The sequence below is a fragment of the Sinohyriopsis cumingii genome, chromosome 15 (genome assembly GCF_028554795.1).
Source record: "Sinohyriopsis cumingii isolate HCF-2022 chromosome 15, ASM2855479v2, whole genome shotgun sequence".
NCBI lineage: Eukaryota > Metazoa > Mollusca > Bivalvia > Unionida > Unionidae > Sinohyriopsis > Sinohyriopsis cumingii.
Window position 1 is genome coordinate 89,835,130 of NC_142975.1, and position 123,244 is coordinate 89,958,373.

Here is a 123,244-nt window from a genome sequence, read left to right on the forward strand (position 1 = left end):
TCGCTTTCCTCCGATTAATACTTCAAGGCGAGACACGTCGTTGACAACACTGTCGGGGCAAACAGTATATCCAGTTCCGTATTTTGGTTTTGGTGATGACGATGGCGAGAAAAATTCTCCTTCTTCTTCTTCTTCTATACCCATTTCTTTTACTTCTTTGTAAAATTTTTTGAATCCGGGATGATTAGGATCTATTCTCTCTCCCCTTTTGGCAAAATACACAACAGGTATCCATTGTTCTGGGGTGTAGGTATCTATTTTGTTAGGTTGCAAATATTTACCTCTTTCGCTATATTTAGCGGCAATTTCTTCTGGTTTGCCGGATTGTAGTTTAATAAATCCAGTTGGTGTAAAATCTTCTTTGGGAATTCTATTATAAAGTTCTGAAAATAATGTTGGTCCAGTAGAAGTTGGTGTAGTTGCAATTATTTCAAAATTTTTATATCTTCCATCATCACTTCTAACCTGAGACAAATTAAACTTTATCCGATATATTACTTTATTCCAGTTATCCTTATTATTATAATGTTTCTTTCCTTCCGTCGTTAAATACGAATCATTAACATAAAAACTTCGATGTGCAAAATATCCAAGTTCATCAAGATTATTAGAATCAATTTTTTTTAATTTTTCATTTATCTCGTTAAAACCTTCTGGTGTAAAAAATTTAATTTTTATACTCGCGAGAGGATCGGATTTTGCTAATTTTGCTTCTAGTTCTTTCTTTTCTTTTTCTCTTTTTAATTGTTCTTGTTCCTCTATTTGTTGTTGTTGTCGTTGTCGTTGTTCTTTTTCTTCTTCATCTCTTATTCGTCGTAGTTCTGCTCTTTCTTCTTCTTTTAATTCTTCTTCTTTCCTTTTTAGTTCTACTTCTTCATATTCCTCTTCTTCCATTAGATTTTTAAATTTCATTTCTCGTAATTCTTTTGCTTGCCAAGTTTCCGGCGATAACGGACTTCCAGATCGATATATTTTTTTTTGCGCATCTTGTACTTGTTTTTGTAACGCTAGTATTTCTTTCTGCGTTTGTATTTTATCCCGACGCGCTTGTGCTTTATCCTGACGCGCTTGTGCTTTATCCTGACGCGCTTGTGTTTGTTCTTGATGAATTTGATCAAGTTGACCAGGAACAATTCTAGCGTGTTGCTCAATATCTCTCGTCATCGGAATAAGCCCAAGATCCCTAAGTTCCTTATCTTTCGTTTGTTTGCCGTATGCTACTTGTTCGATCACTCCGGTGATTGGACTCAACCACTTTGACGATACTTCACCAATATGATGTTGTGAATCATCGTACTCACGAACTTTTTTCTTAAATAATTTTTTCGTTGGAATAAGCTTCTTTACTGCCGCTAATTGCTTTCGCGCTAATCTAGCAGATTGAGGTTCTCCAACTGCGCTAGTTTTTTTACTCATCTTATTTTCAATGATATTGTTTTATTATGAAATAAAATTAGCATCCGCAACCCAAATTTGCAATAACAAACAAATTTTACAATACCCCCCCCCAAAAAAAGCTGCATTTTTTTTTATGCCCGAAAATGCAATTTGGGGGGAAATTTTGCGGATTATTTTGCGTAGGAGGCTTTATTTTTGCTTTCTGAGGCTTCTACGGAGAAATATTTGGTAGGAGGCTTAAATTTATCTGAGCCACCCAGTCTGTATAACTTCCCTGCTGCTGAGTTGATTTCAATCCGTATTTTCTATACTAGGTGTCGACCCAAGCAGTATGTAACGCCCGTTGCGATTGGTCGCAACGATGACGTCATATCGGGACATCTCACTTTAGGCGGGTGGAAATTGTTCCACATCGCCGTTATACGATGTACGAGAGAGGCAAGAGAACAAGGAACTCGGCAAGCCAGCCATGTATGTCGTGCACTCCCAAGAACGACAGTCCGTACTTAGTCAAATTTAGTCTAGTTGTACTAATGGACAATAAAAAATGCTAATAATGTGTTAGCCACCTGTGCAATTGGGTCAAATCAAAACAAGTTGTAAAATTTTCCTACGTCCTAACAATCGTAAAAATTCTAGGACATAGTGTACGTTGTAGATGCCCTACAAATGTTTAATAACTAATATGTCTGAGCGACATATAAAAAGTTTGTCTCTTTTAGGTCATAAAAGGTTTGAATTTTGAACCGGTGGAATGACGGGTCAAGTTAGTGTATATAATAGTTTTATCGAACCGGGATATCAAGCCAAGATGGTTCCCTGGATAAGAGTCGGAATTATTAGCCCTTACAAGTGCTTTTTTTAGCAGAAGTTTCCCGTTTTTTTTTTTTGCTTCTTTACATTTCTCCACAGTACTTTTTCGTCTCATGTAATTTCGGGGAAATGGTAGCTGTGTAGCGTAAAATTGTTGTTAGCTGCTGGACTGGGTCGTTCTTGCAGGCCTCTTGATAGAATTGTGTAAGGATTTTGACACCATAGTGCCACTCGCTATTCATTTATTTTTGCTTTTATTTATGTTAGGTGTTTCATGCGCGCGTTGCACGCTTGTGTCCGACTGAGGCAAAGGAGGTAGTGACCAGGAAGGCAGGCGACCATCTGCAGGCAGAAGTCCGCTCATTCCAGGGTACTGGTCGAAATGGATGTAATTGCACGAATTTTGAGTGTTGGTTCTTGTGTCTGAAATTGTTCTAAAGATCAGCTAGATTACACTGGATGGAAAACTCTGTGCTGCTTTAGTGTTAGTATGGTCTGTATCACAGAATTAGGCCGCATTATTACTTTGGCTGTCTTTCATGTTAGGGCTAGGAAGAGAGCAGAGATATTTTTAAAAATATTATTTTTGTTTATTTTTTTAAGGATATATTTGGGATTTAAGAACACGGGAACATTTGCTGAATACTGAGGTCCAGAGGGACGTATAAAAAGCGCCCGTCTGTCTATGTATATTTATCTGGTTTTAGAGAGTATTCGGGTGGGTTATGTATGTTTTACAGTTTGTTATTTTTAAGCTAGAGGGACACCCTTTCTGAGTATTCAGGTCCCCCAGGACTTGTCAAAGGTGCCCATCTGCTAGTGGAAATTTATTTTTAAGTGATCGTAGTAAAAATTTGGCGCGGCTTGAGTCAGAAATTCTGCGCATTAAAAGTAAATACGGTTTGTCGGCAACTTTGAAATTCCACCAAGAAACCAGTATTCGCCACTTGATTGATAATAACATAGCGTAGAATATCTCAGAATGGTCTGGCAAGCCTTACGTAGAAAAGGGGTCACGGCGAGAGTCTCGCGTTATCTGTCATGGTGGACACGATGAGGTTAGTGTAACCCTGACAATTTATTTTATCGTGTAAGGGCTTAATAAATTCAAAATAAGCCAAACTTCTTTCACAGCATGATTATACTTATGTAGTAGATTTCTACACTGTTTGTTTATCTGACTTTAGCGGTGATTTTTTGTGTGCTCCATTACATGATATGGGATCAGTTCGTAGCCTCAACCACAACAAATCAAGTTGAGGCTACGACATCGTAGCTAGCCATATCCAAGCCTGTGAACTGGGCGCTAGACATACTAATCGCACCTATCTGAAATTTATCAGGACTGCATGAGTAGTATTGACATTTTCTTGCATTTTCACACTTTAAGCAGTAGACCGATAAGTCAACCCCTCACTCTTGATGATACTGACTGACGGATATGGGATGATATCGCCTATTTATTAAAACAATCAAAACTCTGCAACCAATTTTATCTGCATACATCGGTGTACATTTTATACACTTACCTTTATTCCTCGCGCCAGTGGAGATACCTTCGTCTGAAGGGTTCTTTTGGTGACTTGTACATTATATTTCCTGAGCAAATCCCATGTTTGGCGACTCGTAAATCTACGTAGAACAACACAAACCTTTGTACTGAGATCATTTTGAATTTCGCGCTAGATATAAGTTTTGCCCGTCACCCCTACCGGGGTATAGGACGCCCACAAAAGATCGCCAGATGTTTCTGTCCTGTGCCATACCCTCAAGCTGACTCCAGGTGTGACCGATCTTAGTGTTATCCGCCTCAAGGTCGCGTTGCCAGGTGTTTCTTGGTCGTCCCCTTCTCCGCTTGCCTTGAGGGTTGCATTTCAATGCCTGTCTGGTAATGTTGGTTGGCGGCTTACATAGGGTGTGTCCTATCCAACTCCACATTCTCTTTTTGATCTCTTCTTCTACCGGAAGCTGGTAGGTTCTCTGCCACAGGATGGTGTTGCTGATGGTGTCTGGCCAGAAGATCTGGAGAATTCTTCTTTGGCAGCTGTTGATGAAGGTCTGAACTCTCTTTGCGGTCGACTTGGTGGTTCTCCAGGTCTCTGCTCCATACAGTAGGACTAACTTCACGTTGGAGTTGAACAGTCTGACCTTGGTAGTTAAGGAAATTTCTTTGGAGCTCCAGATGTTCCTGAGCTGTATGAAAGCTGCTCTCGCTTTTCCGATCCTTGCTTTGACATCTGCGTCTGTGCCACCCGGCTGGTTGATAATGCTGCCCAGGTACATGAAGGACTCCACCTCTTCCAGGGGACTTCCCTGCAGTGTGACAGGGTTGTTACTGGCATAATTGATCTTGAGGATCTTGATGTTGTCTTTGTTGATGTTGAGGCCAACCTTTGCTGATGTGGCTGCCAGTACGTCGGTCTTGTCATGCATTTGCTGTTGACTATGGGACAAGAGTGCTAGGTCATCGGCAAAGTTCAGATCCTCAAGTTGACTTCACAATGTCCACTGGATCCCATTTCTCCGCCCATTGGTGGACGTCTTCATAATCCAGTCGATGGCGAGGAGGAAGAGAAACGGCGACAGCAAGCAGCCTTGCCTCACACCAGTCTGCACTAGGAAGCTGTCTGTGTGCTGTCCTGCATGAATGACTCTGCAGGACATTCCGTTATAAGTGTTCTTGATCAGGTTCACCAGCTTGGTTGGAATGCCGTAGTGGCGAAGAAGTTTCCAGAGTGTCTCTCGGTCCACGCTGTCGAATGCCTTCTCATAATCGACAAAGCTGATGCAGAGTGAAGAATTCCACTCCAACGCGCTAGATACAGCTGTTACCAAATACCGATAAATGTCTAAAGTCTACGCAGGTGTGTCCCTGAAAGATTTGTATGCAGCAAATTGCACGTTTTAATGAACAGGTGACATCACACCCATATATCGTCCATCACTATCACGCAGCTTTGGGGAGTTTATTTTTCGGACTATTTAAGAGCAGTTTTAAGAGACCACCCTAATATTCGTGCATATTCGAAATGTTATACATGTCAAGTTATCAATAAAAAAGAAAGTTAAAACTAGTAATATTGTATTACGTGAAGTCATATATATATATATATATATATATATATATATATATATATATATATATATATATATATATATATATATATATACTGAAGTTAAAATATCCTCAACGCCTGACTAAATTTAAAAGGAAATTATTATTAGATTGAAAGATGAATTATGTTAAAGTCAATAACAAAATCTCATAAGATCTTTTTTTTCATTTTTAATTTGCTTTTTTAATAGTTACATACATCTAATAATTTCTGCGTCAAAACGAATCAGGATTTAAGACATTGGGCTATTCTCTGAGAATGCATTTCATTTGGTACTAATATTAATGCCTGACCTACCCAGATTTCCACTCGTGGCAATTACATCATAAATTAGCAACATATTTTTTTCTTTCTAAATAAGATAGCGCGCGTGTGTGTATGTGATTTTGATTTTTAACGTAGCTTTAACTACTTATCAGTCATGACGCTAGGATGTCTGCAGCGTGGCAGTTTATAGTGATGTCGAGCACTTGGGCATCATGCCGTAGACATGTAGCATCATGTCCCACCCAGTCACATTATCCTGACATCAGGCCAACCAGTCACAACACTAACCTCTTAATGCAGAGCGCATAGCGAGGCAGCTGTAAGTACCATTCTTTAAAAAGACTTTGCTATGAATCGGCCGGGGTTCGAACCCGCGACCTCCCGCACCGAGGCAGACGCTCTAACCACTAGTTCACCGGCGAGGTTCTAAAAAAGATTGATGGAAATGGCAAAAATGTAAGGCCATAAAAACTGCATTGGATAAGTAGGTATTTATTACATGCCCGACACGCCGAATCGTCGTGGAAGATAAGATATGAAACAAGACAGATCCTATTTGTTTCAATTTCAAATTCACGCGTTCAAGGGCATTGGAATTGTACCCAAAGTAAATCTATCAAGGCTCCTAACTTAGCTAAATAAGACAATATTTGAACTATTCTCTATGGATCCATTGGTTTGCTTACCATATAAGACCTGTTTTCTACTGCCGCTCGCGACGGCAGGAAAAATTAGCGAGACATAAGCTACTTGCAGTTTCGACAGGATGGGACAGTATAACTCATGACGGCCCTTGTTTTGGTTGCCAACTCTTAAGTGGTACTTAAAACGGTCCGAGCCTGTGCGTTCAGGGAGAACACGTCTCTTCTTACCTCTTAAAGTAGTAAAGGATGACATATCAGCATAGACAATTTCGTCCTGGAAAAGAATGGATTATTCGTTCGGCGTATCGTGAAATAATTCAAAATCGAACGAATCTGCTACGCTTTTGGCTCAAGAAGTTAGAGCAGTCGTCACAAGCATTGCATTTGCATGTTACCTAACTCATAGTATCCGTGCCCTGGGATGGAGGTCGGAATCTACTTTCTCCAGATTTTATCTCAGTGATCTTTCTTTCCAAGTTACCTTGCCGGGATATTAGATAGCTTCATAACAACGCGGCTTACCGACTTCCACTGGATTTGCGGGAGGGAAACATTTCCCAGAGAGACGGAGTCTATTCTCCAGTCGGGTTATCTAGAAGCTGTCTCACGTACTAAAGGGGCCGGGGATGGTCTTTCAGGGGCAAGCGGCTGTACCACTCTCTACTTATTACATATTATCCTAGGGTATTATGGTTGGGTAACGTATTTGAAGGAACCAATTTTTCCTAGTAAAATATGTTTCTTCAATAATATTTACCAGATCTTAATAAATATACACCCGCCCATCCTCCACGCAGTTACATTCGTATGGAGAACGTGCCTCCTCCTCCTCAGTAGTAACTGAAATATTAACGGGATTTGGCTTCAATACATGTATCAAGGGGAGATAACTCTAAATACCCATGGGTTAGCAGATAACATTTATATTTTTAGCTAAGCATTTTTAGCCTGGATGGATGGATTTGTGAGATAGTTGTTGTCCTAAGGTATTATGATTGTGCAATTATTATTGAATAAGCATATTTTGATAGGACATGGAAATTAGGATCCTAAAGACATACAACTATACAAAGCTTCATGAATTTCAACATCTGCTTCACAATGGGTCACTGTAAGCCATATTTCACCCATGCTAGACCTATATAGTACCTAGCCTACTCAGATGGCCCTTGGTGACAAAAGTAGATGAAAGTTAAAATAAATAGGCTTATTCAATGGTAAACTTTCCATACTTACTGCCCAGCACTGCTACAAAGCCTCTATCTAAACACTATTTGCTTTCAATGTAAGAAAGGTCTTTTTGTACATTATTTATTCCTTTAGCAAGCCAAGCTTATAACAGGTTTTTATTTATGAAAAATACTGTATCCAACAGAAGTTGCCATCATAGTTACATCCACAATAATGAATGGAGTTTGCAGTGAAATAACTGATGAGACCCAGAAATAAGTAGTATGATAGAAAAAAAAGGACAAAGCGTGGTTGATGTATTCATTAACAAAGAATGCCTATTTCATAGTGATATATCTAGTCACTAAATATAGGTAACTTTGTATTTGGTTAGTTAAATAATTATCATGGAATAGGTAACTTTGTATTTGGTTAGTTAAATAATTATCATGGATTAGGTAACTTTGTATTTGGTTAGTTAAATAATTATCATGGATTATTGTGTATAGGTAACTTTGTATTTGGTTAGTTAAATAAATATTTATTATTGTGTATAGGTAACTTTATATTTGGTTAGTTAAATAATTATCATTGATTATTGTGCATTTAAATATATTTCAATGCAAACTCCTCGCAACAAAAGAGGGTTATGATGAAGGAAGTACAACTAAATTTACTCATATTAACTGCTGAATTAACTTTGAAAATTACTTGAATCATATGCAGTGACACCCCACACCCTCCAAAGTTTCAGAAAACCTCACATCCATTTAAATCTGTAATTAAAACTGCCACAACACTCAAAATATGGCAGGTAAAAAGATGGTTATTGGTTTGATCCATACTAGAGCAGGTAGTGCTCACTGTTAAGCTTTTACTTTTTTAAGGCTAAATGAGCATATGATATGGTCCTGGGATGCCCATCAACGATTCTTATTTTCAGCTCAAAGAACTTGTGGACCAGTTTATACCATGGTCCTGGTATGCCCATCAACAATTCTTATTTTCAGCTCAAAGAACTTGTAGACCAGTTTATACAATGATCCTGGGATGCCCATCAACGATTCTTATTTTCAGCTCAAAGAACATGTGGACCAGTTTATACCAAACTTAGCAGGGAGCATTCAGGAAAAAAACAAAATTTTCATGTTTGTGCATTAATGCTGAATGACCTTAGAATATGGCTGCCAGCATCAAACTAGCAAAACCTTCATGAGACTTATTCTGAAATGGCAAAAGGAATCCTGGGTATAAAGACCTTTCATGTTCTTCTCTACAACTGCTGAATGGAATTTCATCAAACTTTAATTGACAGAAAGCATGATTGCATGATGACTGTTCAGACTTGTACAAATGGCATCTATTTGTATCATCAAATATGGCCAATATATTGCTGAAAATAAGAAAACCTTTAAATGACTTCTAAAAAAAAGGTTGGCCGAATTGGACCAAATTTGACAGTGTCACAGAGTGATACTTATTTGCCATCAAACATGGCTAGCTTTACTACAAAAAACAAACTGTAGTTGCCAGTTTGCCCATTACAGATAAGGACTATTGAAAATCACAGGTTTGGAGCAATCAGAACATGTTCTGGCCTTTCTGTCAATGACTGTAAAATCCCCTTGTAAATGCTATTGAAGCTGCCATGGCCTATGTACCTTGTTTACAAAGTGACATATGCACACCACACCATCATGACATTCCTTAAGGGCAACTCGACAGAGATGAGTTTGTCTTTGCTGAAACATTCTCAGCTTTCTTTGTTAAAGTTACAGAGAATATTTTTTTTACTTAACTTTTGCAGATAATTAAAAAAGGTATCCTATTGCTTTTGACATAGTTCTCATTTTCATAGCTAATTTAGCATATCACTGAGTCCTCTGCCATTTTTTCATTGATTTCCCACCTTTTTATGCTTATGAGTCTATCAAAGGATATCCAACATGGAATTTGTAGAAAATCCATCAGGTGTTCTGGCTGAGGTTGGTTGTTAGTCTGAGTTATCCCCCTTGCATATAAAATATACAACTGATTACAAAAATGTTAATTTTAGGTTTGGGGTTAGAATATAAAATCATTAATTTCAACAAATGAAGTTGTTTAAATTGTCAAAATAATATCTTATGGATAAGTCTGTAATTTGAAGCTGACAACAAAAAAGTAAAAATATAACAAGGAACACTCCACATAGATGAAATTAATTATGGATAAGACGACATAGGAAAACTGACAGCAATACAACCTTTAGAATAAATGAGCTATATTGCATACATAAGATACAAAGGAATCTAAAAAGTACATTCTTTTCAGAAATGAAGACGAACCACACTCAAAACATTTTTTTAAAAAATTCTGGTAGAAATTTATTTTTTAATAATATCCATAGTGGGGATGGGGTGGAATGGGGGCTTACAAATAGATATAAAAGACCTTCTGACATTTGAACAAAGTTGGGTCAGCTTTTAGGCTTGCTAGTTTTCTCATGGCTGGGAGAAGTCCATGCAAAAGAAATAAGATACTTTACATTGGTTCTAACCACTAAGTCACCGGAGTGGTCAAAGTTTGGAAGGGAGGAAATGATTTGTTTTGAAACAAAACTATCTGGCACTAACCATTTTTTGAAATAACCAAGACATTAGGCTTAAATGACCTTCAAATATCTGGTTTAGAATTCAGTGGTGCCACCTCTTAATTCAGCCATCAAAGTTGCTCATAATTCTCTTCTTTTTTTTGGGAGCACTCCAAAGGTGGTGATGTAACACATTTGACAAATTCTGTTAGTGACTAATCTAATAATAACAACATTCAAACATTGCACACAAATTGATTCAAGAGGGAATGAAGCGAGGCAGGCCAGCTTATTTAATCAGATCTGAGAAGAAAAAGCAAGCATTCAATAATAATAATGAGACTGCTAAATATTGCTGATCAGCTTGGGTGCTGGAATAATATTAAGGGCGAACTTGGGCTGAAGATAATCCGACAGAGTGTGGCGTTGGCTTTGTATCATCACATCTTGTGTTCGAGCTTTCAACTGAAATTGGTTGACCCACAGATATCGCTGATCAACATCAGATTAATTGGTATACATGTAAAACATGGCAGGGTTTTTCAGTTCAAGAGACAAATTACATGGCTCATAATGTGATCAAACATCAATATTATCTGATTTTAATGGAACCCAGTGATGTTTAGGACAAATATCTTTCAAGATTCAGTATCATTCAGATGATCTGGCACATATGACTTTTTGCTCATGCTGGCAACAATTGGACTTTAATGGAACTTTAGCCAGTTACATGTCTCGACATAACATTTTCTCATGTATTCACAGTCCATACTCCGTCTCAAGCTGAACGTCACAAAAAGGGATAATTTTAGTCACTGGGCTGTTCCTTATCAATGGTGTCACTTTGTTACCCCTGCAGATATTTTGATGAAACCATACCATGATCCAGACCGAATCATAAAATATTTTTATATCCCTAATTCAAAGGTCAAAGTCATAAGTAGGGAAATGATCAAATGATGGACATATGTACCATACGCAGTAACCTGGTTACATTGTATTGTCTATATTGTGATATTCAGGTTATATTGCAAATATTGTTTTACTTTAAAAGTAGTTTTTACATGTATCGCTTTATAATTATAGCTCTACAGTTTAATTATAGATGACTGACCATCCAGCCAATTAAGTACAGCGTTCTTGCACTTTGAAGCCCTTCATTACAACAGGGTGCCCGTTATAGGATGGCTATGGTCATAGTTCCCATTTCATTAACTGGCAGTAAAATTATATACATTATAAGGTGGTCCCACTACATGATGGTATACTCTACGGCCAAAACAAACAGCATTATAATGAGGTAGTGCTATATCATGTACTTTATTAAAAGGTGGTCTTACTGTAAGGTGGTATACTCTATGGCTAACATCAACAGCATTATAATGCGGGCATACTGTATCATGTACTTCATTACAAGGTGGTCTCACTATAATGTGGTATACTCTATATGGGTAAGATGGATAGCATTATAATGAGGGCACACTGCATCATGTACTTTATTAGTGCTCTCACTATAAGGTGGTATACTCAATGGCTAACATGGACAGCATTATAATGAGGTAGTACTGTATCAAGTACTTTATTATGAGGTGCTTTCACTATAAGGTGATATAATCAATGGCTAACATGGACAGCAGTATAATGAGGTAGTGGTGTATCCAGACAGCTTCATCCTGTGTTGGCTGAATATGGTTAGATATGCTGTTCCTACCTATATATATATATATATATATATATATATATATATTGTTATTAATTTCTGTAATTTTATCGTCATGGTTTCAGGTAAGTAAATTCATCAAAGTACTTTTTGCAAAGAAAAAGTTATTTTATAGAAAAAGTGAATATTGATCCTATAAAAATGATAAGTTCCTTTAGATGAAGAATTGGAATTTTATGTTAATCCACTTTCAGGATTGTTTGATTTGGTATTCTATGGTACAGCAGCACAAGTAGGCTATTTAATGTCAAAGATATCGAGTAGAGTGATTTATCCAAGGACACGCCATGATACCCATCTCTGGATGATTCGGTCATGAGTACTCATTTATCACTGAGCTACCGAAGTACCTAATGGATGTCAATGACTGATGAGGGGACTGGATGTAGAGACTACGTCCCGAAGTACCTAATGGATGTCAATGACTGATGAGGGGACTGGACGTAGAGACTACGTCCCAAAGTACCTAATGGATGTCAATGACTGATGAGGGGACTGGACGTAGAGACAAGCCAATTTACACAGAGAACAAGAGTCCCTTGAAGAGACTCTAATGTGCAAAAAAGAAATGCCAGGAATCCATTTTCTTTTAAACTTTATAAACAGGACCAAACTAGACAACATAAGAAGTCTTTTGGTGAAACTTCTTGTAGATATGATCACTAATGTTGATATGGTGATCCATTTAGGAGGGTGTAGCTGTAATGATGTTCAAGAGGGACACCATGGTGTTCATATTGGATGTTAGATTGGTTTCGTTTTCATTTAGGACCAAAAAGACACAATCAGAAGTTTTCTGGTAAAAAACCCTTGTTCATATGGCTTTCCATATAGAAGATGTGATAACAAGGTTGTCAAGATGGTTGCCATGGTAGCAATATTGGCACATGGAATGTTAATTCAGCACCATTTTCATTTTGGAACAAATAGACATCATATGAACACTTTTAGTGATATGGTTGTACTTATAGGTGAAGTAGCAATAACAAGACTTTCAAAATGACTACCATTGTGGCCAGTTTGGTGGTAAGACTGGCACCATTTTAATTTAGGACCAACTAGATGTCATATAAATTCTTATGGTAAAAACCCATATCTATATGACTTTAAATTTATGAGTAGTGATAAGATTTTCAACATAGATGTCATGGTAGCAGAGTTGCAACAATATTTTCAAGATGGCTGCCATGGTGGCCATATTGGATATCAGATTGGCAGCATTTTCATTTGGGACGAACTAGACATCATCAAAAGTACTTTATTTTAAATCCCATGTTAACATCACGTTTTTTTCAGGATTAGTGTTAACAAGATTGTCAATGTGACCACTGTAGAGGGCATACTAGATGTTTGAGCAGCACCATTTTCATTTAAACCAACTAAAAGTCTTATGGCGAAAGTCCCATGTCCGTACAATCCTCCATTTAGGAGGTTAAGTAACAATTTTTCAAGACGTCTAAACTGGATATCAGAACGGTACCATTTTCATTGAGGTTCAGCTAGACCATACGATGAATATGTGTATGAAGTTTCATAGCAGTCCATGAAGTAGTTTATGAGAAATAGCGATAACAACTTAAAGGATGGACAGACAACGGCCATCCAATAAGCTATTATGGTCTATGACAAGTAAAACTATAAACACCTGCATGTAAGAAATCATCCCTTTTATTAAAATAAAAATAATTATCCCCAGAAATCTATAACAACATGCCTTAAAACTAAATGTGGAGGAGAAATTACCAGTATAAAGACTTACATAAGAAATATTAAATTAACTACACCCATTATTAGATTAAAATATACAACACATATGCCACTAACAGTCACTAATAAGTCAAGTCCATCTGTATAAACTGCATAGACCCAGATCAGCTGTTGCATATGGTGCTGGCAGATCAGGGTCCCTTTTGCTTGCAGTTGGACTCAACTTAAAAGCATCTCTATATGGTAAATGAAAATTGATGAGCCCTATTACTGAGAACCTGCCATCGATCATTTTATAATCCCATTCTCTACTCTGATGTCTTGAGATGCATATTTGGACTGTGCAATTCGATGCAAAATATCATATTCTTTGGCTTTTATATAACAAAGGACTCCAACAGTCACAATGATTGTCCCAAGTCCACTAAAGAATGTTACAGGATTTCCAAACACAATCACAGATATCCAGATTAAGAAAGCCCGCTTCACGGTATTTGCCACACTGAAACGAGAGTAAGATTAAAAATAAGTTATTGTAATCATCATACAAAAGAAGTTTAACTTAATAAAGATTCTACAAAACACAGTCTTTCCTGTGAAAATTGCTATCGTGTATTACCATCATAAAATGATAACTGAGTTTCACTACCCACTAACATACAAAGGAACGAATTAAAAAAGGAAGAAAGAATGAGTTAAAGATGGCAAAGGTAACAATGCCTTCTCATAAAAATCATTGTTTCATATCCTTTTACCCTGGATATCCCAGGTACAATGACTGAAGTGATGGGCTGACATGAATGGTAGCAATGAAACTGAGTCATTCAATAAATTTGCAGATGGCATGTATGTGAAGGCAGATAGGTGCCTCTTTTGTTTTTGGCAAACAGTTTGGGATTAATCATGCGCAGAATAACTTCCAGAATGAGTCCTCTGATTCTAGGTTTAACTTGTAGTAAAGTCCTCTGAAATAGAAAACCATTCAAATTATCCTTTTGTACACACTCCACTTAATTACAGGGGGAACTAATGATAGGGTTCATACCCTGCCAACCTTCCAGACAGAAATGCATTTGTTTTGAGACTCAAAAGTAAGTTTTGCGGTGACCATGACTTAGTAAATGACATTACACAAATGAGAAAAAGTTGTCTGATCATATGTGTAGAGAACGACTGAAAATTAAAATCTGAATGAAAGAAAAGAACATATCTGTTCTTTACAGCAATTAATAAACTTCCAAACAAAACTAGCTTGTAGACTTAGCATTTTAGTATTATCATACCACACACATACAGACAAGCCAGAAAAATGAACTGCTACCACAAACGGTAGATCATACTCTGCAATGAAATAGTCATAAAACATATATTCTTTCACAAATTGGTCTAGCTATGATGTTTACACCTGTTAGTTACTTCTGGGATTGAGCTTTTTAGTCATGCATTGTATCAAAGAAGTGTGATATACTCCACAATAATTAATGTTAAATAACATTGTATCAATCAAGAGTGTTATTACTATATTGATGGATGTCATACACTCCACAATAATTAATGTCAATATGCATTGTATTGATGAAGAGTGTTATTACTATGTCAACAAATGGCATACACTCCACAATAATTAATGTCAATATGCATGGTATCAATGAAGAGTGTCATACACTCCACAATAATTAATGTCAATATGCATTGTATCGATGAAGAGTGTTATTACTATGTTGATGGATGTCATACACTCCACAATAATTGATGTCAATAAGCACTATTTTGATGAAGAGTGTTATTACTATGTCAATGAATGTCATATACTCCAGAATGATTAATGTGAATATGGTGTTTGTAACATTAGCGAAGCATAAAAAGCTTCCCCATTCTAACATGGTTTGCCAACTCTGCTAAGAAATTTAGTTTGCTGGACTTTGCCCATATTGCAGATGGTCTATCTTTCCTGCCTTCATTCTGACACTTTGTCTTAAAAAGTGAATCACACTTCTATAATGCTCCTAACATTAATATTCCAACGATTAAGTAATTAAAAAAGAATTGTTGCATTTTGACGATAACAGGTACGGAGCAAATTCTGTCTAGTCTTTAACAATGATGACTTCAACGTAACTAAGTGCACCTTAAACATGCATATCTGATTCAAAAGAGTCTGGGATACTTTGGTACAAAAATAGATGAGACAATGAACACTGCAAAGGAAAACCTAAACATGCATATCTGATTCAAAAGAGTCTGGGATACTTTGGTACAAAAATAGATGAGACAATGAACACTGCAAAGGAAAACCTAAACATGCATATCTGATTCAAAAGAGTCTGGGATACTTTGGTACAAAAATAGATGAGACAATGAACACTGCAAAGGAAAACCTAAACATGCATATCTGATTCAAAAGAGTCTGGGATACTTTGGTACAAAAATAGATGAGACAATGAACACTGCAAAGGAAAACCTAAACATGCATATCTGATTCAAAAGAGTCTGGGATACTTTGGTACAAAAATAGATGAGACAATGAACACTGCAAAGGAAAACCTAAACATGCATATCTGATTCAAAAGAGTCTGGGATCCTTTGGTACAAATAGATGAGACAATGAACACTGCAAAGGAAAACCTAAACATGCATATCTGATTCAAAAGAGTCTGGGATACTTTGGTACAAAAATAGATGAGACAATGAACACTGCAAAGGAAAACCTAAACATGCATATCTGATTCAAAAGAGTCTGGGATACTTTGGTACAAAAATAGATGAGACAATGAACACTGCAAAGGAAAACCTAAACATGCATATCTGATTCAAAAGAGTCTGGGATACTTTGGTACAAAAATAGATGAGACAATGAACACTGCAAAGGAAAACCTAAACATGCATATGTCATTCAAAAGAGTCTGGGATACTTTGGTACAAAAATAGATGAGACAATGAACACTGCAAAGGAAAACCTAAACATGCATATCTGATTCAAAAGAGTCTGGGATCCTTTGGTACAAAAATAGATGAGACAATGAACACTGCAAAGGAAAACCTAAACATGCATATCTGATTCAAAAGAGTCTGGGATCCTTTGGTACAAAAATAGATGAGACAATGAACACTGCAAAGGAAAACCTAAACATGCATATCTGATTCAAAAGAGTCTGGGATCCTTTGGTACAAAAATAGATGAGACAATGAACACTGCAAAGGAAAACCTAAACATGCATATCTGATTCAAAAGAGTCTGGGATACTTTGGTACAAAAATAGATGAGACAATGAACACTGCAAAGGAAAACCTAAACATGCATATCTGATTCAAAAGAGTCTGGGATCCTTTGGTACAAAAATAGATGAGACAATGAACACTGCAAAGGAAAACCTAAACATGCATATCTGATTCAAAAGAGTCTGGGATACTTTGGTACAAAAATAGATGAGACAATGAACACTGCAAAGGAAAACCTAAACATGCATATCTGATTCAAAAGAGTCTGGGATACTTTGGTACAAAAATAGATGAGACAATGAACACTGCAAAGGAAAACCTAAACATGCATATGTCATTCAAAAGAGTCTGGGATAATTTGGTACAAAAATAGATGAGACAATGAACACTGCAAAGGAAAACCTAAACATGCATATCTGATTCAAAAGAGTCTGGGATACTTTGGTACAAAAATAGATGAGACAATGAACACTGCAAAGGAAAACCTAAACATGCATATCTGATTCAAAAGAGTCTGGGATCCTTTGGTACAAAAATAGATGAGACAATGAACACTGCAAAGGAAAACCTAAACATGCATATCTGATTCAAAAGAGTCTGGGATACTTTGGTACAAAAATAGATGAGACAATGAACACTGCAAAGGAAAACCTAAACATGCATATCTGATTCAAAAGAGTCTGGGATCCTTTGGTACAAAAATAGATGAGACAATGAACACTGCAAAGGAAAACCTAAACATGCATATCTGATTCAAAAGAGTCTGGGATACTTTGGTACAAAAATAGATGAGACAATGAACACTGCAAAGGAAAACCTAAACATGCATATCTGATTCAAAAGAGTCTGGGATCCTTTGGTACAAAAATAGATGAGACAATGAACACTGCAAAGGAAAACCTAAACATGCATATCTGATTCAAAAGAGTCTGGGATACTTTGGTACAAAAATAGATGAGACAATGAACACTGCAAAGGAAAACCTAAACATGCATATCTGATTCAAAAGAGTCTGGGATACTTTGGTACAAAAATAGATGAGACAATGAACACTGCAAAGGAAAACCTAAACATGCATATCTGATTCAAAAGAGTCTGGGATACTTTGGTACAAAAATAGATGAGACAATGAACACTGCAAAGGAAAACCTAAACATGCATATGTCATTCAAAAGAGTCTGGGATACTTTGGTACAAAAATAGATGAGACAATGAACACTGCAAAGGAAAACCTAAACATGCATATCTGATTCAAAAGAGTCTGGGATACTTTGGTACAAAAATAGATGAGACAATGAACACTGCAAAGGAAAACCTAAACAGAAACTTAGATTCAAACCTAGAATATTGTTAAAATAGGTCTGCTGTTATTATACTGAAAGCTAGTATACGTGCATGTACTGCAATAATGGGAATAGGAATTGTGTGTTCCAAACTGTTCTCTCTATCCATTACTGGCATGGGGTATAACAGCTTATATTTTCATAAAACAAATTTCAATTTAAATATGCAATAAAAAAGCAACTGATCTCTGTGTTTTATGATCATACTCTTATTGGTATTATTTAATACCTATTTTATTTACTAAATTTACATGTAGCATAGTTAGGTATATATGGCTCATGTTCTGTCCTTTTGCAAAAAATACATTGATGAACATATGCTTGTATATTAAAAAAGTTTTATTGGTCCCATATAAAAATAAATTAAAAAGATTTATTTGCTAAAATTTCACAGCAGTTTAAAATTACCCCTAACACTGTATTTCAGATCTTACTATCTATTTGGTATGAACTTAACTTGCATAATCTATGATATTAGCTAGTCTTTTTAAGATAACATTTACCTGTGTGTGACAGGTGATATATATCCCAACAATACATATTCTGATATGCTCTGAAAATGGAAGCAGATTCCATTTAAAACCAGAGCTGTGAACATTGTCACATCAAGGGTTTTCTTGACACTGGGGAAGTCCATCATGAAGAAACATGCAGGAATCTGTACAATCACAGAAGCAATACTGGTGTAAAATTGAAGTTCAGCTGGCCTGCAAATAAAAAAGTGACCAAAGTTAGAAAAAAACCCGATCATAAATGGATATACTACTGCATACATAACATATATACATACATGCGCATACAGAAAGATGTGTGACCATACCTGAGTAATCTCCCTAACATGCATGCACACACAACAGACCCAGACTAAAAGTTAAATCCAAAGATATTTGCTGGTCAAACTGATAAAAACTGAGCAGACCCTTTTCATGAATCTTTTATAGTCAAGAGGCCCAAATGGGTCTGACACTGCTCACCTGGGTAGTTGATACATGTCAGCTTATAAATGCAAATATGGACACGTATTGAAACTGCAATGGGGGAGGGAAGGCGAGAATAAAGCTTGGAGCATTGGAGCACATAGCTGCTGCATAGTCTATTAATACTGGTGTTATTTATCTTCTTTCCCAGACCATGGCATAAAAATTACAAGTTATTTACAAACACAGCTTTTGCCCACGGACCTCTCCTTACCCCAGGGGACTAGGCCCTGATTCAGAACTTGTAAACTGTTTATTGCCCCACTAATTAAGCACATGCACTTACATGGTATTATAACAGGATAATCGGAGTTAATTTGTGCAGCTGTGCAGTCCATATGGATTTCTGTGTCTGTCTTTACTCCCACCCCCAAAGATCTTAATCTAAAATGCTGCTGTTGTTCTCAAACTCAGCTAATAAGATGCAAGATCACCTGGTTGACACATGTCACTCAAAATTCTTTATGAGATCTTGATGATGTAAGCTTACTTACCAAATTGGGACAAGATCTGAACAGACAAATGGCCCTCAGAGCATTTCACAAACTCATCCAATCATTATTATGCATGGATGTTGCTCATAACTGAACTCTCCAAGATGTTGATGAAATAAGCTTATATACTAGCTTCGATCAACATCTAATGAGAAATATAGCTCCTATATTGTTTAAATGCTAGGCCAATCATATTCAAGATCACCTCATTAACATGTATGGATGCTGGATCATATACATTTGCATACCAAATCTGATTGAAATCTGATCAGAAGTAACACCACTACAGTATTCACAAGCAAATAGTGATGGAAAGAGGTTACAGGTGATGGTAAGCTAACGTGTCCCTTGAATGGATTGATGCTCTACTGGCCAAAAGCAATTTCCAGAAGTCCAAAATACCACTGATTCTTTGTAATTTCAGAGTGTTGAAACAACCTCTGATATTCTCAAGCAATAACAAGGTTTTCAAACTGGCCACTGTGACTGCCACATACTGTCACAATGACTGTCACATACATGCCAACCCCTGGCAAGGAAAAAGTGTAATCCAAGTGGAAAAAAGAGTAATCCAAGCAGAAAAAGAGTAATCCACATATACATGTAACATGATAAAAATTCAATGAGCATATTTACAAAATGATTTATTTATCCCTCTGGACTTTTAACATCAATTACTGCTCCAAATATTCATATATAATGCTTTGAGCTTTAAAAAGCAACAGACTCTCATAATGCATTTCAAAACACTTTGTACCAGCTGAGACTATGAATGTTTTGCACACCAGCAGAACGCTAAGTACTGGGTCACAGAGCCTGGATCTGAATTCAGTTTTGTTTTTGTTAACAATACTGAATAATCTCTCATAGTCAGCATTAGACTGGTAAGGAACCAATATTCCTTTCATAACCTGACAGAGAGGAAATTTATATCTCCCAGTTATTGGGTCTTACAGCTGGCAAATAAGATGAAAAAAATCAACTCTGTCCCCATGAAGTACACTGTTAGGTAGAGTGCCAACTTGATACTTCAAGAGTTCTCCTTTTAATTTATCAGCAGCCTTTCCTGCAGCATGGTGCACCATATGACAGAGACAACATGATAAGTACAATGATGGATACATTTTTCAGAATATAGAATGCAATTCCTTTATGAATTCCAGCCATCACTGGTGCAGTATCAGCTGAAAACCCAATACAGTTCTGCCAACTTACGTTTATTCAAAGCATTATCAAGCATATACACAAAAAATGTTTTCTTCATGGAATCTACTGTTAATTCTGGTAATGAAAGAACAGCACTCTGACTTTGCCCTTTTCATTGTCAAAGTCTCTTACACAGACTGGGTACAACTTTTTGTCATAATGACTACTCCTGTCTGTTGCAATACTGAATGGTTCAATTTTCATGGCTTCTGAAATTTTAAGTGAAGTATCTTCTGCTAAACACTTAACAATATTAGATGATTCTGTTCTTGCACGTGCATATTTTCTGCAATTTGGAATCAGGAAACATCCGTTTGAACAAAGGATCAATGTAGTCTTCTAACGCTAGGGTAGTCCGTAATCCATTATGAAATCAGTAGATAACGCCTCTGCATTTATAAAATTTGTGTCCACAATTTTGTTCTGCTGTAAAAAAGAAGTTACCTTAGTATTGGAGTTAGTAAAACAAGATAATTCAAGGTTTCTTTGTTTTACCACCATGACCAATCTTAAAATCCTTTCCACGTAGCCTGCAAGAGGCATGAAGCTGCCCTAGAATGGAACGCTGTATTGTGTAATTCATGTATTCATCTCTGAATTGGTTTTGTGTCTTTTCCTAATCCATCGATGAAAATTTTTGAAATATGTGTTTGCTATAACACACGCGTTCACTAGAATAAATATGACTTAACTTTTAGTGCCAAATACCTACAGACTGGTTCTGTACCAGATATGAATTAGAACAAAGAATCTGCGAGCAAAGATCACAAGTAAGAGAACCAGTCTGTTCTCTCCTAACTAATCCATGCACCTGCTATAAATAGAAACCAAAGTCAAAAGTAGAAACCAGCATGTTTCTTGGAAATAGGGTAACTGCTATAAATAGAACATAACTGTTAGGAAAGTGCAAGCAAGTCTTCAGACAAGCATACTCTTATGTTGTAGTTACATAGAAGCCGTCTTTTCTAGAACACAGTCTGTGGGATTAATGGGATGTTAATAAAAATGAGAAAACAAATTATTAATTTTTTTAGGAGGGGGATATATTGAAAATGCGTAATCTGAATAGTTATGCATAAGGCATATTTTAGTGAAAAAAAGTGTAATGATTATGCCATAATCGTAATGGTTGGCATGTATGCTGTCAGATTGATATCATTTTGACTGTGACTGTCATATTGATATCATTTTCATTTAGAACTACTTACACATCATTATAAGTCTTTTGATGGAAAGTTTTATGTCAGTACATCATTTTCCCTTAGGACAAACTAGGTATCATAATAAGTGAAAACCCCATGTCTTTGTGACCAGTCATTCAACAGGAGTAACAATAACAAGATTTTCAAGATGGTTGCCATGGTGATCATACTGGATGTTAGACTGGCACAATAACTCCATTAAATAAATCCACAAAATGCTGGAAACTGATTTCATCTGAGGTCTTTTTAATGTATGGCTGCATACAAGATTGAAATCAATTACCTCTTGTAAAGTTCTGCTTTAGAATAAAAATGTTAATGGATCGATGGACAGCCAGACAAAACAATGTATGTGGTCATTTTGGGGCTTTGTTAACTTTGTCGAGCTAGGCCTTAAAGAGAAATTGCCTATGCATTTGATAAACTGCTGAAACCAATGTAATAAGTGTGGAATTCAGACCATTGAAAGCAAATTGAATCTGTTATTAACTTTGACAACAAATTTATGTATACTTACGTATATTTGTGTTTTTCCCCACTGATCAACATTTTTGACAACAAATTTATGTATACTTACGTATATTTCTATTTTTCCCCACTGATCAACATTTTTGACAACAAATTTATGTATACTTACGTATATTTGTGTTTTTCCCCACTGATCAACATTTTTGACAACAAATTTATGTATACTTACGTATATTTGTGTTTTTCCCCACTGATCAACATTTTTGACAACAAATTTATGTATACTTACGTATATTTGTGTTTTTCCCCACTGATCAACATTTTTGACAACAAATTTATGTATACTTACGTATATTTGTGTTTTTCCCCACTGATCAACATTTTTGACAACAAATTTATGTATACTTACGTATATTTGTGTTTTTCCCCACTGATCAACATTTTTGACAACAAATTTATGTATACTTACGTATATTTGTGTTTTTCCCCACTGATCAACATTTTTGACAACAAATTTATGTATACTTACGTATATTTGTGTTTTTCCCCACTGATCAACATTTTTGACAACAAATTTATGTATACTTACGTTTTTCCCCACTGATCAACATTTTTGACAACAAATTTATGTATACTTACGTATATTTGTGTTTTTCCCCACTGATCAACATTTTTGACAACAAATTTATGTATACTTACGTATATTTGTGTTTTTCCCCACTGATCAACATTTTTGACAACAAATTTATGTATACTTACGTATATTTGTGTTTTTCCCCACTGATCAACATTTTTGACAACAAATTTATGTATACTTACGTATATTTGTGTTTTTCCCCACTGATCAACATTTTTGACAACAAATTTATGTATACTTACGTATATTTGTGTTTTTCCCCACTGATCAACATTTTTGACAACAAATTTATGTATACTTACGTATATTTGTGTTTTTCCCCACTGATCAACATTTTTGACAACAAATTTATGTATACTTACGTTTTTCCCCACTGATCAACATTTTTGACAACAAATTTATGTATACTTACGTATATTTGTGTTTTTCCCCACTGATCAACATTTTTGACAACAAATTTATGTATACTTACGTATATTTGTGTTTTTCCCCACTGATCAACATTTTTGACAACAAATTTATGTATACTTACGTATATTTCTATTTTTCCCCACTGATCAACATTTTTGACAACAAATTTATGTATAGTTACGTATATTTGTGTTTTTCCCCACTGATCAACATTTTTGACAACAAATTTATGTATACTTACGTATATTTGTGTTTTTCCCCACTGATCAACATTTTTGACAACAAATTTATGTATACTTACGTATATTTGTGTTTTTCCCCACTGATCAACATTTTTGACAACAAATTTATGTATACTTACGTATATTTGTGTTTTTCCCCACTGATCAACATTTTTGACAACAAATTTATGTATACTTACGTATATTTGTGTTTTTCCCCACTGATCAACATTTTTGACAACAAATTTATGTATACTTACGTATATTTGTGTTTTTCCCCACTGATCAACGTTTTTGACAACAAATTTATGTATACTTACGTATATTTGTGTTTTTCCCCGCTGATCAACATTTTTGAATAAACATTCTGTAAACTGAAACAAGAAAAATTAGATCGGATAAAAATTAGATCGGATAAAAATGTTCACAGAAAACATTTTCACTGATATGATGACAAATTCAAAACTCTAATTCTAGCAGATAAGTAATATATACTGGAAATTACTGATGTTTTCCTTTTTTATCCTCCTTTTTTTATACTGATCACCATTATGACCAGGCATACTCTTTATGCATTAGGTCAAAGGTCATTTGGGGTCAAACTGTCTACATTTATATGCAATTTGGCACAGTGAACTGAAGCAGAATTTGAAGTATGGTGTGTAAAAACTTATTCATATTATGAAATAAGTACAAATCCTTGTATAAGGGTATTATGTACATTCATATTTATTCTACACATCCTAACAAATGAACGCTGAGTTAAGCATTAAACAGTTTTATCAGTGAAAGACCTTTGGAATATTCTAATGGGATGTAACTTGTTTGTCTCCATGCATAATATGAAGATTGTTCAATTGGCACTTTTTTCAAAATCAACATCAATATACAATGCCTTTTACCACATTCTTTCCTCATGCTGCATTCCTACAATGGATTCTAAACAAAAAAATTAAAGAAAAACTCACAGGCTCTGCCTATCAGCACATTCTACTCTAATTTATTTTGCCATATGTTATCTTTGATTTAATTTGGTATGTATTACCATGGATATAATTTGCCCTCTATAATCTTTGATTTAATTAAATTACCATATGACTGATTTCATTTGCCATTTGTTATCATTACTAATTTCATTTGCTATGTGTTATCTTGACTGATTTCATTTGCCATGTGTTATCTTTACCAATTTAATTTGCCATGTGTTATCTTTACTGACTTAATTTGCCAAGTGTTATCATTACTTACTTAATCTGACATGTGTTATCTTTGACTAATTTAATTTGCCAATCTATATTAGATTTAGTTTGGCCTGTTATCTGTAATCTGTCATACGTTATCACTAATGTAATTTGCCATGTGTTATCTTTGACTGATTTAATGTGCCAATGTGTTATCTTTGACTGATTTATTGTGTCAATGTGTTAATGTTATCTATGAATTAATTTGCCATATGTTCTCTTTGACTGGTTTAATTTGCCATGCTTTTTCTCTGATTTAATTTGTTATTGTTATCTTTCTAAAATTACCAATCAAAACCTATAACATTAATATATATTTTATTTGAAAAAAATATTAATAAATGCAAACCTGATTAAAGTCCATCTATGTATAGGAGATAAAAAAAAAATATATCACTCACCACTCTGATAAATTTGTTGAAATAGCTGCCGCAAATCCTTTTATATTGAAGCTTAGTTCAAATGCTGAACACAATGCAAGTCCAGCCATAATTGGAATGAGAGATATAAATGTGTAGAACCCAGTTATCTCCCCTGTTAAGAGTCGTGAAATAAAGACGGTAAATATAGGAGCAGAACTTTTCACAGTCTCTGTAAAAGACACAGCAACAAACTTCAGAGCCACTAGTCCTAGAACTACAGTAGAAAACCTGCAAAATAGATAATAAGAAGATTTAGTGAAGTGAGGAGTTCAGAGGTCAAACTGTAAAGGTCTTTGTCCATCTTGTCAAACTTCATTCAACTCTTTACTGTTTGATATAATATATTTTGCTCCCTTTTTACAGTACTGTTCATGGAACTATACAATGACATACATTATAAATGAGGTCAATTTATACAGAGAGAACAATGTGATCTCTTAATTATTAGAGTGTAGAAAACAAAAAAAAGACTCAGTATATAATTACATTTTAATCTACTCTAACAACTAGTTTTATAAGACTGCCACCTTTATAGTACAGAGACATGTTAAAAGACCTATGATAGCACAATCATCCTAAAATTAATCTTGATAGGACAGACATTTCTACATTACTGCCAACTCAAACCATCCCAAAAGCGAGCTGGTACCTAGTAATTTGAAACTGTATTACAACTGGTTTACACTGGCTACATTTAACTTTCTTGAAAAGTAGAACAAATGTACCATGAACGGTACCCTGAACATCTACCCCACAGTCCCCAGTGTACATAATAGAAGTGAATGGTTGACTCTGGAAATTATTGACCAATAGGTCTCAATGGTGGTTTGTCAAGGTATGCAATATTACATTAACTGTGGGGACTCCGAGTGGCCAAGTGGTCCAAGCGCTCTCCATTACAGATCACTGCCATCTCACCTCTGTCTGTATGGGTTCGAGTCTTGGATTCAGCTAATGTGGGTATGTGAGAAAGCTTGCCAGTAGCTTCTCGTGGGTCGATGGTTCTTTCCGGGGTTTTCCCAGGTTCATCCTCCACATTAATACTGGCTGCCATGTATAGCCTATCGTGTGCTGAAAAATGGCGTTAAATCTTACAACAACAACAACATTAACTGTGCATTAACCATTATTTGCTCACTTGACTATCCATGACCACTGGACCCCAAAAACCAAAACGTTTCCTTCTATCCTAAGCACAAGTCATCCACAAAGTACGGTCAAGGAGCTTACTCTTCAACAAAAATTACTGTTCAAAACTTATTCTTCTGTGAGTCACAATGACCATGATCTTTGACTTTTTACCCCTAAAATAACTTTTGACCTTGAAGTACAAAATCAATAGACCTCTTACCTACCTAAAGTACAAGCCCTCCAAGGGCAAGGTATCTAGTCAATAACTCAAGTTATTATCAAGAAATAAAAATAATTTTTCTTTCAGTAACAGTGACCACGACCTTTCACCTTTTGATTCCCCAATCAATAGACCTTTTCCTTACCCAAATTGTATGACATTCACAAACTTTGATGAAGGTGCATAATCAAGAACTGAAAATTGTATGCATAAACCATTTTTCATATTTCAGCAACAAAAATCTTGAGTTGTCACATTTTAACCCCCAAATCAGCAGGCCTCTTCCTTACTCCTAGTGTAAGTTATTCACAAATCTTAGTCTATGTCCATTCTGTAACACTAAAGTTTGGGTGTGGAAACCATTTTTCTTTTTTCAGTCAAAATAGCTTTGACCTTGGATAGTTTGACCCTAATTATATAGGTTGTTTCCTTATTCCATGTGCAAGGTCTTTTATGAAAACCAATGTTCTTGTATGGAAACCATTTTTCATAGAAGTCAGAATGACTTTATCCTTTGGACTCCAAAATTTATAGACTTGTACCAAAAGCTGAAATGAATAATGAAGCATTTGAATGGATACTTTGTTGTGAATATTCAAATAGAAAACTAGTATTTGAATATTTGCTTAGTTACCAAGTGAGTTTGGCAGCATTTTGTTCAAGAAACAAGGTGAAATATAAACTAGGCAAGGCTGAATTAGTTTACAGGAAGCAACCTACCAGAGTACACATAGAAAGAATGGTGGATTGGATATCATTGACAAACATATGCACAGAGTATTCCTGGCATTTTTTTTGGCTCTAGCCTTGATAAATCTGACCAGCAATGGCTTCATAATTCAAGCATGTAGTCTCAAGGTTTGTGACTCAAAGGCTCTTCATGCTGCTGGATTAGGTTATGTTTGTTAAATAATGGAATGATGTGGTCTAGAAATACACCAAAAAGCTTCACACTATGAGATGGAAAAGCTTTAAGCACACATGTAATGTTTTCCTCTCTGAAATATGATTTACTTAGTGTCCCAACTGTTGTTTCTTACTGATGTTGTCCAAAATCCAAATTTATTCTTCTCACCTGAATTTTGTTTATAGAATTAGCATTCTCTAAGGCATCTGCCTTGGCGTTTGCTTTCTCAGTTTTGCTTGCTGTGACAAACTCGGGGATAGTACAAGCTTGACTTAGATTAATGACAGTTCAAAGTTTTACTGGATGTACATGTACTTTTTTCCTTCTCTGTTACTGGACACATATCCTTTGTAATGGATACATCCTTTGTATTGGACTCCTTCTCTGACCTGCCACTCTTCACTCTTTTTGCCTCTGACCTCTTGTTTCTTCATTTGTCTCTTTTAAAATGCATTTCCTTCTGCTCTAGCAGTCTCTTTATACCTTCACCTAGAGACAACCATCTTGTTACACAATGCTTCAGTATTTTTTGATCTTTTCCTCACGGATGGTGAAGGCTTTTCAGTTCTATATATTTATTCATACTTTCATCTAAATAATATATCTCCACAATATCAAAACTTGTGGGCATTTTATCTGCTTTATTTTTATTATTTAAATGTATCAACTGGCATGAACAGCTACTTATGTATACTGACGGATTCACATAAGTTACATGAACAAATATGCCTTTGTTGGAACCCATCAGCATTAAAGCATTGTCTGGTTCAAATGCAATACAATAATTCAAGCTTACATTTCTCTTTTTCTAATCTTTATCTGATAATGCGAAAATAATTTTCCCAGTAGAGGCTCTATCACATGCTAGAACTGACAAAAAAGCTTCAGTTACAACTGCATGATCAAAATATCTAACAACTGGGAACAACAGAATAGCAGCAGTTTTTGTTCTACCACACTGATAACTATTTGTTACTGATGATTTGGGAAATATGCATATGAACAGCTTAGAAGCATGGTCTTAGCAGCAATTGCAACATTATGCTGAAGTAAAACGTTTGTAAAATAGACCATGACTTTTCTGTCATCCAGTTCAGTTTTTGGCACTATAGATCCCAATCCAAAATAAAGCAAGCATGTTACTGCTAGATTTCAATGCAACATATTCTTTTTTATTTATTCACATGGTGGCAAAAATCATCTTGCCTACTTTCTGCAATGCTCAAGTCTATATGATGTAACATGCATAAATTAAATGGTTGCCTTCCTACTGTTTTTCTAAACATGACATAGTATCTATTATCTTTTTCATATTTTTGTGTCCAATGTTTCAACCATATAAGAGGCTGACTGTTCACTCTGTTTTTAATGACTCGCTTGGATGGTTTGCCACGAGTACTAATATACAATAAGTGCTGGTTTACCACTAATATACCATGAGTGCTGATATACCATGAGTGATGGTTTACCATGAGCTCTAGTATACCATGTGTACTGGTTTACCATGAGCACTAGTATACCGTGAGTGCTGGTATACCATGAGCACTAGTATACCATGAGTACTGGTTTACCATGAGCACTAGTATACAATGAGCACTAATATACCATGAGTGCTGGTTTACCACTAATATACCATGAGTGCTGGTATACCATGAGTGCTGGTTTACCATGAGCACTAGTATACCATGTGTACTGGTTTACCATGGGCACTAGTACACCATGAGTGCTGGTATACCATGAGCACTGGTTTACCATATGCACTAGTATACAATGAGCACTAATATACCATGAGTGCTGGTTTATCATTAGCACTAATATAACATGAGTGCTGGTATACCATTAGCACTAATATACCATGAGTACTGGTATACCACAAGCACTAAATATACAATAAGTGCTGGTTTACCATGAGCACTAACATAACATCATGAGTGCTTGTATACCATTAGCAGTAATATATCATGAGTGCTGGTTTACCATGAGCACTAACATACATCATGAGTGCTGGTATACCATTAGCAATAATATATCATGAGTGCTGGTTTACCATGAGCACTAACATACATCATGAGTGCTTGTATACCATTAGCAGTAATATATCACGAGTGCTGGTTTACCATGAGTACTGGTTTACCATGAGCATTAATATACCATGAGTGCTGGCTGAACTACTCTTAATGGGATCCATACCATGTCCATACGAAAGGCAGTTGTATTTCAGGGATTTAAATTTTAGAGTAAGACAATTTTATATACCCAAAAAACCTTCAGAGATCTTCTGATGCATTTTTCCATGGCTGAGCTGTAGCTGCCAAATGAGAATTTCCTCTTCTCACCACTGTTTTTAGATGACATTTCTAATTTATTATGCTTTGTTTTCATTGGTTTTAATGCCACTTCCAAGACATTATTGCTTATATCAGAAATGGGATCTAGGATGTAACAAAGACCAAAAAATCTGTCTCAGTAACAAGATTATCTCTGTGATGAACAATGGCTATCACTGTGCTTCTGTAGCAAGTTAGAATCAATGACCTGTTAAAGGATGCTGTAAAAGTGGCCAAAATGGGACTTGAACCTAGGACAGCAAATCAGCATTATATCTACAAAGAACCATGTAAGTTTAGCTATCCCAAAGATTGTACAATGAAGATGAAGCCAAAATTGGTAAAATTCTTAAAATAAAAAGTCCTTTTTTTATACTATTAACCACATACTGTTAAAAATTTCCAAGACCTTCTCAGACGGAATATCAATATGGAACAAAGGCTGCCTCCATTAGTAACCTCCTATGACATTAAGGACAGCACATCAGGCTTTTTCTATATACCCATCCCCACCCTGACCCTGCAGAGGGATACCAATGAAATGGAATGGCCTTTGAAATGGTTGCTTTAAGAAGGTTAATAGTTTTTCTTTTTTTAAAAATCTGAGTGGCATCCAAATTACCTCATTGACCCAACAAGGATCATATTCTTCCAGAAATGTTTAGGTTTGCCCTCACGGTTCACTGGCTTGTAAAATCCAAGTGGGTAGTACATCTGTAGGAAACCCAATGTTGTAGTCATCACCATTTGCATTGCCCCTGAAAAGAGAACACAACAGAAAAGTAATCACTGTGTACAACAAAAACAAACATCCACATAATCTGCATTTGCTAGTTTGTCAGTTTTATTGAAAAATCCATCGCTGTTAGATGAGATTACATTTATCCAAAGGTTAATAATCTACCTGTGTTTAACTTTGGCAATGACACACTATTTCATTTGTGTTTACTGGATGCAAAGAGCAGAATGTGAACATTTGTGCTTGATGAGTACAAGGGATTGTATGTGAACATTTGTGTTTATTGTGAACAAGGAATAGCATGTGAACATTTGTGTTTATTGGGAACAAGGAACAGCATATGAAGATTTGTTTTTATTGGGAACAAGGAATAGCATGTGAAGATTTGTGCTTGATGAGTACAAGGGATTGTATGTGAACATTTGTGTCCACTGGGAACAAGGAATAGCATGTGAACATTTGTGTCCACTGGGAACAAGGAATAGCATGTGAAGATTTGTGCTTGATGAGTACAAGGGATTGTATGTGAACATTTGTGTCCACTGGGAACAAGGAATAGCATGTGAACATTTGTGTCCACTGGGAACAAGGAATAGCATGTGAAGATTTGTGCTTGATGAGTACAAGGGATTGTATGTGAACATTTGTGTCCACTGGGAACAAGGAATAGCATGTGAACATTTGTGTCCACTGGGAACAAGGAATAGCATGTGAACATTTGTGTCCACTGGGAACAAGGAATAGCATGTGAAGATTTGTGCTTGATGAGTACAAGGGATTGTATGTGAACATTTGTGTCCACTGGGAACAAGGAATAGCATGTAAACATTTGTGTCCACTGGGAACAAGGAATAGCATGTGAACATTTGTGCTTGATGAGTACAAGGGATTGTATGTGAACATTTGTGTCCACTGGGAACAAGGAATAGCATGTGAACATTTGTGTCCACTGGGATCAAGGAATAACATGTGAACATTTGTGCTTGATGAGTACAAGGGATTGTATGTGAACATTTGTGTCCACTGAGAACAAGGAATAGCATGTGAACGTTTGTGTCCACTAGGTACAAAATAGCATGTGAGCAAGCTTTGCTTGGACAGTCTAAAACAAACTGATACTTTTATATATTAGTAATCTGTTATTCAAAATTCACTAAACATTGATGACACTAGAATATTTAAATAATTGGAACATTTGAATCAACCTCCTCAATCCACTCATTTGGTGTGTGTGTGTGTGTGGGAGGGGAATGGACTCTTCTCAACTAATAAATATAAATACATGAGTGTACAACTCTCCCTAATTATAACGAATTACTGCTATGGACCCCATTACCAAAATTGAACCATTCCATTTGAGCATACCACAATATGGGTTGAAGGGATTCAACATGAAGCATAGAATACAGTATTTTGGGGATAAATTAAATGCACAAATATCATGAAATGAAAAAAATATATTTATTTTTGCATAAGCTAACTTAACATATTACTATATGTTGGAATGGAATTTCATTTATTCTACTTCGCACCCCAAATATACAAACTCAACGACTGAATTTTTAATCATTCTCACCACTGAGTACATATGTCATCAGTTATGGGCCCAACTACCAAGTACTGTGTTAAAACAAGTAAGAGTTGTATATACCTCTGAAAATTTGGATTTGTCATGTCTGAAGCCCATCCTAACATTTTCTCTAAACATTTTGAAGACAAAATCGAAGATCAAACCACATAATCAGATTACAGGCTTTAAATTAATGTCAATCTACTAACCCACGGTTAGTGACTCTGCCAATGGATCACTAAAACCCAATCATTACTAATCCACTTGAACAATGAAAAAATAGCACCTGGCACTCATAACAGTTAAGAAGTGGTCTTGTGGAAGGTGTATCAAATAAAACGTTTAGTCAGCATTATCTTTAAAGGTTAATTGACCTGTTTATTGGGAACTAATAGCATTTGCTTATCCTCCCATTATTTTTGTATCCCACCACCAATTTTAAAAATGAAAAGTATAGAGATTATAAAAAAATGCACAAAATGTAACCCTTTCATTCATCAATAATTTTTAACCTGACTGTCAACAGGGGGGCCCTAACACTGCCATGCAAATACTGTACCAACATCTTGTACAATACAAGGTACAATAAATTACTTGTTGTGCAAACAGACAAGTGTTAAATCATTTGGCAAGCAAATCTGTGAACTACAGTTAAAACAATCGTCATGCACATGGAACTACCCTGGTGTACTGCCACAAGACATGTTCTTTGCCTATACAAAAGAAATAGCTAAAATATATTTTAAGTCCTGAGTTTGCAATGAAGCACTGATTTCATTACTAAAAATATATGTACTGGGTATCAGGCCAGAATTGACCTATTGGAAAAGATCTCCCGATCCAATGAACAATCCAGAATCATACTCAACAATTTTTTTACTATTTATATTGTTGTTGATAAATATTCAATGCATAATGCTGTGAAAATTGTAAACACATGTAAGTATTTCCAAGGTGTCAAAACATACCCAAACCAAAACCTACCCAAGTCAAGATGTACCCAAACCAAAACGTACCCCAAGTCAAAACATACCCAGACTGAAACATACCCAAATTAAAACATGACCCACACTCGCATTAAATAATAACATAATTTTAGTGTATTGTGTTTATTGACAGTGACTGGCCTGATGAGCAATGGAAATCGGCAGACGCTATGGAACTATCTTATCTTATAATCTAGCTTCAAAGCACATTAAGAAATACATAAATTATTGCTTGAATATATTTATGTTGTGTTTTCCCATTGAGAAAATTTTACCAACTGATCTGAACCATACTTGATGATTGCTTCATGTGTTTTAACCAGTACTCATACAATTATTAGGGCCAGTTTTCAAAATTAATTCCATTTTCCATTTTGTAATAGAATCATATGTATACATCTGATGACTCAAAGCTGACTTTTGACTAAAAAATAAAAACACCAAATAATTTCCATTACAACTTTATTTGCTATGTGTTCCATTTTGTATTTTATTTTATTTATATTGCGTTCCATAATTTCCATTGCGAATTTAAGTTATACCAGCTTGAATCATCAGTAATATTTGATTACTGTGACAATTAACTGCTTATGAAAAAAAAATGCTGAAATTACCAAGAACAGAAGCACCATAAATTTAACTGGATTTAGGTGATTTTCTTCATGCGAGTCAGCACACATTTCTAGTTCAATTGTCTGTATGCAATAAATTTGATTAATGTAATAATTCAATTTTATAGGGTTTCCATGCAAACCGATGCAAGAAAATTGTTGGCCAGTGAACTTCTTTTAATGATAATTAGCATCTCTGCCGAACATTACACTGGATCTGGGTGGATTGCAGGTGTTTAATTTTTCATGTTCACCTGATCTGATTATTCTAAAAGTTTGTAGGAATACACAGATTTTAATACAGCTAAATATTTCATATTACTCCTTAAATTCACCAGTATTTAACAAAAATAAATAAAGTATCATTTATGATTCAAGTTGACATGACTAAAATACGCAATGGAAAAATTTAATGTAATGGAAATAAAATAAAATACAAAATGAAAGAATGGAACACAATGCAAATAAAAAAACTATTGAAGCAGTCATCAAGGATGGTTCAGATCAATTGGAACAATTTTCTCCACAGGAAAACAACACAAATATATTGAAACGATACTTCTTAACTTAATGACATATTTCGTAATGTGCTTTGGAGCTAGATCATAAGATTGTTTCGTTGCATCTGTTGATTTTCATTGCTCATCAGGCAGGTCACTGTTAAAAGTATTGCAATAATGGATATTTTGCACTGATTCTGATAGCCCAAAGGCTAGAGCACAAGTCTATAGTTAAGGTGGTCTTGGGTTCAAGACACACTCTATGCATTCATTTCCCTCCTGTAACATTTGCATGTCACAAACAATGATGGGACACATATAACCTTTGAACATTTTACTCTTAAATCATTTTGCAGGGATAGAAGTGCCTGGTATTCAGGTAAAATGGTGTATGCAATTTGGCCTTGCATGTATATCAACCAAGTTTATGTAATGGAACCCAACTACTAGGGATATTGTGTCTTCTGGATCCTTGCCTATCTCAGTATAAAGATATAAAACACTCTACACTACTCATATTATAGTTTATGCCAATAAAGGTCCAAACTGGCATTAACTATATGTCCCCTTTGTGGCTACTATTTACCATTTACCATTCCTAAATGTGTGCAAATTTTAACCCATGAAGCTTTTAAAAATAACAAACTAACTCCCATTTGCCAAGACACTGACTAGTCAAGAGCTAAATTCCAACACTTGCCATGGCAAAATTCACCTACATTAATTTTTATGAAAAGTATTTTTCCCTCATATTGACCATGGACCACCCTGATCATATCCCATATATTTAATGGAAAAACCTCCTCTGAGGGAACTCAGATGAAAGGTACAAAAATACAGCTGGATAACATATGGGGAACTTATCTATAAAGCTGTGTGAATTTCCACCCAGCAGTTTATGAGAAATTACTGACAGGGGCCAGAGGTAAATGAACAAATAACAATATCCCCAATGCCTGAGCATGGGGATAACAAGACAGACTTCCATGAGCTAATTCCAACAGAAATAATGTATTTCTAATTCAAAATAGTTTGACTTACCCAGTAATGTAGGATCTCCTTTTAAGGATGACAGGATATACTTGTTCAAAAATAGGGTACCACAGCTGAAGAAGTACCAAAGTATTAAAAAGAATAAAGCTCTAACATCCTTCAGACCCCTGCTCTCCTTGTCGTCATCATCATCATGCTTAACAATGATGCTTTTAGTGGCCGGGGTAAACCTGGAACTATCCATCGACATTAGGAGAAAGTCGTTCTCATGCTGATCTGTGGTGGCACTGTATTGTTTGGTCATCCTCAAAATGAACCCACTACTGTAATTGTAAGGTAGGTACTAAGGGGTTGGATATGTTCACAAAGGGTTCAGTAAAGGCTGTGAAATGTTCATTTACTATTCAGACTTAGCTATATAATGTGGTTTGTGATGATGTAAATTGCGCGTTTCCATTTGTCTTAAGTTATGAAAATACATATTTGCTAGTCCAGGTGCAGAGAAAGGACCTGGGAGTCACATCTTGTCAGCCTTCTGTAAAAGAGAAAAATTAAATGGTGGGTAATTGAATTAGTATCATCATTATTCTTCTATTCTGCAAAATATAGAATTTTTTACATCAATCTGTATTATGCCAAAAATTAAATTCAACGACAAACCATTATATTTTGTCATTTAATTTAATGAATACAAAATGTTCTATTAGTTTCAGAAATGTTCTATCTTCATAACTAGTTTTACTGTTTATGAAACAAGAGATTACTGTCGCTGCCCAAATATCCAGACATTACAAAAATTACTTTTCTCACTGATCTCATTATTCATGTACAAAAAAATAGAGCTGAAACAAATACCTGAATATTTGAATCAGAAAATAGTTTGTGACTATTCAAAAAGAAAATCTGTTTTTGAACATTGATTTTTTTCCCTCATGAGAAGTGACACCTGAAACTAGACTCTGCATATTGTGCTGTCCATGTATGCCTTTTGTCATTAAAACAGTGACAACAACAGGAATCAATAATATCAACTCCATTTCTCCCGAAAAACACAAAGTGAAAAACTTATACAGTTCAAAATCTGACCACCTGCGTATTCTGTTCAAGTCAGGGCCACTGTTAACATGTTGGTTTTCTTTACCTTTTTATTAGCGGGAAACCCACAACAGAATTTTTTTGACAGCAAAGGCAATCCAAAACCTTGTTTGCTATAACATGAACTACACGTTAGGAAAAATTAATCTAATGAAAAACTTTGCAGAATGAAATTTTTAATTTAAATGTTTTAATAAGAGGGGAAAACAAATCTTTGTTATGAAACAGCATGGAAAAAGAATTTTTAACAGTTAATTGTATCTTTAAATATGAATAATTTATGGAAAGCCGGAAAAAAAACTTAAAAAATGCATCCTACTCTTTTTCTTCCATACTACTGCCATCATTATTTATGACTGTTTTATTGCAGTTAATATGCGTTTGAAAGTGATGAAATATATTACAGATGCAAATATTAATACAGGGACATCTTAAACGATATATTTATTTACTTTGGCCTAATTATCACTTTCCAATTTTATGTCACGTGTCATTTATTTCAGGGGTACAAACCATGGACATGTGAATCTTTACTCAAATACACTCAAATACACTCATATACATCATTTTTAATATTAAAAGTATGTTTATATTGTTTTACTGGTGTAGTTAAACAAAAATTGTTATATTTTGTAAAATATTAATAATATATATTAGTAATAACCTGTAACTTTCAGCTTTCTACTGATCATGTGATGATGAAATACAGTTTAAACCTGCAGTTGAATCTGCTTTGACTGATTTCATTATTTAGTACCTTACTGTATATTTGTGATTTCATTATTTAGTACCTTATTGTATATTTGTGATTTCATTATTTAGTAGCTTATTGTATATTTGTGATTTCATTATTTAGTACCTTATTGTATATTTGTGATTTCATTGTTTAGTACCTTATTGTATATTTGTGATTTCATTATTTAGTACCTTATTGTATATTTGTGATTTCATTATTTAGTACCTTATTGTATATTTGTGATTTCATTATTTAGTACCTTATTGTATATTTGCGATTTCATTATTTAGTACCTTATTGTATATTTGTGATTTCATTATTTAGTACCTTATTGTATATTTGTGCATGTTAATAATTAGTATATTCTTTGTGTTTATCAATAATCACTTCATTAGACACTGGCATTAGAGTTTTATTGTAATGTGTGTGTATGCATGCTTATCAACCACTATCTTAACTAAGTACTATTTGAAGGATTCTGGGATTACTCAACCCATAACAGTCAGCCAGAATGAACTTGGCCTACCCAAATCGACCCATAATGTAAGAGAGAGAGAGAGAGAGAGAGAGAGAGAGAGAGAGAGAGAGAGAGAGAACTTTGAAATATAATTAGTGAATTAGATCGGGCTTATGGAAAAGGCAAATTCATATATATATAAAAAATTACTGCATCAAATGCAGAAACTGTTTTTGCAGCAAAAGCAAAACCATGCATGCATTTATGGAATCTATGGGAACATATGAAAATGTTTTAATATAATTTTTCTGTTTTTACTTTTACAAACATTTTCTGAATAATACTTGATTTATCAAATTGTATGTTGCACAAACATGATTATTAAAACAAATACAAGTTGTTCTTTGAAAAATGTAAGTAATGCTGGTGCCCCCCCCCTCGCAGAGAGACCACCTCGGTGGCCTAGTGGTTAAAACATCTGCCTTGGATGCGAGAGGTCATGGGTTCGAACCCTGGCAGTCATACCAAAGACTTCTAAAAATGGCACAAGCAGCTGCCATGCTTGGTGCTCAACATTACGAGTTAGGACTGGTCGGCCTGGTGTCAGGATAATGCGACTGGGTGGGACATCATGCCATATGCCTGTGACATGATGCCCCAGTGCTAGACTTCACTATAAACTGCCACAGTGCAGACATCATAGCGATATGACTGAAAAATTGTTAAAGCTACGTAAAAAATCCAAATCTCAAACCCATCAGAAAATCAATCAGTTGCTGGAGCATATACATGTTCCACAAGCTTTTAAACTGGATTTAGGTGAGTTCTTGCATAGGAGTCAGCACATATCTCCAGTTCACATGACGGTAAGTGATAAATCTGACTAATGCAATTAGATGCAAGAGCACATAATGCAATAAAATTATTGGCACTGAGCTTTTTTCTAATGATAATTAGCATTTCTGCTCAGAGTTAATTTAGATATGCATTGATTGCTGGGACCGCTCCAGTGGCCTAGTGGTTAGAGCATCTGTCTAGGGTGCAGAAGGTTGCAGGTTCAAACCCCAGCAGTCATACCAAAGACTTTTAAAAATGGTACGAACAGCCGCCTCGCTAGGCACCCAACATTAAAAGGGTAGTGTTAGGACTTTTCAGCATGGTGTCAAGATAATGTGACTGGGTAGGACATCATGCTAAATGTCTGTGGCATGATGCTCCAGTACTAGACAGTGCAGACATCATAGCGATATGACTGAAAAATTGTTAAAGCTATGTTAAAAATCCAAATCAAACACACACACATTGATTGCTGGGGTATAATTTTTCAAGTTTGTTGGAAAGTAGACTTTACTGCATCTAAATAAAAACAAAATACACAAGTCTAAAAATGTCAGGTTGAGATGAGTATGTTGTGAATTGATTACATATCAGTTTTGACTGTAAACCTTACATATCGAGCCTACAATTTATATAATAATAATGTGGATGTAATAATCTTATTTTCAACAGTTATTCAATTGTTTGAAAAATCTGAGTACATTTCTTTCAATGGTAATTTATTTTGCAATAGAAATATATGGAAAGAACCATAATCCGAGATGAATTAACTTATATACTGTATAATCAACATGTTGAAACTGCCCTTATCCTGTCGCTTTGTCAATTGTTAACCAAGATGAAGGTGTCTAATCTACTATATGTGATTGTAAACCTGTATTGACTTGTGTACCTGATGTCACATGCAAACGTTCCATCCATACACTGTAAATTTTGCATCAACATCATTCCAAGTTTAAAACGTCTGGGTCTTTGCAAGGCCGATATGTTTATGAGCTAAATATCTTTTTTTTAAAGAAAAACATAAGCAAAGAGACAAAGCAAACATTTTTAACTCTGATGTATTTATGTTTAAGCATAACATTTTGCATTTTTGCTTGTCTATGCCCTTTCTCATTCCTTCTTTCAATACTGTCCACAATCAAGAATAAAGTATAAAGAGCCACAAGGTGTCACTAAGAATACTGTACTGTTTATGACAAAACACCGTACTGTTTATGACAAAATACCATAATGTTTATGACAAAATACTGTACTGTTTATGACAATAACAAAATACATTCTGTGACAGTTCAGGTATTCATCCAGACAACTACCTCTTATTCCAATTAACTACATAAACATGTTATTATATGTATGATGTCCAAAATGTATAATGTCAATTTTCTTTTTTTACTCCGAACCAAGACCACCGGCTTCATTCCTATTTTTATTGTATTAGTGTTTAATTGATATTATTTTAATGATGTCATAACATCATCAAATGAAAAGAAGAAATCTCAATAAAAAAATGTGCATAACGTGTCAATATTATTCAACTAAACTAAAGATTTCATGAATTATAAGCTAATAAAACCATCCATTATATTCTTAATTACCTTTTTGCTTTCAAACCAAAGATGGAGAAAGAAATAAAGGATAATGAAAAAATTTTATCCTTCAATTTTAGTCTTACATTAGTTCTACAATGTAAAATATTGACCCTGATATTTATGTTTTGAGGTTGAGGTTTTACTGCCAAAATAATGGCGATATGCAGCGTGTTCCGATGACAATTAAAATTGGAATGATAATTCAAATTTTCAGGAATATATGACAATTGGCAGTCCATGTTGGCGCTTTTCTACAAACTGAAGTCATAATGTTTTAGTCAAATTTCACTTACACTGTCTTTTTTCTAATAAATTCTAATTCTCACACAAGCAAATGGACCTGTATTGAAGTTTCACTGGACTACATGTCAGTTACCTGGAAAGCAATTTATGCCAGAAATGCCGAAATCATATTAAGATGAAGTATGTTTCTTTAATGAAACAAATAAAAATATATTAATATTCAAAAAAGTGTTTTGATAGCCTTGTTTTGTTCAAGATTCTTATCATCCTTTTAAATATGACTTCTCGGTATGATGTTAGTCGACATCAAAATAAGCTACTCAAGTGCCATTACTTAGGCAGTAAGACCCCGACCCCCAAAACATAAATCTCAGGGTTGATGTCTTACATATACCATTTACAGATATAAAACATGTCCAGTATGTTTGAATTATTAATTAGATGTCACATGGCCATAGGATGTCAAAAATAGAATGTGGAGTTTTTACAGTCACCAATTAATGATTGAAAACTGGTCTATGTAGGGATTGTCCCGGGCATCACTAATGTCACAAATTGCAAAAGAAATTCCGAATTGGCAACAAAATATACCAACTGCTGATTTTTTTGGCAAAAACCTTTTTTAGCTGTTTAATTTGTGCATACAATCATGGATTTGGAATGGAGACTTTCAAAGGAACTGGGACAGGAAGCCACAAACTTGATACACAATACACAGGAATCTATCTGTTACATAAACAAATCCTTTGTTCATATTGACAAACCAATCTATACAGTGCATTATTACATTAAAATCCGCTTATGTTGACATCTTGCCTGAGTACTGGATACTGTGATAAACTCAGTCATGCTACCGGACTATACCTACAATCAACCGTCCTTTGAAGACACGAAACGAACCAGCTACAATTAATTGAATGATGGCTAATCCTTCTGTTGCTTAACTTTTTTAAATGTACCAATAAAATAAATTTGCTGAAACTTCAGAGAAAACTGATTATCTTTGAAGTACCAATTGCTGTGTATAAATACAAAGCAAATGGAGAAAATCTCAAACAGAATTATATACTGTCAACAGAGCAACTTTATCATGGGTAAACATAAGTTAGACATTGCATGTTCATCGTCTCATCCTAAGAGTAAGTTAACAAAATTAACAGCATTATTTGGATTTAGTGCAAATTCATCAGAAAACTCTGAACCTGATGTTATACCTGACAGTCCAACATCATCTGCATGTAGTGATGGTAGTAATGCTTCAAGTGCAACACCACATCATGATGAATGGGTCAAAAGTTCCCAAAAATGTCTCGACAGCTGTAAACTTGGGTGTCCGTGGCTGAGATATGATATAAAGTTAAAGCAGATGTTCTGTGCTATATGTATGAAGGCACAAGTCATCAATTCATTTACAACTGGTTGTGATATTTTGAAGGAGCGCATCACCAAACAGGAATCTAGGCGGTTTAACTAATATATGGTAATTTTGCTCATTGATCTTTTACTTTTGCTATCAATCCTGTGCTACGACTCCAGGGACTTAAATTATGCAATAAGAAATAGCAAACCAAACAAGTTTTGCATAATTGAAAATAATTTATTTCTGAAAATACAAAAGTGAAAGAATTAAATTACAGCACGGTGAATGAATTCCTATTTCTTGAAAGTCCTTTCATTTCCAAGAAATTCCAAGAAATCTGAATACGTTCCAACGAAAAATGCCCCTTCTGTGTTGAAGTTTCAAATGTACAGAAAGATTTCCAAAGAATTAAAATAGTCGTTGAATATATTTAGTTAATACCAATCAGTTATTCTATCATGTCATGCAAAAAATCTTGAATCCGAAAACACACAGATTGGGACCTACCATTGGGAAGTTTTTTGCAGCATATTTAAGCACTGTTTTCACTAAATATTCATGGATTTTTCGGGTCCAATACACGTGAAATTCTAAAGAGTCACAGTTTCTCCTGTGGACTGCGTTATTCCCCCCCCAACATGCCCCCATTTCATATTCTGGTCAGCTGTGCCCAAACTGCACAATAGCCAAAGGTTAGACTCGAGTCTCTTTGACAAACTTCAAAGAAACCACCTATTCTACAGTGATTGAAAGCATTAGCAACTGACTGACAAATAAACAATGCCCTTTTCTGTTATAGCGAACAATGCCTAAAATGGGTGTCAATTTACGTTAACAGTTCAAATGTGGTCTCAAGCTACCATACATGTGATAACTATTTCCCACATTTTACATCACACCTTATTTCCTTGTTGTTAACTCATATAGGCATATAACACTGCTTACTAAATAACATTTATTCAGAATGTTTTTGTTGGGGGGGGGGCACATATGCTCTGTGATATGTTTCTTCATTCCTTCCATTAGTTTAATGATGGTAATTAACGCTGATATATATACAGTATATTAATGCCAGGTTAAGTTACATTGTTGTGAATGGCGATCCTAGTTTGCTTGTCGAGAAAAAATCTACACCATTCAATGATCATTCTTGGGATTTAGGAAGCAATTCACTACAAGCAAAGCATGTAAAGCAGGGCAAAAGTAAATTTCTGAACTCCTGGTTCATGGAGATATACTTTGTGAAGCTAGCCATAAGGTGGGGGGGCATTTAATTCCTGAATGCATGAACTCAACAGTTGCATTATATGTCACATCTTACATTGCAAAGAACGACCATAGGGTTTTAATATTAAAATGTCACTAACTAAAGTTCCTTACAAAGAAAAGATATTATTTGGAAAATAATTTACATGTGCATAACATAGATTTGCTTAATACCTTATGTTTCTATTAAAAAGAGAGATAGAGACTGTAGATGTCAGGAAAGTAGATATTTTACATTTAATAATGCATTTATTTCAGGTGACAACAGTCATACCAATGCACTAATGGTGATGCGGGATGCAAAGACCATGCAAGTAGTGCAAAACAGTCATGTAATGATTTATTTTGTAATATTATGACTGTATTGCTTGTTGCCAATAAAGCAATAAGTATCCCTTCATTTTCAGTTTTCATTGCCTATTACTTTACATTAATAGACTTGGAAAAATATTCACTACTTGTTCTGGCAAATGTTTTTGAAAATTGGCAACAAGATATTGAGGTTTGCGATTTTTTTGCAACAACTTTATAAAAGCCAGGACAATCCCTTTCTATCCATATAAATATACATCCAAAGATATATCTAATGTGCATATTTGAGTGTATTTCAACAAAATGACGTTTTGACCATGGACGTATTTCCTGAAATAAATTCTGACACACCTGCATCAACGGTAGCTGGCAAAGAATTTAGAGTTTATAAACATTTTTCAACTATGAATAAAAGAAGCAGATATAGTCAAACGCCTTCTGTGGCTATTTTAATAGTTTAAAATTCACGTTACGGGCACAAACCTTGGCAGGTCGAGAAGGGTGTTACAAAACACCCAAATCCACTCAAATCCACACCCAAGTCCAGGCGAATCCACACCAAACCGCATTGTGTCTACCGTCTCACCTATAAATGACAATGCTCTCCCCACCCCATTTTTTTCTTCATTAAAACTTCGTGTTCTTGTGTCGGGTTGATCAATATTTCAAAGCTAACACCATATATGTGAAGTATATGATATATGTATCTTGTTAAGTATGTCTTCATTTGTCTCTGTCCGTATACCTAATGCCTTTATAATAAGAACGTATTCATAAAGTCAAATAACTCACATTAATCTGAAACCTTTACAAATTTCGTAAGCACGATATAGGTTGATTGCTTTTTATTTGGAAAAAAAATGGGTTTGTGGAAAAAGAATTGTTTAAAAATTAAAATGAAAGGTTATAATCTTAATTATAATCCCACTTGACTCATTACATATCAATAAATCACAGGTTCATTTTAGATCGGAGGAGGGAGGGGAGCGTTGCAATTTAGAGGTGAGATGGCAGACACAATGCAATTTGGTTTGGATTTGGGTGTTTCGTAACACCGGGTCGAGGATACATTTCGTTTCTACCCATCGAAACTAATCTGTCTTGTTTTCTGTAAAAGGGTCGGTGATCTCCAAAGTGACAATCTCGAAATCCAAAAGTGAATGGGGGCTTATTTCTTCCAAACTCACTGTAAAAATGTCTTTATATCCTGTACTACATTATTTATACAAGACTCTTAACAAGGTTGTTTTGACAAGTGACGTGGCTGTCCGTCCTGAACTGGTGATCGAGATCACTGAAACCAACAATACCTTATAAACGTCATACAATACATCTATATGAAGGTCTCTAGTGAAACACTTACTCGTCTTACGTTTCCGCAGAAGCTTATTTCGCACCAAAGTCGGTAATCGACTTGAACATGTCCGTACGTTCACGTGTGTATTGCAGTTTGTGTATACATGTAGGTACGTGAAATATTTGGTATTCCTCGATTGTTATCATTGCAAACCAGTGAACAAAAGTATGAGCTAACCAAAATGAGTAAAGAAATCTAACACCTAATGTAATGATAAGGAACCCGTCTGAAATTGAATTCGACCGATTAAAGCAAAGGAATCAGAATAAATTACTTCCGGGCAAGCAAAACGTCATTTGGCTTTTGTTTCTGGACATAGGGTCTCACATAATATCCTTCCTTTTCGGTTCAAAATGTTCAAAACAATATTAGGGCAGTAATTTTAAGTATTTGAACAATACTGTACATATTTCCGGTCTTGAAGTTGTGTACAAGTCAATATGAGTGAGCTAAGTGCTGATGAGGTTTGTGATAGAGTCGCAATATCATTGCCTTGTTGTTTTTCTTCCATTTGAGGTATTTGTTTGCACAATTCCAGTTAGTTACAAAAAGTATAACAAATCTTAACCAGTTTTTCTTTTTCAAACGTATAAGATAAATGTGTCTTAAAGTTTCTTTCACTATGTACAAGTTTCTTTCACTATGTAATGTACGTTCATTTCCCAACTTTTGAGGGCATGCGAACAGGCTTCACATAGGGTGGGTGGGTGTGGTATAGCCAAATATAATGTACAGAGCGTAATAAGTCAAAACTGCTACATTATTTACACACACACACACACACACACACACAAAGTGTAATATGTATGTATGTACAAGCTGTTTTGCAGAAAACTTATTTAGAAGAGATAAAACATAAAATTTGTTGCATAGGATTTAGCATGCAACAGTATACCAAGAAGTTGGTCTCCGCCCATTTTTTCTTAGAATACTGATGGCAGATCAAAACTTCATAAGCCACTATTTGTGCTAGAGTGTTGGCGTTCTTGATCATGCAGATTATTGGGCTGCTTGCCAGTAATTGATCAATTTAATTTTACTGACCTTTGTATGTGATTTTAAATGTAATCTTTCATCTCTTGAACCATGGTATTAAACCCTTCAGAACACTCACTTTTGCAGTATTAATCCCATTCAGAACAGAACACCTATGTATGCATTGGCTATTTACCTCAAATTTGAATTTTGCTGATGCATGTGTTGAAGGCAGCATCACCCCATGTTAAGAGTAACATGCGGAAACCACGTAGTTGCAGTTTGGTCATGCCATCTCTGCAAAAATTTGAGAGATATGTCATGTCAGAAATTTGAGATGGACTGGTAAATAAATTAGACAAATATTTTAAACTGTATGGAGCTGTGAAAATATGTTACATAATAATAATAATAATAATAAACCTTATAAGTAGACAAATATCATAACCTGTCTATTGATATCTCAAATCACTATGCCTCCTGTGAATGAGCCTCGACGATAGAGTATTGTAATACCCCTTGTGTTATATATCAAAAGACCAGAGTTCAAAACTTAAAAATGCTTTTTATAAATAATAAAGGTGAGACAGAACATGCCTTTCAATATCACTGAGTGACTTTACAACAACAGTGTGTGTCACAACAATATCCACTTCTGATAATACAGAACAATCTTATGTGTCCAAATGCCAAAACACAACATTGTAATACACCATATTATGGTTTAATTAATTATATTATTTAAATTCATGCATATATTAACAGCTAAATTTATTAGATTGACTGTAACACATTCTGACACAGTATTGTGATCTCAATAAAAAAAATTTTTTAGTACATGTGTACTTGAACAGTGTGGGGGAAATAGCAGCGGCTTTTTAAAGAATTATATAATAATTATAAAGCATTTAAATTCAATAGCAATCATGTAATAAATCTATTTAAAAATTTTAATAATGATTCAATTTTGGGATTTTAGAGTGCCAAAGTTAATATTAGTTACATAAAAAATTATAATTGATGGGTTCAGAATAGATGGCCAAAATTTTCTACTTAGATGTTCATGCTTTGCCGCACTGACAGCTATCTGTCGGTGCACTGCCTGCACTCGTATTTATAGACTCCTATTCATGTCACATGACCTTAGTTAGCCAATCAATGTTTGTCCTCCTCAGGGTTAGCCATGGCAGTAACCAAGTCAGCTGTTCAAAATGCATGGAAAAATCCCTCTGAACACAAAATTTAGACAGAATTAAGTTGTTCTTTCAATGTCTGTGTTGTGCGTTTTTGTTTTTAATCTTATTTATATATTCTTTTCTATGATTAAGTAGAACTGAATGAAACGGGCAAGTGAATTTTGATGTGAATCAAGAGATTACAACTTACTGCTGATGCAGTGAGTTGTAATACGGTTAGAAATAGTCCCTATCAAGTACATACTGTTTCCACAAGTAAAATAACAAGTTCTACATAACCAAGAACTTACAATAATGAACAGTAACATTAGTTCTAACTTATTGTTCAACAAAAGTCTGACAAGAGAAATGTGATTCTTCGGCTGGGCACATTGATTCCATCACTAATCCTGCATCTCTGCTGTTTCTGTAATAAAACTCACCGGATGGTTGAAGTCGCTAATTTATGGACTAACATCATATTTCTAGCTTTGATATTCCACACTCATTGAAGATATAATAATTCATTTCCTAAACTATTCATTTGAAATTCCAGCATGACACATGCATCGTCCAGCATGAAAATGAATACTGCACAATAACTGCTATTATGCGAACTTCTTTCCACTTAATGTTGATATTCCAGGGCTTGTAGAACTGCTGATGTCTTTAAATGAATTCCTTGACGAATTCATTAATACTCGCGAACAAGGCGTGACGTTATGAGGACCAGAACAAGGTTGTTAATTGGACAAAGTTTGTGCATGCAAAACTCCATTTACAATACCATTAAGGTAACATAGTGAACTGCCTCATGTTTTTGTGACTATGTTTCATGTGTTTCATGTTTTTACATTATCATTATTAGTATTATTATTGGAAAAGGAATGTAGTTCTTAATAGTGCCAAGTATTTTGGTTTGTTGAGTTAGGTGTTACAGTATCAAGGCAGTCCTGAATTCCAATGGTGTTCTGACATATTTCAATTTTGAATGTGCAAACATTCTTGACGTATCACAGTGATATAATCCAAAATGCCCTTGAATGGATTCACAATAATCCCAGAATAGTTATTTCACCTGAAAATCAAATAGCCCTTTGGAATACCAGTGAATAAATAAAGTCTTCTCAGGTTAAAACAGAACACAAGAATAAGACTGATAAGGTCTTAAGATAACAATGAGTACTCTTAAAGTTGTTGTTGTTGTTGTTCTAGGGTTTAACGCCATTTTTCAGCACAAGATAGGCTATACATGGTGGCCAGTATAACTGGTGGAGGAAGAACCCTGGAAAACCCAGGGAAGAACCACCGACCCACGAGAAGCTACTGGCTACTCTTGAAGTGAACAGCTTTATGTACCACTATACTTGACCATTTTCTGAAAAAATTCTTTCATCTAAATGGAAAATTATTCCAAACTGTAAAAAAATTTGTTTCTGGAACCTTCTAATATCAGAATCGGGACTGTATCTGGACTCAAACGGAAGTAGTTATGCTTTTAATTAATAACTATTTGAATTCATAACTTACAATGATGGACAAATATTAGCCATATATTACTGGTATGTTGTTTACAAAATAAGGCCCAAATAGTATGCATATTTCCTATTGCAGTCATTTTAAAATTTATGTAGGTAGGTATTTTTTAAATTGAAAATTATATATATTATGATAAGCATATATAATGTACTAAGTTCTTCAAGTATTAGGCTAAACTGGCTCAGTTGGATGCACAAATCAATTTCAGTAATTGTGAGATAAAAAGATTATTAAATATTTATATATTTTTTTAAAATTATATTTATTTAAACATTAGATACATTATTATGATTAGTATAGCATTCCAAACTGTTTTGCTCTGGAATGATCATAATGTTTTTCAGTGACATTAATTTCATTACTATTATTAGTATTATTAACAACAAACATATAAATGTGTGTTAGAAGATACTTTGTTGATGGCAGTAAATTCTTACGTATGACACAGCCAGGATACCAAACCAGTAGATTTTGATCAGTAGATTGGCTTGTAAACCAATAGATCTTTTATCGACATAAATTTTGTGTGTTTTAAGAGGACTGAAAAGGAAAACAATTTTTGGACATAATGCACAAATATTCTATTAATAAAACACTAAGTTTCAAAATTTAATGGAAAATGTTGCAATAGTAATGAATACCAGTGTATTGTCATTTAAATGAAAAAGTTTTATAACGTACTTCACTGCAAAGATTTTTTAAAATCCACATGCATTTTTAGTTTTCTTTTTGGTGATCACTGTTGACATGTATGTGATTATTAAGTTTCACACTTGACATGCTCTCAGTAGTTTTCCTGTCCAGATTTCATTTGAATCACTTTCTGTTTTGTGAAGAATGGAGAATGTACTGTTTGTATCGGCATTAGAAGTAGCAATGATATATAGAATCTATGTTGGGGTTTGGACCAAGACAAGGGAATCTCAGTCATGGGGTTACATTATTTGTCTTCTGTTGTTTGATTTTAGAACAACTGCATCAGGCACAGCAGAAGACAAGAAGGGTTTCTTTTTTTAAAAGTAGTTCTGAGCATGTGGACATCTTGACTGAGACGACTGGTCTGAGATGACTAGACTGAGATAAGAAAAGTAAGGTTAGCAAAACAGCTAGATTTTTCTGTCACATGGGTGAGAAAAAACAAGCATGCTTTGCCTGCAAAGAAGTTCACAGGTCATGTTTTCCTTTGGCTGGTTTTTTAATGCTACATTCACCCTGAGAAGGAAGTTCCTGAGTTTGACTTTATATGTTTTCTGGAGTCTCTTATTTGTTGGCCAGTGGTTTTTAGCTTGGAAGAGAGTGCATGTTTTTGCATTTTGGAATGAACAAAAATATATGAGCTGCCAATAAATACTTCTCTAAAACATCTTGAACAATTCAATAACAATTAAAGAATACAAAAACTCAAAGTAGTGTTTCTGATGACATCATATTTTCTGGTTAGTCTCCTTTTTATCTCACCACCATGAAAGGTAAGCTGACTTTGGTCAAAGGCTTGAAAGCCATCATTGGCCAACTTGGATCCCTTTACTACTTGTAACACCTCTTAAATCATTCCACATTTGGATTAAATTTTCCATATTATATTAATAAGGTAATCAATTAACAGCTTGTTATGTTCACACAGTAACCTTCTTAGCTGATTGCTAAGCCACACATCATTGCACTGGTATAATATCTCCAGTTCCCATTAGACTGGTTCCCACAGTTTCTGCAGGGATAGAACATGTAAAAAAAATCATTTTTGTTCTTGAATTTTTTCAAAATCTTTTATTTTTTAAAAGTGGTTGATTTCAAATTTATAGCCATTTCTTAATGTTCGGAATATCATCCCCACCCACTTGTACTGAACTGTGCCTTACAGTGGCAAGAGATTAGAGCATCCACCTTGGATGCAGGGGTCATGAGTTTGAAACACAGTCAAATCATAACAAAGACTTATAAAAATGGTACTAACAGCTCCCTTGCTTGGCTTTCAGCGTTAAGAGGTTAGTGTTAGGACTTGTTGGCCTGGTGTCAGGATAATGTGACTGGTTGGGACACTATGTGTCTGCCACATGATGTCCTAGTACTAGATATCACTATAAATGGCCACACTGCAGACATCATAGTGATATGACTGAGAAATATTAAAGCTAAGTTAAAAATTGAAATCACACACACACAGACACACACACACACCATTAGCAAGATTTAGTTGGTCGTAAATGAAACTGATCCTGCTCAGACATCCAATATGGCTGCCATAGCAGCCATTCTGAAAATCCTGATATTGCTGTGCCACCTGGATGGATTATCATATCAACATGGAGTTTTCACTGAAAGACATATTATGACCTAAATAAAAATAGTGCCAATCTGATGTCCTTAATGTTCATGGCAGCCATCTTGAAAATTGTGTTATTGTTACTTCCGATGAATGGAAAGTCATGCTGGCATCAGGTTTTCCCCAAAAGCTATTTTATGATGTCCAGTTGGTGCTAAATGAATATGGTTCAGCTTGGACATCCAATTTGGCCACAAGAGTGACCATCTTGAAAATCTTATTACTGCTCTTTCTAAATTAATGGTCAAAAAAGCGCATTGTTTTAACTAAAAGATTTCTTATGATGTCAAGTTAGTCTAAAATAAAAATGGTTCCAGACTGATGTAAAAAATGACTGCCATTGAAGTCATCTTGAAAATCATATTATTGCTTCTCCATCTGAATGGGAAGTCTTATCAACATGGAGTTTTCGCCAGAAGACTTCTTACGATGTTTGGTTGACACCAGTCTGAAGTGAAAATGGTGCCTCCCAGACATCCAATATTGCCACCACAATGGCTATTTTAAAATTGTGGTATTGATAAATTAGAATGTATGGTCATATTAGAATGGAATTTAACTAAAAGACTTTTTTTGATGGATAGTTTGTTCTAAATGAAACTTAGGTGCAGATTTGACATCTTGAAATTTTGTTATTGCTACTCCTCCTGAACTGAAAGTCATACAAGCATGTGGTTTTCACCAGAGGACTTTTTGATGTTCTGATATCCAGTATGGCTGCTACAGTGGCTGTCTTTAAACTTGTATTACTTTTCCTCTTAGCTATAAAGTCATACCAAACATTTACTGCTTCTCCTCTTAGCTATAAAGTCATACCAAACATTTATTGCTTCTCCTCTTAGTTATAAAGTCATACCAAACTTTTATTGCTTACTCATCTTAGTTATAAAGTCATACCAAACTTGTATTGCTTACTCATCTTAGTTATAAAGTCATACCAAACTTTTATTGCTTACTCCTCTTAGTTATAAAGTCATACCAAACTTGTATTGCTTACTCCTTAGTTATAAAGTCATACCAAACTTGTATTGCTTACTCATCATAGTTATAAAGTCATACCAAACTTTTATTGCTTACTCCTCTTGGTTATAAAGTCATACCAAACTTGTATTGCTTACTCCTCTTAGTTATGAAGTCATACCAAACTTGGGTGTTCAGCAGAAGACTTCTTATGATGCCCAGTTGCTACTAAATGAAATTGTGTCAATATGTTATGGCCACCATTAGAGCTGTCTTGAAAAAATCTTGTTATTGGTCAAATGGAAGTTGTATAAACATGGGGTTTTAACAAGAAGTCTAATTATGATATCTAGTTGGGCCTGGATAAAAGTATGCATCTGACCTAATACATGCTTCCACATTGAACATATTTTAAACCTTGTCACAAATTCTCCTGAATGGATGGTCTTATCAACATTGGGTTTCACCAAAAGTCTTCTGATGGTGTCTAGTGTGTCCTAAATGAAAATTGTGCCAATTTGTATAGCCATTGTGACGGCCACAATGGTTAATTTGAAAATCATATTGCACACTAGGTAAAAAGAAGTGATGGTTTTATCTTGGATTGCTGGAAATTCGTTTCAGACAGTACAGTTTCAGCCTCTTTGAGGGATTCTTGGTTTTTAAACTGATGCATGTTTAGAAACAGTCGTCATTTGATGCATGTTAAAAAAACACAGTCAACATTTTTTTCTGAAACATTTTTTGGACTGTGCACAATGTATTATTGCCTTTATGATGTAGCACTAGATCATCAGATGTTCAAGTTTGTATTTCGTTGCCAAAGAGATACATGCTCATTCTTGCCAGACTGAACAAAAACATTAGTGGCAACCATTTAATTGTTTAGAAGAAACTGTTGATAATATGTATTGCACAAAATATCTTTAATGTCTGTTTGGTCCTATATGAAAAAGGTGCTGGTCTGTCAACCAGTATGGTTTCTACGTCAGCCATTTTGAATGTCTTGTTATTGCTGCTTTTTATAAATGGAAAGTCTTATCAACTTGGGTTTTCGCCAGAAGACTTCTTATGATGTCTAGTTTGTCCTAAATGAAAATGATGCTGATCTTACATACACTATTGCCTTAGACTGAGAATGTTTTGATAGCCCCTTTTCCTGAATGCATGGATATTTCAGCATAGGATTTCACCAAAAACTTCTTATGAAATCTAGTTGGTCTTAATTACTTTGGTGCCAATCTTGCACCAGTATGGCAGTCACAACAACCATCTTGGCTGTGGTTCCTTCTAAATGGATGGTCATTTTGTCATGGGGGATTTTCACCAAAAAAGTTTGACATCTATAGTTGATTCTAAATGAGATTGGAGTCAATTATATCCAATATAGTCACCACAGCAGCCAGTTTCAGAATCTTGTTATTATGCAAGACTATCAGAGATGGTTTCAACACTTAGTTAAATGATGGAACAGGCTTGTTTTGTATTCTTCGAAATTCATTTCAGCCATTTGAGCACAAGTCCCTCTGAGGGATTCTTATTTTATTGCAATTTCTAATTTAGATTCGACGAAAAAGGTTGGCCAGATTACAGGGAGGAAACCAGGTCAGCAATCCCACCAGTTCAAATGTAGCAGTTGTCACAGATGGAGTCACAAAAGCTGAGAGCCCGGATCCAGAAAGTCAATCCATCCCATCCAGGATGTCGGAGAATTCTCCAAGTGCAACACCACAATCTTCACAACCACATTTCTCACAGCAAAGTGGTAGAACACCTCCTTGTAAGATTCCCTTTGGTGTGACTTTTTTTCTAAAAGCGTTTGAAATCCAAATTTTTACTTTAGTTAACAGCTGTGCATAAAGCAGCAATGCCTCACCAGAATGTCAGTGCAGTTGAATACTTCATATGCATCAGTGCAGGTTAGAAAAACTATACCCAGGGGTCAAAATTTTAAGTTAGATATGATATCTGCTGCACATTTTTGATCCCAAGGTTGGAATCTTCCCATTCTACATTGAAGCGTAATGAAGGGTTATTCTCTCACAAGTGTGAATGAAAAATGAGGGTCAAGCAGAAATGGTGTATTGTGAATTCTGATATAACTTTCAAACAGCAAACATTCATTGAAAATTTTCTTACGGTAAGATAGATCATAAAAAGTTGTGTTTACCCTGAAAATATTTAGTGTAAACTTAAAATGACATTTTAAAACGGTTTTGATTTCAAAAGACAGTGGTTGAAACAGCTATGGTAATGACACTACAAAGCATTTGAATTGTTTACTACACATAGCATGCTCAATAATACAGTGTGAACAAGTGAAAAAATAAAGTCAGCTCTTATGCATATGGTTGAGACTGACACAAAATAATGAAATAGTCCTCGATTCAGCTTTGATCTAGAATTGATTTACGCCTCCAAAAAAATGAGAATAAGAATTTTTGAAAACACTACAACTGTTTTTTTTATACTTGAATTTGCAGTCAAGAAGCCATACATGTTTGTAGATCAATCAGTATGGCACAGCCTGTTTGCAAGAAACTTTAGGGTCAACAGCTTCTCACTTAGTCTGTAAATGTGTTGCAGTTAATGTTTATCTTGATGTTTGTCAAAGAATGTTTAAGTGATGGTGGAAATTGGCAAGTGTTTGCTATTTTGTTTGAGCCATGCTTGCAATAGGCAGTCAGAATAGTCCATGAGTTGGGATAAAGGTCACGTTTGAGGCAGGGTTGAGCCATACTGCACGTGTTCCACTGAACAACCCAATAATACACATATGGGAATGTGAGAACATGATTTTATGACTATTCAAAGGATCATTGTCACTTGAATGCGTAAGTGTTGAGTATGCATCAGCAATTTTACGATTCAAAGTGAGCATTTTTCCCTACCATGTGCAAAATGGGGCATATGGGGTTCATGGAATTTGGTAAAAATTTGCATGTAATATGGACAAATTGGGACCTTTTGATTTGTTTTTATACACTGTTCACATTAATTTACACAGATTCTTGAACATGAAAATGGTACTAACAGCTGCCTTGCTTTGCGCTTAGCATTAAGAGGTTAGTGTTAGGACTGGTCTACCTGGTGTCAGAATAATGTGAGGACTTTTTAAAACGAGGATTGAGAATGAGGCAGGGCACTGAGCCCACATCCTAGAAAAACTCCTGCAAACCTATGTAAATTTTTTTTAGTGATTCTTGTAGGCGTATGAAATAAAAAGAATCTTAATTTTGTTAGAAGTGTGCAGATTATTCTACATGTACACAGTAAAGACATGAAATTTTTCGATGCATCAGTTCAAAGAGAAGTGCATTCTGTTTTTCATTGCCATGTAGCCTGTATGTATGTTAATTTTTGTCTGTCAATCACATTTTGTTGTTACGGCACTTATCATTATGTTGATTTAAAAAAAATCATAATAAAAATAAATTTTTAAAGAAAATCAGTCCCATTTCATTGGCTTTTGGTTCTTAATGAATAACAAATACTGATCAGCGTTGTGTTTTGTTACACATATTGTATCACACTGAGTACATTCCAGTTATAATTTAATAAGTCAGTTCTTAAACGTTATATGTAATGATACTTTTCTCATTTTAGCTTCATTGGGAGTTGAGTTTGTTGCACCCGATTCACAACAAAGCATGGACCTTGACTCTGAATCTTCAGAGAAACAGTAAGTATAGTTCAGTGTCAGTAATGAATTTTGTATCTGCAAATCATGGATATTTATTTAAAGAAAGAATGTATTTTTTGGATATTAATTTAAAACACTGTAATATTGTTGGTATAATATGTCATGGTTTGGGTATAAAATACATCTTCCTGTGTACTTAATTTCATGAATTTTTCATGTGAACAAAGGATAAAATATTGGGCCCACAGTGTATTTATCTCATTATTCACCGTATTGCATTTTTGAGCAAATAACTCCAAATTTCTACTGCAGTAATTTGGTTGATTAAGTTGGTTGTTTGTTGCTTACGTTGAGCATAACTTGATCTGAATGAATGATGCTGACAACCATTTGAATGTATCATGATTCATCTGCTTTAATTAAGATTGCAATTAGGTTTTCATCAGCATTCTTAAAGACCTCTATTAACACAAAGCTTGGGGCTATTACGGATTAATTACTAAAACAAAGCCATTCAGCCAGCTTCATTGAAACAAAGTGCTTATCATTTCCATATGCAGTAAAACCTGTTGTGAAGGACTGCTATCATGCTATGAGAGGCCACCTGTCTTGAGAGAACAGATGCTCAGTGCAGAGATTTATTGATTATGTATTGTTACATCCTGTTCTGAGAAACCACCCACTTAATGTTATATGTTGTGTAGTAAATTGTATTATGAGTGCAGGGATGTAGGATTTCTGTAGGTTATAATATCCAACCAAAAAGAGCTCAAATAAACTGAATGGACTGACATGGTAATGTCACATTTTATTAGAGTTTGTTGAACCACTATTAATATTTTTTCCCAGGCAAATGCAGTGTTTGTCTCTTAAATATTTGTATCGAGACAGTCCATTTACATATCAAGAGAAAGTTTGCCATGAAATAAATGCCCTGTCTGGGTATATTATAAGTCATGGCCCATACTTTAACTGATGTTAAGCTGTCACAGAGGACTTTTACTTGCATTGTTGCAAGACAAAAAATCGGTATTTTATCAGGCTCGTTATCCTGCCTTTTTTAATACCATGTGTTTCATAGAATATGTGGGATGGCAAGCAAAACATTCATAGTAGGCTGCACCTTTCCCCACATATCCTTGAAGGAAAATTAATTCTTTCTGTTCAGATGTCCACTTAGTTTTTGCCAACCTATCCGCCTGCTTGCACTTACGATAGTCAAATATTGAAATCAAATCGAGTACTTTAGTGACTCTAAATGATCACAGGAAACAAGGTTTCTTACACATGCATTCATGCATGCACAGAAACCAAAGGACATGGAAATTCATAATAAGCTCCATAAACACAACAAGAAGTAGAAGATCTGGTTGATGTCATTTTTCCCTCTATCTCCCAGTCTTTCTCTCTGTCAGCTTCTTTCTTGCAGATGCTGATGGAAATGTACTTACAAAATTTTGTTCTCAAAAGTATTAGCACAACATCTTGAAGAAAAACCTGTCATATGTACTAATGTTTCCACATTATATGGATTGTTGTTGTTGTTGTTGTTGTGGGGTTTAATGCCATTTTTCAGCACACGATAGGCTATACATGGCGGCCAGTATTAATGGTGGAGGAAGAACCTGGGAAAACCCCGGAAAGAACCACCAACCCTTGAGAAGCTACTGGCAAGCTTTCTCACATACCCACATTGTTATATGGATTGTTTTGTCTTGGTTGTCAGATATGCATTATGGTACAAATTGACGATGCTGAGTAATTACTTTTTTCAGATCAAAATTATTCATTTTCAACTGAGTGCTTCTTTGTATTTCCCACATCTCTTGCTTGATTTTATTTTCAAACATCTCTATCATTTGAAAATATTGCAGTCTGGTGAAAATAGTGTATATTTATAATTTAACTGTCTCTGCTGCTTGATTCCATATGGATCCATAATGCTAAACCTATGGACCAATCTTTTGTGAGTGATTTATTGATTTCCTTTACAGATGAAGTTTACTCTTTGAATGTAGATAAAATTAAGGACCTTTTACAAAATCTTTGTGGAAATTATGTGAAAATGAGGAAAATATGCTTCTTTCGAGCACACAATCTCTTGCTCTTTGCAAACACACACAGATTAAATACATGTTAGGGCCCTAGGTGGCTGAGTGGTCCACAGCACTCACTGCCATCTCACCTTTGCCTGTATTGAATTGAGTCACTGGCTTGGCCTGTGTGGGTATGTGAGAAAGCTTGCCAGTAGCTTCCCGTGGGTTGGTGGTTCCTCCAAGGGTTTTCCCAGGTTCACTAGTTATAACAGCTACCATGTGTAGCCAATTTTGCACTGAGAAATGGTATTAAATCCAAAAACAAGAACAAACAACATTTTCATCTTTTCCATTTACCTACCAAAATGTCAATTCCTTTTGTCTCCATACTAGCCCATCATGCTAAACCAGTGGACTAATGTTACATTCCCCATGTCTCCATACTGGCCCATCATGCTAAATCCATGTTTTAATGTTACATTCCCCTTGATTCCATATGGATCCATAATGCTAAACCTATGGACCAATCTCATTAAATGTGGATGTTGGAGAGAAGGTATAGATGCTGATCAGTAGGCATGAGTGTTGACCACATGTGTAGATGCTGCTCAGTATTTGTCCACTGAAGTTTACCTTGGTCCAAATAATACCATAATCATGTTCAACCTACTGTTCTGTTACATTTTCCTCTTGTAACTATAAAGACCAGCCATGTTCAGCCTGTGAAGTAATGTTATGTTCCTTCTATCCCCATGTAGGTTCATCATATTAAACCTATGGAATAATGTTAAATTCCTTTTATCCCTATGTAGATTCATCATATTAAATCTATGGACTAATGTTAATACCAATTTTCCCCATACCAGTCTATCATGTTAAACATATGAACTAATGTTAAATACCCCATTGTCCCATACTGACACATGATATTGAACACATGGACTAATATTAGATTCCCATTGCCCAATACTTGCCTTATTTGCCCAGAGGTGCCTCCTATACTACTTACATCATCTTTTATAACAGTAATCTGTTCTGTACATGACGCTGTGTTTTCAAATCATCTTCTTTTTAAAAAAACAGACTATCTTACACACAGTATGAGATCAGTTGGGAATATTTCAAAGCAAAATTAAGACTGTCAATTTACAACTGTTCTATATTCATGTTTCCCTCAAGAATAACAATACTCCTTCTTACAGGCTGCCATGTATAGCCTTTCATGGCCATAAACCCTCAACAACAACAAATACATGCTATGTTTTAGATGAAAGTCAGACTGATATTGTATACAGAACTTACTATGATATACACCACTTCACTCTACATGAACTGTTTTCATTCAGACCTTTGTTGTCTAAAATTGTCTTCATATCAGACAATTTATTCCTTCATTATACTATATTAAATATTAGAACTGTTAACTGCAAATATTTGTGATTTTTCAAAAGACTACATGGCCTATCGTGCATCAGCACAAATAGAAAGTCTTTCTTTCTTTTGTTTTACCTATGATTTTGCTTATTGTATTATATTTTGCAAACATTAATTGCAAAATCAATCACATGACTGTTTTGTGATAACACAGATAACTGCTTTTTTATTCTCTTTCTCTCTCATTGACTTCTTACATCTCAGGTGGCCTAGTGCTTAGAGCATCTGCCTCGCAAGCAGGTGGTCATGGGTTCGATTCCTGGCTGAGTTTACCAAAGACTTTAAAAAATGGTACTAACAGCTGCCTTGATAGGCGCTCAGCATTAAGAGGTTAGTGTTAGGACTGGTCGGCCTGGTGTCAGGATAATGTGACTGGGTGGGACATCATGCTGCACGTCTGCAGCATGATGTCCCAGTGCTAGATATCACTATAAGCTGCTACACTGCAGAGATTGTTGCGATATGACTGAAAACTTGTTAAAGCTATGTTAAAAATCCTAAATACATACACACGCACACACACACTCTTTGACTTCTTTATAGCCTTTGTAGATGGTATCTGCCTGGTATGTCACTAGCATTTGTGTGGTGTTTTGCATGTAGGCTTCATTTATATAGGTGACCAATTAGTTCAAAGTTTGCTTCTTTTTGCGGGGCCCCGAGTGGTCTAAAGCGCTGTCTGTCACGGATCACTGCCATCTGACCTCTGTCTGCGTGGGTTTGAGTCTCGGGCTCGGCCAATGTGGATATGTGAGAAAGCTTGCCGGTAGCTTCTCGTGGGTCGGTGGTTCTTTCTGGGGTTTTCCTGGGTTCTTCCTCCACCAGTAATACTGGCCGCCATGTGTAGCCTATCTTGTGCTGAAAAATGGCGTTAAACCCTACAACAACAACAAAAAAGCTTCTTTTTGCTCAGAACATCAAATGTAAGATATTTTTCTTTAAATCAGTAGCAATTACAAAATTGATTCTATGAAATCTTTTTATTTCACCAAAACACCAAGGGTTGAAATTGTTGTCTTGTCAGTGTCATGCTCTTTTAAAAACTTTTTTTTGTATTTTGCCCAGAAATCTTATAAATGAAAAACATGAAAGTGTTTTAAAACAGCTTCTCAGTAAGCCAAAAATGTATAATAATTTATATCAGTAGTAACCATTTGATGCTGTATTAAGTAAAAATAATAGATCATCAAATTTTATTATATAAAACCCATTATAACTTGTTTGAAATGTTAGTTTCAAATTCAGCATGAAAAATCAATATGGGCGACATGCTATGTGTTTGTTAATACCCACGCTGATCTATTCATGGCCACGAGTGGTATAGCATGTTCACTGCTGATCTGTGGGGACATGTACAGATCGTTGTGGTCTGCATGACATACATTGTTGTGTTTGCTCTTGACCCTTTGTGGTCATTGCATGAATGTTTGAAGATTTGCTCTGTTGCATGGACACCTATTGTTACACAGATCTTTTCCTGACTTAGTTACATCAGCGAAATATGGTTGACCAACATGATTTTATATCCAACATGGTGTGCATAGTTACCAAAAGCCACATTATCTAGAATAATTTTAAAGCTCAGTTACCTTTGAATGTTACTGGTCACTATTACAGATCTCAGTCTCAGATGGATGTAGACTCAGGCATTGAAACTATGGAGGTGGATGACCTTGAAATTAAACATGACATAAAGAGGAAGAGGGTGAGTAAAGTATAATATGTACTGGAAGTCTCACCACATTAACATTACAAATGTCGATTTTTTTCTAAGCATGGTTCTTTAAATTTGAAAAATCATTAAATTTGAGTAGTTGCCTTGAAAACATATTTCTCTTTCATATACATTACCGGATCATAATACATTATGAGTACATCCACTGCATTGCAAATCCAGCTGCTCTCAATCATAATACATTATGAGTACAGCCACTGCATTGCAGATCCAGTTGCTTTCAATCATAATACATTATGTGTACATTCACTGCATTGCAAATCCAGTTGCTCTCAATCATAATACATTATGAATACATCCACTGCATTGCAAATACAGTTGCTTTCAATCATAATACATTATGTGTACATCCACTGCATTGCAAATCCAGCTGCTCTCAATCATAATACATTATGAGTACAGCCACTGTATTGCAGATCCAGTTGCTTTCAATCATAATACATTATGTGTACATTCACTGCATTGCAAATCCAGTTGCTCTCAATCATAATACATTATGAATACAGTCACTGCATTGCAGATCCAGTTGCTCTCAATCATAATACATTATGTGTACAGTCACTGCATTGCAAATCCACCTGATTTCAATCATAATGCATTATGTGTACATCCACTGCATTGCAAATCCCGCTGCTCTCATCATAATACATTATGTGTACATCCACTGCATTGCAAATCCAGCTGCTCTCATCATAATACATTATGTGTACATCCACTGCATTGCAAATCCAGCTGCTCTCAATCATAATACATTATGTATACATCCACTGCATGACAAATCCAGCTGATTTCAATCATGATGCATTATGTGTACAGCCACTGAATTGCAAATTCAGCTGCTCTCAATCATAATACATTATGTGTACATCCACTGCATGACAAATCCAGCTGATTTCAATCATAATGCATTATGTGTACAGCCACTGAATTGCAAATTCATCTGCTCTCAATCATAATACATTATGTGTACATCCACTGCATGACAAATCCAGCCCTCCAAATCATATACATTATGAGTACATCCACTGTGTCACAAATCCAGCTGCTGTAAATCATAATACATTATGAGTACATCCACTGCATTGCAAATCCAGCTGTTCTCAATCATAATACATTATGAGTACAACCACTGCATTGCAAATCCAGCTGCTCTCAATCATAATACATTATTAGTACAGCCACTGCATTGCAAATCCAGCTGCTCTCAGTCATAATACATTATTAGTACAGCCACTGCGTTGCAAATCCAGCTGCTCTCAATCATAATACATTATGAGTACAGCCACTGCATTGCAAATCCAGCTGCTGTAAATCATAATACATTATGTGTACATCCACTGCATGAGAAATCCCGCTGCTTTCAATCATAATACATTATGTGTACATCCACTGCATGACAAATCCAGCCCTCCAAATCATATACATTATGAGTACATCCACTGTGTCACAAATCCAGCCCTCTCAACCATAATACTTTATGAGTATATCCACTGTGTCACAATTCTGGCTGCTGTAAATCATAATACATTATGAGTACATCCACTGCATGACAAATCCAGCTGCTCTCAATCATAATACTTTATGAGTATGTCCACTGTGTCACAAATCCGGCTGCTGTAAATCATAATACATTATGAGTACATCCACTGCATTACAAATCCAGCCCTCTCAACCATAATACTGTATGAGTATGTCCACTGTGTCACAAATCCAGCCTTCTCAATCTTAATACATTATCAGTACATCCACTTCATCACTAATCCAGCCCTCTTGATCATAATACATTATGAGTAAATCCACTGCGTCTCAAATCCAATTGTGTTAATGCATTTTAATTAATTTTCCTGAATTATTCAACTGATGTTATTGCCCTCCTCCACAAGTAGTTCAAATGTTATAAGTCTCACATTGTTTTAGCTTTATATTTGGTATTTTTTGCCTTTGAAATTATTCTTTTTCTCCTGGACTACTTCCAAATTAATTACACCTCTCCCTCGATAAATTGCGCACAGTGGGGTCCAAAAACATAGACTGCACTATAAGTGAGGGCGCGAGTTACAGAGGGACCTCCAAAAAAATCTGCAAGACTTAAAGAAAATGTGATATTTCATAGTGTTGATTAAACTTTCCAGGTTCTATCTACTATTTTCTATCATAAAACGAGTGATATATCAGAGTTTCAGTTACTAATTTTTATTGCATTTTTCTTCAAATTCAACAAATAGGAATCAATTTTTTTAGTATTTTCTGGTTAAAATAATGGGATCCATGCCTGACCCCACATTTTAAGCAGGTTCATGAGTTATCAGGGCATGAGTTATATTGAGGGAATGAGTACCATCATTAATCTAAATATATGGACCCTCTAATTTTCTTGATTGATGCTGACCCTAGAATTCTTTTAACCCTAAAACAGGATTTAAATAATGAAGCAAATAACAAATACAGTGTGATCCCGCTATAACACGGTAGTTGGGAGCCATAGAACCTGACCGTGTTATAGACCGAACCATGTTATAAGCAACCAGGTCAATTAGCTGAAGAAAATTATTCATGTACCGAAAAAAAATTGCATGGAGGGGGTGTAGGTAATAAATTCGGACGGTAAAATATGTGCTTCATCGGCACTGTTACCATCTTAAATCGATGCATATTAAATGAGAAATACTCTTGTAGTGAAAACAGAGAAGACATATATAATAATTTACTTTATTTAGAGAACCACGAATTGGTATATATACATGAATACTGTTTATATATACATGTCTAATGTATAGCATGATTAGTATCAACACTGTGTACTCACCTGCGAACCTCATCATTAACATTCCACAATACAAGTGATTCCATTGAAAATATGCACACACACAGCTTTAAAATATTCAATAATTTTGTCACAGGTCATATTGGTCTGAATTCAGTGGAAAAATATATCACAGTCACATAATGAATGACGAAGCACATTTACGTTTCAGTACATCCCAAGTCAGTAAAAGTTAGTTTGCATTTTAAGCTGCCATTGGTAGCATTCATAAGCATAAACTTTTTCCCCACAAAAAGAAAACTTTCACGGCACATGTTAACGTGTTCCAGTCACATTGGAAAATGCAAAAATCTATCAGATTCCATCACTTTCATTTAAGTTTGGTACTGACTTTCTTTGATGAAAAGTTCTTTGTATTTATTGAAAGATTGTAATTGGCTTTCTTTGATGAAGGGTGCATGCATTATTGAATTCACCTCTAAAGGACAGCTTTGGAGAACCGAATAAATGCCCATTTCTTATTGCGGCGGCAACATCAAATGTATTGCATGATTGAGACCGATTTTTTTCTTCTCCATTTGCTGAATACGTTTTCATAACAATCAGTGCTTCAAAGGTAATCTGTGTCCTTTGAAATTTCAGCAAATTATTTTATCTGGGTACATTTTTAAAAAGGAATGAGCTGTCGTTTGGACTATTCTAGTTACTGCCCCTCCATGCCTACTGAATAAACCAATAAGTAAGATATAGTTTTTATTTTTTATTTTTTTACTTTTTTTAAACATTTGTGGTAGCAGCGTGATGCTGCCTTCCATGCATGCGTCTGAAAATTAACAAAGGGTCAACGGACAATAGAGACGCATGTGTTCTGGTTTGATGACAGGGATTATTCCAGAAAATGTGAGTGTTCTGAATTATTTAATTCTGAGTGAAAAGAAGAGGAATTTTACTTGCCACCCACATACAAATGTCAGTCTTTGTAAATATATTAATTACTAGTGAGTGACCAAAAATCTAATGAAAGATAGATTATGAGATAATACCTCGTCCGGTTGATCTCCGTTACCAGAAATGTCAAAAACAAAAACGGATATTTCACAACCACCGTACTCATGCTAGATGTCATGATAAGCAGATTATAATATAACAGTGCACTGTTTGGATTGTTTATCAATATGGACAAAGAATTTGTTTATGTAACAGTAGATAACTTTCAGTGCATTTTATATCCAGTTTGTGGCTTCTTTTCATGGGGCCAATGAATTTCTGCACTCCAAAACAATGGTTATATATAAAAGTTTAAACAGCCAACAATGTCGTCAATAAAAAAAAATCGCAACATGGTATGTTTTGCCGCCAGTAAGGGTAAACAATCCAAATTTGTGACATTGGCGAAGACCTACACGATCCCAGAATAATCTTTGTATGCGTTATTCTTCAGAGAACCCAAGAGCACAGATTAACCTTGTAATGGCAGTAAAACAAGCTAGTCTTTCCCGCTGTCTCTCAGCATCTTTGTAATAACACGAGTCACTCTGCTTCCACTGAGTTTGTAGGAGCACAATTTTGTTCATAACGAAGATTCTTCGTATATGTTAGGAAATTGGAGTCTGAGCCAAGATTAAGGTAAGTGGATGTAACTCACTCCATATCTGTTCACCAAACATATTATGATTAGGTAACATATTTAAAGAAGAAAGAAAATTTTCATATTGTTTCTTCAGCAATACTTACATGGTCATGATATGGACACACTAAAGCCCTTCTCACACTTATATCATTGTAAACCATTCATGTTCAGGGCAGTAGTAACTAATGTCTATAGGGTTTTTGGTGACAATCCCTGTATCATTGGGGAGACTACTCTTGTCTGACTTGCTAGCGGATGCCCTTTAATAATCATTGTTGCTAAACCAAGTCAGGATGTTTGTAACATCCTTTTGGATCAAGAGGGCTGGATTTTTATGGTAGTTGAAATACTCGTAATGTATTATAATTGGGTAAGTATAATTTTATACAAAAAAAATCATGCCTTCCAAAGATTGGTATTGAAACAATTAATTTTTTTCCCTTTAAAAGTTCTTGAATGTTGCCAAAATTCCATGAATATATCTGAGAAAATGCTCAAGTTTAAAACTGAATAAAATATATTTTACTTTTTGAATTTGGTAATTTTGTTCATGTGTTTTACAGTAGAAGTGAATTCATTAAAAAACAGGATAAAATTGGGTGAATCAACTGACACTTGATGCCTTTAGTTACCAGATGGAGTTGCATTCCATTTGTTGTAGTGGCACACTAATTATATTAGCATATGGCTGGCTAATTCAGGAAAGAATGTAACCCAATTAAGAATTAAATGTGTTTACAATTTTAGCATGAAAAAAGTCCAATTTCCATAAGAAACAATACTCCATGATAACTTTTGGAAGTTCTTGAAAACTTCTCATAAAATCCTTTAAAATTAATGAAAAAAATACTCACTGAAAAGTTCTTGTGGAAGCCTGTGAAATTTTTTTAAAAAGTCCTTGTAAATACACTAAATGAACCATGTACAGAGTTACATAGTTAATGTAAGACTTCATGTGCCATAGTGTAAGCAATGTCATTGGACACATCTTTTAAGAAGATTGGTTTGGTTTGTTGTTTTACAGTACAGCAGTATAAATAGTTAGGGTTAGGGTTAGCCAGCCAGCCATATGCTGATATAATTATACTAGTATAATTCTTGGACTAATCCGCTGGCAGAATTTAAACCTGCACCCATTGGTCCTGAGTCTGTCACACTGCATTTCCATTCTCCATTAGTCAGCTCTTACAACATGGGCGAGGGTGTATTGGGCCTGTTCTACAGCCCTAAGTCCACTGGAAGTCTTTTAAGATGAAATTACCATTTACTTTTAAGGCAAGTGGTGATTCATGTTGCAGTATATCCAAAAGAAATGTGTCTTTGGATGGAAGCATTATTCCTGATCTGTGACAGTCCATCAGATCCAGTTCTGGCACTCCAACCAGAAATCCTAGATGCCTCCTTACCCAGCAAGTTGTTTGGTTCTAAAGTTGTTTGGTTCTGCTTGAAAACACAATTGTACTGTTTCTATTCTTTGTAATATAATCAATATTCTAGATTTTTCCAATCACTCTGTCACTTAAAAATGGATGATTTACTTCTGCAGGATGCTAGCATTGGATCAGAAGCCACTGAGGAACAGATGTTAAGTTCTGTGGGTAGAATTTTTCAGGTATCGTGGAGAGAGAAAACACAGGCATATATTCATCTGCCGGAGTTGTTGAGTACAGTTGAAAAAGGCAAGTAAATATCTCTCATGTCTTAATTCAGTGATATAGAAGGTAGGTGAGCCTATGGCAGAGTCCTGCATTCATTACAAGTACTATTTACTTTACAGTACGTTGATCCTGCATGGTTCCTGTTGGTCTTGTATGTAAAATATGTATGGAACATTTTTTAAATAATATATTTAGGTAAAATATATAAATTATTGTGGGCCATTAGACATCATTCTTTTCATTTCAGAGTTATTTCTAAAATGTTCTGTTTGTTATTATGATCCTTACCTTCAAAGCTGCTTGATTGGCACAATATTTTTTATTAGACCTTCCTAGCTAAGTTTGTCATCAATTTCATAATGGTAAAAATATGCAGTCATTTAACCTGCTTGAAAACACAGTTGTTTGTAGTAATATTGGTACATCTTATGCTCACGTGGGGAGATTATTTAGATATAAATGTGATAGTTAATTCTCCACAAATACTGAAACTCATATTTCTCTCTAAAATAGTTTGCATGTTGTCAGTTTATGTTGATTGGAACTTCAGTAATTGTCCAGGAAAAACTAATTAGTGCATGTTAAAAGCAAAGTGATGTTAAACTTAAACAATTTTATGGTGAGAGCTTGAACATGCCCATCAACAAAATTATTTAACATGATGTCAGGATAATAAGCATAGAGAAAGCTGTATTTTACTGTATCTTGTACACTAGTATGTATGTTGGATCGAACAGAGAAATACATATACACAAATCTACACCATATAATGCACTGGCAATTTGTGGTCTCTAGTTATACATGAGTATATATGATTTAGGAGTTTGTATCTTTCAATATTTGATAATGCTGTACTTTGAGCAGGAAGCGTGGACATGAAAGAGCTCATCAACCAGAGCTTGATGGAAGTTTTATTCCTGATCTGTGACAGTCCATCAAATCCTGTTCTGGCACTCCGACCAGAAATCCTAGATGCCTCCTTACCCAGCAAGTTGTTTGGTTCTAGTCCAAGCAGGTACTTATTCATAAATGGAAATTTAATCACAAGCTTTTGAAAAAAACAATTTTTGAGTATAAAGCACGTAAATGCAACTAAACTTTTTAAAGGTTCCTCTACTCTGAAACAGTGAGTCCTAATGGCTACAATTGGTTAGCATTCTGAATGTTCAATCAAAAGGGTGCAGGTTCAAATCCTACTATCAGATCAGCCCCATCTGGCTTCTGTGGTATATCTTCAGGCAAGGCACTTAACTCAACTTTTTGGTGGCACGAAATGACCTACTTGTGTTGATGTGCTGTAACACCAAAAATATCTCTGAAACAAACAGCCCATAACAACTACTTATGCACCAAAGTCATGTAATGAGATTTAACATAAAAGATTACTGTCATTGTCCTTTGAATTTTTCTGTTTAATATTGGGAGAAAGTTTTATGTAAGAAGTAAGTTTAATAAATCTGATGTGCTAAATATTTTTCAAAATATTATATACTTTAACATACACAGATATAACAAGTTAAATTGAAGTGTTTGTATTGAATTACGGAAGACCATCTGTCATGTATTTTTTTCAGATGTTGTTAATTTGTTGCCTCCAGGATTTACATTTTTGTCATTATGATTCTGCAGGTCTGAACTTAGTGCAACAACAACAACAACAACAACAAAATGGATATGCATATAAATTGGACAAATATTCCTTTGTATTGTTTACATTTTACATCAGCATCAGTAAGTTCACAGTTTAAAGATTTAAAAAAATAGAAATTAGGCTAAGTAGTGAAAACAGTGGACTAGTGGTAAACACTGATTGAGCAAAAAAAAAGAGCATGGATATGCTGTGCTGCAAATTACCTTTTTTTCTCTCATTTAGTCCAGTGGTAACGCCAGATGTCCCCATTAGAGAATTTACTTCCAAGATCAAACCAGTCAGATGTAAAGAGACGGAGATGATTAACTATCTTCTTGACTGTTATGAGCGTGTTGCTGTCGAGGAACGATCTGCCCCAAAGGTACGTTCATGCTAAGATTTTGCTGATAATAGATTGATTCTGAGTTATACCAGTTTTTTTCCCCGTTGATTTTATCCAATTTTTATTTTTAATGCCGCTCAAACAAAAAAGCAACTTAGTAGCATAACCTTGCAATAAACTAATAATTTGTCTCCAGTGTACTTGACAGAACATTGTGCTTGGGATGCATATCACATGTGTAGCATGTACAAAAGAGATTGTCAGTACACAGGACATGCATATTGCTCCATCAGTACCATCTATATACAGGGCATGCATATTACTCTATCAGCACCACCTATATGCACAGGACATGCATATTGGTCTATCGGTACCACCTATACACAGGACATGCATATTGGTCTATCGGTACCACCTATACACAGGACATGCATATTGCTCTATCGGTACCACCTATACACAGGACATGCATATTGGTCTATCGGTACCACCTATACACAGGACATGCATATTGCTCCATCAGTACCATCTGTATACAGGGCATGCATATTACTCTATCAACACCACCTATATGCACAGGACATGCATATTGCTCTATCGGTACCACCTATACACAGGACATGCATATTGGTCTATTGGTACCACCTATACACAGGACATGCATATTGCTCTATCAGTACCATCTGTATACAGGGCATGCATATTACTCTATCAACACCACCTATACACAGGACATGCATATTGCTCTATCAACACCACCTATACACACAGGACATGCATATTGCTTTATCAGTACCACCTATACACAGGATATGCATATTGCTCCATCAGTACCACCTATACACAGGACATGCATATTTCTCTATCGGTACCACCTATACACAGGACATGCATATTGCTCTATCAACACCACCTATACACACAGGACATGCATATTGCTTTATCAGTACCACCTATACACAGGATATGCATATTGCTCCATCAGTACCACCTATACACAGGACATGCATATTTCTCTATCGGTACCACCTATACACAGGACATGCATATTGCTCTATCAACACCACCTATACACACAGGACATGCAGATTGCTTTATCAGTACCACCTATATGCACAGGACATGCAGATTGTTTTATCAGTACCACCTATACACACAGGACATGCATATTGCTCTATCAACACCACCTATATGCACAGGACATGCAGATTGCTTTATCAGTACCACCTATACGCACAGGACATGCAGATTGTTTTGTCAGTACCACCTATACACAGGACATGCAGATTGCTCTATTAACACCACCTATATGCACAGGACATTCAGATTGCTTTATCCGTACCACCTATACGCACAGGACATGCAGATTGCTTTATCAGTACCACCTATACGCACAGGACATGCATATTGCTCCATCAGTACCACCTATACACAGGACATGCATATTACTCTATCAACACCACCTATATGCACAGGACATTCAGATTGCTTTATCAGTACCACCTATACGCACAGGACATGCAGATTGCTTTATCAGTACCACCTATACGCACAGGACATGCATATTGCTCCATCAGTACCACCTATACACAGGACATGCATATTACTCTATCAACACCACCTATATGCACAGGACATGCAGATTGCTTTATCAGTACCACCTATATGCACAGGACATGCAGATTGTTTTGTCAGTACCACTTATACACAGGACATGCAGATTGCTCTATCAACACCACCTATATGCACAAGACATTCAGATTGCTTTATCAGTACCACCTATACGCACAGGACATGCAGATTGTTTTATCAGTACCACCTATACACAGGACATGCAGATTGTTTTATCAGTACCACCTATACACACAAGACATGCATATTGTTCCATCAGTACCACCTATACACACGACATGCATATTACTCTATCAACACCACCTATACGCACAGGACATGCAGATTGTTTTATCAGTACCACCTATACACAGACATGCAGATTGTTTTATCAGTACCACCTATACACCGGACATGCATATTGCTCTATCGGTATCACCTATACACAGGACATGCATATTGCTCTATTGGTACCACCTATACACAGGACATGCATATTGTTGTCGAATGAACCAGGCCTATTCTATAATGAACGGTTTAACTGCCTGATGATATTGGTCCAGCAATATATTTTTTGAAGTTGCATTATAATTGGTACCATTTAACTAGTATTGTAATGCTGTGCTGTTAAACCACACACGCACATGTACTTATATGCAGTTTAAAGCATTTGATGATAGGGTAAATTTGGGAAATTGTATAGCTTTAGCTTTCTTAAAACCTCTGACCTTAAATATATGATAAGACATTTGTCAGATACGATGGTGCATGTAATGCTTATGATTATTATATTAAAATGGTGACGGAGATGACTGATAATTTGAGACCATTTTTATTGTACATACTTGATAGTATGATCAACATAGTAAATGACAAGGATATTTAAAACAAGGAAATTAATGAATGATTAATTTAGTATAATAATGATCAAATTGATACAATGTAGCATTTCTTTGTCTACGACCTCAGGTGGAGATTTAATGACATGGTAATGATGGTGTAATGCATGTTTCTTTTTGATGATGATGATGATCATGCCACTGACATTGAAATTGAAGATGAAGAAAGTTTATATTGACAAAATATATTCATGGAATAAAAACACAAAGTCTTGCTTGAATATTGCTTGGAAATATTCTAAAAACCTCTTCCAGCTTGCTTGCTTTCTTCTAAATGTTCCAAATGTAGGGTAAGCTGCAACCATTTTTAATAACAAATGTATGTAATATATTTTATGTTAACAGAGAGCCAGTTTCCCTCCAATGAGTGCAATGCTGTCATCAGCAAGACAACAGTGTGTTTGTCACACAGCTCTTGTTCTTCAAGGAACCATGACACGACCCAGGTATAATCCTAATGCACTTGCATTTGAACGTATACTGTATGCACCATTATGGATAATGTCAAGATTAAGTAAAGACAACAAATGTGGACAGTAGACCCTCACAATAATGGAAAGTGGACCCTCACTATAAAAGATGGTGGGTCCTCACTATAAAGTCTTCACAGGGATGGTCCTGGCTTTTAAAAAGTTGTCAAAAAAAAATCGCCAACCTCAATATTTTGTCGCCAATTTTCAAAAAATGTCAGCAGAACAAGTAGTGAAATATTTTTCCAAGCCTTTTAATGTAATAGATAATGAAAATTGAAAAAAATGGGATAGTTATTACTTATTGACAACAAGCAATACAGCCATAAATAAATCATTACATGTCTGTTTTGCACTACTTCCATGGTCTTTGCATCCCACATCACCGTTAATGCATAGGTATGACTGTTGTCACCAGAAATAAATGCATTATCAAATGTAAAATATCTACTTTCCTGACATCTTCTGTCTCTCTCTTTTTTTAACAGAAACATCAGGTATTAAGCAAATCTATATTATGTGTATTATTTTCCAAATAATAGTTTTGTAAGGAACTTTAGTTAATAACATTTTAATACTAAAACCCTATCATTGTACTTTGCAATATAACATAAGTGACGTATAATGCCACCGTCGGTTTCCTGCATTCAGGAATTAGACCCCCCCCATTTTTTATGGCTAGCTTTACAAAGTACATCTTTGTCAACCAGGAGTTCAGAAATTTATTTTTGCCATGCTTTACATGCTTTGCTTGTAGTGAATCGCTTCCTAAATCCCAAGAATTATCACTGAATGCTGTAGATTTTTTCTTGACAAGCAAACTTGGATCTCCATTCCCAACAATGAAACTTACTTGAGTCAACACCTGGCATTAATGTACCATATATATAAGCATTAATTACCATCATCAGATTAAAAGAAGGAATGAAGAAACATATCACAGAGCATATGTGCCCCCCCCCCCCAATAATTCGGAATAAATATGTTATTTAGTGTTTTATGCCTATATGAGTCAACAATAAGGAAATAAGGTTGGATGTAAAATGTGGGAAATAGTTATCACATGTATGGTTGCTTGAGACCACATTTGAACTATTAACTTAAATTCACACCCATTTTAGGTATTGTAACAAAAAAGGGCATTGTTTATTTGCTAGTGCTTTCAATCACTGTAGACAGGTGGTTTCTTTGAAGTATATTGAAGAGGCTTGAGTCTAACCTTTAGCTATTGTGCAGTTTGGGTACAGCTGACCAGCATATGAAATGGGGGCATGTTGGGGGAGGGGATAACACACTCCACAGGGAGAAATGGCATGTCATTTGATAATTTCACGTGTATTAGACCCGAAAAATCGGTTAATATTTAGTCAAAATGATGCTTAAATATGCCGCAAAAAGCGTGTTTTCAGATTCAGTTTCCCAACTTGGTTTTTGGAAAGATTTATTTTTTGCATGACACTCTAGAATAACTGATCGGTATTAACTAAATTTATTCAGCAACTATTTGAATTCTTTGGAAATCTTTCTGTACATTTGAAACTTCATCACAGAAGGGGCATTTTTTGTTGGAACATATTCAGATTTCTTGGAAATATTGGAATTGAATGGACTTTTAGGAAATAGGAATTCATTCACTATGCTGTTTCTTTCACTCCTGTATTTTGAAAAATAAATTATTTTCAATTGTGCAAAACTTGTTTGGTTGCTATTTCTTGTTGCATAGTTTAAGTCCCAGGAGTCATAACACGGGATTGATGGCAAAAAGTAAAAGATCAATGAGCAAAATTAACATATATTACTTACTCCGCCTTAATTGATGTTTGGTGACACATCCTTCTTCAAAATAGCACAACCAGTTGTAAATGAATTGATAACTTTGTCTTGATACATATATCACAGAACATCTGCTTTAACTTTGTGTCATATCTCAACTCAACCACGGATGCCCAAGTTTTCAGCTGTCAGGAAATTTTCGGGAACTTTTGACCCATTCATAATGATGTGGTGTTGCACTTGAAGCATTACTACCATCACTGCTTGTAAATGATGTTGGACTGTCAGGTATAACATCAGGTTCAGTTACCATATTGTCTGATGAATTTGCACTAAATCCAAATACTGTTAATTTTGTTAACTTACTCTTAGGATGAGATGATGAACACGCAACATCTAGCTTAGGTTTACCCATGATAAAGTTGCACTGTTGACAGTATATAATTCTGATTGAGATTTCTTCCATTTGCTTTATACACAGCAATCGGTACTTCAAACGTTATCAGTTTTCTCTTAAGTTTCAGCAAAACTATTTTATTGGTACATTTGTAAAAAACACAGAAAGATTAGCCATGTTTCAGTTAATTGTATCTGTTTCTGTTCACATCTTCAGAGGTTGGTCAATTGTAGTTAAAACTGCAAAACACAAACATGTGTTTCCAAATTGAGTCTGAATAATCAAGACATAATTCATGTCTTTCTGAATGTGTCATATGACTTATTTACCAGAATAATTCAAGGTGTGTTCAGTTATATTGTTCTATTTGATAGTTGTTGTTGTTGTTGTTGTTGTTATAGGGTTTAATGCCATTTTTCAGCACAAGAGAGGCTATACATGGTGGCCAGTATTAATAGTGGAGGAAGAACCCGGAAAACCCTGGAAAGAACCACTGACTCACTAGAAGCTACCCGCAAGCTTTCTCACATATCCACATTGGCCAAGCCCAAGACTCAAACCCACGCAGACAGAGGTGAGATGGCAGTGATTCGTGATGGAGAGCGCTTTAGACCACTCGGCCACTTGGGACCCCTGTTCTATTTGAGTGTGTGTTTAAGAATGAAGTACTGTCATTTCAAACATGCTTGGAAGGTCTGGAACGTAAACCAGTAGCATAGTATATATTGGCTGAATGTGCTGTCATACAACATGTACTTGACTTGCTGCATGAGCAATACACTGACACCTCATCTTTGGGCTTGATATTTGAAATTAGATTGTGTTGCATAATTATAAAGCATTAAAGCAATTTACCTGTAGAAAGTACAGCTTTCTGTAGGTTGTTGTTGTAGGGTTTAACACCATTTTTGAGCACAAGATAGGCTATACATGGCAGCCAGTAGAAATGGTAAAGGAAGGACCAGTGAGATGAGATGGCAATGATCCATAACGGTGAGTGTTTTAGACCACTCAGCCACTCAGAGACCCATTTCTGTAGGTAAACAAAGAAATGTTTTGCTTGAAGGAATGATAAAATAACATAGGAAATGTCATGTAAAATTGAAATAAACTTAGAAAATTTATGCAAAATTAGATATTTATGTGATCAACATTTAGAGCTATAGGGGCAGACCTGAGGGGCAGAAAGATGAAGGTAGCTTTTTAACAGCACTGTATATGTCAGTTTCACCTTTTCAGGGGTTTAAACAGAAACAGGTTGTTGGCAGTTTTTCACCATTTAATTTGCAGTAATCACGCCTATAATTCCTGAATTTCGGAAGAGTAGTACTTTAATTCATTGTCATGTTCTGATGGTAATGATTTCATCCAATTAAGATTAGTGTTTTCTTCTATTTGGTACAGATCTGAGCCACTTGTTCTTTTTCTGCATCACCTGATTGGCATGTGATTTAATCCCTGTCAAGAGAAGCATAATTGTGACCTTTCATTCCTATTCATTTATGATCAGGAGTAGTGATCATGTGCTTGTACTGAAGTCCAAAAAAAAAGCACCTGTTAAAGTTAAGGCTAAGTAAAGAAATAGAAAAGTGGATTGTTACAAATTGTCAGAGTGCTGCCAGTTATGCAGTACATTACATGAAGTGAGGGTATAGCACAAAACAAAGGTGAAATAAGGCTAGAAGATAAGATGCAGTATACAAACAATATTAATTATGATTGACCATTTTAGTCCCAGTATGACCTACATGCAACAGATAAAAGCACATGCTGAGCATAACAATCAGCAGTATACAACCCACATGTTATGATATATATTAAACATATACTGAAAGTGAATCTGCTTTCATGGGGTCTTTTCTACCTAGAACATTTGTGTCATTCATGCCAATTTTTTAAATATTGCGATGTGCAATCAACTGTATGTGTGAAAGTTATGTACAGTACTCAAAAAATTGGATATATTGTTGAGTGAAAAAAAAATCAAATTTGCCAGAGAAAACTTAGATTTTGCCTTAGATCGTGCTGATGAAATGCAGAATTTTATTGAGTTGTTGAAGGATTAGTGAATTAATATTTTTTTCATGTATGCCCTTACTTAAATTTCAGATTTCGTGATCAGGGACAGATGGAGTTCATAAACCTGTGCCATTTTAGCTTTTGCTGGGCTTTGCTCTCCCTTCCTTCCGTCAAGTGTTGTACCTTGATCCCCCTGCTCCTTTTTCAACAATTAAATTTTAAATTTTTTTTATTGCCATCCTTGCATTTAATTGTATTTTATTCATTTCAGATCTCTAAGCAGTATATCATTGTTACTTCCTTATTTATTGTCTCACAACCTTCCAAGGGGCTTTCTATCAGAACTTGTACAGACTACATGCAGTGATCCAGATAGTTTTTCAAGGGTAAGAAATCTTTGGTCTTAGACTTTTCGAAAACCATTTTTGGTTTGGTTGGTTCAAGCCTTTGCCATGCAGTATGCACTTCTTGCATAAAAACTATCAGCTTCCAATAACAGGCCTTTCTCTATGTTTAGTTTTATTGGCCCTAAAAAAGTCAGTTATGTTATTAAATGGGCAAAACTCAGATTTTAATTGTGCAGTGAAATGATTTGACAGTGTTTCCTCCCTTGGCTCTTCTTAGAACACTAAAATTCAATAAAAGTTGCTTAATAAAATTAATTAGCTTTCTCAAAGTATTTTATAAATTGTTTTAAATAAATTCTCATTTGAGAGATAAACAGAAGTAAGATTTAAAACATTTATGACTTGATTACATGTATTTTGAGGAATATTTTGCTTATGAAATGATTATCAGTATCACACACTTTATGCTCAGTTCTTTCATTCAGATCATTGTACCTGTATTGTCTGCATTCTCCAAACCATCAGTATTGTGAATACTTTGATTTTGTAGAAATCACACACACACACACACACACACACACACATTTTCTTAGGAATTATTGCAGCGGGTGAATGAAAGGGACTTTCAATTATTTTAAGAATTATTGCAACAGTTTAGGGATGGGGCCCTTCTTAAGAATGATTGCAACAGGTGGATTAGTATATAAGATAGACCATCATAGCACATCAGCCTGAGAGTTTGGCAATACAGGTAGAATACAGGTAGTCTGTTCTGTAGCATTAAAAAATATTAAGTTATATTCAGTGTCTGTACGTTGCATTAATTAAATTCCCAATGTGCAGTTATAAAGGTAAGAAATAAATTATGTACTATTCATTCTTTCAAATTACATTTTCTGCTTTACCACAAATCTGGCATGGACATGTATATGTAGTGATACCCATTTCTATATTTCTGTCTGGTGAAATTTTGCATTTTTAGGTCATTTTTCAGCTCTTCGGTGGTGGATTTGTGGTCCGTTAACACATTTTAAGTTGAACTTGCATTTAAGCTCAGAAGTCATTGATAACCTCACTCCAGAAGAATTTCTATGTTAAGAAAAAAGAAGTTAGAAGTGTAAAAGTGAATAAGCATTGAATTGTTCTTCTGTACATTGTATTTCAGAATTGAATTTCTGATTCCTCTAAATCTGATCAGAATTGTACTTTCTGTTAAGTATTTTAATTAGCACGGCTTCTTAATATTTGATAATGATAACATTACTGATATAGACTTTCATGACAGAGCAAACCAGAAAGATAATGAAAATCTTGCTATTGGTGCAGATTTAATACTGATCTTATCTGAGATTTTTTAAGAGTCTGTTGAATAAGTATTAATGGAAATGAAAGGTCTACACATAATCGAGGACTTTTATACTGTCATTTTCTCCTTACAGGTATTTGTACCAGTCTTGCAGAGTCTGAACAGACTGGTGCAGTCTCTGTCATTGGACTCCGATGAATACAGAGAACCAGTCGGAGTGCTTAGTGAGCTTTGTGAGATCAAAAGTGGAAACCGCAGGCCAGTATGTACACTGGTAAGTCTTAAAAATTGGCTATTTTTATCTGTGGCATAACTTTGATAAGATAAGTTGTTAGGTTTACACTTTTAGGGAGGAGAGAGTAGTCTAGTTTTGATTAACTTGCATGCACTGTTAAAGGCAGCATTCTTTTTACTGAAACTTTAGTTAGTAAAACTTTTTACATTTATGATGTATACTTAATTCATGAAAAATGAACAACCTGTACATTTTAGAGCATGTGTTCATTTTTAAGCAATACATTTGAAAAGTTTAATTGAATATTGTCTTTTTATATATATAAAGACACATGGTCTTTGATTATTTCAGTTTACAGCTTAGGTGTGAATATAACATCATTTCATTATTCGAGAGTTCTATGGAACACTAGAATTTATGTGACTTTCAGAAACTTTTATGCACGGCTTCTTAATATTTGACAATGATAACATTACAAAAGTGTTACATATGTTGTTACCTTTAATTACAGGTGAGACGTTTTCTGATTATTATAAACGTAATCATTATTATTATTTTGATTTGTGATACCCCAGCAGGAAATGCAAATCTAATTGTATCTGTATATTTTGTAGATTGTACAGCAACCCAACTGGCTGAGTGAATCACTAACCCAGGCTGTTGGCATGGAGATGGAAAAATTATCATTCCTAGGACCTTTTCTTGGTCTTTCTATCTTTGCCGAAGATAATGTAAGATCTGGTGGCATCCAGTCAGTTTGTCACTAATGGTGTACTTTTTAAGTTTTCTAAAATACAATCCTTGTTTCTGACATAAAAAGAACTTTGTACTCTAGGACTTTTGTACATATGCTTTTCCTGATTGCAAGTTTCTTCTGTGAATTATCATTGATTCCTGACACCACCCACTTGCTGTTAAATGCTTATGGTCTTGCTAATGTGATCAATCAAAATTGACCTTAAAATGTAAAACTTGATATCACATGGTAAATGTCATTCAAGTCAGATTTTAGCTTGCCTCATCAAAGTTGAGAAGAGCTTTTAACACTAACTCCTGCATTGGTGTCAGCACTTAACAAAGCATATACATCTGTACAGCCTCACTTTTTCAACCAGTATTCCTTTCTAGGTGCTTGGTAGCAGTTTGGAGTGCATTTCATTGCACCGTCTCCCTGGGGTGGGGTCACAGATGGCAAATTTTGTACATGTTCGTTAGTTCATTCTTCTTGGTTAAGCTTTTGTATTTGGCTTGTGTTTTTCGCATTGTGTATACATACTGTTATATCTGGAGTCATAAAACTTTGTGAGGGATGCATCTTGAAAATACATCCTTATCAAAAAAGTAGGTGACTGTGACCCACAATTCATTTGGAGTTTTTAGTTTATTTCTCAAGCCCTGTTTATGCTAGGATCATGAAACCAGATGATTGTATTCATCTCTGCTTGTACCAGACCACTGCAACAAAATGGTTACCTATGACCTATATTTAACATTTTACTGACTGATTAAGTTTTTGCATAAGCTGATGACCTCATATGTTTTTCGCATCCTGCGTAATACTGTTATATCTGGAATCATGACACTTGGTATGGAGATGCATCTTAATGAGTACCACATTTTCATCACAAACAGGTCACTGTGTTCCAAATTTTATGCTTCACTGACTTGGGTTAAATTTTGTGCTTTAACTGTTTATGCTAGAATAATTCAACGAGATAATTATATACATCTATTTTAGTAAAACATATGCAAAAAATAAAAGTTGAGTGACCTTCATTTCACTGGCATAGGGTAAGCTTTTGTGTTTAGCTCTAGACCACTTTATATTAGCACTACTGTCTCTGTCTCATGACAGAAGTAGGTAGCTCTTGCCCATATTGTATGCTTCACTGACTTAGATTAAATTTTATGTTGTTCATGTCATAGGCACTGATCATGAGAAAATGATGATTTAGCATATGAGTAGTTTTTGGCATGCTATATGCATTCTATCCTTCCTGGAATCATGAAACTTGGTGAGATGTTGCATTCAAATTAATTACCCAATTTTTAAAAGCTTTTACTAATACAGGGAATGAAAATTGAATTGCCAATCTCAGAAAGGTATTGATACATTTACTTGCTTGATCTTGTACAGATTTAGGGCTAAACAGTGTTTTTCTGTCAAGAAAATTATGTCCTGTCAAAAAATGTCGCCAACTTTGTTGATTGAAAATCCCTACTTTTTAATGGAAGTTTCCCATTTGTTTTGATTAAGTTCATGAAAGTGCTTTGTTCTAACACTTCAGTACTAATAAATGCTTGCCAGAGGGCGAGCAGACTGGTCTCAGTTTGTCATTACTTACAACTGGTGTTAGAGTGGTGCCATAGCAAGTTCCAAGAAACGTTATTCAGACATAATCAGATTTAGGGTAAACTTCATCAGTTGCATTTCTGTAATCTTTTGTTTGGTAAGAGTTTATTCTGTGTGAGTAAAAATATATTTACCTGGCTTATATCCAAACACTGTCTTCTAAACTTGTTATTTAAAGAAAGGAGTGTAGTTGTCTACTTCAGAGCTAAATATTCTTATACATCTCACATGGTCATGTCTGGTGGAGGTTAACGATTGTACGAGGCGTTATCATGATATGGAAATCAATCACCCACTTTGTGTATCAAGTTGCCTGAAAAGTGTACAGTCATTATTTTCATCAGTGCAGATGTAAGATCTTATTGTAATAGAAATGAGTAATTTTGATACAACTTTATTTCACACTCCAAAACTTATATGTAGAGTAAATGTGGAGTTGCAAATTTAAATTACACCCTTGTAGAAAAATAACTGATTTTACAACTTTGCAAATGCACAGAATGATTCAGGTGAAAAACTTATTGTTTATTTGAAGACAAACATATAAATAATAATGAGAATAGGAATTATTTTTTAATATTTGTTGTAAGGCTATTGCACTCATTGACCCTGGATCTGGTATCTGTCATGCTTCCATCAACAATTGCTGTTTTCAAGTTCTTAAAGCGCACAAGATCAATTTGAGCAAGAGTTGGCAAAAAGCCATCTGTCATAAAAAGCGATTTTCAGGTTCATACAAATTACACTGATTTGGCATTAAATATATCTGCCATAATAGAAAATATAAAATGTTTAAATGACTTCTCAGAAACCACTAAAAAGGCAGAAGGACCTTTCAGTTTTAGACATATGATACTGATTTATCAAATATGGCTGCCATCACTGGAGGTAGACAAACCTTTTAATGACATATTCTTAAAACTGCCAAACAGAATTAAGCCAGATGTGATTAAAAGCATCATTTTGCCATTACTAAAACTACAGAAAAACTTTCAAATAACTTTAAAAAACTGCTGAACAGAATTTGCCTAAATATAACATGAAGTATTCTGGTATAAAGACTTTTCAGGTTTGTTGCTGATCAGATTTTACATCTTACTTTTTAAATTCAGATGCAGGTGGTATTGGCTTTGAACACTGACCAAGTCATACCAAAGACTTATAAAAAATAGTACTAACAGCTGCCAAGCTAGGTGCTAATCATTAAGAGGTTAGTGTTAGGACTGGTTGGTCTGGTGTCAGGATAATGTGACTGGGTGGGACATGATGCTACATGTCTGTGGCATGATGCCCAAGAGCTAGACATCACTGTAAACTGCCACACTGCACATATTGTAGCCATATGACTGAAAGATTGTTGAAGCTACATTACGAATCCATATCACACACTCTTTCTAAATTATAAAGACCTTTAAAAGAATTCCTTAATAAGTGGATAAGACTAGTTTTCTGCCTGTCTGCCATGTAGTATGGCTGTTGTTAATGAATAATAGAGAAAACCCTTACATTTCAGAATGCATCATGCTTACCTAGATTTCTTGGCCAGCTGCTCTGTTATTTGGCTTTGATGCAGATGCCAGCCAGATTAGGTATCTCAGGCCCAGATTTGGTCCTCTTGTCTATAATCATTATGTGTTTTCATATCATCTGGGTTTTTTTGCAGACAAAAGTGGTGGAGAAATATTTCTCTGGTCATCAGCTGACTCCAGATAACACAAAACTTGTTCAAACATCTCTGCAGCACAGATTAGGATTTTTACGGGTAAGTTTATTTTGATGTCAAGTTTCAGATGGACCAAGACTTTATCATTTAGTTGGTAATCTATGTCAGGCTTCCGATGTACTAAGACTTTATCAGTTAGTCGGTAATTGATGTCTAGCTTCAGATGGCACTATACCTTATTTCTTAGTGGGTAATCAAATAAGTTTGAGTTTATGAGCAGCTTTTTGACAATTTCTTGGAAAAAACTACACAGCTGTATAAATTTAAAATAATGTATTAAAGAGGATGTACAGCGAATATTCTGGTATGAAAAGAGAAGGTACATGTATTCCAGAATAGCTTGTTTGGGAGCTTCTTATGTAAATTGGATTTTTTTGTTGTTGCCTTTCACAGAAACCTAAATGTATAAAAGATTTTAAATGTGGTTAACTCATCCAACTTCGGGATTCAACATGCTTTGGAGCAGTTGAATAGAAATTAATCTGTTTAATTAAATGTATAAATTTGTCCAAAATGACAAACAATGGCTGCGTAGAAGATTGGGTAAGAGTAATACATGAATTCTCAATTAACAAAGGAAGCATTCAGTTTGGGAGAATTTTATTTAACATCAGTAAATCAATTTCAGTTTAGACTTTTAATGTAGAAGAAATAGAGTGGTGGAAAAATTTTGATTTCGGTAAATTCTTATAAAGTTAGACTTAAAATTGCTACTTATTTATTTCAGGATGAAATGCATAAAATAGTCCATTCCCTGTTAGTCAATGGCGAAACAAGAGAAGCTGCATTAACATATATTACAACAGTGATAGACAGAAATGCCAAGAGATCACAGTTGCAGGTTAGTTCAGTGTAAAGTTAATTTCTGTGTCTTTACAAGGTAGAGAAGACAAATGCTATTCACTTGGTATTTTTAACTTTGTTCAGTGGCAGTGTTTAAAGTTTTCTGGCATTTTAGTTGCTTTTGATGTACATATTTTTTCCAGAGTGCTTTTGCAGTTTTTCTGTACAATTTCAACTTCATTTCTATATGAGGACCACATGCTGCGTGTAAATATTGCTGTCTAATGGTTAAGGTTGATGTGATAATTGGTTTTAGTAAAAGTATGGTTAGAAGCATGAATAAGATTGTTCTGATGTTTTGCCATCTGTGTTGATGATGAAAGTCAGTCACGTAAGTTTCACGGAAACTATGTATCTGGACTGAAGAGCATATCTTAGTTTAGATACAGTTTGTACATGGACCAATCTTGAAAGCTTTCTTAGAGCATAGGAGTCATAACTTAGGTTGCCGGATTGATGGTCAAAAAAAGACACAACAGTGGTAATAATGTATTTATCACGCTGCTAAGTGACTTCCAGTTTTGAACCATATCCATTGCCAATATTTCTGAAAAATGAAATACCAAAGGTAATAAAGATTAATAATTTTGAGGTAGTGATGCTCCTGTTCACCAAAATATTATTGCTGTCACCAGCAGCGATGCATTTGTACAGTATATTTGTTTTAATTCTTCCAAGGCATATCAGTTGCAGCTTTATGTATGGCGTAGTGATTTTTAAATTTCAGTGAGTCTTGCTAGACATTTTAATCAGAACATTAACATGAAGACCAGAGTTTCTGAAACTTAATATTTATCAGTTACTTCAATTGTATGGGAAAATATGAATTAGTTTTTTTCTGAGTAGTACTGCTCGATCTTTGGGAGTGAAGTATTAGTCCGAAAACACGAGTTCATATATTCTCATACAAATGTAGTAACCTTTTTATTATATACTCATTTCATTTTCCTACCTAAGGCTTAATAATAAAGAAATACACTACAAGAAGGAATGTAATTGAATTTATGCTGTATTTCAAAATAAATACACAACCATAGATTCATCAATACAAAGTAATAATATTAATGTGCACATAGCACCACCAGCAACCTTTGAACTTTGTCATGCTCAACATTTATTTTTTTAAAAATTCTTGTTTTGGTCTACTTAAATTTGAAATTTATAGTCATATTTTGAATCAATGCACATTGAAAAACTTTTTCATTTGGTCTGGAATGGATAGATTTTGTTTTTCTGTTGATCCAACTCAGTTATGCTTTTCTGCTTTTGATGGACTGGATTTATTGGGTCAGTTCATTGTAGTAAGGTGAATGTGACTTCAGCTGGAAATATAGTTGAAATTACAGTACAATTTCAGTTTGTATCAGGTTTTCCATGACATGGGTGATGTCATTCAGATTTGTAGAACCAACAAAGTACATTTTGAGGAAATTTAAAATGCATAAATGTAAGTAGATTTATTACCATTCTTATTACCAGCTAAAGAAGACATGTTTATGCCGAGTCACTTGCATGCTCGGTGTTGGAGGGAACCCAGCTATGACCTGTATCATACAGTGTTTTTCTTTTATTGCTAGCCTAACATTGTATGAAAATAGTTAAATGGGGAAAATTGCAAAGCAGCTGTTTTGTGACAGTCCATTTAGCTAGCAGAAATTGTTTTTTTGTCATCTTGGCTTATTGGCTCTGAGGTTCTTAGTTTGCTTCCAAAACCTTTGTTTGCATTTTTTTCTTGAATTTAATGTTTTGACTGGCTAGTAAAATAGTATGTCTCTGATGGATATGTGATAGCCCTTGGCCTTACTATTCTTTTCTATGCAATTTTTATATATCCCAGAGAGCACTGGTCATAGTTGGAACCATTCCATTTACAAAAAGTTATGAACATTTCATCATAAAAAAAACTGTTTAAATGATCAGAATCGTATTTTCAATAATGTGTCTCTCACTTTGTTGTGGACATTGAGTCGGACAGTCGAGTTTTATTGATCAGGTCCTCGAAGAACTGATGGTGGATGATGATGAAAGATAGTTGTTGTTGCTGGTATCTTTATTTTAAGCCCTACATATTTTGTTCTGAAAGTCTTATATAATGTGCTTGCACATCTCTACACAATAGGGTCCTTTGGTGGTCAGTTGGTCTTTACAGATCACTGACATCAGACTGCTGTCTGCTTGGGTTTGAGTCTTGGGCTTGACAAACATAGGTATGTGAGAAAGCCTGCCATTAGCTTCCTGTAGGTCAGTGGGTTTTCCCCATGTTCTTCTTCCACCAGTTATACTGTCTACCCTGTATAGCCTGTCATGTGCTGAAATAATGGTGTTCAACCCACAAGAACATTAACAACAGAATTGGTTTCTGAACACAATAAAATTAGTTTTATATCAGCATGGTGGATTATTAAAAGTGGGGCAGGCCTATAATGTGCTGTTTTTGGTGCTCAGGTAAAGAAATTGGTATGAATCCACAATTGTGTGACCTAGAATGAACCTTTATTGAGATAGATGCTGCAGTTAATTTTTTTTTATTTTCACAGGTGGATGAGAGGTTTGTTGCAGGGGATGGCTTTATGCTGAACCTGCTGGTGGTACTGCAGAAGCTGTCATCCAAAATCACAATGGACAAGGTGTGTATAATGGAATCTATCACATATCGGTTATGGAGAGTGATTTCTCACCAAATAGGTCAGCATTATTGCAGACCCTGGAATGGTGCATTGTTGTGAACCATCTGTAGTTATTCAAGTAACTGTGGTTTCTGTTGCTGTGGTATTCCCCCACCCCAACACACTCACACACATTTGGCCTACATGTTTCTATTTTTAGCTTTTTGTATCACATTTGTGCAAAGCATGAATCTGAAATCTAGTTATTTTTAAAATAATTGACTTTTGAACAAAAGTTATTGAATAAAACAGTAATTTTTTATTGTGACTAAGGCATATGATTAAATATATCTTTAGAATAATATTTCCCAACTCATAAGCCCATTCTTGATGATAGATTCACCTCAGCTTTAAAGCCTTGTCCATTAATAAGCCCTCCTCTAACTTTAAAGCCTTGTCCAATAACAAATCTACCTCAGCTTTAAAGCCATGTCTAATATAGCCCAACTTCAAAGCCATGTCCAGTATACCCCAATTTTAAAGCCTTGTCCAATAATAAGCCCACCCCAGCTTTAAAGCCTCGTCCAATAATAAGCCCATCCCAGCTTGTAAGCCTTGTCCGATAATATTTACTCCAACTTTTAAGCCTTGTTTATTTAGAAACCTACCTTAACTTTAAAGCCTTGTCCAGTAATAAGTTAACCACCAACTTTGAAGCTGTGTCTGATAATAAGCCCACCCAGCTTTAAAGCCTTGTCCAATAATTTCTTTAGGTCTTGTCCAATAATAAGCCCAACCTGGTGTTAAAGCCTTGTCCAATAATTCTACCTTAACCTGTAGGCCTTGTCCAATAATAAGCCCATCTGAGCTTTAAAGCCTTGTCCAATAATTCTACCTCAGCCTTTAAGCCTTGTCCAATAATAAGCCCACTCCAGCTTTAAAAGGTTGTCGCATAAGTCCACCCCAGATTTTAAATCACCTTTAAAAAATGGACCCTCTGGGTTATGAATGGGAAAAGTACTGTTTAAGCTGCCTTTTCTTTCTGTTTTCAGGTTGATGTGACTTATCCTTTCCACCCAAACTCCCGCTTAAAGCTCACTTCAGAGTCCAGGCTTAAACTTACACCACAGGAAGCAGACCTAGCAATGAAAGAAATGAGTAAGCCAGGCCTGGAGACTATAAAACTCAAAGTTTGCGTTCGAGATTTAGTTTTCTCTTGCAAACAGTCAAAAGTGGCATTACAAATCTAAAATGCATTTTGATAGGCTGACAGAAAATCTCAAGCTGATAAAATTAATGACTTCTGGGCCTGGGCCCTCATTATGAAAACTATAAATTATGATTTATATTTAATGTTCTGTCTGATTAAAATCAGATCAGTGGTGTTCTACATAAAGATCTGACAGTTTTGGTGTAATTTTCTGATGACCTTTGAATTGGACAACGGAAATGCAGCTTTCATAAATTTGAAAGTCAATCAAATAGTTTGGTGCACATTGATGCTCTTAAGTCATACTGCGTAGTATCCCAAATCTGTAGGTGCTGACATCTGATTGGCTGATAAAATTAGCAATTATGGTAATAACATAGGTCACCAGGACATGACCTCTAAATGTGGTTGCTGTCAGATCTTCATGTACAACAGTGGAGATCTAATTTTAATCAGGGCTGTTCCATTTAAACATACATTGTACCCAGGGAAGGCAGTTTTTAAAAAGGATATGCCAGGGTACTTTGATTTCACAGAGTTAATATTAAAATGATAAGAAATTTCTGAAGTGCATCTATGGGTGAGTGCCCCACTTTAAAAGTGCCTTCCCTGGGTCCCTTGCATGTTTTACTGGAACATCCCTTAGGTTGATTAAATGTTTAACTTCTTTATTTATTTTTAATTATCTGCACCATAAGATTTGATATGCAGTGGAACCCATTTAAAAAAAACTTGGATTAAGTGAATTTACTGATTTATTGAAGTTCCAATTTTGATTAAATACAGCTACAATCCATATTTTTTGTTTGTTTTGCAAAATGTGTCCATTATGTATCTATAAAAACTAGATTTTTCATCTTCTTTTCAAAACATCTAAACCAATTTCAGCTAAACTTCATAGAACAGCATCCTGGCATGAAGACCATGACAAATTTCACACAGCATTCTTACATGAAGGTTTTTGAATTACTTTTACCAATGATGCTGATTCACATTCAGGTGTGGTCACTGTTACAAAAATGGAAAGACCTTTAAATGACTTCAGAGAAATCACTTACATAATTTTTACCAAATTGGGCAGAAAACATGTAATATAAAAGCCTATCCTGTTTATACAAATCACGCCAGTATGCCATCTGTTATGGTTACTGTTATGGTTGACATTGTTTATACAAATCATGCCAGTATGCCATTTGTTATGGTTGACATTGTTTATACAAATCATGCCAGTATGCCATCTGTTATGGTTGACGGTGTTTATACAAATCATGCCAGTATGCCATCTGTTACGGTTGACAATGTTTATACAAATCATGCCAGTATGCCATCTGTTATGGTTGACAATGTTTATATAAATCATGCCAGTATGCCATCTGTTATGGTTGACATTGTTTATACAAATCATGCCAGTATGCCATCTGTTATAGTTGACACTGTTTATACAAATCATGCCAGTATGCCGTCTGTTATGGTTGACAATGTTTATACAAACCATGCCAATATGCCATCTGTTATGGTTGACATTGTTTATACAAATCATGCCAGTATGCCATCTGTTATGGTTGCATTGCTTAAAATAAAAAAATAAAATCTTTAACTGATTTCTCAGAAATTGCATTGTATAATTTAACCATATTTTACAGAAAATGTTTGAACATAAAGACTTTTATGCGTATTATGCTGACTCGTCATCAAGTATAGCCAGCATTACGAAAAATAGAAACAACTTTTCAAGAGCTGCTCAACCAAACTGGTTGAAATGCTCAACCAAACTGGTCCAAATTTTGACTTAAAGTATCCTTGCTGGAAGGTCTTGCTAATATTTATACAGTTGATGCTGATCCTCCATCCGAGGCCCTGGATGGGTGAGTGGTCTAAGGCACTAGGCCAGTAGGTGTTGTTTGCTGGGACTTCCTGGGGTTTAACTGGTTCCTTCCTTCACCAGATATACTGTCACCATATAGAGCCTTTCATGTACTGAAAAATGCACTAAACCAACAAACTGATGCACCATAAAATATAGGTGCCATTACTAAAAATAGATAAACAACTTTATTAAACAGAATGATTAACAGAATTTTAGTACATTTGATAGAAAGAATTCTGGCATTGTGACTTTTTTAATGTTGGTCATTTGATTCAGATGATGCATCAAATGTGGATGAAGATACCAAAAATAAAAAGACCTTTAAAAAGATGTTTTTATAAGATATGCAGTCAACAGCTTTGGAAAAAGTTTAAACAGAATCCTATTGACCCAGAATGCTTGGCTAACTTCTAGGCATGTGTCAAGTGACTGTTCTCAGACTGACTTGGGACTCTTGTTTTGTAAGAAAAATATAGTCAAATTTGACCAGTCCTATGAGAATTAAAACAAATTGATTCTTCTGAATCAGAATCATTCCCATCCATTAATTAACTCAGTATTACATTTTCTTCCTGTTTCAGAGAATAAACTTGGCCAGCCTTGGCAGGAACCAAATTTCCAAACTGAATGTTTCTTTCTCACAAATCATTCTCACCACTTGTCCATTATACCTGTCATTCGCAAGTATACACGCCGGTTACGGGCAGTTCGGGAACTGACTCGAATGGTAGAGGAATTGGAATCAGCAGAAAGGGAATGGTCACTGGGCGCATTATCACTACGCAATAAAGAACTATTGAAAAAATGGAAGTCACAAATACAGGTAGGAATCTTTAGAACACAGGTAATACCGTGTTCATCAGAAACTCTGCACTAGATAATTTGAAGCTTGATTAATTCATTTTGAAAAAATAAATTACCTGGTTATAATATGTTAGGAGTCCTTCCACTGTTCACAAATCCTTCACTCCTAGGTGAAAAGACATTAACATCTTTGGTATATTTCAATAGTTAAAGTGTTTAAACATCTGCTGACAAGATAAGTCAGACAAGAGTAGTCTCCCCATTAATTGATATATTGGTGCCTGATCCCATCATTAACCAGTCTACTATTTCCATCCTGCTCCGGCTCACCATACTCAATGAAGAATATCTTCCACTTTGTGCTTTTTCTCAAGCTGGAGTAATCCAGGGAGTTGTCTTATCACAAGGGAAGTATAATCCATCTCTTTTCTCATTGAATTTGACTCTGTCATCATTATAAATGAATATTTTGCATCTCATTTGCCAGTTTAATTATACAAGAAGTAAGTCTCCCTGTTAATTCTCTATTCTAATGGTCAATAGTACTGTAAAACCCATCTTGAGAACTGACCATTCTGCCAACAAAAATGAGTCTCTCAAGACATGTGGTTTTGCCCAATGGTTTTGCACAAAAAGACCAGTTTCCAAGGTCAAATTTCAGCACTCATGCCCAGAAACCCAAAGCTCCATCTTTATTTCATGGTAATATGAATATGATAAATATGAAGGACACCAGTAAGGCATTTCAGTTGGGGAAAACCTCAACCATGTCTTACTCAGTACATACCCCTCACCTAGCCCCAACACAACTGATCTTGTATCTCATGGCACAAGCTCTTGGGTTAATATTGATGTGTTGCAAAAGCCTAGCTTGAATCTTCCCAGTATTGGCTACTGTAATCTTGCCAGGGATAGCCAGTACAGGACTTTCTTCCCATACATCACTTTCCTGGGATAGCCAATATGGGACTTTCTTCCCCGGACATCACCTGACACCAGATGGCTGGCACTTTGTCGCTGATACAGTCACAATATAAATACAGTGGTAATGGCTACACTGATCATGCCTGGGATAGCTAATACCATCATTCAGTTTTGGACTTAAATGATTTCCACTTTGCATGAAAACATGAAATTCCTGATCACTCTCATGATATGCCTGGATTTCTTGTCCACAGACAATAATCTTGTTCTGTCACAACAATGAATTCACCTGGGTATGACATTCAGTACCCACCTGAGCCATGTCTTTCCCTAAGGAAGGTGCTTTGAGTATTGTCTTGATAGTGTCAACCACCCATATCAATTCAAGCCTTTCTTTGCCTATTAGGCTTCCTCAGTGTGCTGGTCACAAGTTTATGATACCACTTAAGAGGATCATCTTTTCAGATGGGTAGCTGAAGCTCTGATCACACCAAGCTCCAAACAATGTGAAGACCAAATTTATTAGCTAATATTGGACTGATATGAAAACATGTACATTTTAATCTGTTAAACCAAAGGCCTTAGTATGTTGTTGTTATAGGGTTTAACACCATTTTTCAGCACAAGATAGGCTATACATGGCGGCCAGTATTAATGGTGGAGGAAGAACTGGGAAAACCCCTGAAAGAACCACCGACCCACGAGAAGCTACTGGCAAGCTTTCTCACATATCCACATTTGCCGAGCCCGAGACTCGAACCCATGCAGACAGAGGTGAGATGGCAGTGATCTGTGACAGAGAGCGCTTTAGACCACTTGGCCACTCGGGGCCCCTGTCTTAGTATGATGTCACACGAAGAGAATGGAACTTAGTTCAGTTCCTCATGGAGATCCTGGATGGTACAAATCCTATGATAATAGATTTTGAGACATTTTGAATATGTGATGTACAAACCCTTTAACAATTGCACAGTGATAATATAGAATTAATTGAAAATTACTATAGTGATAAAAATGGCTGGATGACCCCTTTAATAATAATAAAGCTAGGACAAAAACATGTATATATTATTTAAAATAAATAATTTAAAGTATACTTTATGAAATTATTTTAATGCAAACATTCCATTAGCAGTGTATTATTCCAGTCAATCTAACAAAAGAGAAAATTGCATTATTAAGACTCAATATTTGGTCCTGTAGGCAATTTTTTTATTTTAAATAATTATATCCATATCCTGAAAAGTGGGTGGACACTGCATCCATATTTCTTTCTGTGTATCCATCACACTTAAATAATTTCTGCTCATTAACTTTAAATCCATTTAAAGGGATGAAACTTTTGTATCCTTCTACATTATCATTAGAAGGTGTGTTGTTTAACATGTTAAAAATACTAATTTATATCAAATGGCTTGGAATTATCAGCCATTTTGTCCCCACTTTTTGTAGAAAGTGGGTGATATTAAATTTAGCTTATCCATTCTTCTTTCTGCCTATCTATCCTTCTATTAGTCCTGCTTTTCTTTCTGCACAAGAACTCTCAAGTATTATTGGACCAAATTTGCTATGCAGCTTGAGTTTGATGAGAACTTGGCTGCATTTGATTATCAGCTTTCTGCATCGTCATTTAGCAGAGTGATATCCAGTGCTTACGTGATTATTGTGGAGCAAAACTTGACTTTAAACTGCTGACAACCAGGTTTTATTGCCTGGAGTGAAGATAAAGTTGCTTTCTTCTTGGCCAAAGCAGAGGAGAAAATTCTGTATGTAATTGATGGGTAATGACATGTAACTGATTCCACCGTTTTAGAGAACAGCATGGTTTAAAACAGACCATGTGTCTTCATTTGCAGAAATAATTGCTTTGTAATAGAACTTACTAAATGAACTAGATAGAGCGTCACTTATAAAATGCTAACAATGAAATATATAGCTTGTGAAATGCAAGTTAAATCTAAATCTTAACATTTGAAAAGGATCATGGATCATCCAAGCATACCATTATGATAGCAGGATCATGGCTCATCCAAGCATACCATTATGATAGCAGGGTCGTGGATCATCCAAGCATACCATTATGATAGCAGGATCATGGATCATCCAAGCATACCATCTTGGCGTTATGACAGCAGGAGTTGATGTTTTATCCATTAAAAAAGGCAGAATAGTCTTTTAAGTGGGTGAAAGTTCAACCCCTGTAATATCATCAGATTGAATAAGTACATCTTGAATTGTTAGTACCCGATGGGTGGCCATATGGTCTAATGTGCTCTCCTTTATAGATCAATCACATTATCTCATCTCTACCTGTGTGAGTTCAAATCTTGGCTTGACCAAACTGGATATATATAAAGTTTGCCAGTAGCTTTCTGTGGTTTGGTGGTTCATCTTGCATTCCCTCCGGGTTATTCCTCCACCAAAATATACTGGCAGCCATGTGTAGTCTGTCCTGTGCTGGAAAATAGCATTAAATCCCACAAAACCAGACAAATCATGGATTCTTAATTAAAGTGGGGTTTGTTAGGAATTGATAATAATATTACTATAATGACTGCAGGTGTCTAGATGTTAGGTAGTTTGTCTTCATTTTGTTCAAACTGCACTACATAATGAAAGGTCTCTGAAAATTTCAGAAGTGAAAAACCAAAGATATCAACACTGGGTTGAATGAGAATGATTTTAATTGGTATATTTAGGATTTTGGCATTGCTGATTGGGTAAAAGTGCTGGTAAAATAATGACTATAAACGTGGACATGAGACACATGCCAAAACAACTAATTATGGTCATCATTCACTATGTTTGTGTTTACTGCATTTATCCCAAATTAGCACTATACCCATATGCTTTTCTCTGCATCACCTTTTCTCTTTCATTTTGTCTTTCATAGTTCCATAATTGTAAAGATTTACAGTTGATTGAAAATTTACTCAGTATTCTGAGTGATGCAAACAAGTCACATATTCTTAGCTTCAGATATACCCACCATCACCAGACCACCCTTCACTTTCCCACAAATGTGATGACTGATGTATCACTCAAGTTTAAAATGATATAGATATGGTATACTGGTAGATCCCTGGGTCAAACGGGCAGTGATCATAATGGTGTGTTGCAGTTCCTTCCTGTAGAGACTTCTTAATTTCGTTTAAGTATGTACATGGGAAGGACAACATTTTTGTCTTGTTTTTTAGGCTAGATTTGGAGCTGGCAGTATAAATTGTAATGTAATTGTAATTGGTTAAATAGTCTTGGAGAAAAAGAAATACAGGGAAAAATTCCTTGCCTTCATTTACATTAGCTGACTAGTTTGAAACAGAGAATAGGAGAACATTGATTTTCTTGTTTTGTTAACAGAGACTGCAGAAGAGCAAGCTATGTGCTGATGTTGGAACCTTGGATGAATCTCTACTCAGACGATGTCTGGAATTTTACAGCATAATGTCAGATTACCTTTTGAGGGTTGCTGATCCAGACAACAATGGGTATTTACTTTTAACATATGTGAAAAATGTTTCATATGCAACCACCATTTATTGGGACTTTTAAATTGTCCAAAGCTACAGAAAGTGCCAGATGCATAAGGCATTTTTAGATAAATATGAATTATAAGAATGATTAACCGTTTGGACTAACCACATTTCCCCAACAAATTTAGATATGTTATCACTGACACAGAGATTATATTACATTATTAAATATACTTTTTTCAGCTGCAAATATCGTTTGATCAGATAGTTATTCAGTAATGAACAAATTCTTTTGATTAGAATTAAAGGCAAGGGTTGAGGTCTGTTTTCATGAACAATAAACGTCAAAAGTAAATTCTTAAAATTAGTTGCAGTTGAACTGTTGTTTTTTTGTAGTGCTTACACTAGCATTTCTCCTTTAGATACTCCCCCATGACATTATTGTTAGAGATATAAGCCTGCTATTTCATGAATCCAGCTGTACTAAAAAGAGGAAAATTTGTCTCTTCTGTCCATCTCATATAGACAAAGGGCAATAACTCTTTACCATTACCTCCTCTTGCCACCACCAGGTGTTTCTAGTTTTTGAGCTTCTCTTCTATACAACAAAAAAATTGTATGAGATATGTCCACGAAATGAAAGCCAAATTATTAAAGTCAAACCATCCGTTGAGGATTTTGGATTTATTTAGGTTAGTATTCATTCCTAAACTGGTGTTAATTATTTTTTGAATTTTGTGAATATTTTGTGAAATTTTTACATTTTCTTAGACTTGGCAATGTTTGGACCACATGTCACAACTTGCTATTATTGATGTGTGTTGTTATTCATGGTTTCACAAACATTGCCTATTGCTTTCTCATCCAGTTAGTAAAGGGTGTTGTGACTCATCAGTTTATACATTTTTGTTGTGTTTTATCTTGTTGTTTCAGTGAAACCTGTTAGTGGAGTGTAATAAATGCAGTAAGTTCAAGGCTAAGGAAGAATGCATGAGTTGTGCCTTGTGTGTTCAAAATGTACTTATCTGTTCTTTGCAGTGTGTGCACTTTTTGGTCTGAGAGGGCATTGACAACAGTTTTACAAAAGTTGGCAAAAACAAAGAATGAGGGTGACAATGATGCAAATTTTAAAATTCCTACAAGTGTACACACATTTTTAGGTGACCAAGGAACATAAGGCCAACCACATATCCCAGCAGTGCCTTCAGGACTGTAAGTCCGGGCCAGGCACATGGGACTTTTTACAGATCCACTAGATCTATCCTTTACTATCATATCGCTCTCCATGATCATCCAACCAGTCAAGCCATCTCAATCATACTAGACCCATTCAAGTTGCAAGGTCTACAGCTTCTTTTTTCATCAATTACTGAGATCTTGATTATAGATTGTCTTTTGTAACATGCCTACAGCTGTACACAGTTACAATGACGGGGCTGTTAGTGATAGATCCATCTTGCCTGGCATAAGACTACACAAGCACATTACTTCATGGATTTTAGTGATAGATCCCGGCGGTCCAGCCATGCTGGTACTGACACCAACCAGACATTCTTCCTCATGGCTGGTAAGCGATGTTAGCCATATTCCCTGTGAACCAGCTGTCCATACTGGTAGGACAAAATCGTCTATCAGAGTCAGCTTTTCCTTTAGTCGCTGCTTACTTGCAGGGTATTATCTGTCAGATATACAGAAATGATGGCATTGTGTCATTGTTACCACAGGGAATGGTTTATCCTAAAATGGAAGCAGACCGTGAACAGTCTGGTACAAGACACATTCCACTTTCTGTCATACTGAACTCCAGGCATTAGATATAAATTAGCAGCAATTAACATGTCTGTCCCCACTTTTTATAAAGTCGTTTTTTCTTTTTATAAATCCCGGAACATTGTTGCCATGTCTTTTATATTGGATTATGGCTTCCATGGCAATTTTCTGACTGGCAGGAAAACTCAGTCAGTGAACATGCCTTGGAGACAAGAGCTCAGATTGCTCTGTCATTAATAGAGCAGGTCATCGTTCAATGGTAAATGTGTTGATTGACTCTGGCAATCTTATCTTGATATGTTGTTATGTGTGTTTTCACTCCATGATGTTTGAAAAAAGAAAACATGCTTTGGATTGAAGGAGTTAGGAGGCAGGCAGATTAAGAACTACCTTCTAACATGCCACTCCACCTGTATTCTAGTTTTAGAAACCAGCCACCACTGCTGCAACAGATGGAATAATGGAAAGCCAAAAAAAAGGGATTGTTTACCTCCCAAGTACTGTTCAGACTCAACCTTATGCCAATCTGGGAGGTACCCTTATAGGGAGGTAAGAAACCAAATTGTTCAACTCCAAAAGTTTCTCTCTCCCACCTCCACTGCCCACAGATAGTGTAACAATGGGTGCCTGCATTTCCAATCACATTGAATCAACTTTTTTCTGCCAAATGAATGGGTGGTCCAAGTCATTGCAGATGGATTTCATATTTCCTTTGTTCCACCGCTCCTCAGTCTTCCTGTCTATTTCTAACTAGTGTGCCATCAGATCACACCATTGGGGCAGAAAAACTTGGTTTCTTACCTCCCTGTAAAGGTACCTCCCAGATAAGGTGAAGGACAAAATTCCTCAGCAACCGTCACTCATCAGATCACAGGCTGTGATGATTGTACCAACACAACAATTTCTGTTTTATATTCACAGCTGTTCTGTACCAGAAAGGCCAATGGCAAATTGAGGTTCATCATAGACTTCAGTCACCTCAGTCTGTGTCTTACAGCCGATTACATACATGTCCCTATTCACCCGTTATCATGAAAATTCCTTCAGTTTGCTTACTGTAACAAAGTTTACAAATTTTTGAGTCTTTATATTGAGTATCTGCTCCTAGGTGTTTGCTAATTTAAGGAATGCATTGTCACCCTGAAGGTCAACTTCCTCCACAGCAACAGTGGCATATCTGGATGATCTCCTCCAAAGACATGTGGTAAAAAAGCCTGTCAGTTCTAGAAGGACCTACTCTACAAGAAGACGGCTCTGGTTATGTCTCACAACTCCATAGTGGTAACTTACCTCCTCAAACGGAGTGTACCAAATCATCTGACCCATGCATACTAGTTTGGCAGTTTCCTTGTCAATGCTGCCAGCTTCAGATCAACACACAAATCAGACACATTCCTGTCAGACTCAATTTCTTGGCTGACATTCTCCCTGAATGTGTCTGTTTATCCATACAGAATAGTCCATTAATCTGTTGGATTTGTTTGCTTTGGGGGCATCTGACAAGAGACCTTTTGTAGCAAGGTGGAACCCCAATGGGCCACCTTTGTCTTATGGGTTCTGGACCCAAAAGCTTGGGCCATAGATTCACCATCAGTCAGTTGGGAAGGGTTATGAGCCCCCCACTGTCATAGTACCAAAAAGAATGTAGAATAAATATGGGTTCAGATTTGCAAGATAATTCTGATAGCTCTTTGATGGTACAAGTCCTGAGTCAATGATTACTCAAGCTAGCAAGAGACCTACCCAGGAATATTATGGCCAAACTGTATCTCTTCATGGTCGCAGGTGATCTACCCCTGCCCTGACCATCTTCTCTTTCATTGCTTTTGTAAATATAGCCATGCAAGAGAAGTAATTGAGATCTTTGCTAGTGAAGAGAATCTTAAGGGTAAAAAGGCCCTCCACTCTGCATGCTTGTGATGGAAATGATCTGCATGCTTGTGATGGAAATGATTGCATGCTTGTGATGGAAATAATCTGCATGCTTGTGATGGAAATAATCTGCATGCTTGTGATGGAAATGATCTGCATGTTTGTAATGGAAATGATCTGCATGCTTGTGATGGAAATGATCTGCATGCTTGTGATGGAAATGATCTGCATGCTTGTGATGGAAATGATCTGCATGCTTGTAATGGAAATGATCTGCATGCTTGTAATGGAAATGATCTGCATGCTTGTGATGGAAATGAACTGCATGCTTGTGATGGAAATAATCTGCATGCTTGTGATGGAAATAATCTGCATGCTTGTAATGGAAATGATCTGCATGCTTGTAATGGAAATAATCTGCATGCTTGTGATGGAAATAATCTGCATGCTTGTAATGGAAATGAACTGCATGCTTGTAATGGAAATGATCTGCTTGCTTGTGATGGAAATGATCTGCATGCTTGTAATGGAAATGATCTGCATGCTTGTGATGGAAATGATCTGCATGCTTGTGATGGAAATGAGCATGTTTTCGGGGACTAGTTTTGAGTCAAGAACATAGTCCCTTTGAGTCTATCAATTCCTCAGCTAGCTGACTTTTGTTTCCTCTGGCTTTACGGGGAGAAAGAGCAGTCACCAGCTGCCACCAGAAGCTACTGCTTCATGATATTTGATTCAATCAGGCATCATGGAAGAAGAGATATCGGTCATGATAAGGACCTACCAGACTTACATCCCAATTTTGATTTGAATAGGCCAAAATCCTTCACTCTGCATCCAAACTGGAATCTGTCCGTCTTATCATGGCTCAATTCAGTAAAATGTGAGCTATTAATCTGGACCTCGGTGAATCTGTTATCATACTAACCTGTGTCTGTAGATAAGATGAGAGCAACTGCCATGCAGTATTCTGTCCCAGCCCTTAAGCACTACCTGAAGCACACACAGAGACAAGACATGGCAAATGCAAAGGATTCTTTCTCCCAGTGAAGGCGATAAAGCAGGATATCACTTCCTAAGTCTTTGTGGCTTAATTGGGTTATATGCTCAGCATACTCTGATGTCACTAAAGATCGGAGTCACCTCGTGAAAATTTCAGCTTATGAAATTAGAGCAGTCCTGACTTCAGATATAACTTTTTGATTCCAAGACATCATAGAAGCTGTTGGCAGGCATGCAGTGTCAACCTTCTTGACATTTTTTTCTCAGGAATTTAATTTTACAGAGACAAAACCTGAATCTGGTGGATTCTGTGGCTATGGCCCAGATGACCACCAGACCCATTTAAACCAAAAGTCTCTTTGCTTCACTGGATTCGCCAATGAATTTTGATGGTAACAAAATTTCAATAATCATCTTCTTAACCCTGACAAGAGCAGTCACAGATCATGTGACCATATCCTGTGTTGCTTTTAGTTGGAGAGTGAATTATATAGGGAATCCAATCTTTCTTCCGTAGAAGGATACTGAGAAATAGGTTGAATCCTCAGCATTCCCTCCTCCAATTTCCTATTTTCCTATCATGAATGTGATCAGGGGAAAGTATTTGAAGAATAAAGCGAAGTTTTAAGTAAATTATGTTTCTCTTATGTTTTACCTGATCACATTTCTTAAGAAACCTCAGCAGCCCCGAAGCCCCCATGTGAGCATCGTCATTGGCATATTGCTCATCTTAAATAGTAGCAAAACCTCGGGGTTGCATGGGAGGTTTTTTGCAGGAGTTATTGCCCTTTTGTCTATATGAGATAGAAATGATGACTTTTTGTATTTTTAGTAGGATTATATTTTGGAGTTTGTAGGCTTATATCCCTAACATTACTAACATTAATATGATATGGTATGTATTTTTGGACAAACATAATTTACTTAAAAATTAAATTTCTTTGTGAACCTCTCTAAATCAGATTTGAACATCAACAATGTGTGGCAAAGTACAACATCTGGATTGAGGAATTATGTACATTTGTTTCCAGATTCGCAATTCCAAGCATATATATTAACCATTGTATAGCTTGAGTCATGTTTCAGTATCTCTTTTCAGAAATTCCTTACCACTTCCTTCAGAGGCATCCTTTCAATTTACGGCTCTTCCAGAGTTTTATCTGGAAGATATTGCTGATTTTGTCCTCTTTGTCTTACAGTAAGTTAAAATGTTTTTATTCCTAAATTATGAATTTCAGAAAAGGCTATTTTATTTAATTCTATATGTGGATTGAAGAATGCCATTTTTTTTTAGGGGTGCCAAAAAGATGAATAGTCAGAACAACTGAAATAAAGGATCAAACCCTACCCCTACAGTAGAAACAAATAAGAATGTTGCATCTCTCTCATGTATATTTACATTCCAAAGACCCACTGTCAATCATGAATATAAACATGTATATTGACATTCAAAAGACCCACTGTCAATCATGAATATAAACATGTGCAGCAGGCTTGTAATAGGTGCACAAATCAGATGGGGGAAATTTTTATATAGATATTCCATGGTGGCAGCCATCATAAAAGATGACATTTTCATTAAATATGATGACACCATATAGTTAATATTGTGTATCACTTTCAGATCTGTATTTGCTTCTACATAAGTATTAGTGTTATTCTTCTATCGTTTCCTCTCAAACTAATAATTTATAAAAATATTTTTTTGTTTAAAAAAAGCAATAGTATATACCTTCACACAACAAACATATTTTATTCTTCTCTTATGTTTTTAATGATTAATTATTACTTGACAACAAGCAGATAAACTACCTCAGAAATATGTAACACCTAATTGACATTTCCAGTAAAGTCAGATGGGGAAGTTTTATTCAATCAGATTACCAAAAAATTCTTAGGGGATGATCATAAAAGTTGTTTTAATTTGCATTTTGTTTTCTTAATTCGGGACCATGCTTCATATATTTTGTTTGAAATGTATGATATATTGACACACAGTGTTATAGTCAGTAACACGTGGTATGAGCGAATAATATATTGATACACAGTGACAGATTATAGTGAGTAACACATGGTATGAGTGAATGATATATTGACACACAGTGACAGATTATAGTCAGTAACACATGGTATGAGTGAATGATATATTGACACACAGTAACAGATTATAGTCAGTAACACATGGTATGAGTGAATGATATATTGACACACAGTGACAGATTATAGTCAGTAACACATGGTATGAGTGAATGATATATTGACACGCAGTGACAGATTATAGTATGTAACACATGGTGTGAGTGAATGATATATTGACACACAGTGACAGATTATGGTCAGTAACATATGGTGTGAGTGAATAATGTATGATATGTTGACACACAGTGACAGATTATAGTAAGTAACACATGGTGTGAGTGAGTGATCTAATGTGTATAGTACAGGACAAGCAATAATTCATTTATAGTGTTTTTGATCAGTACAAGAGAAAGATGATGATATTACATGAGAATTAACAAATTCTGCAAATTCAGTTAAAAAATAACATACTACACAATTGTTTCCATTGATTTTCATGCAATACTGTTAGGTGGTTTTATTTTGATTCTAACAATTTTTATGAATGCAAGTTTTAGATAGTATTTCTTACAGGGCAGATTTTATTTTGTGTTATTTTTATTCCTTATACATTTCCTTGCAGGTTTATGCCTAATGTGTTGGATGACCCAAGCACAGACAGAGTGATACAGCTTTTGATAGTAATGGTGTGTAGCAGTGGGACATACATCAACAACCCTTACCTTGTAGCCAAACTTGTAGAAGTCATGTATGTAATGAATCCCTCAGTTCAGCCTCGAGTAGAGAAGGTGAACCAGCGACTGGTCATGCATCCCCTGGCTTTGGGTTATCTGGCACCCTCCCTGATGCAGTTCTACACAGGTACTGGAAGGCGGGCTCAGTTTTTCATGTGGAAACAATGTTCAGACTTCTTTTCTTTGTGCATATTGTGTATGATTAACCAGTAATGACCAGTGAAAAGCATTCAGTGTGTATAGAAATTCAGTATGAATGTAATAGATACTAACTTAAACCAGTTATGTATTTTATATGGAAATTCATTTATTTATTTTTACAGTTTTCAATGATTTCTGCCTGATGCAGCATTTTACATCAATAAAGGTACATATTTTAGATTCCTCTGACATGCACAGCAATGAAGGAACTAGTGGCATAGATCTCAGTTACCACTTTTTGTATATGACGTCATTTTTCACAATTAGACTAGTCTTGTTGAGGTTTTTATGCCTTACCATGAATATGAATATAGTATAGGCTGATCCATCCATCCTGTGCTTCAGTTTGTGTCCCAGAATTAGGCTAATCCATCCATCCTGCACTTGAGTTTTTATGTCCCAGAATTAGGCTAATCCATCCATCCTCAGCTTCATTTTGTATATCCTAGAATTCTTGTATGTGTTATGTATATTTGATTTAAATATATCTGATTTAATATATATTTATTTGAATTTAATTGTTTGTTTGTCAGCTTTAAATTTTATTTATTTTTCATTACATGCTATTGTAATGTAAATTTATTCACCTGAGATGATACTTTTTCCAGAAAATAGTTTGACCTTGACTGTTTTAGTAAACACCTGGTGTTGATCTAGATCCTGACCTTGATTCAAAATTAGTAACAACCACGTAAATAAGTTCTATTTTTATTTTAAAAGTGATTGGTTGTTGTCGAGGTCATGATGGAACTACTGAGTTAAGATGTAAACAATTTTTTTAGTTTTTTATTTCTTCGAGTAAAATGATCGGTTTTCATCAGGGCCACACTGGGTGTACGTGATCTTTAACAAGTACATAATTTCGATGTTGTTCTGGAACATGATCATATTACCCTTTTTTGCATTTTAGAATATGATATAACTTTTGTTTTGGAGAGCTGTTCTCAGCATTAGTTGGGCTGTTACACTGGAAGTTGTATGTTGTGCTGTTTGGAGTTATTTCAGATTACTTGGATTCAAAAGGATTCATTCTTTTTTTCCTGGAAAATATGTGTGCTCATATAAAATTCCTGAGCAAAGACAGCTCTTATAAAAATTTATTCAGATTTCCAAAACTGGAGTGATATTTCTTGTTTCTACAAGGAACTGTATACTTCAACACTACGTCATCGTCTTCCATCTTGGATTCTTCATTGGGGCTCGAACTTTAAATCATTCGAACATTTTGTTATTAGGACTACTAAAATTTCATTCGTGGATTTTTTGGGATTCGATTCTTAAAACCCATAAGTTCATATTTTTTCATTTTTGTGGAATTTTTCCAAGGAAATAAATTATTGTATTTTTTTAAAGCTTGTTGTTTTCACTCTTTATTGTGTTACTGTTTATTTGAGCCTAAACACGTAACATAAGAGTATGTGCAGCTACTCATGCATCTTTCCATGGACTGTGTTGAAACTTGACAGATACTGATATGTTCCAGCATTATGTGCTAACTGAATTGTTCAAGAGTTGTGTCCCTTGTTTGTCTTTCAAGTAGATAATATATGAAATTTCCTATGTGCAAAAAACAGTCACACACACACACACACACACACACACACACACATATATAATAAAAGTATTTTAAAATGAAAAAATTGAAAATAGAAATATAAAAGGTCTTAAGCTGTGTTCGATTGTTTAAGGTTGTTTTCCAGAATTTATTCTACTATCTTTCTAACACAAGTTTTAAGTAATTACAAATTATGACCAGTTTGTTCTCCCTCGGGTAAGCATTTATTAATTTATTAGTAATGAAGAATGAGAGAAAAAGAAATGGAAGATTAACTATCAGTAGACAATATGCACTTTTGGTGAGCAAAGTCTGCAGTATTCTGAACACAACATCCTTTATATTAAAGAGAAACATTGATCAGCCCTGGATCAGCAGTCAAACAGTTGAAGACAAAATACACTCAACTGTCAGAAGTTTGTACTTGCCATTTCATGTTGGGGAAATGAATTTTTAGCCATATATATATATGAAAATTCTTGTGTCTGCCACTAGACTCACAGCTTTTTACAAAGTGTGTTTGACATTTGGCAGACATTATTCACATCAGGTGAACAGATGCATGCCATTCTGTGATCATGCTGTTATGTTTTTTTCCCCAGACTTATGCCCCATTTTGGGGTTAAATGTATGCACTTTGTGTGAGAATTGCTGTGTGTACCACTAACTTCTGATGAATTGTCGAGGCAGACATTATAAGGGCTCCAGAAATCAGTGTAGCATTATAGTAATCTATGTCAGCGTATCCTTCTGTCATTCCATCTTTCGTTCTCCTATCTGCTCATCAACAATTTGGTTTCCTGGGAATAGAGACATGTTGGATTTCAATTAAATTTGGTATGCAGCTTTGCATTGATATGACCTCAGATGAGTTTGGATTACCTGCCTTGTCTGTCATCATTTAGAGAAGATATCACCCCAGCTTTGGTTTCTGTAGCAAAACTACGAAGGATTATTGGATTTCAGCCAGACTTATCATACTGTTCTATATTGTTGAGACTTGAACAAATTTGATTTCCAACAAGCCAGTACTTGTCAGTCCTCTTGACTTTTGTTTCTGAGAATAACTTTATCAAGGGTGTGTGTGTATGCATGTCTGTGTGACTTAGATTTTTAACACAGCTTTAACAATTTTCCATTCATATCACTACAATGTTTGCATTTTGGCAGTTTATAGAGATGTCTAGCACTGGAGCATCATGCCACAGACATGTAGCATCATGTCCCACCCAGTCACAATATCCTGACACCACGCCAACCAGTCCTAATACTAATCTCTCTTTTTAGCACAAGATAGGCTATACATGGCGGCCAGTATAACTGGTGGAGGAAGAACCCTGGAAAACCCAGGGAAGAACCACCGACCCACGAGAAGCTACTGGTAGGCTTTCCCACGTACCCACTCTGGCCTAACCTTGGTCTCAAACCCATGCAGACAGAGGTGTGACGGCAGTGATCCGTAATGATGAGTGATTTAGACCACTTGGCCACTTGGGGCCCCTACTTCACTCAGTGAATGTCCTCATTATCAAAACTCTGATGTATTCCTTCTTAGATAAATGCTTGAATAGTCAGATTCAGTCAGGACTGGGGATTAATCATTGTAGCTGTTTTCTTTACAATAGTTTATATTTTTTCGAAGCCAAAGCATCAATGCAATTGCTGTGTCACATGCATGTCATTGAACTATGTCATTGGGAAGATATATACCATGGAACAATCTTTGTTCATTATGTTCAGTTGAATTCTTCAAACATATTCTATATTATTGTCATATCCTTTACTTGCAGATATTGAAACAACTGGATCAAGTAGCGAATTCTATGACAAATTCAGCATTCGCTATCATATCAGCTGTATTTTTAAGATGTTGTGGACTGTTCCATCCCACCAAATCAAGATCATAGAGGAAGCAAAGTATGTGTCATTATTCTTTTGGGTTCTCTGTCTGTATTCAAATAATAGAATAGTGGGTAAAAATTTCCTTCTTCAGCTAAAGTTGCAGACCTTTCAGTTTAAATGTTAGCTCAAGAGTGAAATTATTCATTCTAAAGGATATAAAGTTTTATGTTAGCCCAAAGCTTTTTGAAAAAAGGCAGGGATTTATTGATTTTGCCTTTCTGGAAATATGTGCTTACATATATGAATACTGTATATAATCACTTATAAGTCTAATCAAATTGCAACAACAAAGATCCTGATCTGCCATCACATAATGCACCTGCAGATCAGGGTTTTTTTTGTTTGTTCTACTGATTACTCCTGACAAACAGCACATACACAGATCTGCCAGCACATTATGTGACAGCAGATGTGGGTCTGTGCAGTTTGCAGTTGAACTTGTCTTATAAGCAGGTATATATGGTATGGTTCTAGCCCTGCTCTGCTTAAAATGGAAACTTTAAACCTTCAGATATGATTCAAGAATGGTCTCTAAATGTGCAAAACAATTTAAGATTTTTTCTAATGAAAATTATCAAGTTCTAAAAAGTATGGCTGTGTTTTGGTCATCTTAGCAAAATGTAACTGTCAGAAATAATTGTAGAAACTTATTTATATTTGCTGCCACTGGATATTGTGTATTTTTTACTTTCTGCTGTGTTGTATTCTTAGTGGGCATGAAAAGCTGAACTCACATTATGAACTACATTATCTCATATGTACATCCTTACTACCTTGACGCTCCACAATCATCCTTTGGGTCACATTTGTACTACCTCCCCATTCCACATTCATCCTTTGAGGTTATATCTATACTACCTCTCCACTCCATGCTCATTCCATTGATTATATCATTACTCTCTCTCTGCACCACATCTATTCCCTAGGTATTACACTTAGTACCTCCTGACTCTACACTCATCCCTTGGGTAATATCCTTGGTACCTCCTGACTCTATACTCATCCCCTGGGTAGTATCCTTAGTACCTCCTGACTCTAAACTCATCCCCTAGGTAATATCCTTAGTACCTTCTGACTCTAAACTCATCTCTTAGGTAATATCTTTAGTACCTCCCCACTACACACTCATCCTAGGTAATATCCTTAGTACCTCCTGACTCAACACTCATCCCCTGGATAATATCCTTAATACCTTCTGACTTGACACTCATCCCCAGAGCAATATCCTTAATTCCTTAATACCTCCCCACTTCACACTCATCCCTTAGGTAATCTCCTTAGTTCATCTCGACTCTACTCTCATCCCATGGGTTATATCCTTATTGTCCCCCCATTATACGCTTATCCATTGGGTCATATTTTTACCAACTCCCCATTCCACTTTTATTCTCTGAGTCATATCTTACTACCTCCCACTCCCCACTCATCTCCAGGGTCATATCCTTGGTACCTCTTCACTCAACACTTATTTCAGGGTTATATCTTTACTACTGCTTCGCTCCACTTAGATCTCCTGGATCATATCCTTACTACCTTCCTACTCCACTCCACTCAGATCTCCTGGATCATATCGTTACTACCTTCCTACTCCACTCCACTCAGATCTCCTAGATTATATCGTTACTACCTTCCTGCTCCACTTCACTCAGATCTCCTAGATCATATCCTTACTACCTTCCTACTCCACTCCACTCAGATCTCCTAGATCATATCGTTACTACCTTCCTGCTCCACTCCACTCAGATCTCCTGGATCATATCCTTACTACCTTCCTACTCCACACTCATCACCTGGGTCATATTATTAATACCTCGCTACTCCATGCTCATCCACTTGGTCATTTCCTTACTACCTCGTTACAAGCCATTACACACCTTATCCCTGATTCATAAATTGGAATCAGTTAAGAACTTCTCCAAAAGATCCAACTTGGAGAGGGGGGTGCGAAATAGGTAGGTGTGGAATTGTATTTTGAAAAAACAAATTTCTAAGTCAGTATAGGTTTCTACCTCTCATGCACTTTTTGTGTTAAATGTCAGAAGATATGCATTGTTTTGTGAGACAGTTACATTTCCTTTTAAATTTCGTTATGCTTAAAATTGTTTGTTTTAAAAACTGCATCTTTTGGTCCTAGACATAATTTTTGGTTGAATCTTTGATCTGGGTAGAAGAATGCTTCGTATATGTGTATCTAATGTGTTGATTATATGTACTCTGTTTAATTCACTTTAATTTTATTGCAACTCCTTTTATTTCTGATAGACTTAAGAAAAAGTTCTTTTTGTACATATTTTTCAGCTCTGGTAAGCAGTTTGTGAAGTTTGTAAATATGTTGATGAACGACACAACATTTTTGCTTGATGAGAGTCTTGACTGTCTGAAACGAATTCATGAGGCACAGGAAGAAATGGACAATAAAGTGGAGTGGGACAACAAACCCAGGGTAAAGATCATTCCATGTATCAAAGTATTTGTTAACAATAAACCTGATTTACCTGTCATGCAATTCACACAAACAGTTCTTAACAGATTTATGTTGGGCAGCCTAGACAGTGTAAGTGATGCTTAAGGTGGTGTCTGAGATGGAGGAAACTGGTATGTGCACTGCATGGATCAGCAACACTTTATTGCATCACTGTGGTGATTGAACCTTGAACAGTCACGATAAAATGCAAATGTGATCACCAGTTTTCTATTTATGCCTCAACCTATGCTATGTCTTATTTAAGTATCCGTGTTTTTAATGCAAAAACATGTAATAGTTTTTAAGGTATGAAGATACATATCTCACCTGTGACAACATATAATAATTTATCAGCTATGAAGGTGCTTGGCTCAGATTTATTGATTTCTTCCTGGAATTTTCAGAGGTAGCAGAAGTTTTGAGTCATTTGAGATACAGTTGCCATATGGATTATTTGGATGTTTACCCTAAACATTTGTATAGTCACTCCAGGCTTTCATGTGATTAGATTGGTCAAGTAGACTTGTTACCGCTTACTCCACTGTAGCATCACACTGTGCCAAGACATCTTCAATGTATAATGTCAGAAAAAATAAGAAAGCTTATTTTCCCTGATTCCCCTTGTTGATATGTGAAGTTAAGAGAAATGTATTGTGATAAATTTTGCATATTACTTAGTAGTTGGGAATACACTGTTTTGCTTCATCATTAATAGTAACCTACAACACCTCAAACTTGCCTTTGTGGTGAATTTCACTATCAGACCTTGCTAAATACATAGAAATCTACAGACTGTTAGGGCAATTTTTATTGCAGAATCCCATGATCTGGGTGTTTTTGACTGCATTAAATAAATATATAGTTAGATTACATAGAAATAAATGTTCGGGTACCGACCAGACGAGCAGTTCTCAGGAAAACTAGTCATCTTCTCAACTTGACCATGTAAACATTGACTGTGCAGAGGAAAACTTTACTATTTATTCATCCCTGGGTTAAGTGATGTGGATTTGCACCTTGATAATATCTGTATGTATTTTCTACCTATAACAAGCTCTCAACCTAAGCATTACTTAACATCTAGTGTACATAAATTTTTGATTACTTTGGCTGATTGGATTCCTTTTTGTCACAAAGAAAGCCAGCTTTGTTCTTTTCACATGCACACAATGCAAACTTCATAATGAAAATATTATGTTCCGAGTGAAGAGAGGAGTAAAAGCCCATAGTACCAAGCTTTAATGGGTTCAAGTGTAAAAGCCCATAGTACCAAGCTTTAATGGGTTGAGTTGGTTCTTTAGAGTGAAGGAACCCTGAACATAAGCAAGCAGTTGTTTTCTTACCAAGACTGTCCCATTTATAAAAAGAAAAAATTCTGGTATAGATTTAGAGGAATTATACTCTGAGTTTGAAAATCCACTGAACAAGGTAGATGAAGTGAATAAAAATAAATTGATTTTAAAAATAATTTCTGCACCAGGAGCTGCAACAGAATCAAACTCGGCAGTTGGCTATGGATGAAAGGCAGTGCAGGTCATACCTTACCCTGGCCACAGAGACTGTGGACATGTTCCATTACCTGACAGACAAGATCCAGAAACCTTTCCTTATTCCAGTTAGTAGCTCTTCTGCATCTCTCTCTCTCTCTCTCCCTCTCTCTCTCTCTCTCTCTCTCACACACACACACACACACACACACACTCACACACACACAGTTTCTAAATATTTGAGAATTTACAGTGTTAACATTTTTCAGGGCTCAAATTTGATATTTTTTTTACTGTGTAATTTTATTGCAAGTGGAAAAAAAATCAGCTTAAAAAAATTACTGGCAATTTTTTGTTTGCCATTTACTTTTTTTATATGCTGTAAGCCAGGGATTTGGTAAAAAGAAAAAGCTGTGTTCATTTTTTGTCCATTTAAATTGTAATTATTATTGTCATTTTGGAAAAAGAAAAAATTATGTGCCCCGCTGATTGTTTTTCTATTTTAGATGTGATTTTTTAAAGGGCAATATAATGCATTTGACAAGAAAAAAGAATTAATTTAGTATATTTGCGTTTCTTAGGTGGAACATCTTTAGAAAATCTCAAGCACTAAAATATTTTGGCATCACAATTAATAGTGCAAATAGTGCAAAGACATGGTATGGTTCATATTATAAAATATTCCGAAAGGCAAATCATGCTTTAGGCCTAGTTAGATCTAATTTGCCCACAAAATGTAAAAGAAATAGCTTTCCAAGGTTTAGTTATACCTGTTTTAGAATAGCGTTGCATAGCTTGAGATCCCCACTCCTAAATATTACAGGATGAACTTAAAAAAATTCAAAGCATGCACTTGGATTGGCTTCGTCCAATTATGACTATAACACTATAAAGTATGACCTTACTTTTCAATAAGTGTCTTGGTTTCCCTTAAACTAACATAGATTGGAAAACTGATCATAAAAAATCCTGCTTTTAAAGACCATTGCTATGTAACTACCTGCTTTTAAAGACCATTGCTTTGAGACTATCTGCTTTTAAAAACCATTGCTTTGAGACTATCTGCTTTTAAAGACCACTGCTATGAGACTATCTGCTTTTAAAGACCATTGCTTTGAGACTATCTGCTTTTAAAAACCATTGCTTTGAGACTATCTGCTTTTAAAGACCACTGCTATGAGACAATCTGCTTTTAAAAACCATTGCTATGAGACTATCTGCTTTTAAAGACCATTGCTTTGAGACTACCTGCTTTTAAAGACCATTGCTATGAGACTACTTGCTTTTAAAGACCATTAATATGAGACTACCTGCATTTAGAGACCATTGCTATGAGACTACCTGCTTTTAGAGGCCAGATACTCATTGTATGGATTGATAAATTGTATAGTGTTTGACAACCTGCCTTGGGAGACCAGGATGTTTTGGCAGAATGGGTAGTCTTTCAAGACAGGTTCTACTGCAGTACCTTTTTACGTAGGTTTGAAAAAATGCAGCCAAAATGCCTGTTACTGTTTGACTGAACAAAAAAGAACTAGTAGAAATCAGCATCAGTGTACTGACAAGATACCCATGCTCAAGTGGATAGTTATTAAAATAATATCTCCCTGCAAAAATAACATAATGGAATTTTGATTACAACTAATAATTACAATTGCTGAATCTCCTTAAACCAAATTGATGCATTTTCAAAATTAGTGTTATATATTTTGTTTTAAACATAGTTTGGGGGATAGTTGTGTGGTGCATTAATGTTATTTTTTTATTGGTGTGCATCAGAGTTGAGCTAAGACCACAGTAATCTTGTCTGTGTGCCTAAAAGCATTTCTGCACTTTAGCAGTAATGTTATTATGGCATGGCACTGTACTAATCAAGATGACACATACAGATTTGCATTGTATGGCATGGCACTTTACTAATCAAGATGACACACATACAGATCTGTATTGTACGTCATGGCACTGCATGAATCAAGATGACACACAGATCTGTATTGTACGTCATGGCACTATATTAATCAAGATGACACACAGATCTGTATTGTATGTCATGGCACTGCATGAATCAAGATGACACACGTACAGATCAGTATTGTACGTCGTGGCACTGCATGAATCAAGATGACACACATACAGATCTGTATTGTACGTCATGGCACTGCATGAATCAAGATGACACACATACAGATCTGTATTGTACGTCATGACACTGCATGAATCAAGATGACACACATACAGATCTGTATTTTACGTCATGGCACTGCATGAATCAAGATGACACACATACAGATCTGTATTGTATGGCATGGCATTGTACAAATCAAGATGACACACGTACAGATTTGTATTTTCTGGCATGGCATTGTACTAATCAAGATGACACACGTACAGATTTGTATTTTCTGGCATGGCATTGTACAAATCAAGATTACACATATCCAGATTTTTGCATTTTTGGACTACCAGCTTCACCAGATTAATCAGAACTAATTAGAGACAACTATTTCATTCTTTTGGACATAATAATGAGTGATACAAATATCAGTGATCAGTCATCTTACAATAATACCAGCAGAGTATGTTATCAGAAGAGACAAAGGAACAGATTTTATATAAATGAAGATAATATTAAAGAAGTATTTTTGAATTTGTGAATGAAATGGTGGAACTCAACAGAGTTATCCTACATCCTATTGTAAATATAATGGTTGTGCCCGAATCCAATATGTATTATCAATACATACATATATGGCCACAATTTTAGGTCGCAAGCTAAACAAATTGATAATTGCCAAAAGCGAGTTTGATTTTGCTTTTCAGAATGATGCATGTACCAAAAATAGATGGGGTAGTTGTGGGATAATAAAATCGGGTGAAAAAATGCGTGCTTTTGATACAATGAAGACAAAACTAGTCTGAAATACACTTGTATTTCAACAACTCACATTTGTATAATACCATCCATATTGTGTTTAATACTGTACACGTATATATAAAAAGAATCAATGAATTTTAGTATATATCACATAAAATGTATCCATCAGTCACATCCCCTTAGACAACACAAATAACACATATATAAAAAAGGTAGTTCTTGTTTGATCAATATTCCATTGTCAACAAACATGTGTCACTAAACAATGCACTATGATATTGTCACAAGTAGCACATAGATATTGTTGTTTACATGCTGTATGTACATGTACTTAAACTGGCCTAGATTTTGGTTAGCAGAAGATGGCTTTCATCTTGCCAAGGCTACCCAGGGAAAATGAAAACTTGTGAACAAATTAAAAACACAGCCAGATATCTATGTTTTTAAAAGATTGGAAATTTAATTTCTGTTTAATGCTTCAGTAGCGATCGTAAGCATACAAGTTGTTCTGAAAAAAGGAAATTTTCATGGCACATTAAATGTTTTCAGTCACTTTGGAAAATGCAACAATCCATCAGATTCAATTATATTTATTTACATTTGGTGCTGACTTCCTTTGATGAAAAGGGCTTCATTTTTATTGAAGATTGTAATCGGCTTGCTTTAATGAAGGGTGCATGTGTTATTGAAGTCACTGCTAAAGAACAACTTTGGAGGATGAAACAAATGCCTGTTTGTTACTCTGGTGGTAACATCAAATAACTATAGAACATTGAGACTAATTTTTTTGATCATTTGCCTGGAACAATTGGTGCTCAAAGGTATCAGTTTCCTTTGAAGTTTCAGCAAAACTATTTTTTCTGAATATGTTAAAACAAAAATTATCTGTTTGGTTGGTTGGTTATAGTCTTTCTGTTCCTGCCTTCAAAAGATGGCTACTTGTAGCTGGTCCAGTAGCATGACTATTTGAGTGTATCACAGCATACCGGTACTCAGGCCAGATGTCAGCATAAGCAGATTATGATACAATGCACTGTTAAGATGGTTTGTCAATATGAACAAAGAATCTGTTTATGTAATAATAGATAGATTCCAGTGCATTTTATATCCAAGTTTGCAGCTTTCTTTCACAGTGCATTTTAATTTCTCAACTCCAAACCCTTGACTGTATATACAAGCTTAAACAGCCAATAATGTTATGCCCCAAAAGATTGTCAGATGGTATATTTTGTCGTCAATAAGGAAAAAGAATTACAATTTGCAACATTGGCAAAGCACAGTGTGATCTCTGAATAAACTTTTTATTCATTATTTTTCATACTTTTAAGAAGGAAAAAATATTTTTTCTTGTACAAGAAATATGCATGTTTATGAAATTTCAGGAGTCACAACACAGTCATTTTATATTAGAATTCATACAAGATCTCTTCCCAAATGATAGTAAACTTTTTACATGGTATTTTTTTAACTTTTAAGAAGACAAATATATTTTTTCTCATATGAAAAAAGCAACAACATGCATATGAAATTTTGGGAGCCACACCATGACCATGTTATTTCCAGATTCATGTTATTGTGAAGTGTGCTATAGTGGGGTCGCATGGTATGTACAGTATGTAGACCATTCCAGGAATTGGCTGTTATAATGGAGTGTGCTATAGTGGGGTCACACGGTATGTACAATATGTAAACCATTCCAGTAATTGGCTGGTATTGTGAAGTGTGTTAAAGTGGGGTCACATGGTATGTACAATATGTAAACCATTCCAGTAATTGGCTGTTATAATGGAGTGTGCTAAAGCATTGTCACATGGTATGTACAATATGTAAATCATTCCAGTAATTGGCTGTTATAGTGAAGTGTGCTAAAGTGGAGTCACATGGTATGTACAATATGTAAACCATTCCAGTAATTGGCTGTTATAATGGAGTGTGCTAAAGCATTGTCACATGGTATGTACAATATGTAAATCATTCCAGTAATTGGCTGTTATAATGGAGTGTGCTATAGTGGGGTCACATGGTATGTACAATATGTAAACCATTCCAGTAATTGGCTGTTATTGTAAAGTGTGCTATAGTGGGGTCACATGGTATGTACAATATGTAAATCATTCCAGTAATTGGCTGTTATAATGGAGTGTGCTATAGCATGTCACATGGTATGTACAATATGTAAACCATTCCAGTAATTGGCTGTTATAATGGAGTGTGCTAAAGCATTGTCACATGGTATGTACAATATGTAAATCATTCCAGTAATTGGCTGTTATTGTGGAGTGTGCTATAGCATGGTCACATGGTATGTACAATATGTAAACCATTCCAGGAATTAGCTGACAGATTAGCTGCCATGTTGAATTTCAACCTCCAGCAACTGTGTGGATCAAAGTGTAAGAATCTGAAAGTGAAGAATCCAGAAAAATATGGTTGGGAACCGAAGAAGCTTCTGAATTCTCTGACAGACATCTACCTTCATCTAGACTGTGATGAGTTTGCTGAATCCATAGCTAATGATGAGGTAATCTTGTGTATCCTCAGTATCCAACCATCTTCCTGTCTGCCTACCATCTATCTATTGCAGCCTGTCGATCTGCTTTTATTATTATGTTTGGTGTCTCAGTGTATATGGCACTGAAACTTGTTGAGTTTGTCTCACTGATGCATTATTGTGACCAGTAAATGGAATCTAAAGATTTCATACAAATTGGCTTTAGAATTATTCTTTAAATTTCCATTTTACCAGGTGCATTGGTGGCCATGACTACTTGATTTATGTCCCCTTTCATCATAATTTATTTTACTTACATTTTTTGTCTGTATATGTATTATTATCTCCTAATGCTAAGGTTAGGAGACATGCAAATAGTCTATGTTGTTCCATCCATCTGTTTTTCTATCTGACCTTCAATGTTTCCATCTATCCATCTGCCTAGTTAACACTATGTCATCTACATTTATTAATAGATCTGAACCAAATATGATGTGTAGATTTATCATAACAACAGCTCAGATGAGTTCAGTTATCACATTTTATGCATACTTTTAGAGGTTATACCAAGATCATCTCAAAATAGGCATTTACTAGTGCCCAGCAATAAGTCAGATAAGTTTGATGATAAACACAGATTGCACATGTTTCATAGAGTTATGGCCCTTTTATCATTGTTTGCACATATTAGAGTTATGGCCCTTTATCATCACAGTTTGCACATATTTTTCTTACAGTTATGGCCCATTATCATGACAGTTTGCACATATTTTTTAGAATTGTGGCCATGACTGCCTAAGCATTTGCATGCTAATGCACAAGCCTTTTTGAACACTGGCAACCACATGTTCAGTTTGATTTAAATCCAATTTGCTGTGAAGCTTCATCTAAACTAGAGTTTGGATGAATTTGATGATGATCATCTTTATCTTGATTTAAAGAATTATGACTTTTGTAGTCTTAGAATAGCTTCCTAGTGGCTTGCATTCACACATTCTTTATTGCTTGCAATCAGAACCACAATGAAGTTAAATCTTAACAAGAACTTGGATGAGTTTGATGATGACAAGGTTTTTAACCATGTTATACATAGTTATTACCTTGTTTCATTTAAACTATATTGACTGTAAAACTTCACCCAGCAAGGTCTGATGTGATGAGTAGATTTTAGCTGTAAAGTATTTCTACAGAGGTGATATTTCAGATCAAACTATGAATGTGCCCGATTAATCTCATATGAGGAAGATAATGAGCAACATATGTGCATGTTGATAATGTGATCTTGCATCTGAATGGCTTAGCTTGTTGGCACTTTGGAGACAATTTTTCTGATCCAGTTTTGATCAGTCTTGGAATATGGGTTTATATCATCAATAATTTGGATGATTTTAATAGTGAGCAAGATTCATATATATTAATGACCTGATCTTGCATCTGATTGGTTGTTACCTCTTTGAAAGCCACATTCTAATCCAGTTTAGATCTGACTTGGAATATAGGCTTACATCATCAGAATATAAGATGAGTTTGATAATGAGCAGATCCATGCATCTGATGGCTTGAACTTGTTCACTATAGATTGTGAACACTTGCAGTCATGTTTTACTCAAATCAGGTTTCCATTTCAGCTTATCAAGATCTGTCTATCTTTCCAGCCTCTCTTCTTATGACCATCAAAGCTCAGCAGCTCTTTCAAGATAATTGCCTATTTTTCATCTTGACCTTTTAAAGGTTTTTATAGAGCTATTTTGCTTTCAATCAATTTTAAGTCTTCCCTGCAGTAAGTACTTTTAACCAGCATGGCTGAGAAATCATTCACTATATTCTGAGGTAGGTAGTAATGTACATTGCCTCATGGATCCAGATGCACCTTCAGTGTCATACATACATTTATGTTTCTTGTCTACTCAGTTTTGCATAGAGTCCTGGCCATTGACAATTAGCTCTATATCTTTTCATAGGATGTTACATGTAACTGGCTTAGGTCAAGATCCATTCAGCCTTCTTTGATGCGGTTTGGTATAAGCATTGTGTCGTTGACCTGTGTATGCATTTTATGTTTTGTTTTGTTTTGTCAGCTCCATTTTGGATAGAATTATGGCCCTTAACAATGTATTCTGATGCAGTTTCATATTGACACAGACCTAAATGTACCTTTTGTGGATTTTTTGTCTTCAACTTCGTTTTGGATTGTATTGTTTCTATGTATGATTAATGTCATATCTTCACCTGGGATGTTGATCATGTTTGGCATAATTCAAGAACCATAAAACATATCATGGTGCAATTTGATATGAATATTGTCTCATAGCTCAAGATGTGCCTTTTGTAGATTTTGTCTTGTCCACTCCATTTTGAATAGGGTTATGGCCATTGTCAATAAAATTTTTGTCTTCACATGAAAACTTGGAGAATTGCTTGAAGTGAGCATAGCTCAGGTATAATTGTATATATTCTTATGGAGTTCTGTAAAAATGGTGTCTTTTTGACTTTGATGTACCTTATCAGGGTTTTGTCTCATCAATACCTTATTGGACAGAGTTATTGTCCCTGTCAGTCAGTTTCATATCTTTACATGAGATGTTGCTTGTAATCGGCATTGCTCAGGAATCATACAACATATTCTGAGGCAATTTGATATGAAGATTGTTTCATTCACCTAGATGTACTTTATATGTGTTTTGCCTTATGACCCTTGTCAATCAACTTCATATCTTTACAGGGGACATTTATGGTATTGATGGGTCACTGAATGAGACAAATCTTCTCCCAACTTTGGATTCCCAACATTAGGTCTTCTGTTTTAGGCTCTGTGAAACAAATTGTAGTAAGAAGGGCCCTTGAAATGAGCCCATCACTAATAGTGCTGAGTACAAATATATGGCCCTTGAGAGACTTAGAAGAAGCATTCCATTGAGATTTGAATACATTAATCATATTTTCTAACTGATTTGAACTGAATTGTCTGTGTAACTTGATTTTAACAAGGAGTCATATGCCTTCGACTACAGTTAGGTTTTGATAGTGTTTTACAAAGTTATGACCCTTGAACCAGTTAGGCATCTCGTTGGCTTTTGAACACTTATGATGCATTTACATTCTGTTATTAATACAGGGTTTCTCTGAAAGGTTTAGATGAGTTTGAGGATGACCAGATTTTGACAATTGTGCTGAGTTATCACCCTTGACTGAATTTAAATATCCACACATTCCAGTGTATTTTAAATACTAGCATTATTTTGATATCAACCATATTTCCTTAGAAACACTATCTTGACATGATCTCACATTTGTTGGATGATAGCAGATTTGGACCATATTTTACAAAGTTCTTTTTAAAAAAAATTATTTTTTAGAGTTATGGCACTTGACCAGTTTTGAATAGCCATGCATTCCAGTGTAATTTAAGGACTTGCATCAGCACCATGTATTCAGTCAGATATTTAACAACAAAAATTTGGACATTAATTCAGTGACTTTGTCTATAACAAATTGTTAAATACTACATCTAGTTCCAAGTCTTTCAACGGTTTAGTGGCAGTTATTGACGGGGGAACAATGTTAGTGTCACTGGCAACTGTTTGTTCTTCTGCATATGCTTTAGTAGTATTCTCTACTTTTCATAGTTATACAACAGTGTATTGTCATTTATTTCTGTTATCAGCGTTCTTACAAGAAAGAGTTGTTTGATGATGCTGTGTCCAGAATGAGAAAGGCCTGCATCAAAAGAGAGACAGAAATAGAGCAGTTTAAGAACCTTCAGGATAAAGTGGATGCATTTGTTTTACGAAGAAACAGGGCCGAGTTGGACTACGGAGAAATTCCAGAAGAGTTCAAAGGTAATAGTTACTCTTGATAGGAATTTTCTCCATTGATCTGGAATTAAGGAGTCAGTTTGATGGAACTTACCAGAAGAAATATATGTAAGAGTTACTTCCCCTATGATTATGTGTGGATGAAATGGTAAATGTTTAAAATGTACCATATATACTTGTGTACCTTTAGGACCCAACTGCAAACTGTAATTTGTTTGAATTAATCAGTGGAACAACATAGACCCCGATCTGCCAGAGTGCATATTGTTTTAGTAAATCGGTGTTTGACTTATTTACAGGTGTTGACTTATAAGTAATTTGTATTTGTTGGTTTTTCTTCATGATTAGGTATAATTGTTTTTTTGGACTTGTCCAAAATCGGATTCATGTTGTTCCTGACTAGAGACACTGATGTTTTTATTTTGTAAACAAATAATACATAGTTAAAATTTCCCTATGAGTGTGGGTTATATATTAGGATCATTGCGTTGGACTCAGTCAGAGACATTATGTTCACCATGTTCTTTATTATAATTTTAGGTACAGATTTTATTTTGTTGTATATGTGTGTGTGTCAGTCCAATGAGCAGTACTCAGCTGGACAGATGTCAACCACTAATTCTGTATTTACTTTGTATGGGATGCATTTTGGGTTATATGTGTCATATATGCTCATACTGACCAGAGAAGGTATGGGTGACTATAATTACCACTTGCTTTGAACAAGGGGAGAGTAAGAAAGCGCATGATCAGTCTCCATCAGTCATGATGCTGATGTCACCTCAGTTGACACTTACCAGACCTGCCGACCCTTTCGATTTGAGCATCATCAGTCTACCTGTAATGATCATTTAAATACAGACTTACGGAATGATAACAAAACTTACTGAAATACAGTTGTTTTGGTGAAATCTGGATGCTCGCCTGCCCGTGTTTGATTTGGATCTGGTTTCCATATTAGAATCAACAGAGTTGGTCAGGGAACCAGACTAACTTTACAGAAGTACTTCTGATGCTTTCAACTACATATATTTTTTCAAGCCGTTTCATATAGAATTTTCTCAAAATGGTGTCCAAGAAATGATGTGTGTTGGAGATGAACAATAAGCCTTTAAAGAGTTTAAATAGCACAGCAGAAGAATTTAATATTTCTTGAAGGAAGAAAGGAAGCATCCCCTACGTTGATTGGGCATTATGTGTTGATTTTGAATATGTAATGTCATAGTGGAGTTGATTCACTCTGGGATATTTAAAGATAAGCAAATTACTTCATTAAGTTGAGAGATAGGAAGGGGCTATTGAGCTTCATAGGGTTTGTCTGCAGTTTGTGAAACTGTACTCATGGTAATATGTACTTTGCAAACTTTTTCATTACACATAATGTTTACTGTTGCTAGATACTATTGGTAATTAAGGTGTATGTTCTTTATAACTTTTTTCACATTACTGTTGCTGCCTCTGTCTCTGATTATACTTTTGAAATTTTTAAATGCATATTTCCAACTTGACAACATCAGTCCATGATATTTTATTACACCTTACTGAAAATTGGTCTAACTTACAAAAAATTATTGATTGCCTTATTGAGAAGGTCTTGTTATAGTTAGCAGGTCTGCTTCACTCCCTGTTGCCATAGACATTTAAGATTTTCATGAAAATTCAATGGGTCAGGATGAACATGGTAGAGCAACCCATCCAGACCAGTGGTATGCAGTTAACACAGATTTATCCCAGTACTGGCTGTGGTGATCTTTCCCAGGAAAGCCAGTCATTGACTTGGGCTACCAGAGGCCATGGTTACTAATGACACCATTGCTACATGTAATTCAGTCTCAACCTATGCCTTCATTCCAAGGACTGGGTATGGTCATGGATTTTTCCCTGTATATCTATTCCCAGCTTGAGGACACCAATAGTGCCAAGTGCCTGGCCATGACAGTTTTAGTGCTGACTCTCACCCATACACCAAGCACATTAAATATACAGCTCTTCCCCATTATGATACAGTATTTGGAGCAGTATAGTGAAAATGATTGAATAGTGATCGCACTTTTGTTTTGGGGAGGGGATGAACAACATGCTGTTACTTTTTTAAATAAATTTAAGTTTCTTTTAACTGCATGGTATTTATTCATTTAATTGTGATTAATAATTATATTTTAAAAAGTAAATAAAAATATACATATAATACCAAGCATCAGGTTGCTTTCTTTCAACCCATATTGTAACTCATCATTTGGTTTATCAGTTGTACAACAGGCATCTCTTCAATCACTGTTTATCTTGAAATCTCACTTCCTAGGACCCTTTACCCTAAAGCTATCCACAGGATCCCATCAAGGCAAAAGTGGGAGCTCTTGCTTTTTGTTACTAATTAAAAAAGAAGGGATGATATTTCTGTTTTAAGTTCTGTCATCCTGGATGAGATGGTTTATTCACTGTTTGTGAAGGACTAGCTTGAGACAAAGTGCATTTCTGGCAGATATTGGCTTACGAGATTTGGGTGGTCACCAATATAATAGCATTTAAGTGCAACTGCTCCCAAACTGACATCTTCCAAGCTGTGTGATAGAGGTCAGAGTCAGCATGTTGTTGCTTTTTCATCGGAGACCTTTGATCACAAAGGGCACTGTTGGACCTGGTAGCACAATAGGCTACATTCCAGTGTCATTCAGTAGCTTGATAATGATGTGGCTTACTCAAAATCCACAGGAACGCTCTGGTGGCCTAAGTGGTTAGAGCATCCACCTCAGATGCAGGTGGGTGTGGTTTTGAACCGCAGCCGAGTCATACCAAAGACTTTTAAAAATGGTACTAGCTGCTACCTTGCTTGGCATTCAGCTTTAAGAGGTTAGTGTTAGGACTGGTCAGCCTGGTGTCAAGATAATGTGACTGGTTTGGACATGATGCTGCATGTCTGCAGCTTGATACCCCAGTGCAAGACATCACCATAAACTGCTACACTGCAGACATTGTAGCAGTATGACTGAAAAATTGTTAAAGCTATGTTAGAAGTCCAAGTCACACACATAAACTTCCACAGGTTTGCAGGAGTGCAACTTTTTCTCCTAACCACATCCATGCATAAACCATGTGCTAACCTTAGCTGTTATCTCATATGAAACTTGAAACTAGTGCCAAAGGGAATTGGCTCCTATTTCTTATGCCCATTCTCCTAGGGTATCCTGATCAGGTGATGTATTTGAAGAAGAAACCAATTTTTAGGGTAGGTTTCTTTGATAGTACTTCTCTAATTATAATATGGGTTCACTCTCCAGTATACAATACCTCTTAAGTGGTAATTGATGCATCGACCAACACTCCAAGGTGAGACCACTCTCATCAGACCTCCCTTTTTGGAAACAAGACTTTTAGCACATTTGTTTTAATGCAAACCTGGGATGGTGGGAGTTTTCAGGTAGTGGAGGTTATCCTAGAATATTATGATCAGATAAATACTATCAAAGAAACCAATTTTACTCCAAAAATTACTTTCTCCTAAATAAATCATTATTCAATGGACAAGAAGATTTTAATGATATCTCTACTATTTGTGCTGTTTTTCCTCCTTTCAGAAAAAATGAGGGAAAAAACAATTTCTGCATGTCACAAATATATCTTTATCAAAGTTTTTTTCCAAAGAAGAAATATTTGGTAATTCTGGTTCATACAGTAGGTTAACTATGCAATTTATTTTTAACAGATACCTCCCATTTCATTAAAACATAACAGGCTTGCTATTTATCTAATTGCAATAATGACTAAAAAATATTTCATCTCAAAAACAGGCAAAAAACATGAAAGGTAAGTTATGACTGACAAAAATGTTGTTATCACCATTGTTCTTCATAATTTCCCTATTCGTCACCATTGTTCTTCATAATTTCCCTATTCATCACCATTGTTCTTCATAATTTCCCAATTCTTCACCTAGATCCTCTAATGGACACCCTGATGAGGGACCCAGTACAGCTCCCAGGGGGTACCATCATGGATAAGCCAATCATTCTGCGTCATCTTCTCAACTCTCAGACTGATCCCTTCAACAGACAGCCCCTTACAGAAGATCAGCTAAAACCAGGTAAATCAGAGTTGAACCTTTCTTTGTACTGATTCAGAATAACAGATTCAGCTGTCTACCGATTATTGTACTGTGCTTCACAAATAATCATACATAGAAAAAGAAATCACAGGTTTTTGTTCCAAAGGGATCAAGTTATTATAGGATTTCATAGGAGTATTTCACAAAATGACTTCAATCTGTTACACATATTAGTCAGTCAAATACAAAATACATTCAGTCTTGTACACATATCATGATCTGTTGGTCTAATTGACAATGCATTCAGTCTTTTAGACACATCAGTTGGTCTAATTAGACAATACATTGAGGCTATTTGTTATAAAGTAGTCTTTCTGTAAACCACCACCTCCTGTGGACTTTTGATATATTTCATTCGCAGTAGTTGTTTTAATCAGACCTTCTTATACTTGCCACCTCTGTAATACATTGAGAATGTTTGTTTGATTTACAGAAGTAGGATCATGTATGAGACAGTATTATGACAAATTCTTCTAAGAGTTACATTCCCCTGATATAATTTTGAGATCTTTTCCATTTGTTCTTAGAAACAGAAAATTATGACAGGTTTTACTTTACCAGAGTGAACACTAAACATCTGTCCTTATATGCTCCAGTCATACAGGTGTAGGTGTGTAGTATGTTATGAATATCTTTCTGTCATGTCATGTCACAACAGATGATGGTAATTTATGTTATCTGCTATACCACTAATAAAGAATATAATGTGCACAGTGGTATTATAATGCTCCAGCCATATCCATGGAAGGGCATATAGCGTGCACAAGATAGTATTATAATGCCCAAGCCATAGCCATGGAGGGGCATATAGCTTGCCAAAGATGGTAATTATAATGCCCCAGCCATATCCATGGAGGGGCATATAGAGTGCCAAAGATGGGAATTATAATGCCCCAGCCATATCCATGGAGGGGCATATAGAGTGCTAAAAATGGTAATTATAATGCCCCAGCCATATCCATGGAGGAGCATATAGAGTGCTACAAATGGTAATTATAATGCCCCAGCCATATCCATGGAGGGGCATATAGCATGCCAAAGATGTTAATTATAATGCCCAAGCCATATCCATGGAGGAGCATATAGAGTGCCAAAGATTTTAATTGTAATGCCCCAGCCATATCCATGGAGGGGCGTATAGAGTGCCAAAGATGTTAATTGTAATGCCCCAGTCACATCCATGGAGGGGCATATAGCGTGCCAAAGATGTTAATTATAATGCCCAAGCCATATCCATGGAGGGGCATATAGAGTGCCAAAGATGGTAATTATAATGCCCTAGACATATCAGTGGAGGGGCATATAGAGTGCTACAAATGGTAATTATAATGCCCCAGCCATATCCATGGAGGGGCATATAAAGTGCTAAAATGGTAATTATAATGCCCCAGCCATATCCATGGAGGGGCATACAGCATGCCAAAGTCGGTAATTATAATGCCCCAGCCATATCCATGGAGGGGCATATAGCGTGCCAAAGATGGTTATTATAATGTCTCAGCCATATCCATGGAGGGGCCTATAGCGTGCCAAAGATGGTAATTATAATGCCCCAGCCACATCCATGGCGGGGCATATAACGTGCCAAAGATGGTAATTTTAATGCCCCAGCCATATCCATGGAGGGGCATATAGCGTGCCAAAGATGGTAATTATAATGCCCCAGCCATATCCATGGAGGGGCATATAGCGTGCCAAAGATG

At 35.5% G+C, this 123,244-nt stretch overlaps 2 protein-coding genes across 3 annotated transcripts; one reads left to right on the forward strand and one right to left on the reverse strand.

Moving 5' to 3' along the window:
* Window positions 1–13,352: 13,352 nt before the first annotated feature.
* LOC149782279 (solute carrier family 35 member E2A-like) lies at window positions 13,353–44,627 on the reverse strand. Of its 2 annotated transcripts, none has more exons than XM_089933655.1 (7): window positions 44,503–44,627; window positions 35,281–35,767; window positions 30,456–30,591; window positions 25,228–25,476; window positions 23,906–23,959; window positions 18,473–18,676; window positions 13,353–13,909 (listed from the first exon to the last, which is right to left on the reverse strand). In XM_089933655.1, the coding sequence occupies exons 2-7, from the start codon at window positions 35,534–35,536 to the stop codon at window positions 13,696–13,698; spliced, it is 1,113 nt and encodes a 370-aa protein (XP_089789781.1). In that variant the 5' UTR covers window positions 35,537–35,767; window positions 44,503–44,627; the 3' UTR covers window positions 13,353–13,695. The 2 variants fall into 2 exon arrangements, with proteins under 2 accessions (XP_089789781.1, XP_089789780.1); XM_089933654.1 differs by having other exon boundaries at window positions 44,494–44,627.
* Window positions 44,628–44,765: 138 nt separating this feature from the next.
* On the forward strand, window positions 44,766–121,567 carry LOC149782280 (ubiquitin conjugation factor E4 B-like). Its single transcript, XM_089933661.1, has 25 exons — window positions 44,766–44,951; window positions 53,023–53,239; window positions 55,066–55,141; window positions 60,190–60,277; window positions 66,248–66,384; window positions 67,228–67,374; window positions 68,233–68,371; window positions 71,188–71,288; window positions 75,773–75,887; window positions 77,288–77,428; window positions 78,004–78,120; window positions 81,406–81,504; window positions 82,193–82,306; window positions 84,846–84,935; window positions 85,967–86,072; window positions 88,573–88,814; window positions 93,080–93,207; window positions 98,936–99,034; window positions 100,538–100,776; window positions 104,196–104,322; window positions 106,606–106,750; window positions 108,252–108,386; window positions 113,463–113,654; window positions 117,289–117,463; window positions 121,374–121,567. Exons 1-25 carry the CDS (start codon window positions 44,928–44,930, stop codon window positions 121,550–121,552), a joined length of 3,372 nt encoding a protein of 1,123 aa, XP_089789787.1. The 5' UTR covers window positions 44,766–44,927; the 3' UTR covers window positions 121,553–121,567.
* The last annotated feature ends 1,677 nt before the right edge of the window (window positions 121,568–123,244 follow it).

Bases quoted from the DNA above. Each gene is read 5' to 3' on its own strand.
- LOC149782279 (XM_089933655.1), bottom strand. From the start codon at position 35,536: ATGACCAAACAATACAGTGCCACCACAGATCAGCATGAGAACGACTTT. The intron at 23,960-25,227 runs GTGAGTGATATA...TTCTTGTTTCAG, and splicing joins TCAACAAATTTATCAGAGTG to TTTACAGAATGTTTATTCAA. The intron at 13,910-18,472 runs GTAAATGTTATC...CTCTCGTTTCAG, and splicing joins ATATCACCTGTCACACACAG to TGTGGCAAATACCGTGAAGC.
- LOC149782280 (XM_089933661.1), top strand. From the start codon at position 44,928: ATGAGTGAGCTAAGTGCTGATGAG. The intron at 78,121-81,405 runs GTAAGATCTGGT...GTTTTTTTGCAG, and splicing joins CTATCTTTGCCGAAGATAAT to ACAAAAGTGGTGGAGAAATA. The intron at 117,464-121,373 runs GTAATAGTTACT...TTCTTCACCTAG, and splicing joins AATTCCAGAAGAGTTCAAAG to ATCCTCTAATGGACACCCTG.